Genomic DNA, 144,179 nt, shown 5'->3' on the forward strand with positions numbered 1-144,179 from the left:
TATGTTATTGGAGATTCCAGGATGGTTCTTGCTGGGGTCTGGGAGCCTGCCCACAGCCCTGCATGGACTTCATCGTAACTTGGCCCCCATTGTAATAGTTCCCTCTAGTTCCCTCTTACTGACCGAGTCACCTGAACTGAGAAACACCCGAGATTCCATTTGAAGATTAGTTTCTCCAGGTTGTTGCATGCATATAGAGAATTTTCAGTCCAATTATAAAGTTAATTTAAATTGTCTGGGTACACAGGAAGGCAAATTCACTCTTTGCGTATTGTCATTGAAGTCACTGGGATAGAACAATTTGACTTGGGCCTGCAAAGTCTGAAGTAGAAGCACTGCTACAATGTGCCCTGTGAATCCAAACATCATTTACCTGCCAGAAAGTCCAGGCTGTCTTTGCTATAGCCAGTTAAATGAGATGGGTATCTACCACCATCTGTCATTTGGCGTGCATCCTGTGGTCTGCGGGTCAGAGGGCTTTACCTACCATTGCATGAACTGATGTTATTAATTGTGCATGGAAGAAGCTTAGTATGACAAACCATAGTCAGCAGCTCCTGACTATGCTACAACAAGACTGTAAAATTTATAGACATTGAAAATGATGACTTGAAATACATTTATTTCAATTGGAGTTGAATTCCTGCATAACCCAAGTATGTAAACCAATAAACCTAAAAATAAATGGGTAATCTTAAAAACTTACTTTTCAAAAGAAGGATTAGGATAAGTTTAGCAGAAAGAGTTTGCTGGAGAGTCATGTATATGTCAACACTGCAGTAACCAAGACTGCTTCAAAAATTTTCAAGTCTTCTGTTTGATAAAGTAAGGGAAGAGCTGGGATTATTTTTTACAGAGCTACTACAGTACACTCATGTAGTCCTGTGGCTCTGGAACTGATCTCTGTATAAAATAAACAAAGAAAACCCCACATATTTGAATTAATTTCAAGCAAGCCTTACAACAAGAGCATTTTAAAAAAATAATTCTAATTCTTCTAAATTCTTAAAAACTCCATTCTCTCTTATCAAGCTCCTGGGGAAATTAATGAAGACCATGACATGCCATCATCCTATGAGATGCTGTTGGGGCAGGGAGGTGGTGATACCTCACTGGGATCATCAACAGACATCCTATCCCCAACAAAATCTCCTTCAGATTAAGTTTTGGCTGGTGAGTAGAGAATTTACCTGCATGAAATAAAAACATCTTGGTACTTGCTTAATGCAAAGATTGAATAATTTGAGGTTGAGTGATTGGCTGCTAGATCACCTGTGTCCTCAAGCACCTTTCTGAAATGCCTGTACACCAACACACGGAGCATGGGGAATAAACAGGAGGAACCAGAGGTCTGTGTGCAGTCACGGGGCCATGATCTGACTGCAATTGCAGAGACATGATCGGGTGGCTCGCAGGACTGGAATGTGGACATGGATGACTACAGGCTTCTCAGGAAAGACAAACCAGCAGGGCGAGGTGGGGGAGTTGCTCTTTATGTGAGGGAGCAACTGGAATGCATCAAGCTCTGCCTTGGGGTGGAAGGAGAAGAGGTTGAGAGGTTGTGGGTAAAAATTAAGGGACAGCCAAATATGGGCGACACTGTTGTGGGCGTTTGCTGCAGGCCAGCTGATCAAGAAGAGGAAGCTGATGATGCCTTCTACAGAGAGCTGGAAGTAGCTTCACAATCGCAGGCCCTGGTCCTCATGGGGGACTTCAACCACCCTGATATTTGCTGGAAAAGCAGCACGTCGAGCAAGGCATGCATGATCCAGGACGTTCCTGCAGAGCACTGAGGATAAGTGTTTGATGCAAGTGGTGGAGGAGCCAGTGAGGTGAGATGTGCTGCTCAACCTTATCCTATCAAACAAGGAAGGGCTGGTTGAGGATGTGAGAGTTGGGGGTAGCCTTGGCTGCAGTGACCACGAGATGGTCGAGTTCAGGATAGTGTGTGGTAGAAGCAGGACAACAAGTTGGATTACAACCTTGGACTTCAAGAGGGCTAGCTTTGGCCTCTTCAAAGACCTGCTTGGAGGAATCCCATGGGCTAGGGCTCTGGAAGGCAGGGGGGTCCAAGAGAGATGGGCAGTATTCAAGGACTGCTTTCTCCGAGCTGAAGATCGGTGCATCCCCAGGAGGGAGTCAGGCAGAGGAGCCAGGAGACCAGCATGGATGAGTCGAAGAGCTTCTAGAGAAACTCAAATGGAAGAGGGAAGATCATGCTTGACCAACCTGATAGCCTTCTATGATGTCGTGCGTGAATGGCTGGGTCAATGAAGGGAGAGCAGTGGATGTTGTCTGTCTTGACTTCAGTAAAGCATTCGACACTGTCTCCCACAGCATCCTCACAGGCAAGGTAAGGAAGTGTAGGTTGGATGAGTGGACAGTGAGGTGGATAGAAAACTGGCTCAGCAACAGAATTCAGAGGGTCGTGATCAATGGAGCAGAGTCTGGATGGAGGCCTGTCACTTGTGGTGTTCCCCAGGGGTCTGTGCTGGGTCCAGTCCTGTGTAATATATTCATAAAGGACCTGGACAAAGGGATAGAGTGTAACCTCAGCAAGTTCACTGATGAGACCAAGCTGGGAGGAGTGGCTGATACACCAGCAGGCTGTGCTGCCATCCAACGAGACCTGGACAGGCTGGAGAGCTGGACCAAGGGGAACCTCATGACATTCAACAAGAGCAAGTATAAGGTCCTGCACCTGGGGAGGAACAACCCCATGCACCAGTACAGGATGGGGGCTGAACTACTGGAAACCGGCTCAGTTGAGAAGGACCTGGGAGTGCTGGTGGACAGCAAGGTGACCCTGATCCAGCACTGTGCCCTTGTGGCCAAGAAGGCCAACGGTGTCCTGGGGTGCATTAAAAGGAGTATGGCCCGCAGGTCGAGACAGGTTATCCTCCTCATCTACTCTGCCCTAGTGAGACTGCATTTGGAGTACTATGTCCAGTTTTGGGCCCCCCATTTAAGTAGAATGTGGAACTGCTCGAGCGAGTCCAGCGGAGAGCTACCAAGATGATCAGGTGACTGGAGCATCACCCTTATGAGGAAAGGCTGAGAGACTTGGGTTTGTTCAGCCTGGAGAAGAGAAGACTGAGGGAGGATTTCATCAATACCTATAAACATCTACAGGCTGGGTTTTAGGATGATGGGACCAGGTTCTTTTCATTAGTGCCCAGTGACAGGACAAGGGGCAACAGGCACAAGTTGGAACACAGGAAGTTCCACCTAAGCATGAGAAACAACTTCTTTCCTGTGAGGGTGCCAGAGCAGTGGCACAGGCTGCCCAGGGAGCCTGTGGAGTCTACTTCCCTGGAGACAGTCAAAACTCACCTGGACTCGGTCCTGTGCCTCCTGCTCTGGGTGTCCCTGCTCAAGAATGGGAGGTTGGACAAGATGATCTGCAGAGGTCCCTTCCAACCCCTGACATTCTGTGATTCTGTGATCAGCTGCAGCTGATGGATTGTATAGTGCAACGCCAAGTGTAATGGGGATTAATTTGTAAGAGGCACAAATAATACAGGTGCCTGAGCCTTATAGAAGTACTTTGAAGCTGTGAAACTATCAGAAGAGACTCTGCGTATTTTCATGTGTAACTTCCTGTTAGGTCACTACTTGCACGCAAACCTCATTGGTGACCCAATACAGAATTCCCATTTTCTCAAGATATGGAGCTACAAATAGATTGGGCCAAGGCGGTGCGTCTGCTCTAAGCCCAGATTTACCTCTGAAGCAGCATTCAGGCAAGAGCAGTCTGTTGAGTGAAGGCCCTGAAGCAGAAAGGTGCTGGCGGTCTGTGCTTGCTTTCACACAGACATTCACAGCTAGGGTTTTGTGACAGTGGGTGGCACTTACCTGAGCAGCGGCGAGAAGGAGGTATTTTGAAAGTATGTTTTGCTGGCATATTTTAGACATTTAAAATTGTCTAAATTTTTCTATGTCTTTTCAGAAACTAGAAGAGGAGCTTTAGGTAGCTTGCTGAGTTATCTATGTTGTGGATATCTAGAACAAAGAGACAAAACCTCCAGACACACGGAACACTCACGGGTGGTTACAAACTTCATACAGTAGAAGAACCATAGGCTCTGTGGGAGTAATTTTCTCTTCATTTCCTTGCACTCTGATACTGAGAAATCTTTCTTGGTCCAGCCCGGGCTCGGCTTTAACACTTAACACTCTTGATGGTACTACAGTCAATGGTCTCCTGTAGGGTCAGAAAGAAGTCTCTGCTGAAGGGATGTGGCTGTATCAGGCCCTTCAGTTTCCTCAAATAAAGTGCAAAGCAAAGTGCAAGGTCTGCTCAAGAGGGAAGAAACAGTATTCTTACATGGTGCTACCACATTCGAGCACGAGGCCATTTCCAGGAAAAACATTTTCTTTTGAAAAACAGAATCACCACCTCAGGAGAAATCATTCGTGCTCTCACACAGCCACCCGAAGCAGTCTTGAATCTTTTACTACCAACATGATTTGATAGCAACCTGAGACTGTACCTTATTTTCTATTCTCCAGAGTGTTCATGATGTGTTCTTTTTTTAATCAGTTTACTCTGTCAGTGATTTTTCACCATTCAAAAGTGAGTATGAGCCAGCTGCAGAGCCTCAGTTTACCATGAGGAGACGGGGACTGAGAAATTGGGCTACAGACAGGACAGGCTCAGTGAGTGTCTTAACCGGAATTTTTAGAACTGCAGTTCTCAAGAACAATCCCACAGCAATGCCTTTTGCTGTGAAGACATTAAACTTATGAAATCCCGTGTTTTTCTCTACTGAAGCGGATTACACCACTGGAGTTCTGGTATAGTTAATAAATTCTTCTCTGGAAGCAAGGAAATACTCCCTCTGAGAAAGAACTGAAGTTTTATATGATAAATTCCTCAAACTACATATTTGAGCATGTTTACATGAGGTAGTATCATTCTCCCCTGGCATAAGTGAAGAAGCTGCGGAACAGAGAGTTGAACTGGCTTGACAAAGGTCGTAGGAAAAGAAATTTATTTGTAGAAATCCATTCTCTAGCTGAGAGTGAGCAGGTTTTGCCTACAGTCAAAATGGTTTTGGACTGGTTGTCATTTTATTTATGCCCTTTTTAACAGAGTGTGCAAACCTACCAGAATACACTCCTTGCAGTTTATAAAACACATTGAAACATCAAAGTGATATAGAAGTGTTCATACATAATAGTGCATAAAAATATTGCTATTGATATTGATAATGATTTATCTGCTGAACTGTACTTTGCATACTATACGCTCTGAGCTTTTTCAGTTCCTTTGATTGGAGGTCCATCGATTAAAGGAGCAAAGAGTAAACATCAAGGAGCTGAATCACAGAATATTAAAAAGGTTAAAACAAACCCAGATGCTACTAAAATACAGTTGCTTGGAGATAGAAAGCACTGAAAGATTGCACCTTGTGATCCCTCCTGCACTGTCATGCCAAGGATGGTGTCACATTAAAGATGGTGACAAGAACAGAAAGAGGAAGAGGAGACTTGGGTTTTGCAACAATGGAAACCAGAACAAATGAAATAGTTTGAGCTCCTTAAGGTCATATACACCAGGGAAAAGCAGTGTATTGTATGGGATTCCCTGGCCTTCTAAGTGCGTGGAGTTTAAGGTACACTCCTCAGCCTCACCTAACTTCTCCTTTGATATGACCTCCTGAAGTTCAAGTATTTTTCCAAACACAAACTTTTAAATTTATGAGTTCTATTTTCCACAGGCCAAATTAAAATTTTAACAGGAACATAAGTGCTTCGAAATATTATTCACACCAGGCATTTTCTAATGAATTAAAAAAAGCATTAAATATTTACATGAAAAATGAGCAATTTTCAACATAAGGACGACTTCTACTGTTCTGCAAATGAGTACAGTTGCACATTATGTGGTCTATAATGTATTAATTATAATGTTCAGTTACAAATTTCAAGCTTGAGGGAAATCCCTAAGCAGCAAATCCAAGATTTCATTGGACTAAACTCCATTTTGGGACACTGAAGTCATGAGCACATGTTCTTAGTAAATTACATGATACAGCTGCTATAGTGGAAGTACTGCCAAGATCAAACTTCATATTGTAAACTTTAAAGGCATAATATTGAGAATATATGCTCAACACAATGTACTAAAACATCGGATATGAACTTTTTTCATAAAGCTCCTGGTTTATTAACAAGAATGTAGTTGCCATGTCTACAGTACGTTACAGGTTTTCTCATGTCTAGGGTAGATGCAGTTAACGGGTATTTTCATTTATGCCTACCCACGGTTGAAGTAATGAAGAAGGCAAAAAATGCAATATTGCCGCAGAGGACAGAAGAACCATACCCATCCATCATCCCTGGGGGACAGGCTGGATTATTCTGGAGGCAGGTTAGATCCTGCCCCTCTCAATGAGTGCCCTCATCAGTTCAAGCACTTCCAAGCAGATGAGCATTTGCGATGGTTCATGGCTCTGCAGTGTACTGCAGTGCTCATTTCTGCCGAGCTGGGACTTCTCACACGTCATTGTAAACACTGCTAACAGCTCCACTGGCTTCTTTAGAGTAACTGGGGAGAAACAGTCACTGCTACTATAAGACTCACCTGGGATACTTGTCTACCTTAAGATGAAGCAAAATCATCCCTTTGCCCTTTTCTATCCACTGAATATAAAGAAAGTCTAGATGAGAACAGATGGAGAAGTCTTCATGGCTGGCATCTAAAATCAGATGAACCTGTAGATCCCACTTCTAAAACCAGCAGCATGCATCAGCTTGGCCTGGCAGTGCTCTAAAATAGTGTGAAATACAGCAGATTTTAACCTGGAAAATCTGCATCTATATGTGAAACCCTGTAGACCGTACGACCTGTTACTGTAAATCTTGAGTACCTTAAGCTTGCATTGCAGTATTACTCTCTAATATCTGCAGTCCACTACGATGTATAAGGCCTCTTCCCAATAATTAGGAATGATCTGATTTCATCCAGAATAGTGGGAGAAACCCTTGGGCAAACCTTTGTTGATCTGGGGATTTTCTTACTGTGTTTTCTTCTGCTCAGCGTTTCATAAGCCATCCTGTATCTTCTAGTGAAATATATTTGCATGAATGGAAAAGAGAATGTCTAAGAGATGACAGATTCCTCTCACCATGCCTCATAATTCAGGCTTAAGAAATAGCCAGGGAAAAAAATTATACAGGCAATACTTTTTCACAGTAGGTTTCGTTTATATGTGGAAGCTGCTGCTGCAGAAACTGTGAATCTCAAACTGTGAGCTCAAAAAATGAACAAGATTTAAAGAAACAATTAAGTATGTAGCAAGACTACCTTGTTATCCTAATAATTCATAAAAAAAACCCTGGCAATTCCTCATCAAAGTTACGTCAATCTTGTCTTATTAGAAACCAGAAGGAGAACTATGTAGGATGCAAATTATGTTACCTACTACAGATGTTTTGAAACATATAGCATCAGTCACAGTTAGTCACAGCAGACAAAATACTTGACCTTGAGTAAATTAAGTATGAGAAGACCTTTGATCCTTCTGTGAGACTTTTTTGTTGTACTAGTGTTGCTAGGAAATAAAAGTATTTTACTCTATTTTCCTTGCTGCTGTCTTCTAAGCAAGAGCAGCTGAAGGTTCCCAGTGAAGAACTACCATGTTCATACAATGCATCACAAATGTATTTTGAGTCTGGTACATTTAATTTTTTTATCAGAATAATATATTTGGTATTGTGCTCATTTTAAATACTACATTGCTTGTCACACTACATTTTGCAATAGACCTCTTCAAATATATTTAACAAATTGTTCCATAAGTAATAACTACATATAAAATATCTTCATTGAATTAAAAAATCCATATGTATTTTCTTCATGAAATACAATATATACATTATGATCTTATAGTTTTAAGGTAAGTCAAAATTTGGGCTTAAACAAATTCACAGTGTCCATTTTACCTCTGTAATAAACATCTTCACTTTAAAAGTGGCTGGATCTTAAACTGTGTGGCTAAACTAATGGGCCAAGCAGAAGGCTGAGCAGTTCCCCCAGACCATGACAAACACCCTTGGGGCAGGCCGACCTCCACAGCAGCTTCCACTGCTTTCCAGGCAGATCACAGCCCCTCGCCTCCACCTGCCTCCATGTGATTTCAAAACTCATCCTAAAACTCTCTTTTTTCCCTGAAAATACACAGTGGTTTCACCAGCGATTTTAAAAAAAAAGAACTATCAGTAAATTCAGCTAGAAACTAATCTAAACCCATTAAAAAATAACCTCTAGCCTAAAAGGGAGAGGTGCAAACATTTTGATACATTCCACAACAAATAAGTTTCACAAAGCTAATTTAAAAGCAATTACTGACAAGCCATTTTCAGCCTTTTTTGCTAAACATACAAGGCTTTTACATGTGTGTTATACATTTTGATATTCCTGTCACAATTTTTCACAGCCCTTTCACTAATTTCAACCAAGCTTAAAGAGGAGCAGAGATCCCCAATGTAATATATGCTTCTAACAGTCCCAGAATTGGTGACTATCAGAAAAGAGAAACCCAAATTACTGTATTAACTGATGGGAAAATTAGCTGGAATTTAGCCTATATCTATCTGGAGAGACAGAAACCAGCTGACTATCCTGCATGGATGTATTATCTGGCCAGTCACACAACTATCAGCCAGACACAGCTTGGGCTACCACTTCTCTGGTTTAACAGGAGACATAAAAGAAGTATTGCAGTGGGCAGGGTGGAAGTGTTGGAGGCTCCTGCTCATGACATGGAGTGAAGATTCTTCATTGAAGGAACCCTAGGGAATACAGGACAAGAGCTGAGCTTTCTCCAATGGAAAAAAGGACAAGGGTTGCAAATCCATAGAAGATGAGATTTCAAGAATTTTTGGAACAACATGTTTTTGTTTGCTAAGGATAGAACTGAACAAAATTCAGTGATTTAAACAAGTTTAACTGTGGGGAAACATGGTCCCCAATGTGTGATGTTCCCAGAATTCAAAAAGACAGTTTGCACTTAACATTTTAGTGTCTTCCACCTTAAATAAACATTACCAGCTTTACATTCAAACCCCTACCCTACAGTTTGCATGTTTTAGTTCAAGACATAAAAGCTTGAGACCCTGGGAATTCTGGAACAGATTAGAACTTCAAGGACTAATTATTTTGGATTAAAGAAGTTTTCTTCAGGCTTCAGCAATAGCTTTTCAATAAACTTAGTGAAAAATATTTATTTCTTAATGCACTAACTCCCACTGGAACCTAGGTATCTTTCAGGATAGTCCAGTGGTGACGGGGTAAGTAGGGAAAAGTATAGCACAGTGCTCTGAGTATTCTAGTACCTACCTCTTCAAGGAAACGTTCAAATAAATTACTTTAATATCCTCCACATTTTTAAGAAATTAGCGCCTGGGGTTTTTTTGCTAGCTTGGAATGCTTGAAAAATTAAATAGTTTTTGATATAAATATGTAAAAGCCTGGAATTTTCCTCTTTTGCTTCACTAAAATATATGTAAGAATGTCTACAAAAGGAAATTTGCAAAGGTAACCAGTTAATGTAGGAAAAGTTTAGATTTATGCCTTTAAACTTTCATGACTGGGCTTATCAAGATTCCACTGGAATTCTGAAAGAGGTAAATAGAATATTAAAGTAACTCTCAAAGTAAGTCTTCTTCAGCAGGTAAAGAATAAATAAGTATCTTTACTCAAGTGGTACCTCCTCCCTACTGTAGACCCAGAGGATTTGCCACTGTGCCTTTTCAATAAAGAACTGGAATGATTTAATTTCTGAATCTGTTGTAGAAATGTGAGCTAGACTTGAGAAAAACAGAAATATGGCTTTAAGTGAATTGTTAAGATTCTGTTGCTTTTCTTAAACATTTAGGTTATCTTTTGCTTTCTTCTTCCTTAGAGTCAATTGACAATTTTTCCCCAAGTTTCCTTATAAGTTCTGCCAGGTCTTCAGAATTTTGAGATTTTTCCTCAAGGAGTTCATACCGGAGACTTGAGATGTCTTGTTTAATTTCCTTCAGTTCACCTGTAAGAGACATTATAAAATCACACTATTAAGAAACAAAGGAAAAAAACAGCATATCCGAATATCTCACAGTTATCACGGATTTTCTGTGGATTTTTTTGTTGAAGCAGAAAAGGCGTATGATCTGCTGCCCATTGGTGAATGATGGCTTAGGGATAGGAATATGAAGACGCAATTCAGGAATCAAACAAATCTGAACACAAAAGTCTGAGATATCACGTCAGTTCACAAAACTCAAATGATTCATTAGATGGAACATGCTGTTCTGCTGCAGAAGAGATCACGGAATCATAGCATCATTTAGGTTGGGAAAGACCTTTAAGGTCACCAAATCCAACCATTAACCTAGCACTGGCAAATCCACCACTAAACCATGTCTTTAAGCACCACATCTACATGTCTTTTAAGTACCTTCAGGGGTGGTGACTCAGCCACTTCATTGGGCAGCCTCTGCCAGTGCTTGATAACCCTTTCAGTGAAGCAGTTTTTCCTAATATCCAATCTAAACTTCCCCTGGCACAACTTATCATAGAATCATAGAATCATTAAGGTTGGAAAAGACCTCTAGGATCATCAAGTCCAACCATCAACCCAACACTACCATGTCTCCTAAACCATGCACTGAAGTACCATGCCTACACATTTTTTGAACACCTCCAGGGATGGTGACTCCACCACCTCCCTGGGAAGCCTGTTCCAATGCCTGACCACTCTCTCAGTACAGAAATTTTTCCTAACGTCCTATCTAAACCTCCCCTGATGCAACCTGGGGCCATTTCCTCTCATTCTATTGTTACTAACTTGGGAGAAGAGACCAACACCCACCTCGCTACCACCTCCTTTCAGGTAGTTGTAGAGAGCAATAAGGCCTCCCCTCAGCCTCCTCTTCTCCAGGCTAAATAACCCCAGTTCCCTCAACCTCTCCTCAGAAGACTTGCTCTCCAGACCCTTCACCAGCTTCGTTGCCCTTCTCTGCACAAGCTCCAGCATCTCAATGCCCTTCTTGTAGGGAGGAGCCCAAACCTGAACACAGTACTCGAGGTGCGGCCCCACCAGTGCTGAGTACAGGGGCACGATCACTCCCCTACTCCTGCTGGCCACACTATTCCTGATACAAGCCCGGATGCTGTTGGCCTTCTTGGCCACCTGGGCACACTGCTGGCTCATGTTCAGCCAGCTGTTGACCACCATCCCCAGGTTGTTTAGGGCAGATCATGCAGATCAGGGGTGCCTGAGTCCTTCTGGCCAGAACTAGGCCTCTCACTATCCAAAAGAGAGGAGTTCTCTCCTTTTCCTGCTGCACTAAGTGTTTCTCCAGGATCAGAGGGGTGCACACAGATAAGAACATTTCTATGAAGTACATTCACTAGCTGTTTCCATGTAATAAATCATGCAAAAAACCCCAAAGTTTGAATCATGTATATCCCCATGCATGAATCCCCGATAAGAACATATATCCACACAAGGGAGAATTCATATGGGAGTGCCCCAAACCAGCTGCTGCATTAAATGCAGCCTCACCACGGGAAATGCATGGGCATTATTAGAAGTAGCAATGCTTTTCACGAGAAGTCATCAGATCAGTGATAGTTTCTGATGGGAGAGCAGAGACAGAAAGCCATATCTCTTCCTTAGCTTCAATTTCATGTTTATTTTTCATCTTGCACTTGTAAACATGCCAAGTGGATTAAGTATTTTTGAACCATTTTTTTCAAGTGGCACATGTAACTACTTTAATGAGTTTGTTTTGATTCTGTGATTAGAGATAAACGTACAATTCATCAACATACTCACCTTCATTGACTTCATCACTTTCCTTATCTATCTGAGCTTTCAGTACATATCTTTTAATGAGACGCTTCATTATTTTCTGCAGAGAAGAAAGAAAAAGAGCTTTCTTATTTGGACTTTCTAGTATTGCTATGACATTTCAAAATATGAGCTCTTTGTAATCAGACATTTCAGTGTAGTACCTGCCAGGTTAAAGGAATATGATGTAAAAACCTCTGCTTTCATCTACAGTAGATATTTAAACTTTATGATTCTGCACATGTATGCACATGAAAGTTAGAAAACTAAACACATCTTACAAATGTTATCATTCATGAATCTTAACCTACTACTGGAGTGTATGAGAATGATTAATACAGTTGCAGCTTTGATCTTCATGTAGGTGAAACTATCTAGCCTCTGTTGCTACCTGAAGATGGAAAAGACCCTGATTAGCTGTGCTAAATATTAAACCCTTTTGCCGTCAGTTTATTTTAATCTATTTTCATATTATATTTGGTAAGTTATATTTTCCCAGTGTAAGGCTTAGAGAAAATGGGGCCCACAGTTCTGAGAGACATTTAAGCATCTCAGCTGGGACTCATCTAATCAAATACAGTTATTTTCTAATTACATATCTGTGGCAGTCACCTTTTAATTCCCTCTATGGACAGAAAAAGCAAACCTGAGAGCACAGTTCATCTTGGACAACTAAAATTGATCAAATAAGTCCCACCATTAGAATGACTACCCTCTCTCCTAATAATAAGGGTAATATAGGCCATCAAATTTAGCTGTAAATTTTACCTTTCCAGGAAAAATGGATTCCGCCTGATTCTCCAATTAGTTCAAATTACTTTATTAAGAACAAGGCATCTAATTACCTTGGAGGATCTATCTTTCTATCTTTGGGTTTAATATTTTCATATGATGTAATCCATGACCACACAATACCTTTTTTTTTTTTTACTACAATATATAAAATATACAGTTTTATGTGTCTTTTTTCTCCATAGTAATAGACCTGATCAGAGGTGGTTGTGAAGTGAATCATCCCAGATCAGTGAGTGGTTCCAGATCATCACTACAGTAATGCTTGCAAAGTCAGCAGCTGTACTGCTTATTCTAATAATCCGAGAATGTTTCAAATACAAAGCCACACATCCTCAAATTTATGGAAAAAATTTGTAATCTTACTATCTATCACTGCATCATAATGAAATTGGCTAGGAAAAAGTCAGGGAGTTTTTGGAATAGACTTGTGCAGACACTGCATAATGTAAGAGTAGAGCAGAGCTAGCCTGCCCAAGGGGAAACACTTTTTTCCGTCTTATGGCTAAAAAAGGTATACTTGTTTTCTATGCCTTTCTGCATTCAGATGGTCTTACTCTATTGCCAGGCAGCTCTTGCTTCTTCCTTTCCACCTGCTTTGTAGTATTAGAGGAAGGAAAGGAGCAGCCTCTGGACCAGAATAGCTGAGCTTTATGTGGACTGTGCTGCGTGTCTTTATACAAAACTGCACAAAGGCTCACTGCAGTTGTTTGGGAAGCAAAGAATAAACAGACTGTATTGACAGCATAAAGGCTGAGAGATATTTGCAGTGCTTGAGGTAGTAGAATATAGAGGTGTTGCACAGTAAGCTGAGCTTCTTCAGCAGATGGAATGGGAAGATTTTAGGTTTCTTTTTGTTTTTCTTAATTCGCCCTGCACAGTTGAGGACTCAATCTGCCCCTAAAATTAAAAACATTTTTCAAGCGCTTTAAAATATTGCACTATAAGGGTAGCATTTAAGAAACAAAGAGGAGAGAAAAATACCCTCAGATTGTACTGCAAATATCTAAATCATTGCGTTTATTTCTGATACATGCAAGGTCTGTGGATTTATTCTTGATTCTTGTTGTTTACCATAAATTCAGAACCGTCCTTATGCTGTCAGTCCGCCAGTTCTACTACTTCTTGACTTTGTTTAAAAATAAACTGGTTTTTACCTGGTATTGCCTTGGAGGATTGTTTATACTGTTTAAGTGGATTTCATCTGAGCTTCTTATACTTGATTGCTTCCTTTGACCAAGCTGAAATGGAAACATTATTTATAGTACAAAATAAATAGGAGAACAATATGGTTAAATTTCCTTATGCGTATGTCGCATGACAGAACATTAACTGTTAAGCTCAATTTGGCAGATATCAAATTACTGTGGTGAAGTCCTCGTATCTGTGCAGAATTTCACCACAAGAGTTGAAAGAAACCCTTTCAGAGTGTGATGTAGGAAAATGAGAACTGGGAGGTTTTCTCCCTTTTCTCTGCCTCTCACCTGCTCCTAACTTGCCCAAGGGACCAGAGCAAAGCAGCCACCTCCCCATGGGCTTTCCCTTGCCTCTAAGGTGCACAAGAGGGAGATCCACATCAGGACGAAGGCAGCACTGGTGCAGCAGAGCTTTGCAGGCAATGGATCAAGGAGGGTCAGGGCAGGGTGTGGGAGAAGCCAAGGAAGAAGGAGAGGTGGCAGCATTACCACCTTCCTTTCTTTCACAGCACTTGCCCATAAATAATGTGACCTCTACTACCACAAAACACACAAGGGGTTTGCCTCTCCCCTCACTTGCGCTAATGGCTGAATGTAATTGGTTATGCAGTTCGTGCCAGGGACCACAGAATTATCAGCTGACATTTTTGAATAGCATCTTCTTTGCTACATGTGATGAAAGAAAAGAACATCACTCCCCGACCAAACATCAAGGATGCAATTTGTGTGCTTTGTTACTGATTTACATCTTTGAGAAGGAAGAGCATCACAAAACGGTGAACCGAGACTCAAGCTGAATGACTAGGCTGCAGTAAGAGTGAATAGCAGCTGTCAAAACGAAGTAAATGATATTACTTTAGAATGATAATGTGGCCAGTTCAATGAGTACTAGTGCAAGAAATAAAAAAAAAAATGTGAAATATAAATCATGATTGATCTGGCTGAGGAATAAGTGGGACTGCCACTAAAAAGTCAGTTCTCTGTAATTATACATACAAAATTATACAAAAAAAATTTTACTGTTTTAAAACATGGGGCTACCATTGCAGTGTCTAAGATCCTGTGGGATTGTGCTGTACTTTCAGTGAGGTTCTCTATGTTGGTTATCTCTGTGTCTTAACACATCGAGTACCTACAGATAAGCAAACTGGGGCACTCTGAAGCCTGGTAATATGTGGGATATGCTGGGATATAGTTTGGTGGGGAGGAAAGCAGGGGAGGGTTAGATGCTTATGCAGCTGTACAGGCATGTCACACCCCAAGGGGGCCCACACCACAATGGCCGATGTTAATGAAGGCTAAAGCCTTCATGTAGCCAGTTCTCCTGCAAATGAAATCATTATAATCTCTTGAGGTATAACGGGAACTTCCCATGTTTGAACTCTGATAATAAATGGAAGTAGGAATATAGAATATGTCATAAATATTCACCAGATGTCAATCAGAAAATGATTAAAACATCTCAGCAGAGAGCTTTAGTGGGGGTTCATTCTAACATACATGTACTAACACAAAGGCTAAAATAAAAAAAACAGGAATTGGCTAGATATAAAAAGGCTGAATGAGGCATCAGTTTGAGTTGTTTAACCAGCAGCAATGAGAACATTAATTAAAAATCTCAATTCTCCCAGCTACTGAAGATCTTGCTCCTTAAAACTAATCTAGTTTTCTAGAATTCCAAATAACTTTATATTCACTTTAACAGTAAAGTAAATAAAACTTCATGAATTTGCAAATATGGAATAATTTAAATATTTTTAGACTTTGTTTAGCATTTCATAGAATCATAGAATGGTTTGGGTTGGAAGGGACCTTTAAAGATCATGTAGTCCAGCCCCCTTCCATGGGAAGGGACATCTTCCACTAGATCAGGTTTGTACTTTGATATTTTCTCCTGAAGAAAAGATTACATTTATTGGTAAAATATATTAATTCACAATTAATATAAATTTTACACTAAATTTCTAATTTCTTCTTGTTCTTTAGAAATATTCACAGTATCTATATACACATACTTTTAAAACCATTATCTATTCAGACTATATTTATTTGACTAAGCAAAAATAATGACAAAAGATATATAGTGATATATAAATAGACATATGAATAATTAATATTTATCTCTAACATATTAACCTGAATTTGGATGGAAATTGAATTAAAGATGTATAAAAAGGGGAAGTTATTGTTACTTTTTCTTGCTTAAATAAAGTTACCTTAAATATTTTGAATATATATTAGAAAACATAAGTTTACCTAAATGTTTCAACTTAAACTACATATCTGATTTATAATTTTAAAAAGTGGCTAGTGAGTTTACATGACTGTGTAATCACTATGTCTTTCAGGATTTTAGAACTAATAATACTCTCTTGGTCCTCACTTTTACTACTAGATTAAAAAAGAAAAACACACTTCTTGCTTCTTCAGCTGCTGGTTTCCTAATGCACAATTTTTGGAAATAATGTGGTAAAATGAGAGGAAGAGTATTCTTCCTCTGCAGTGGCAGAGAAAAGCCGCCCTGGCCAAAGCTGTGCTAGGGCGTGAGCTTGGGCTCCAGCTGTGTGGCTGGTGTCACAGCCCTTCTGGACCTCTGACTTTTCCTGTGATATTATTCATGATGCGTTTACTTATCAGTTTACATATAATCTACAAATGCTTTTTATTTTATAATGTATTTTTAATATTTATTATGCATCTTATTATGTAATGTATACATATTTTATTACAATATACAATGTAATCTGTCATGCCGATTACCAGTTTCCAATTTTTGTTATGTTAGTTCACTTAAGAGTTAATCCAATGCTTAACTAAAACTCGATTTCCACTTGAAATAGCAAAATTGGTAATATGTGGTGGAGTGAGTTAAGTGAGACACTGCAAGCCTGTAAAACCAGACACACTGTAACATCTTTACCTTAAATTTGACCCTTCAGCGCTCTGCATTTTTTGAACAGAATAATGTACTTTTACTTAGGTACAGACTGCACCTTGAAAGTTGGAAGTAAATCAGAAGTGTGTAACTTCATTAAAACTGCTTATGTGTACAGTAACAGGACAGAATATCTATTGTATGTTGCTGAGTGACCACTTGGTGGCAGAGATTGACAAGTTTTCATTATAACTTCATTTTTACACAAAACTTTTAAATTCCCTTTAAGCTTCATGCCTATGGCTTTTTTCTCTCCCAAAAACTAATACCAGAGTAAACTCAGCCTGTCACATTAATGAATGAACTAGAACTAATATTTTTAAGTTAAGATCTATTGAACATCTGCACATGAGAAACTGGAGGGGAAAAAATGTCATTTAAATAAAACAATGGTATAAACCCTAAAAAAGTTAACTCTCCTCCAGGAGTGTTGTGTGAAAGAAGAAATGCAGCCTACATGGACCACTGCTCTCAGAAAACACCTTCTTCTTTAAACCTGCTTCTCATTTCATTGTTCTCTAGTATTACTTAAAATTCAATGCAATCAGAATAGTAATGTAATTAGTGTAGCTGTTTTGTGTAGCACTTTGTTACCTCTTAAATCCCAGTTTTCAGAAGCAGCTGACAACTTGGAATGACAGTAAATTTTATGTGTGTTGACCAGAAGGGAGGGTTCCCAGAAAATGACTCATTTTGCACTCCCAGAACTAGAGGTCACTTGTGAAAATTTCAGAAACATTATTTTATACTAGGAAAATAAAAGGTAACATATTTTTAATTGTTTGAGTGAGAGTTTAAAGCTGTTTCAAAAATTAGTTGTTCCTTCTTTCTGTTCTGAAGGTCCATGCTTTAAGAAAAAGGCTTAAACAGGTCATCTGCCACTGTGGGTTTTTAGCTCAGGAAGAAGATCAAGTTCTATGACTGCTAAACCATAAACTTTCTTATTCACAAGGCAATTTTTCAATTTAGAATAAAACTCAAGGTAGGTTTCTTTAAAACTCTCCTTTTTCTTCATTTATTTCTCCCCTTTTATGGTTTGAGTTTCTTGTCCACTGGATGTTTAAAACACCAATTCTAGCCTGAAATAGAAGAAATCTGCAGGTTTTAATCAACACCCTGAAAGAAAACGTCTTCACAGCCTTTATTATTATATGTAGATATGTCTCAAGAAATTAATTTCTGGCATGCTATACTTTGAACACAGCTATGTAAATCACTCGCCATTTAGCACTGTTGGCATCTGGCTTTGTTTTCTGCCAATGGGAATCAGGGCAGAGCTGGGTCTAGAAGAAGAATTTCCCCCATTCCCATCTTAATTCTTGTCTTTACACTCACCCTGGTGCTGCTGCCGCTTTTGCACTGAGAAGATGCAGACTCTGCAGGAGAAAGACCCACAGGCTGGATCTGAATCATGAAACTCAGGCATGTGTTAACATTTCTGGGTACTGTAATGCAATGCCTTCTATCAGTAGACTTTTTGTGTCCTCCCAAGTAGAACTTGCACCAGAGCAACCGGCTCTCTCCCTAGGCACAGTGTGGCAGTTGGAATGGTCTGGGGACAATAGCTTGCAGCAACCCTACTTCGGGAGGAAAACTACTGGACAGCAAGCCATTCCTGAATTGGCTTCAGGGCCCACATAAGCTCCCTGTCACATTTACTTTACTAGCACAGCCACAGCCACCAGGTCTTGGGTCTGGTCTTGCCAAATCTTTTCTTATCTTTGCACAGTTCATTGCATTTATAGCAGCTCCTTGCACAAGTAGCTCACCAGTCACAGCAGCACCAACCTGCTTAGCACAGGATGAGTCTGAAGTCAAAACCCAAAAAGCTTGAGAATGCTTTAAGAAGATGCCATAAAATAGCCTCAGCAATAAAAAATCACCAACAGTGGGTCAAAATGTGACACAAAAACATTTTAGTTACTTCTCAGAAGAGTGAAGGATGGCAGCGTCTGATAGATTCAGATAAAGTCAGCTCCACAATGTGTGGCAGTCCAAAAGGTAAGTAAAAATGTAATCATCTGGCAATATCAGTCACCCTTCTGGAAAAGCTGGTGAATGAACAGATGCGACTCAACTGCTTTATGTTTTTCAACGTAAAAGCTTTTTTTTTAATTGATTTGTAGTTTTATAGCTTCTTTGGTTAGGGAGTAAGCACATTTCATTTAGCATTAGTTACACTACAGTCTGCAGTGAGTGGAGAGCATTAATATTTGAAGACTAAAAATTAATTCAGGCTTAGAAAAAAATCTGATAAATTATGATTGCAACATTACAGCTCTCTTTCAGATGGATTGCTGTAAAAGTAGACACAACTGTTACTGTCTTATCTAGGATTGGTAATTATTACACTTTGCACTTAGCCATCTGAATTGCTAGGTTTCAATATAATTTTGGAAAGGAGTGATAAAAATCCAGCTTCCTTCCTCAGGGTGTAAGAATGGGATTTTTAAGAGTACTTGTTTTATGGGAAGATAAATTTAAATTTAAAAGGTCATTAAAAATAAACTTCTAACTTACTTATATGCTTTTCAAAGTCACAAATTAAGTGAATTAGAAAAAATATCCTTTGATTTCTTGTTTTTGCACCGCTACTCCACTTGAAGTTTACATGCATCTCCTTAAAGTAATGATTTTTCAGTGATCACTTTATCACTCATAGAAGTTGAAGTTGTGAAATCAATTTGCATCAACCAGCTCAATGAAAAGTTTTGCAAATATCAGAATCATTAAAATCTTGAGCAAATGCAGTATCACCTCTGTTGGATCTTAAATATATTAGGATTAGATTTCCCAAACAAAATTAAATGAGATCTGTGAAATGCTAGAAAAATTACAAGTAGCACACACAAGAAATCTGAAGGTAACCACAATCTTGACTTTGTTGAGTGTTTGTAATATCTGAGGCTCTTTTTATAAACTATTACGAATTTAACCAGAGGCAGAGACTTGTCAGAGGCACAGTATTTTCCCCTATAGCTCCATTTTTCCTTCTAGGATTGCAATCAGTTTCTTTTCTCTTTTCAGCTGATAACTGTGATGGAAAAAGTACCTGTCCCATTGGTGACAGAGAGCTAACAGATGCACGTAAATTCTTTACTGGCCCCTAGTCTAATGACTCTTGACTACAGACTCAAGAACTCCTAACCTTGAGCAGGCCTCTGCTCAGACTGCTGCCTATTTTAACAAAGATCCTGGCACATTAAAATTTCTATAAATTACACATTTGGTTTTGCTACTGTGACAAACCTGTAATTTCTTTTTTTGGGTGAATGCTACCATATGCTCACCTTTTTACCCATTACATCTGATCAGTTGTCTTGCAAAGCTCTTCTTCCCTATATGTGTTAGAATACTGCCAGTCTTTACACTTCCAGTACCACCTAACACCATGTGCTATTCCCCATGTCCTCTGAAAGCAATTAGTTTGATTTATACCAAGACACTGCAGGAAAAACAGACTGACTATAAACTCTTTAAATAAGCCCTTGAGATATAGCAAGGAATCAACTTAAGTGCTTTTTACTGTAAATAAAACAGGTAACAATGCTTTACAACAAAAGCAAGATGCATTTTTGGTGAAAGCAGAGACAGGCTACAAAGGGGGATTTTAGAAACTCTGCCCAGGCTTGTGAGGGTGGTGGGAGGAAAGCCAAAGCTCACCTTAAGTTGACATTTGCAAGGGCAGTAAGAAGAGCTTCTACTGTACAGGAGCAGTATTAGGCTGAACAAGGACAATGTGGGCATGTTGCTCAGTGGGGCAGGGGATTTAGTGACAGTGGACTCAGGTAAAACTAATGGACTTGATGCCTTCTTTGCCTCAGGCTTCACCAACAGGCTCTCAGGCCTCTGTGCTTAGTGAAGGGGTTCGAGGAAAAGGAGAATGACCAGCTGCGGAGGAGGGTCCAGTCAGGGGTTACTTGAGAGAACTTGACTGAATTAGTTGTGTCCACTGGTGCTGAGAGAACAGATTAAGTCCTTGCAAACATGCTATCATCTTTGAAAGATCATGGAGATGACTGGGAGAGACCCCTAAAGGCTGGAGAAAGACAGATGTCAAAGCCGTCTTCAAAAAGGCCCAAAATTATGATCTGGGCAACCACAGGCCGCTCAAGCTCACTTTGGTAACTGGCAAAATAATGGATTAAGTCCTATTCGAGCATGTTTCTGGGCACATGGAAGAGCAGATGGTGACAGAGAACAGTAAGTGAGGGCTTATGAAGAGTAAAACCTGTCTGACCATCCAGATGGCCTTCTGGGATAAAATGACTGGATTTGCAGGCAAGGGAAGAGGTGGAGATGTCATCTACCTTGACTTTAGCAAGGGTTTTAACACTATATCCTAATATTCTTGTACCCACATTAGGATGTTACTGCCTGCATGGGTGGAGAACTAGATGGGCAAAATCTTGGCTGGATGGTTCTGCTCAGAGTATAGTATAGGGGTCTTGGCCTGGGACTTGCCCTTTTAAGCATCTTTATCAATGACCAGGTGTCAGAGGTATTGAAGCTCACCCCTGTCAAGTTTGCAGACAAAGACAAATTTGGGCAGGGGGCAGCTGATAGGCTTGAGGACAGGGATGCCATCCAGGAGGATGAGGCTGACAGGAACCTTGTGAATTTCAGTAAGGACAAATGGGAAGGAATAACTCTTTCAACAACATGGGCTGGGGAAGGAAAGGACCCAGGGGACTTGGGGGACAGTGAGAAAGATGTTAAAAAACTGCAGCAGGTTCAGCAGAGGGTCATCAAGGTATCTGGGTCTTGAGCACTTGCCCTGTGAAAAGAAACTGAGGAATCTGGGCTTCTTCAGCCTGAAGCAGAGATGGCTTCAGGCATACCTAACAGAAGCCCCAAGTGTGTAGGGGGGTGTCATTGAGGAGAAGGAGCTGGGCTCTTCACAGTGCTGCAGGACAGGAGGATGAGAGACAATGGACAAATTCAAATGAGGTAGAAGAAGCAACTTTTTCCGCATGAGGAACAGTCAGGAGGTGACTTATGCTGCCCAGAGAGGTTGTGCAATCTCCATCCTTGGAGGTTTTCAAGACTTGACTGGATGAAGCCCTGAGCAACCTGGCCTGACCTCAGACTTGACCTTGGTGTGAGCAGGAGGTTGGACCAGAGACCTCCTGAAGTCTGTCTTGGCATGAATTATTCTTTGATTCTGTGACAAGAAGCAGGAAGAACTGTAAGATTACAATGCTATTTTTGGCCTTTACTGATACAGATGTAGATAAATATTTATATTAAAAAACAAAGCAAGAATTTCAGCCTGTTCATAGTGACTGACTTTAGTATGTACTGAGTATGTTGGGAAATTAATCAGAAAAACAGGTCAGCAAGAAAAATTAAGTTAAAACTGTTCATGTCTTTTAAAATTAGCAGCCCGTATACACACTACACAATTACCTTGTTCATTTCTGCATCTTCCTGAAAGCTTTTTTTCTGGCACAGAAATAGTTTAGAAATCCATTTCTTGATTTTGAGTAGGAGATACAGCAAAGATTTTGGGCTTGGCACTAAGTTGAAGGGTACTGGAAGAGTTCTCCCTTCTTCAAAGTAAGAAAACCAAAGTTTAGCCCTTGCAAATTTCCATTCTACATCAGCATCATCCTGCAAGACAGAAACACAGTTGTTAATACACTGTTAATACCACCTTGACTATTAAAGATGCTCTAGCTAAACTTTATGTGTTTTGAATGTAATTGACTGAAGTTCATGTCAAGCAGAACAAGAACTTGTTCATAATCTGTGAAAACCAAATTTCAATGAATGGAACTGGTCTCAGTAATCCATTTAAAATAATGCAATTACAGAAGAACAAAGTGGATTTGATTTAAATATTGGTTACTCCAGAGTGAGTGCTAATAGAGTGCAATATAGGATCATGAAGACAGACCTCTTCGTTTGGTGTTCTTTGTAAACACTGATAAAAATGAAAGCTCTGACTTAAGAGCACACAATACAATGCCCAATTTAGAGCTTTAGGCTTGACTGAGTAGTAGCTTGCTTGGAACATTGTCACGCTCAGTAAACAAAATGGAAAATTCCTCTGTTAACAAAAATGAAAATCTCTCAATAAGACTAACAGCTCTGATTTCTTATCTGATTGGTCTCTTCTGTAGCTACTATCTTTTTTGTGAAGAAGACATTGTATCAGAATTTTAAATGAAAATTTTACTCTGTTACTTTAAATATGAAGTTAAATAAGATTAAGTGATTCTTACCTAATTCCAATTGCTGGAATATAAGATTAAATCAGGTATGCTATCCTCACCATGGTTTATGCTTAACATTTACGATAACCAAAACATTCACTTTAGAGTAAAGTTCAAGAAGGTTTTCTGCAGAAAGGACTGATGTCATGTTCAAGGACATGACTTGATATTGCTGTAGCTGTTTTTAGAAGCTGTTTCTACCCAGTCACCATATTTTTCGATAATAGCCTGTTTTTTATTGCTCTGAACCTGACAGTTTGCTGTGCGGCCTCCCGAGTCAGAAGAATGTGTGTTGCTCTTGCTCAAGCTGGACAACGCTACAGCCCCAACCAGAGTGTAGAACCTGGGATCAGAGCAGTGCCAAACAACCTGAGTCTGCTGCTTTGTGGCACGGGCGTCACCTGGGAAAGGCCAGGATGGCTCCTGGAGATCTGCTTCCTTTTTTTCTAAACAATGATAATGATTTAGCTCTTTGTTTTCCATGGCATGCAAAAGTTCATGCTGATTTTCAGTAACCCTGCTGATTACTTTGTCAAGTAAAGATATGTTCACTGCAGAGGACTAGAGCAACAGTTGTTTAAATACAGGAAGAAGACAGCAGGTTATAGATTTGTGTGCGAGGTCAAGACATAGGAACCTTGCAGCAGGACGGACACTACCCAAATAATAATTACAAATGAGGCAAATGAAAGATTCACAAAGTCACACAATGTAGCCCATCCTCTTCAGGAACATAACATAATTCAACAGCAGTTTCTTCATCCAGTCTAGTTCTTACTATTACAAGCACATGCAGCTGGGTAATTTCCAGGTATTTTAAAATAAAAATGTACAGTGGAATTAATATTTTCTCCTAATATATTACAAAAGCCTACGTGTTATTTTTCTTAAATAAGACGTTAACAAGAAAGATTTTCCAGGAGATTTAGACAATTAGCTATAACAGTAAATGTGGTGATATTTCATCATAAATGCTATTTTTACCTCAATTTCCTGGAATGAACTGTTGATCATTGCGATAAGCATGTTCAGTAAGACAATGACCATGGTAACATTATAGACTCCATAAAGGACATAACCAATATTTTCAATAAATTTGTGTTTATAATTGATGACAACTGATTTAACTTCTGAGAGTCCAAATATAGCCCAGAACAATGTCTTGAAACTTTCTTCAACACTAAAAGGAGAAATTGAACACGTGAATATGTTACTGAAGAAAAGCTGTATATTCTTACTGTATAAATTGCCAGTTACCATTTTTATACAGTGTAAAAATTTTTTCATTATCGTAATGTAGAACTCTACCATAGTGCTATTATGCAGGACAAGTAGACGGTCTCGTTTCATAGGTACAGGCTGTTTCATAATATAAGATTACTAATATTTAGAACTGGCAATAAAACCATCTGATTCAGTTTAGGAATTATATATACACCCTCAAAAGAATATTACAATGATTCACTTGTTAACTACTTTAATCTACATGCCACATACTTGCCAGTAATGTGATTACATAAATAACAAAATAATTAATCTGTAAATACTTTCTTTTAATTGAACCATTAGTTCAGTTAGCACAAATTATTTCACCATTAATATGACTAACATTCTGAAACTGTGAAGAAGATAGGATCTCTGACTGCAAATCAGCATTTTTCAAAAACTGAGTCTCACCGACCATAATCCCCCAGTTGAGTTTTCACTATTCCACAAATCCAGGGTAAAGGTAATAAGCTATGGTGTAGTGACACTTGTTTTTTTGTCAGGTTAGTTCATTTGAATGCATGTGTTTCCTCTTAATCTGTTTATATATATACACGTAAATCCAAACCTCCTATCTCCAATCATTTGAAGACATATTTTCTCTTGCTTTGATGAAGAGATCTCAGTTCCCCATACCCAAAAATACAGTAGCATTGCAAAGCACATGTAGGGGAATAGACAGGGATCGGCGACCGGAAGATCACGGGATGTGACGGAAAGATAGACTCCTCCCCATAGGAGTGGCAGGAACAGGAAGCGCAAGAGCTATATAAGCATGTGACGCAGCTAAATAAACGGACATTTTGTATCCATCATATTGATGTCTGTGCATCACTGTCCCCAGGGTGGGTAGAGCCCTGTGTCCCGGAGATATGCGGCTCAAGATAAGTTCTCCCGTAGAAGCGTACAGCTACAAGCACATTTTGATTTTACTGTGTTATTTTTAAGAAAAAAAATTTAAAGAAACTTGTAATTTTTAGTCATGAATTTACTTCTCTGCTTATAGTATTTTACCAGTATTCCATCTGTGAGTTGTAGTTTTTTTGTACTTTATCTGCTGTGTGAACCAATAATAATAAAAAAGTAGTAACAATTTTTTCCCTTGTGGCCAAGTTTGCTTCCTGGATTAGTATACTTCATAACAGCTATACCTTGAATATTGTGACAGATGGAAATTAAGTGGGCAAGGGCCACAGAGCATAGAAAAGAATGAGTTTCCACTCAAGTGATTTATCTTAAAATCACAGCTATAATTGAGAGGCATGACAAATGTATACCAAATAACTCCTGACATGGTAAATTCAGAATTTCTCTTCTTACGGTGGGAGAAGAAAAAAAGAATAGCCGAGGAAATAAAGAATTGAAAAAAAAAGGAATATATTTTCTTCTCTCAAGATTGAATAGGTTATTGCCATTGGAAACTATGGAGAGCCAGAGTTTAAAATAGGGATTCAATTTTTTTTGACTGGTCAGAATATACAGAGTTGTCTGAATCAAAGGACAAGTAATTTATCACGTGTATCACACTGTAGCTATTAGTCTGCTTCAATTACAGATAACAGCAGAAGTTGGAGGAACCAGCCTTGCTCCCACATGCTGCAGGGAGCTGCTACGCTGCACTCTGAAGTGCCAGTGATGGCCCAGAGTCTGACCCAGCCTATGTCCTGAAATCCTTGAACAACAGATTGTACTGACAAGTCATCTGACATATGTGCAGTGCTGTGTAAAGGGTCTGAGGTATTTCTGGTTTTTTATAAGCCTCCCCAGCCTAATGCAGCCCAGGAGGCTGTTGGGCTGCTTTGCCACAAGGGTACATTGCTGACTCATGGTCAACCTGGTGTCCACCAGGACCCCTAGGTCCTTTTCTGCCAAGGTGCCTTCCAGCCAGTCAGACCCAGCCTGTCTCGGTGCCTGAGGTTATTCCTCCCCAGGGGCAGGACATGGCATTTCCCTGTGCTGAACTTCATGAGGTATCTGTTGGCACATTTCTCCAGCCTGTCAAGGTCCTTTTGAGTGGCATCACAACCAGCTGGCCCATCAGTCACTCTTGTTCACATACATACATGCCTCCTGACACCTTTGCTTGATTTCCTGCCCATTGAGATGGACCAATCTTGGGCACTGAAAAGACAATTCTTGAAAATCAATCAGCTTCCCTGGACTGCTCTTCTCTTCAGGGCCTTATCCCATGAGATTATTCCCTCAGTAGCCTAAAGTCCGCTCTCCTGAAGTCCAGGGTTGTGGTCCTGTTATTTGCTTTGTTCTCTCTTCTCAGGATCTTGAACTCCACCATCTCATAATCAGCCAAGGCTGTTCCCAACCTTAACGTACCCAAGGAGCTCTTACTTCTTTGTAGAAGTCAGGTGTCACAAAGCTCCTCTCTGCATCAGCTCTTCAATCACCTGCGTCAGGAATTTATTGTCAATGCCCTCCAGAAACCTCTTGGACTGCTTGTGCCCTGCCATGTTGTCCCTCCAGCAGACATCAGGGTGGTTAAAAATCCCCATAAGGACCAGAGCCTGCAAGTGTGAGGCTTCTTCCAGTTGTCTGAAGAAGGCCTCATCTACTTTTGTCTAGACCAGGCATTCCGTAGCAGACATCCACTACAACATCACCCATGTTCATCTCCCCTCTAATCTTGACCTATAAGCTCTCGCTGGCTCATCATCTATCCCTAGGCAGAGGTACAAGTATTCCTGCTGTTCTCTCATGTAAAGGCCAACTACCTCTCACCTTCCCAGCCTGTTTTTCCTGATTTATCATAGTATTGTTGAGATCAAGAGCTCATCCTCTGATTTCAAATATATACTTTAAGCAACATACCAAGAGAGAAAATTACTACTTAATCCAAGGCAAGGAAATTTTTAAGAGATGCAAAACTTATAAAACAATTAGTAAACTTTAAACAATAGAATACAAGCAACCGACTTGCCATAAAAACAGCCCACCATCACTGCAGTTTAATCACTTGTACTTACGTTGTGAATGCTTCATTTTGTTTTGCCCCCAGATAGTAGGAATAGAGATTAAACATGCCAATCATGAAAGCCACAAACACCATGATAAATATCACCATGAACTTGAAGATGTCTTTCACAGTTCTGCCAAGTGATATCTGCAGCGGTCCAAAGCTTTCATTAGCTGGCAAGATGTAGGCTATTCTGGAGAAACTTAATACTACTGCAATTGCATACAGGCCTTCAGATATAATCTGAGGATCAGATGGATCCCAGTTTATTCTGGCTGGAAACAAAAGATGAGAATTTTGGTCAGTATTTCAAAGTCCACCTCAGGCTGTTCACTGAAGTACTCTCTTTTGGTGAGTAAAAATGAACAAGTCAAGCTAAACAGAAATTAAATACAATGGTGCTATGCAAATTTGGAACAGATAAGATGCAGTCTTCATGGTTTTTTTTCCTTTATTGTGCATTGCATCATGAATTTTCAGCAACTTTCACTTGCAGAAGAATTCTAAGACTTTGCTGTCTAAAAGTAAGGAGCAGTTACTTTCTACCCTTTCAAACTTAAAAAACACACAGAAAATCTATGTCCTCACTGAGAGCTGTGAATACGTAGGGATTAACTTGGGCTTCCATGTGCCAAGTATGACTGCTCAAATAGTGCCACAGTGCTCAGCGAATGTCTCACATGAAGATGCTGCTGGAAACAAAAGTGAAGGAAAGGAAGATACCTTGTTAAGACTGAAACAGAAGTCGGATATTATTCCATCTACTATGCCAGGGTTGGAGAAGCTTTTTACTTTTTTACTTATGCTTTACTCTTTTCTTTTTACACCTTCATCAGAAGTGTAATTTTTAATTAGAAGAAACCACAAGCGGGCTTTAGTTTGAGATTAAGGTGTCTATAGATATCTACCCAAATGGGATGTATAGTCAGTGCAGCATAGTAAGCACTTGGGCCTTGATTCAGATACCCGAACAGAGACATCCATTGCCATTTGAGATGCCCAGGATATCCAAGATTATTTGTACAGATCTATGTGAGGACTTTTTGGACCAGCACCCTGGCAATTCAAATGGCACTAGACACTTAATTTGGCCAATTGAATTAAGCCAGGTAGCGCTAAAACAATTTCACAGCTCACTCACTGTATTTAGATCTCCATTGATTATAAACGTGTGCTGTAAGATCACTGAAGTAACTTTTGGGGAGTCAAATCCCTGCCTGTTAGAGAATTTAAGTAAAATGTGATTTGTTTGAGCTATCCAAAATGAACTGTTTGGATGTGGGGATCTGGAAACATTACCTGCCACCCACAACTCCAAAACTGTGGAAACAATGTTTCTCCAATTTTCTATTTACTCCATCTTTTTGCTCATAGTGAAATGGTAATGGCCCTTTCCTGACATACACTGAACACCCATTTCCATCACCTTTTCTATCACCATTTCTATCAGTCTCTTCTGTTGAAGCTAATAGAATAACAGAATGATACTGCTGTTTGATAGGGAACAGATTTAACTGAAGAGGGGAACATTCAGGTTCAAACCTGTACTTAAAAATGTTTACAGAAAAGTGTCAGAAGAAGAAATCCAAAGCAATACCATTCAGGATACTTCCTAGATGGAGACTAAGGCATTCCCCCATGAGGTGGGAGGCTTAAGTTCAATTCACTACTGTGCTTCAGGTAAAGAGAAGAGGTTAACCTGGGATGGGTTTCCTACATCCCAGGAGAGTGTTGTCATCTCTGTTTATTCTACTGTAAATGCCAAAAAGTGAAACGAATAATTTATAACGCAATGAAGGCAATCACTGGCATTTGGAAAAAAAAAAGATATGTTAACTAACAAATAACAATTTAATAATGTATCAGAAAATTATATTCTTCAAGGAACTTACTGCCATGCCAGCATTTGTGTATCATGACAAAGTAATGAATGACTGATTTTAGGCATAACAAGGCTCAGTTAGCACATATTCATTGCCTTGTTAGCTGCTGTGTGTTTCTTGTAGGTATGTGCATATTCCTTTGTTTATTGAGCTCCTCACTGTAAAGCCTACTACACACTACATTCAGATGAGAAAATGTCTGCATGGCAAAAGACCGCACATTTTCACATACGCAGACATACCTATGTTAGCTTTACCTCAGATTTCATGGATAACTAAAGTCAAAGAGGGCAGATGATTCAGTATGGGCTAGTAAACGGCTGTCTTTTAGGTTTCCAGATGAGCTGTATTATCACAGCAAGTCTGAGGTGGGAAGGGACCTCTCGAAGTTATCTGGTCCAACACCCCTGCTCAAGCAGGGCCACCTAGAGCTGGTTGCCCAGGACCATATCCAGATGGCATTTAAATATCTCGAAGGATGGAGAATCCACCACTTCACTGGGCAACCTGTGCCAGTGCTCAGTCACCCTCACAGCTAAAAATTGTTTCCTGAGGTTCAGAGAGAACATCCAGTATTCCAGTTTGTGCCCATAGACGCTGGTCCTGTCACAAGGCACCACTGAAAAGAGCCTGGCTCCATTCTCTTTGCACCCTCTCTTCAGGTATTTATATACCTGATCCCTCTTGAGCCTTCTCTTCTCCAGGCTGAATGGTCCCAGCTTTCTCAGCTTTTCATTATAGAAGAGATGCCTGAATGGAGGTTGTAGCGGGGTGGGTGTTGGTCTCTCCTCGCAAATAACAAGCAATGGGACAAAGAGGAAATGGCCTCAAGCTGTACCAGGGGAGGTTTAGGTTGGATATTAGGGAAAATTTCTTTACCAAAAGGGTTATCAAACATTGGAACAGGCTGCCCAGGGAAATGATTGAGTCTCCATCCCTGGAGGTATTTAAAAGATGTGTAGATGTGGCGCTTAGGGCTATAGTTTAGTGGTGGACTCGGCAGTGTTAGGTTAACAGTGGGATTCAATGATCTTGTAAGTCTTTTCCAACCTAAATGATTCTATGAGTCTATACACTAAAAATGGCTCAACTCTGCTTAAGTGCATAACAAAGTCACAACTCATGACTGATGTCAACAGAAACTGCCTTGCTAGATGATACAGTATTATATAGCATAAATGAGTTACAAGACTTGTGCTTGTCATATCCAGAACCTGTGAACATGAACAGTCCCTGTTGCAAATTATTCAAGTGGGTGTTACCGAAAACTGAATTAATATTTAAATAGCTGTTTTTATAACTTATGTGAAATTTGTAACTTTCTAGTAAAATTTATTAGACTATAGTTTAATGGGTTTCAGAATGTAAATTTATTGCTCTGCTTTGTCTACAGGTTGGATAATGAAGAAATGCAACCTTATCAGAAACAGTATTTGAGGCATACAATAGAGATAGAAACTGATGTAATTCAGTATCTAGAGAAAAATATTTAATAAAAGGAAGAGAGATGTGGTGGTGGTGAGAGTGAATACAAGTAAACAGAGCTTAATTTTTTCTCATATGGGCAAAATAGCTCCTAGTCATTTCTCATATATGCCAAGCAAGTTTGCTAACATTTTTGTTTCTTACTGGTAAAGAGAGTGGATTGAGAAATATTAAAATAATATAACAGTCTCTGAGCAAAGAATATATAAAAGATATATTGATTATGTTGGCAAAGCAGGTTTAAGAAGTTCCTGCATCTAACTGCTTAGTTCTGCCCCTGCATTACAGTACATCACATTTGCAGTCACGCCAACACAAGTGTTTGCAGGGTAGCATTGCAGGTAACCGAACAGATTAAATGACCTGGATTAAAATAATCTTGAAAAGGGGTGGGGTGACAGTGGGGTAATTTTCATCTTAGATCATTTCAGTGCCTGATATCTAGAACAGTGCCCAAAGAGATGACTGAGCATAGCCAAGGGAATGTAATCAAATAGTAGGGATGAGAAAGAGAAGAGGTGTGAACTTGATTTCATCAATACCTATGAATATCTAAAGGGTGGGTGTCAGGATGATGGGACTAGACTCTTTTCAGTGGTGCCCAACAACAGGACAAGGGGCAATGGGCCAGATAGAAACGCGGGAAGTTCCACTTAAACATGAGAAAAAACTTGACTGCGAGGGTGCCAGAGTGGAACAGGCTGCCCAGGGAGGTTGTGGAATCTCCTTCCCTTGGAGACTTTCAAAGCCTTTCTGGATGTGTTCCTGTGCCCCCTGCTCTGGGTGTGCCTGCTCAAGCAGGGGGGTTGGACAAGATGATCTGCAGAGGTCCCTTCCAACCCCTACCATTTTGTGGTTCTGTGATCCTGTGATTCTGTGAATTTCTTAAGAAGCACATTGTAGAACTAAAGTATTGAAGACTTATTAACAGCAAATCAGTTCATCTTGGCCCAAGAAGTAAGTCTTAGTCATGTACAGTCAACTCACCCAAGGTGTAGTATTTTATGTTGGGCTCCAGTGTTGGACTTGTCAGATCTTTCATATTTGCATCAACGAAGTTCTGGGCTCTGGATGCATGCCAAAACGCCATAAACCTTGCTATGAATGATGCTGCAAAAATTGCTAACATACCAAAATCAAGCATATTCCATAACTCAAAAAGGTATTCCTTTGGACCTTGAGACCAAATTTCTTTACATTCAGACCATATCATGCCTGTAAAAGAGAGAACAGAGAAAACTGTGTTCTTTTATCTTCATGCTTGTTTCATGTGATATTTTATTATGTATAAGATAGGCTCTTGGTTGCAGTCAAACTCAAAACCATTTTGGTCAGTGGCAGTTCGAACACAAATTAAATCCTTGAACCTGTCAATTCATATACATTCCAGTACTTCTTTCTCATGTGAGTAATAATAACGATCTGTCATACTGCTTTTTCCTGTACAACTACAAAAGCTTTCAAAAATAAGAACGGATTGTGAGTATTACCATCTGTTACAGACACAGAAAGAAACTGAACGAGCAGAAATGCTCTGGTATGATCATATAGTGGTAGAACTAATAGCAGAACTCACATTTTCTTATTTGCAGAGTACCCTGGGTGTAGTCTATTTTACTGAAATTGCAAATGTACGTGACAAATGAGCATGAAAGTAAGAATCAGTTAATGCTTCTTCAACAGAGCAAAGGTATCTGTTCGACTCCCAATTATTCCCCCTTATAACAAAATATAGAAGTACAGTATTAGTTTATGTCATCCTTTTTATTGAACAAATCCTTTTCCTAAATTAAAATTTATTTAATCATGAACTACATTTCTAGGATTATAAAGAGAGCTAATAAAAAACTGAATTGGAATAACATCACTATTTTTTGCACTTATCGAATTGTCTGAAGGAACTTTTCATCATTTTCAGATAAGGACAATTGTTAATTACAGTAATTAAATTCAGTGCTACATCTGTATGCACTGAAATAATCTTTCATAAACCATCTTATGCATGACACTGAAATAAAAATAAATTAGCAAACTAGAACTTCAAATTGGAAAATTATTTACTCCTTTATTATCAGATGAAAACACCGATATTTATAAAATATTTGGAAACGTTAAGTGCCATATTATTCCCATAACATCCCATTATATTAATTTATATAAAGCTATATGATTAAATAAATAGATTGTCAGTGTCTTTTGAGGCTATAAGAATTAGTTGGTGTACAAATAGCTCCCGTTTCAATCACAGAGAGCTCATAAAAGCAATATTTTAAATGCATAACCTCTTGAATGAAAACAGATTTTACTTAGCTTGAATTTAACTCCCCCATATTACTGACTTAACTAACCACCAGAACCCAGATCTTGAAAATATCTGGGCATCTAAATCCCATTGGAATAAATGGTATTAGACTTGTAAATAAGAATCAGATAGCTAATATATTTTTGAGGGTCCTTATTCAAGTTCTTATGTCTAGTACTGCATCACTGAATTGAATGGGTCTGCTCAGAGTACTATTCATAGTATTCACTTCATTCCTATGTTGGGATGGAAAAATCTACTGCTCAATGTTCAGAGGTCTATATCCAATAATACATATTGTCAACAATACATTCAGCTACATGTTATTAATTCTACAGGCATACTTGCAAAGTAAGAGAAACTTAACAGAAAGAGACAATTGGATGCAAGAAAATTTGGTGCATGATGTGGAAATCATTCCCCTTGGGAGTTGACACAGCCAGACTCAAAAAAATCCAGAAAACTGGTAGACACTCTCCTTTGATATTCATGAAACTGAACCCATTCATATTCAGATGATGAAGATTCCACCTAAGTCAACCTGAATGTTTGTGATTAACTAGGCACATGTGAATCCTACTGACATCCAATAAGAAACATGCGGCCAATGTGGGATTGCAGCCAGTTGAATGAACTCTCTTTATTGCAATTTTTACACATAACATTAATAGCAAATGATAACATTTGGTCCAGCCTCAGTGGAATCACAGCAATACAAATGCAAGTGGAAATTAATCTTTACCTATTACCCAAGAAATAATGAGCATCTCCATCCATGAGAAACAGGATGTTTTCATCCTAAATAGCTGTTTTACATTGCCTGTTGTTTCATTAGGTCGGAGTTTGGTGCCATCAAATCTGTCAGCTGCATTCATGACAAGTAGACCAAGAAAAATGGTGAAAGAGGCTGCATGGGCTACAAACTTCATAAATGGTCCACGCATTATCCTTCCCAGCTGCAACAGAGGTTATGAAACACAAGGATATTGCATTGCCTTCTTCCAAAATAAAAACGTATACAAACAACAGTAACACAGAGAAATATATACGTCAATTACACATAGGAAGAAATATTCGGAAAAAGTTGTATACTATGACGCCATGCTGACAGTCACCTTTAAAAGTTTCTACTTATTTGCTGTTTTCAGAGAGATGAACTATCAGTTTCACTATATATGTAGTTTTAACTCATTGTTTTGAAATAATTCTGTAATTATTTTGGTGAATCTATGTCTACTATAGGCAATCAAGAGAAAAATGTATTATAGTTGTTGAATTTCTTACATGCTAGTCATCTTTATGAGGCAAGAAAAAATGAGATTTTGACACTTACTAAAAGCATTGAATTGTCACCAGGGGTGAACTATGACTAAAGAACTCTTTCCTGACTGACATGATACTCAGTTTAGCAGTTATTCTGCATTTTTCTCAACTTATCTTCTTTTTTAAAAAAAGGCATGAAGCCTCAAAAGATTTCCTTCCTTCCTTTGTCACAACTAAGAACTTTAAAATGGTTTAGTGCAACACACAAAAAACCTAGAAGTTCCATACAAACTCACACAAGGCTGAATTTTTAGCGATTTTTTATTTTAATTTTGAGAGTGCCTGTATTAATAGTAAAAGTCTTAGCTTGTTCACTTAGTTGGCAGCTGCAGAAAACCACACTTTTATTTTAGATGAAGGCAGTATCTGTATCTGACAAAAATTCCTTGGAAAGAATTCAAAGCAAGTGTCATGGATCTCAGCTGAAATCTATAACAATCTGTGGTCTGGAAAAGGGAGGGGAAAGCAGAAAGATAAGGTATTGGTATTTGTATTTTTGCTGTACTTGTTTCAACATCAAAGTCAGAATTTTGCTGCCCTTACAGTCAGCTTGTAAAGAAACACAGAATAAGAGGATGCAGCCAAGAATGCAATGGTAAGGTCTCAAATACAGATAACAATAAGAAAACTAGACAAATATAAAAACAAGATACTGTTAAAGGAACACTGTCAAAGTTAGCCAGCACAAAATTTGATCTTCTTTCTCCTTTATGTTATTTAGCAATCCCATGCCATTCATTATGCTTCTCACTCAATAAAAGTAATTTATCTTTTATTAAATAAAATATTCTGTCAGCCTCATGAGGTGAACATCGACAACCGATTATTTTGCGTGAACTACAAAGAGCACAGATAATCATCATGGGGAAAGATTTATTTCAAGGTAGGAAGGAACAGTCATAAACAACACACAATAAAGCAGAGCTGGAAAATTATAAAGCACCTTGACAGTGTCCTTTTAAATGCATTATGCTTGTGTTGACAAACAAAGATGGGTTAGGAGACAGATGCCAGAAAGAGACATAGCCAGAAAAGAAGAAAAACTACCAAAGGAGGTAATGTTAATATATTCCCTGATCAAAAAATACAAAATTTAGAAGACCAGACTCCTAACATCCCCCCTCCCACCCCTTCAAAAGAGACAGAAAAGTATTTTTTACATATGTATAGTAAAATCTTCCTGGAAGCAGGACTGACTATGGTTGAACATTACACAAATGCTGGAAGTTATTATGGCATTGCTATGTAACAGTGATCCAATAAAATCTTGAAATGACACTTTTAAAATTCTGAATCTCTTTATGGAAAAGATAAAGATCAGAAAATATGAAACAGGGAAAGAAAGAACAACATGTAAAGACAATGCCATAATCTTGCAAATTTCGACCTTTCTATAAGCTAGAGTTCCTCTGTAATATACTTTCACTGTGCATTTTGAGGTAATATATTCCTTCCCATTGCACAGACCAAGGACATGATCTTCTAAATGCTCCGTATCTCTTTCTGTAATTTAAGTGGGTTTGGGGTTTGTTCTGGTTTTTTTTTCTGGTTTCTGATCCTCTGTGCTATGGTCTTTGGTTTGCTATAGAGTTTTGGAGAGTTTTACTGGTCGGTTTGGGTTAGGGCAAGATATAAAATATACTGTGGATACTTCGATATGTATTTGTCTGTATATAGGGTCACCTGAAATTGCTGGGGACTGAAGTCAGTGACTCACATTATTCCACCTTTGTGACTCTGCAGAAACAATCAGTATTGCAACATTATGGAGTATGGCATTGATAAAGAAATGATAAAATAGGATTCCAAGTAGCAAATCTATCACAAAGGAGAAAAGGCCTGCTAACAAAAAAAAAGAGATAATGCATATACTTTTTTAGGAAGAAAATTTCCTAGCTCCTCATATACTGGACACAATGTTCAATTTCTTTACCACAGTGCAAAAGAGGAATGTGTGTAACCCTCAGATCATGCTGCTAGAGAGCTTGTAGGGACTTATCAAGTTACTTTTCTAGAAGTGTCAACCCCAGGTGGTGGGGAACAGCGAAAGAAGACTCAATCTCAAATTCAGATCCCTCATCTTGGCCAGGGTCTGACTGAATTACTTACAAATTCAGAAAGCTAAAAATCTAAATTCTGTTATTAATTACAGCTGAACAGCATAGACATAGAGATTCTTGGAGATAACTGAAAAAAATGTTTACTCTTCCAAAATGTCAAGTAATAAAATAGTAGTTTTGGGTTAATTGTGTCAGGAGTTAGACTGAATTACCAAATAGAAATGCAAACAGTTCACAAAACTTTGAAGTGCCTCCATGAGGGCTGCTGGCTGAAACTCATTAAATAAGAGGCAATCTTAATTCCTTTTGGCATCTGACACCAGTGAATTCCTGCCAAATTAACATGACTTTGTCCACATATTTCTATGAAATTTCTTCCAGATATGAAACTCTCAATTCAGTACCTATGGTCTAAGCTCAGATTAACTTTTTACTAAAGAGAAAACCAGTCAGCTACACAGGTAACTTGACTGAGATGTTGAAATGTCATAAAGATATTTTTGCCTTTCTCAGAGACATGGCATGAGAATATGAAGAAATGGGTCAGAATAACTCCACTGAAAGCTGTTATTTTCACCATAAATACTGTGAGTATTTTTTCTCTCTTCTGTCACTATGCCCTACAGTGGCAAACTAAGAAGAACAACGGGTACTTTATCTTGGTAGGAGGAGAAGAGATTTATAAAATTCCATCAATTCCTACAAAGAATGGACTTTGTTGATGCAGATCATGTTCTGTATTGGAGCCATCCTAACCTGAAGTTAAACAGCGAACATTTTTCTCTTCAAAAACCAGAAGAATCAAATCTTGAAGTATGAGTGAAACACAAGGTAAGAAATGGCAACTGGTGAAAAAGGTGGATTAGATTTTACATTTGCAGAATATAATGAAACAAAAGCATTCAACATATAAATCATGCAATGAAATGAGTAAATAGCGACAGAGGAAGTGAAACCTTAAAGGATGTTGTGCCTTGAACCTTGACTTTAAAAAGCTATTCTGAAATAGCTTTTCCAGAATGTACAATGGTTTAAATTTACTTTAAGATCCAATAAATGATTGAAAAAGTAAAATGACAAATAGATAAGTCACTGCTACAGTTGAAAACCAATTACTGAAGTATGTTGAATCTCAAGGCATGTTTTAAGACTAAAGTATTCAAAAAATCCTAGTCACTATACAGAAAAGTGAAAATGATATAACGGATTTTTACTGTCCAGACTTAAAAAAAAGAAAAAAAGAAAAATATGGCAAAACAAAAAACAACGACCTTTCTCCTCTCAGAGAACAGTAAAAAAACCCCACAAAGACCTCAGTTCTCTCTTTCAACCTTCCTCTTCCCCTGGAATCATTGTATGTGCGCAGGATTTGACCTGCTAAAATCATGGATGTTATACTGTAACCTGTTGTGTAATCTTCATAGGGTCCCATTTGTTCCCTCTAGCATACTCTCAAGGGAAGTTTTCCATCAGTGTCCATTTAAAAAGGCTAGTGACCAACTAAAACAGATTCAACACAAAGTTCACAGAGGTCAGAGATTGTAACCCATCTTCAGTGAAAAGGCTTTTCATATTATATATCATCCAAAACAGATACAGTGGTAGCATCTGAATCCAGACAGTGTATTATAAATAGATGCAGGGGAGGCTGCATGACTGCTTTAAAAACTCATGAAATATAATGAGTATTAGCACTGTCTTGACAAGCCAACACAGTTCAATCTCTAGAAAACTGATGATGGTTGGTATAATTTCTTGCATTCATGTTTCAGCGGCTTTTATCTATTAATTTTTAATCATCAAAACCAAAATTGCTTCTGAGGTGTGACAGGTACACTCGCCCTGATAGAAACTGGGTCTTTCTTACTGTTGAAGCAAAGTAGCTGCTGAATACTTCTCGCATCCTTACTGCCTTGTTGTGACTGCTGTCACATACACAGTTGCCGATAGACGGAGCCCTCGGCCAACAGTTAACAGACATGACCATCTATGACCACAGGGCAGATTCCACTAGGGTATAGAGTCCTGCCAGGGGACAAACTGAGCCAGTCCTACTCGGAGCAGCGGGTCTGCCGTCAGGGACTCTCCCCTTGTGTCAGGAATCTGCCCAAGGTAACTCCTTGAGGTTGAGAACCCTCACCTTATTGGGTGAGTGATTATGTATCTTGGGTCATTGTTCTAAAGCTTAAGAATTCTTAAGTTGGTTGTGTAGTGTTAATTCCCATTGGCATCCTGAACCTGTGGTTTACAAACATTCACTGGAGTATCAAAGCACTTTTGGCTAGAATAAATCTTATTTTGTGTTACATCACCTGCCTAGTTCGACTGAGTGCACCTCTATGACATGAGGTAACTGGAATCAACTCACAGCTTGAACTTCATCTAGCTCTGAACCAATGGGAAATGAGGATCCTCGGCATCTGTCTACTAAGACAACCACTAAATGAAAAATAGTTTCACTCATTGTTTCTAAAGTACAATTTCTACAAGACAATTCTTGTTCAGCCATTGTGATTTAATTTAATATACATTGCATTACCTGTCTTAATTACAATTGTCAGAACATGCAATCTTGTAGCCACTCCATTCTAACTCAGCTTTAAAATAAGACATTTCTGAAGTACTATTTAAGCATGTCAGGAATTTATACTCATGCTTCATCTTTGCCAGACAGGAATCTACATACAGATGATACAGGAGTTAATAAAAGGCCATTACAAGATTTCACAGACTGACCTTACTGCAAGGAGCAATCCAGTAAGCCATAGACAGGAATGGCAGTCCTACCGCAACAGCAAGAACAACCAGAAACTTCACTGCCATGGTCTGCTGCCGTAAACCTGACAAATTCTCATACCAGATTGACAGAAGTTGCTGCTGGCAGTTTGGATGTGCTACAAACTGTAACAAAGAAAAGGAGCACAACAAAATAATATTGCTATCAGAATATTTTTTATTAACAACAGCTGTATGAAGTGCATTAAGAATGTGGGAATAGCAACAACTCAGCTTATATTCAAAGGAGCATTAACAAGGGTATGAGAAAAAGTTCTTTGATGAGCATAATCTCCCAGCATGCAGGCATGTTGCTATAAGCAACAATAAATGCTTTGATTTAAAAAACTATTATGTTATTGACACTGTTCCATCAAAAACTATTAATTTCCATCTGAGGGTAACTAAACTAAACTTTATCTGGACAAACTCTACTTGTTTCTTATATTTATAATGTTCATGTTACTGCTTCAGAAATTCCAAAACTTTAAGTCTTTCTTGCATCCTTTGCCAAGGATGGTATTTTGAAAAAAAAAAGAAGTATTTTCTACGTTAGCATCTAAAAATGTGGCATATTCTTTCCTTCATAACTAAAGACTAGAGATATTTATTTTCAGTGTTGACCTGATCCATTTCATTATGTAGGAAAAGTTTTATCAAAGGTCTTGCTGCTCTGTCAGGAGATAGATCCACTTTAGGGTAAACTGCTTTTGAAGTATATCCCCAAGCTGTATTTTCTTGATCTTCGGTTGTACAAACTTCATCACATAAATCATTTCTCCCTGCTTTACACACATGTCACCTAGAACTTTACCACCTATATTATCCAGAAGAAGTTTTCTGGGTAATTCAAAGGTCTTGGTGCAGCTACTAACTCAGCTGGTTTCACTAAGCACTTTTCAGATGCAGACCACAGTATTAAACTGACACTAGAAATGAAAGTAAGCCAAAGAAGGGACAATAACTCCTGGATTCAACACTGCCTGGAGCCTGCTGTTCCTCAGAAGTGAGAACCACAATACTGTTACTCCTAGATTGTGTCCCTGATCCTCTTTACAGACAAATATATATTTTCTCTGAGACACACGATTTCACTAAGTTTTCTCAGCTTTCTGAGTAAGACACAACAGCTTGACAAAAATGTGTATCAATATTTATCATGCAGTGCACAGGACTGCTGTGCTATCCTCTGGTATTTATTAAATCTTAGACTTTTCCAGGCTGCAGAAGTAATGCAGATTTCTTTCATCTTTTTTTTTTTTTTAAATAGATTAAAACTGTAAAGTAAATATCTACAAATTTTGCATATAGCAACACATTTTTTAGAGCCATTTGCTCTCATACTCACTGTGACCAGTATCCACCCTGAATATCTGCTTCTTGTTTATACTGCAAGCTATTTGGGGCAAGGATTCTTTTGTTTGTAAAATACACTGTGCAGAAGGGCTAAAATGTTCATCTAACTGTCAGAGGCTACCAAAACATAAACATTTAATAATAGCACAATTTAATACCACTACCATGACACCTCTCTTTGATCAACATAATTGCTTACTTTTTTAACTTCATACTTAATGGCGAGTTTTAAGCGGCTAAGGCTGGGGCGACCACGTTCTCCATTATTATGGCTCATCTCTACATCACCATTCAGAATAGCTTCCACTTCTTCTGTGTTTCTGCACAAATCAAGGAGTCCAACTACAAAATCCTTGCATTGCATAGACAATTTCTTGTAATCATTCTAGAAAAGAAAAGAAGAAAGAAGATAGCTTGCTGTTTAGACCTAACATGAGAGAAATAGTTCTACATCCCAGCTACACATCTGTCAGCATCAACAGTTTGTTTGCATCTTGTTATGGTTTTTTTTTCTGGTAGATTAACAGCACTTTGTTATCAGGAATCCACCGCCCCTTAATGTTCAAAGAGTGGGAGTTGTCTCACCTTGGTTACCCTGGACATCTACATTACCAATTTTTACACCTGAGTTACTCCTGAGTCACTTCTGAGACTTGCCTTAGAGCCAACTGAAAGTAAAAAAACACCTTCAGAAATATTGTATGACATATTTTAAAGACTACTTCAAATTGAGATGTATAGCACAGGAAATTTTTTAACTCACTGACTGTCACGGAAGTCTAGATAACTAGGTTAGATGTAGAAAGTTACGCTGTAGAGATCTCAGCTGGACAAGATTAGTATCCTATAGAGAACACATCTAAACAACTTCCCAACCTACTTGAGAATTAGATAAATATATTGAATTTTCTTGAATTATTCTTATAAATCTTATCTCATTTTCCAACATCTCTTTTAGCTTAATAACACAAGATTTGATTGCTGTTTTCCAGCAACAGTGTCAGCAGTGCTACAGTTAGCATGCTGATACCACACCTCTAACTTCAACTCAATGCTCTCTACTCAAATATCTCATGAGACTTCATTGTGTGAGCCAAAATGTTGCTCTACAACTGCACGTTCAGTTGCTTGTTGCTTTAACTACCAAATATTCTTCTCAGTCACAGTTTTCCAAAAGGCATAAGTCAAAACAGAAAAAAAAAGGTATTTTGATCATTGCGATCCACGGTTTATTAACCACTCTGTACTTGCAGCTGTGTTTGGGTCATAAAAGATTAATATAGCTAGACAGATCGGGAGTTAGATGGATATAGACATAGATGGATATCTAAAGCTAAAAATGTGTACAGATATATTGCCCCGGCCTAGATCTTCCAAGAGATTTACTCATACATGTGTCATCAACTTCCGATATTTTTGTGATCTCTGCCAAAATTAATGTCTTAAAAAGATGAAATTATTGTAGAATTTTTCCCAGACAAAAGAATGAAAAAACCCCCAACCACCCAACCATACAGGACTGTTCATGTAGTCTCTATTTCATGTTCAGAGTAACTTTCTATCAATGTTTTTATTACAGCGACACATTTCCCCCCATTCCGGTCTGTTCTTCATAGCATTCCCCCTTCTCCCACTCTTAGTTTCTGTTTAGTCCCTTCTTTTTAATTACTTCCCTTATACTAACTGCCATGTAATGCACACCCTGGAAGAGAAACCATTACTTTGAGCATACAGAATACCCTAATTTATTTGCCAAGGGCGTACTTCATGCATGTTTGTGCTTTATTACCCACAATACCAGTTTATTACTTGGATATATTAAAGGATTACATCCAAGTTTTACATTTTGTTTTACTTAGATGGGTGCAAACATTCATAGACAAATAGTTATAGACAACATTGTATGTCTACATAAAACTGCTAGTGATTTATTTTTTTAATAATGTAATGTAAGCAAGATAGCTCAGATCTGTCATAAAAGAGAAAGGAACTTTAATGACATTTCTCTACCAAGACAACAGAAGCTAAATACTAAAACTAACCATTTCACGACATGCTGTGTATTTTATTATTGTATTATTTAGTTTCCCTCTCTTCAGAAGAATAACAATAGAGATTAACCAAAATCCTGACTTCTTGGCACTACAGAAAGACATTTTTGAAAATAATATATCACCTTCTGTTTGGCTTTCATTTTTTGTACCAGCAGCTCAGATAAGATTAAGTGTTTAAACATTTTCTTACATAAATGTCCTCTTCAAAATTAAAGGAAAAGTAGCCATTTGAGATTCACAAAGGAAAAACACAGAATCAACATATGCACCCTTATATGATTAGGTACCATGAACTGTTCCAAACTGATATGTGACCCTTGAACATCAAATGAAAAAAGGAGTATTTTTCAATAAATTCAGGAACAAAGTATTTTGGCCTTCATAAATAACTATTACAAAATATTGTAATATATTTGTAATATATTGGCATGTGCATATCTTCTGGTAGGAGATACATATATACATGCACACTCACACACTCTCTTTATCAGCATTTTCCAGCTCTGGTGGCTGAGGTATGACATGGGTTTTCAAAACAGTATGTGGGGGGACCATTACTCCATGGTGGTAGTTTCAAAACAAAAATCATATATGATAATTTATTCTAATACAGAATAAGATTTCTTCCGAGTGTAGTCCTACTTACCAAAATGAATACTGAATGGGCACTTTTAAAAATACCCAGATACCCCCATTCACGCTTTGTGCAGAATTAACCCTTCTGAATTTAGGCTTGTACACAGTTATCACAGTACATATCAGCATCCAGTAAGTTAGTTCATAAACTCCACCAGTTTACTTTCTCATTTGCAAATGTAATAAACCAGCTTCCCCTCCTGTGAAATACTGCCACAGCTGTGATCAGTAGCTGAGCTGATGTCTCCTCGGCAGTCAGGTTACAGCAAATGAGCTTTGGGGAATGTGGCAGTGCCCGGCGTCACCTCCTCTGCCCAGCCGCCGCACAGGACTGAAGGCAATGCATGTCCCTTCTCCAGTGCACAGCTCCTGTCTTGAGATGCATTCCCTTATGAAGAATTTATCATTTCGGGGAAGGCGATGGAGGAGTGATGGGATGTCTTAAACTGTTACAGGAAGGTTTGTCAGGGTCTGACACAGGGAAGGTAGCTCTAGCCAGGCAATTTTGTTTCTAAAAAATCAAGTGTGTTAACTTGCAGAAACTACTGCACAGGCCACCTGCTGCCCCTTGTCGACTTGGTCCACTTAAACGTGTAGTGACAGCAAAAAAGATTAATGCACTCTTCTCAACATTTCAGTGCCTATCACACACACACACACAGAAAAATCCCCCTCCCTGAGTTTCACATCTCTTACCATTAATGTGAACCAAGGCACACAGATAATTCCACAAGTTCTCTCTCCTTTACTGCAAACTGTAAATTTAATGAATTAAAAAAGCAGTCCTGGGAGACCTGAGGAGGTAGTTAGCAATTAAATTACAGTTGGAGGCTCTAAAAAGAATCAGCCCTTAATTCTGCAATAAATCGTGTGTGTGCTTTATTTTACGCATGTGACAACATTGGTTCAGGGCTCCTCAGCACTTTAGGAAAACCCCAATTTTGCTGAATTTTGCCACACCAAGGACAAGTGGGCAGCAGTGGCTGGAAAAGCCAGCTTCCAAAAGAAAGGTGATGATTAGGAGTGAGCGCTGTGGGGGATGAGGAACCAGGGGAACAAGATGCTAGGGGCAGAGGAATGACAGGAGGGGTGGGGGTGACAGTGGCTGCCCCGAGACGATTCACCTGCCCTTCGCGGTAGGAGCAGCCTCAGGCTGTCTTGGTGTCCTGGGTAAGGCAGCAAGCAGGACACGGTCACTCTGAAAACCTCTGCTGACCATGATTTGCCTTACCTCTGACCACGTAAGCAGGACAGCATGGCCAGGAGAGCAGGAGAGAATCACCACAGCCATTTCTCCCAGAAGAAAGGGGTCTTCTCCATGCAGCCTCCTGTGACCAGTCACAGGCTCCTGCTGTCCTCCAGTCTGTGCCTGGGATGAACATGCTCTCAGGATGCAGGCTGACTCTGAACCCCACAGATGAGATGGAGCAGTGCTCTAGATCATGTCCTGGCCCTGCTTAGTGAACTGTAGAGGCCAAGACCAGAAACACGGGTACTACTATATGAGGATTTAGGATTTCACAGTGTCCTGTGAATGTAAGTGGGACCTAAACATTGGATTTAGGCATCTTAGTAGGTAGATAAACACTTAATCCCCTTACAAAGGTAGCTGTTACTCCTTCGGTGCCTCAGTTCTTCCCTAAACAGTGATGTTAACTTTTTTCTAAGAGAGCTGACAATACCTGTAATGAAGACTGGGACCTGATTTCTGTAATGGGGGTTGTACAAATGAAATAAAAAAACCCAACAGAAAATCAGACTTTGAGATGATAAATTGAATTCTGCTTCTCATCAGAAAAGTAAACTCAGATGACTTTATTAGGGGTATTAATTTATAGCAAACATAACTATATTAATATGTAACATAGTAACATACCTACCTTTATTTTAAAAATATATTTTTCCACTCATCCCATTAAACTGTAAAACAGTATGTTGCCATTATAGCTGCAGTGGACTTTGCACTAGATGCAAATCTTATCCATTTTGAACAGCACTGGGCCACAGCTGTACCTCTCAAAACTCCAGGCCACATCTCTGCAGGACAACATTTGTCAGATATCATCTACATCCTTATGGACGTAGTAGAGATTACCTCTAGGGTGCGCAAACAATTCTGATGACAGAAAATACAAACACAGTCCACCAAAATAAAAATAGTCTACATAGTATCAAACCTTGTAAAGCTGCACGCTTAGCCGTGTCATAAAAAACTAAATTAAATGGCTTTCAGAAAATCCTGAAGATCTCAGAATTACTCAGGAAACCTGAATCAGTTGTATGCTTGGTACAGAAATATTCCTACACTATGCTTGACATGTCTGTCCAGTTAGTCTTCCTTTAGAAGCCATCTCCTATTTTGTTCTGGTTTTACTCCTAATAAAGAACGATCCTAAAAACATCTTGTAAAACCACCTGCACCCCAATGTAACAGGCATGTAATGCTAGATACCACCACTGGAGGTTTGAAGCAAACATTTATTCCAGAGAATAGGGGTTTCCACTGATTATGGCGTTTCCTATTTTGTGTGAATCACATTTTCATGGTCAGTGTTATCTCTAACCTTAACCGATGGTGTAAGACAGGAGACAGAAGTAATTTATAAGATAGTCCTGAAGCAACCAGCATCACAGTTCAGCATGAACCCTTTCTGAGGAAGACCTTGAAATTGTCTGTGCCACTGGTTGCTGCACTAGGAAGCTCCCTTGCAACAATACCCCATCAGCACTATAAAACAGGTGACTTTTAAAACAGTGTATTACTAGAAAGTTCAATTTTCATTTAGGCAAGGTTTTAAATACTTTAAATGGCTCAGGCAAACTCTAGGTGAAGCTAAAGATTTGCCGTGTTCAGCTAATTTATGCATTAAAAATATACCTGTTTTGATTATACTAACATGAGTAAAGCAGTTTTATAAAAACCACATTTTTATGCAGGGACTCCACTATCTGGATAATTGTAGCAAACTTGTGGAATAAAGCAAGGGTGACAATTTTTGGATAAATTGCTTCAAGCAGAGATATGAGCTTGTAGGACACAAACAAGCCCAGACTCAGCATCCATTTCTTGCAGATTGTACACACAACCTTTGTACTGCCTGCAATGAACCTAAGCCAGGTATTTCTCAGTCAAGCCCCCAGCCTGTGTAAATATTGTAGATGTTATCACTTATCAATAGTGTAAAAGTTAACTCTCATCAACGCATATATAAATGTTCTCCTTTGTCTTTAAAATTTATCCAGAACCACCACACTATTTTAATACCGACAAAAAATTCCCAAAAGACCTCATGTTGCCAGCCACCTGCTCCTGGTGAAACCTTAAATTAAGGGAGAGCTAAATTTCTGGGTTGCTGTGTGCACCTGCTCCTCATTGTTCCTATTCACCTTCACTCTACTCTAAAGAGCATGTCTGTCCCCAGCAGCGCTGGGCTGATTCACGCCCAGCAGTATGGAGCTGCTCTGTCTCTTGCCTAGCCTCCTGTTTCTGCTGAGGGACAGTACCTCAAAAACTCTGTTGTGATCCTTTATACAACACTATAGAAGTAGAGCTCTAATTTTTGAGGAGGCAACTAAAGCAAAAGAGGAATTAAAAAACCAAAAGTCACTTGGGGATGAGCAGGTCATGCTGAGGAAGGACCTCGTCATGGCACTTCAGGGGAGGCTGCAGAAGCATGCTTTCTGAACCAGCCCATCTTTTCTCACCCATGTGCTCCATTCCCTGCCCTGGTGGCACCAGGGACAAATACTGCGCTCCTAGTTCATCTCACCAGTTGTGTACTGCAGCACACATTTGGAGGATGCCTCTTGCTGACAGTTCTAGATGATGATTTTATTTATCTTTATAATAATCTTAGCTGTGTCACTCCAACTGTGGTAAACAGAGCTACACAGTCCCTACAAATCACAACATAGCTGTGAACTTAACAGACTTTATTTATGGTGTATGAAAAATGTTTTTCTGTTCTGTTCTAAATTTATTCCCCTTTAAGTTAATCAAGTCCTTTTGTTCACATCTTCAGCAGCTGCTAAAGAGAAAGAAACAAGAGTATGTTTAAATAGCCTTCTCTGAACTGTACATGAAAGCACTGAATGAAATCTCAGTCTATGAGGTCTTAAGGATTCCTGCCAGGGACTTCATGGGGCAGAATTTCATCCTCTGTTTTAAGCTGAAATGCTTTTCACAGAATTTGGTCTTATTGATATAAAATAAAAATTCTCCTCTGCTCCTATTCTAGCTGTTTAGCTGCTGTTTTTAACAAGTCCTTACACATTCCCCCTGAAATACTTCAGCTTCTTATAACAGATTGGTGCCACAAAGGTACACCTACAAGAACAAGTCAGGAGTAATTAATTCAGAATTGCTACATCTTAGCTCAGGTTGGCTGCGCAGGGACGGGTTCACAGCCTTGAGAACTGTATCACTGCTAAGAAGATTAACATTAAATATTGATGATGGCAACTTCAAACTCTTCCTAACACAATGTTGGAAATTATTCTCTTACTGCTTTGGAAGGGGACTGATCTCCTCCTAGTGAGGTCTAGATATCTTGCTCCATCACAGCAGTATCACATACTAGCATCTGCTTTCAGCAGGGTCGCGTAAGATAAACCAACCCAGTCCAAGTGATTTTGGCAAACCTAAGTCATAGTTAACACTTCCTATATTTGCACAAGACCTGACTTTGCATTTACTGACAGCAAAAAGCTTACATTCTTACTGTCTTACCACAAATGACCTGTGGTAAATATTTTTGTAGGTTGTACACCATTGTATCTATATAATAAAAAAAAAACAACCCGGAGAACATTAATGCCTCAAGGATCTAAGGGCCTTGAATACCTCTGTCTCAATTTTTGTTTTTCAAAATCATGCATTTTTGTAGCATTAAAAATTCTATATTACACTGAAAAAGTCTCTAACTTCATAGGCACAAATAAGTAAAAAAGAGGAATAAGTCAATAGAAACAACAGAGAAAAGCGATGCATTTAAGAAGAACAAGAATGAGATTATTTAGAGTCCTTTTAGTAAATAACTGTAAAACATTGTGAGAAGTGAGAAAGCTTTCAGTCCAACTATGAGAAAATAATGACAATATACGAGGATTTAGTAGAATTCTGTAATTTGGCTTGCATAAGTTACCAAACTGTCCCCTTTCAGTCTCCTCTTTCACCTGTCCTAAGCCAGCTTCTCCCATGGCTTTGAAGTGACTCCCTTACTATCCTGCTTGATAGGAAGTGGAAAATTACTTCACTGGTACCTTCTACATAAGTAGCATGAATTACTATCAGCACAGAGCAATAAGACATTTACAAAGGCTTAAATCTCCCATTCATTAAACAATTATATGTTTTCCCACATTATCCTGCTGATTTGTGAAGATGATGCTGATCTCTTAGTGTTCAAGGAATGGGACAAAGACCTTTGACTGAACTTTGCAATTCTGTGTCTGTTGGAATCTGTTGCCCTCTACTCACCTTAAACTCTTTTTCAATGTTGGCAAGCACAGCCAACTCATTGCTGAGCTCTAAGGCAGTCATTATAGGATCTTCACTGGACAAAGACAGATAAGCAGGGCTGGCCAGACCTTTGTAGGCATTGATTCTGGACCTAGAATGGCTGAAAGAGTCATGCTTTTGTTTCTGATTGCATTCACTGCACTTGCAGAAATAGTCATGTGGCCTATCGATCCGAGCTCCCTTTCTCAGCAGAGTGTGGACAATCTCATACTCATGGCAATGAGCAGCCAGAATGATCGGTGTAACATCATGGGAGAACCGTGTGCCATCTTCATCGTATGCATAGAAGTCATCGTGCTGGAGCTCTGACTGGCTAGGACTCAATGCAAGCCTCTTGCCTTCGGCAAATGCGGGATGGTTTAGGATGGCTTCCACTATCCGAACATAACCTTTACTAATAGCCAAAAGCAAGGCATCCCCAACCCGAGACAGGTTCTCCCTCTTCAGCAGAAGTTCTGTGATCTCCAGGTGCTCGTTGGCAACTGCCAGCTGCAAGGCATTCTGCCCCATATAGTCCACACAGTTCACATTGAGTGAGGGACATTCTTCCAGCATTTTGCGAATCACTGGAATATTTCCATATTCTGCTGCATCCAAAAAGCGCTCCTCCTCAAGAGAAAGACTTGTTGAGCGGTCATTAAACATATACGCTGGTCCTCGACTGGCCTGCCTCCTCCCTTTCTCCCGGAGAATGGTCTGCCGTCGTAGTGCTAGTCTATTCTCGTTGCCTCGGCTGTGTGGAAGCAGAGAAATTATTAGTTCTGTTGTATGCAAGGGCATATCCATTTTAAAAAATAATTAATAAAAATATTTTAATCATTTGTCTGCTGCATATTTTTAATACATCAGGGAAACCATAAACCCTGACTTTGATGCACTCTGTAACCACTGTTGCTACACAGCCCTGGAATCAGTACCCAGCTACGTTTTATTTCAACATGAAGAAAAAGCCCTAGTCAGTCATAATTTAAGACTACACTTTTTTCCCTATTTCATCCTCCACAGCTTTTGCACAATTTTTAGTGAAGCTGGATTATGCTTCATGTTACATAGGTAGAATAACAGTTTTAGAGGTAAAGTTCTTTCTCAGGTTTACACAGAAAACTCTCTCTGGTTTCCAGCACTCTTCTGTCCAAACTTCTCATCGTCTTTTGCTATCCCACACATCCCCTGCTATGTATGGTCACTTCATGAAAAAAGTGCTTCCCATTTTAATCTAGAAAAAAGAAAGCATTATAACATTTTTACATGCCAATATTTCACTTTCTGATCACAAGAATATTTTCAACAGAAAACATTCATCTAAGTTTGAGAATCGCTTCAAGAGCAAAACTATATTTTCTCTGGATAAATGTACTACTTTCTGACATCTTTGCTAGATCTAGCAGATATTTTGAAGGACTTCACTGGAACAACTGGGTATCAAAAAAAACCAAACCCAAAACTCAGGTCTCAAGTTCATTGTTTAAGTATATATTTGAAACACAAAGATGACCTGGAGAATAGTAATGACATGTAATGACTATCCCAGTCCAGAGACAGCTGGTATCAACAGCTCAATGCAGTGAGAATAGCCCACATCTGCTCAGCTGGTAAGAGAAGTCCCAGTGACACCACATGAGCCTAGGTGCCCTCAGGTGGCCCTGCTGAAAGCCACCATCCCCTCAGGATGCCATTCACCCAAAGCTCTTTACTTGGTCTACTTTCGTGCTAAGTCACAGCTCAGCATGAAGATAAGTCACAGTATGACACGAGTTTGTGGGATGAGGGACGAGGGACTGCAGAGCACAGCAGGGCACACAAACATGGAAACTCTAAGTTTCTTTCTGCCTCAGAGAAGCAAGCAGGCTGACTTCACTTGCTCTTATTATTATTGCCATCACTACTCGACAACTACCTAACTTACATTTTGGATCTAGTTTCTCCTCTTCACTCTGCTGATGTTTTTCTGCCATCTATAATTGAATGCTCAGTTATAAATTGAATCCATACAAGATAAAAACATATCAACTGCATTGTATGACAGCTGTTATTCCCCACCTCCACCATCCTTTTCATTATTATGGTTCATAACCACGATATCCTATTTATTCCTCCACTCAGTGGCTTGTCACCAAATCCTGCCAATTCTTGCTTCATGATAGCTCTGAAACGTTGTCTGTTCTTCTGCTTCTACTACTGAAACCCTCAGACATTCCTCACCTCTTATATTAATTAATTACTTAATAACTATTTAATTATCAAAACTTAAAGTTTGCTGAGGAATGCTATAAAATGTGCTACATTCACTTTAACAAGAAGAAAATCTAATTCATGGCTATTACTTCAGTCAGCTAAGATTCCAATCCTCAATAGAAATTCAACTGTAAATCATTTCCTCTCCTAGAATTACTCTGCTAAACTACATAATACTCACAACTTCATCTCTTTTCATTCTGAAGAGTGGCTTAATGATTCTTTACATCCATATGCTCAAATACACTTCACTATTTTAAGTATTACCCACAAAATAATAACCATGAGCAATATTTTATTCATTAAACGCTTAATGATGAATATGAATTTAAGTATTTAAATGACAGTATAAAAATCAGCCCTTTGTGACTCAAAACGTCTTCACAAAAAGTAACATTGCAAGATATTATTTCTTCTAGATTGTTTATATTTAACTTTAGTATAAATTTCCTTTTTGCCTCTTGCCTTCTCCGTTCCAGAGATACAGTCCTCTGCAGCACTGGAAATGCTTCAAATTGACACAGTGTTAAATCTAAAAGGACAACATTTTTGCAAGATAATCACAGGATTGGAATGTGGAATATAACAAAATTGACACATACAACATTGTTCAATATGCAGACAGTACTAATACCATGCTACAATGGCATGTTTATAGTCTTAGTTTGGGCTATGTCTATCATTTCATGATATGGAATAAACTTAGATCCCGTCCTCTTCTACTCCTCAAGATCTCTGTGAAGGCCGTCTCAGTTACTGTGGGTTCCAAGCATATGAGAGAGCATGGATATACTGCCAATGTCTTATAGGAGAATATGCTATATGGCTGGTTGAATTTTTTCCATGCGTATTTCCAGATATTTTAAAAGAAAAAAATATTTGTATTTGTTGAAAAGACAGCCTTGGAGAGGTTCCATAGAAAACATGAAAACTAAAAGAATGGAAATGTTACTGACATTGGTGATAACACTAGTGCCAAAAACTGAAATTCACTGAACAGAAGTCAGCCTTTAGACATACCTACAAGTGTTTAACTGGAAATGGCACAAAGGAGGGATCACAGCAGAGAAAGCGGATTCCAGACTTCCCAGTATTGAAAGTTATACCTTAAAGGACTGTAATATGGTTCTGAAAAGCTTCTTCAAAGTTGGAATATGAGAGTGTATTGGTAGGCTGAAAATCAGCTGGGAGATAAGAAAGAGAAGGAAGGTAATGACAAGATGAGGGAGAAATTTTAAAACCTGCTGACTTTTAAGATTCATGCACTGAACAACTTCTAAGAGATGACCACAGCAGGAATATGACCATAGACAAGTTTCCTAATTTCCACAACACAGTCAATTCTCAACAGATAAAGGACTTAAATATCCCAATTAAATTAATCCTATGGTCAAGGTTTTTAAATTGGACTATGTGTTTCTTGTGTTTTACAGCTTCCTGGAAAAATAGAGGCTCAATGTAATAATAATAACATCTTCAAAAATAATGTTCAGTTGATTCTGATCAACTGATCAGGACTGATTTTCATTTACCATTGCCCTTGCATATCCAAATTGTGCGATGCTTGGAAAAAATACATTTTTATAGTGAAATGAACTAGAGCTAAATAAAAGCAAACAATACATACTGTAGTTACGCATCTTGTATATGTATGCTTCTACCAAATTTAATTAAACATGGTTTGATTTTAGAGCTTAACTGATAAGAATTAAAGTTTCTCTAATGTAACATAACAAATTCATTAAAAAATCGATACAAAAACTTTGACTGTACTGCTTTTAAGACTTTTTACAGATGCGATGTCATGGCAGTTCACTGAATTGTGAATTGCCACTCCTTCTTAGGAGATATTTGGAAGAGGACAGCAGGACATGTTCTACAGCAGTTAATCACCCATCACATAGGTTTGAGTCTCCAGTCCAATTAATGAAATTAAAGTTAAAAAAATCTATTATATTCTGATCAGTTCTGAAGCTATTAAGTCCCTTCCACAATTTTCTGCTCTGCTCAATAAAAGCCGTTACAGGTGTTAACACTCCCTCAGTGTGAGTTTTGCAGCTGCCTCAGCTGGCAGCAGAAGCGGGCAATGAGTAAAGTAACCAGTGTCTATCATGTACTGATCTTTATTTCTTACTTTTATCAAAGAAAAAGCTTTGAGAGATTTTAATTAACACAAGCAGATGTCAGCATATCAGCTGCTATATGTGTCCTTATCTGACTTGTACTGCCTGTGCTTCTACTAACTCGCATCATGGCTACTGCAATTTCCCTCTCCACAGCCTCTTCAGACGTTAAGATGTCATGACCGTCTTCTAACAAAAGTCACTGCAGTATCTCTCACCTTAGAAATCCGCAGAGATTCCATGCTCCCTCAATTTCACCTCAATTCATTCTAAAGACCCAAACCACCATAAGAATGATAATATAACCAAGAAATATTTGTTCTTTTTCTCCAGTTGGTATCATGGTTCTATCCCCCCAGTCCTTACATCATCAGTATCTCTCCCATTCCTTCCATATGTGCTGTGACTGTGTACATGAAAGCTCCTCCTGCTAATATATACTATCCAAAGAGGCATGCTGCGACTCCTACATAGAAGGGAAGAGTTTGCAAAGACTAAGTTCAGTTTAATGAGGTTAATCTCTCCAACTACTACAGGCAGCAAAGGCAAACAGACACCATGAGACCAGGATTCAGAGCAGGAACTCCATTTCTGTAGATTATATACCTCTTATAGGATGGCTGGCATCACTAACATAACATAAGCTCTGCCATGTTTATGTTAGCCTAAGATAAATAGCCTAAATTCCCCACATCTTCTCGACTCATGATAACACATCTCTACTGCTTTTCCTTATCCTCCTGACTCTCACTTTTGGCAGAAACATTGAGACAATACATACGCATGCAAAGATGGAGTTAGGAAAGCTAAAATTCAGCTGGAGTTAAAAGCAGCAAAGGATGTGAAGACCAGCAAAAAAAAGGTCTTCTGAAAGTACATTAGAAACAAAAAGAAGGCTAAGTGAATTAATGTGGACCCCACTGTTCAACAGACTGGTGGACCCAGTGACCAAGGACACAGGTGAGACTGAGGTACTCAATACTTTTTTTGCCTCAGTTTTCACCAGTAAGACCTCTCTGCAGACCTCAAAGGTCCCCAACCAAGTAGCAGAGTGAAGCATTAACTACATTCAAGGAAGACTGACCTGGGCTACAATTAAGCCAACTGGATGCACAATCTTGAAGCCTTGCATCCAAGGGTACAGAGGGGGTGGGTAGATGTCATCTCAAGGCTGTTCTCTAGCACCTTTTGAAGTGCATAGCGACTGGGGGAATTTTTACTCATAGGAAACAGGTTTTCCAACTTTCTGAGCTCCCCATTGGCTTCTCAGTTTTGAATAAACTAATCATCAAACTGCAGTAGTGCAGTAACCTGAAACACAGAAACCATCCTATTGAGCAGCATGCTGGCAAACTCCGCATCTATCTTGAACTGCTTCTTTCTTCATAATGTATGCAGCAATCATTTACTGCTAAACATAATTTAAATAATTTGTACTGATCTTAATTAATAGACAACAAATTCAGCTCATCAAAAATATAACAATTTTTAAAACCCCTTCAAAAAAATAAAGATGCATTCAGTGTAGATTCAGATCTTATTTAAACTAAGCGACAATAACAATATCATTGATTTAAAATACTTATCTTTATCTGCCCTACAAAACTAATCCAGTATAAAATTTTTCGCTAGCATTTGATGCTTATAAGGCAAAAGGAAACAACCCTTCAACAGGATCATGGTCATTATTTTCCCCTGAGATGTCGATGGAACTTCAGTTAACCAGACAAAAACTCTAGTTCATTAAACACTTTCCCTTTCATTTTTCAAATGATAGAAACCAATTATATTTCTATTCCAGTAACATTCAGTATGATTTACCAAAACAAAGAGTAATCATTGCTAGTGAAGAATACTTAGAATTAGCTTGTTTGTCCAGTGGCATTTCCTCTTTCCTTGCCTCTATTTAGAAGAAAATCATTGCTTAAATGGGAGATTAAGTACAGACATTCCCTAGATAGCAACTCATCTTCTGGAGCAGAACTTATTACAGAATGAAACAGAAGATATTTTCATTGTTTGCTGGACTGTAACACGTCTGAGGCAGAGCTCTAGAATCTCAGTGTAATCCATTTTCCCTGCATCAATATATTTTATATGTATGAAATAAATTTCCTGTTTTGCCCATTTACAATTACAGTTAATTAAAGTTAAGGGTCTGTAATTAAAAATTATTCTTGCAGCACAAGACTATAAATGTTTAATTGTAACAAAGAAGGTAAATTATTCTACTTTATTATTTCTGCTTAATTAGATACATACAGTAAATATTAATTCAGGAGTTTGTTAAGAAGAGTGTAAGATACTTGATTGCCTCCAAGAGCAGAGAAAGGAATTTGATGATCCAGAAGAGTATGTTCAGTCCTGTTATGTTCTGATGTTCTTACATTTATTTCACCATTACTAAGGACTTTTCAGTCTACTTTTAATCAAAAAGTTGCCCATCTTAGTACCTATTGTCACAGATTCTGGCCACACCTCTTAAAGCCACTTGAAACCTCAGCCTTCCCAGACTACAGAATAACTATTGGCTGCAACAGATTATAAATGCATTTGGGGGAAATACAGTCTAAATGACTGTACTAATTACTACTTATTACTAAGAGCCAGCATGACCAAACCTGGAATACTGTCATCATTTTGGATACCATTTTACAGGAAGAAGTTCCACAAAATAAGAAATTAAATGCAAGAGAGCAACAAGGGTCACATAGTCTCCACTTCAAGCACAATAAGGTCGATTTGCTGAATTCTACAGGGTAGTATTCCACTCATCTCACTTCTACCATAGGAACAGTAGGATTCTGGTATAAATTAGTCATCTTGATCTACTCTGTAGATAAAGGAGAGACAATTCTTCTGTCTTCATTTAATAATAATTTTAGGATGGCTCATCCCATTTCCTACTATGTCCATGCAGCTAAACCTGCCACATAACAAAGACCCACTCAAGTACACCTTCCTGAACTATCCAGTAATCCCATGTGTCAGTGTTTGCAGTAAAATGATTAGCAACCATTTCGTGTTAAAATGTACATCCTTGGCTATCTCTCTGGTGTATTTACATCCAAGAAATTGTTTAGGCATTACAGATTCCTCTGTGAGCCAGAGACAAGCCTTCTGCCTTTGCTGACTTCCCTTAATCAGATGTCAAACAGTGAGTCTCTGATTTACGAACTCAAAGAACTGTGCTGAAAGATCCAGTTTTGACCCTCAACTCAACTTTCACTAGGAATGTTGTGGAGCTGGGAAAGTCTAGGAGTGGGAAGCAGTTGTGAGCATCCACAGCATTATAATACAAAGTAGAAAGCTTTTTAGGAGAGTCTGCAATAGCTGCTAGAGGCTGAATGAGCTCGCATAGTGACAGGATAGCCTCCTCCTCTTTTTCCTTTACTCATGTAAAAGGGTTTATTATACTCTAAACTTACTGTGTAAGAGTACTCTGTTAACTCATTTAAACTTGAGGTTTGGCTTACCCTCAAAAATTTATTACCTCTGGAGGAAGACTATACGACTTCTTAGGAAATTAGAACATATTAAACTCTCAAAATCCAATTATGCTTCTGTCTTCATGACCATGCTTTAGTAAGGGACACCACACTGAAGTCCCTTACTTGGGTATACTAATGCAAAAACAGACGTAATGCCTGCAGTTCTCGTGAAGAGAAAATGCATGTGTACTCATGTATACTGCCAGCAATGCAAATCCACAGGCTGGAAGAATGGAGGAAAAGGGGGGGTTGAGACTGCTGGCAGCATCCTAAAGAAAAATATTAAAGTCATAGAGATAAATACTCTCAGAGCAAAGTAAACGGAGAGAGTTATGTCACCACACTGGCTTAATCACAAACTCCTCAATCTCATGAAGTTCAAGAATTTTGAAAAATGGCCAATTACTAAGCGTGAGAAGAGTATCCACTGCTTGTTGACACTCAAGTAACTCACTGAAACAATGTTGAAACCATTAGTAATCACCTCTGAATCACCTCTGTGGGTGAGTTTACAGAAAACTCGAAAGGCCACAGATGTTTTTAAAAAAAAAAAAAAAAGAAAAATCCAATGTAAACTAAATCAATCATTTTCAAATTTAATTCTCATATACTGTTGGCAAACTGTCAATAATTAGTAATTAGCTAGGAGATCAGATAAGAAGTAATGCTAAATAAGACCATCAACACCAAACACCCAAGAATAAATGAAACAATCCAATTTCCTTCTGTGACAGAATAAGAGGCCATGTGAACCAGGCAGGACCCAGATATGTCTTTAGTAAGGCTTCTGCTGCTGTCACACATAATATCCTAACAAGCAAACTAGAGAAAGAGGCTGAATGAAATTATGAGGACGAAGCACAGTTCATTGGAAAACTGTAGTTTATCAGTCCAAGGTATAAAGATAAGTAGCTCAGAAACTCTGAGTTATATCTGGTATGATTTAATATATTCTTACATATGATGGATGATTGAAGAGAAACTCCACATTTTACATTTGCATGGGGACTTATTCTGGGAAGGATTGAAAATGGGAGGAAAGCAAGGTTAGGATTTTGAATGGGCCTGACAAGAAGTGATCTGAAATAAACACTACGTAATTTGAAAACAAGAAGTAAGAAGGTTTGCACCTAAGTACGAATAAGAAAGCACATGTTCAAAGATGGGAATGGCCTAGGTTAGTCTGGAAGTGGGATAGGTATGAAATAATACTGGGGTTACACAAACTTGTGGTGACACAGGCCCTGCGCTTCAAGAACAATTACAGACCAAACTGCAATTAGTCTAGATAATGACTACAATGCTGATCAAAGGTCTAGAAGACATGAAAAAAAGCACAGGTACATTTTGTTTAATCTAGAGAAGATTGAAGATAGGTAATGTTCAAAGCAATGGTGTAAAAGGAAGGAAGTATTTTGTTTCTCTTCAGGTCTGGGATCAGTAGGCAACCTGTAGATCCAAAGTCCCTAAAACTTGATGGTGAGAAAATATTTCAGAGGAAAAAGGATCATTTGGATATTCTATTTTTCTACTCTTCTTTATCATATATATATAAAAATATACATACATGTAGTATATAACAATAATATATGACATAACTTGCAAGACATAATTTATAAAATTATATATTGATATATATAAAATATATAGCAATGTGTACAAAATTAAATAACATATACTTAGTCAAATCAGAGACAGGATGTGAGCTTAGACAGACACATGGTCTGAACCTCTATGCAATGCCACGCTACAGGGCAGAAAGTGATATGCTGTAGAAAGGAAGATTAGATTAAAATTCCCAATGTAAAGATGGTGAACAACTGGAAACAAATATCTGAAAAGAACTTGGATTTTCCATCACCAGAGATCTTGAAAAACAGCCGAGACAAACACATGGTAGGAACGGCTATAGGACAGCTAACCTTGCTTGTCTACAGGTTGATGCTGCAAATTAACAGGGGTATGTCTGTCTCCTGGGAGAAGACAAAGCCCTCAGACCATCCTATTCAGTACTCATGCTTCTGCAGTTCTCCATCATCAGTCACTGAAGCCGATGGCAGTCCCACATCGTTTACTACTACAAAGCATGTGCATGCAGCTCTCACAAGATACGGAGCTAGTAACAAACTACAGACCACATCAACTCCCTGGCTTGAATCTGATCGTCAATGTTAGAGCCTGTACAAACTGAAGGAATGCAAAGTGTTGAGTGTAGATACAGGCCCATTTCACAGGCCTGGACACCACGTCAGGGCGCTGGTTAGTACTGTCTCCAGATCTGAGCTCAGGACCGTGCAGCTGGGGGAGCTTGTGGGGCCACCACCACTACAGTGTCAGAGAGACATTTCTCTTCTACAGGTAGCAAGATGGCTTCTTTTGTTGGTGTTCTTCTAACTGGAATGATTCTTTATCATTCTTCAATCTGTTTAAGGAAAGGCCTCTTAAAGACATCTGCTTTGGTTTAAAGGCTCATGGTTCCTCCATAACCCTTAGAAGCTGGTAAGTGGGCTACAGCTGAGGCACTGTAAATAACAAGCCAAAACCAGCTGTGGACATTTGCAATAAACTTTCCAGGCAATCTATGACAGTGAGTGCATTAGAAGTGAGAAAAGCCCATAATGAACATCCCTTAAGTATTTCATTTTGCAGCACTTGAAAGGTACAAATGAGAGTATTTCTACTTGTGTGGGATTTTTTTATCAGAAGATGCACATCTAACAGCAAGTATGAGATATGTCATCTTTAAGACTGTTATTTGAAATTATGGTTGAAACTGATGTGTCTTCTGGGACTGCCCTGGAGGCAATTCTGAGACCTGAACTGTCATAGCTTTTTGTTTACATACTGCTGAGAAGTGTTATCTCCAAGCTGATTTATTATGTTGTGCAAATGCTTTTGTACAGAAGCAGATAAAAGTAGTTTAATTTTAGAGAGTATTTCCTCGTCCACAGCTTGGTGAAAAGTTCATATCTATTGATGTGATCCTGGAAGGTTAGTGGTCCAACATTTTCCTCAGAAAACAGCAAAAGATTTTTCTCTCTCTCCTGGGAAATAGTTCAGTGGCTATTTAATGGCAGATGGAGGGAAAGCACACAATGTAGGGCAAACAACTATTTCTCAGGCTCCTCATTTCATTTGTCATCTTCCCTACTTTTTCACTCCATCAATAAATTTGGTGGCTTATTATTGACGAAGCAGCTGCCCACAACAGAAACGAGAATGACAAGTAAATACAAAAGTTTAGGGAAATGAGTAAGAAAACAATGTCTGGAGAAAAATGGTCCAAGGCGGAAAGGCAGCCTGGAAAACTGTAACTGAGTCTGCTTAAAGGAAATTTATCAGAAACAAAAAATAAAAGGTTAGAAAATTCTGATTGCTTGAAGCTTTTAAACAGAGAAATGGGATTTAAATTCTTTCCTAAGAACAAAAAAGGAGAGGAGATTGCTTTACTAGCCCAGAACCTACTATATACCATACTTGCAAGGGAAGGCAAAGAAAACAGGGTAGATTACACAGCATAGGATGGTAAAGCAGGACAGATAACACTAAGAAATGGTTTGAGACTACTAAGCATAGAGGGGCAAAAGACAGCTTTTTATTTTTATCATTCTTTTCTTTGGTGATCAGTGTAATTTTAAACTTTAGAAGGCTATTACGGAACTAGGTTTTGTAGGTCTGAAGATCCTGTTGTACCTGAGCACATGCATAATTTCATGCTGGCTACTGAAAACATTGGAAAATAAGCCTTAAATATAAACTTTGACGTCTAATTTTAGGGTTATTATTGAAAACCTGAATTACCATTTTCCAGTACTTGATCTTGCTCAGAATGGTGTCTGGCTATGTCTGCAAGACTAGTTCCTTTATATCTAATACATACCTGCTAAAACATTTTTCCTCAACTGTAAAACAATGCTGAATGCACCCTTTAAAGCACATTTTAATTTAAGTGTAACTGCCTAGTTTCACAGATTATTTGATCAATGTGCTACTCTGAGGTTGCTTAAAGCCAGGAAGAAGTTTTTTTTCAGGACTGTTTCTTGCAGAAGGTGGCAAAGAATATTGATGTGCACCCACCAGAGGGAACTTCTTACTAAGCTTGACACTAGACAACACCAGTATTCCCCTCTATACCCAGCTTCTCAATGAAAAATATATAGTTCCACATTCCCTACATGTTTTCTAAGAAGTACCTTCTGGTACCACTGCATAATTTTGTTACATCCTCTACCCCCTCTGGAGACAGACCATCCAAAGTTTATTAGTTTCAGCAGCAGTAAAACAAAGATTCAAAAGCCTTAATAAATCAACTTAAAGCTAGCATTTTAGCTACAAGACTGAAAAAAAAAAGAAAAAAAGAAAAAAAAATAGAAGCAAATAAAATAAAATACAAAGTATGACTTTTGCATAAATTTAACAGCTGGCTACTTTGCTAATCTGTGTCTCATGTGTGGAATACCTAAAGTACATCACAGCCTTCCTTGCCTTGTGTTTGTAGAGTTATCCCACTTCCAGCATATTGCAAGGGACATGCTAAATTCGGTATCTATTCCTACAGTCTTATGCATAGCCATTTTGAGATAAGTAAATCATTCTGCAATTCCAGAAGTATCTATATGCCTTTGGAGTTGGGGCTTAAACAGTATGTATAGGTCTATCTGAGCTTGCATGTTTTGCAAAATTGAATGTCCTGTGCCTTGTTCACTCCTCAGTTACCATGCAGTGTCTAACTTTGTCATTGCAGGTGATGGTTCTTTTTGAGGTTCCTTCTGTTAGAGCTGAAAACTATTTCTCCTTTCAGAAACTCAGTCTTCTGGTCAAGTGCTTGCTGTCCAGTTCAAGCCACATCTACAGACTATTAATCTGTACAGTGTATGTGTTATGCAAGCAGTCTGCTGTGCTCCCAATCTTTAGTGAGTTACTGGCTTTCATTACTCACCTCATTATGAGATGACCATCAGTAGTTGCTGCTATCATGAAGACTACTGTAGACAGCAATTGCTAGGTGACTAGCTGCCTCAAGCAAGCTTCTCCTTTCCATTAATTATCCCTAGGGTTTCTGTGTTAATAAGCTACTGCAATTAGCAATCCCAAACTTGAAGGTCTGACTTTATCGGACATGGCAAGTTAGGATCCATTTGTTTACATAAGTATGAGCCCACTGAAAAGATCTATCTAGTTCATATTAGATCCACCACTGAAATCTCCGTAACTCTCCTAATTTCACTTCTTTATATTACTATTCTTTCATGATTACTGTCATAAGACTATCCTTGATGAATTGTAGAGTAAATCACTGAAGCTAACAGGTCATGTTTTTTAAAATGAAGCTAAAACATTGTCCAGTTAGAAAGATCTCAATCAATATAATGGTGTAACACAAACACAGCTGGCTGTCTATGACAAACATGCCTCTATAAACAGAACAGTATTACATCAGTAATGAAGCAGAAGACATCAACAAGATAGCCCTTGTTATTTTCTCAGAGTTCCTTAGGAACAAACTGACAAGAAGTTCAAAGTAAAGCAAAACCCACTTATATAGATCTCTGGAATGTTATGCTACCATGTAGTATGTGCTTTAGTGCTGTGTCCCACTGGTTATAAATACAAGCACTTAAAACAGAGCGTGGATACTTGTACCAATGCTAAAACTGGATACCAACAAAGCAAATTTCTATTATATACAAGCAACTTGATCTTGGTACTCTCCTGTTGGAAATGCTAAGATTCTTAAAGAGAAGCTGTCTTTCAAACAATAAGTTACAGACAAGGATCAGTGTCAACCTTCACAGAGGTTTCATCTCTCCAGATCAAATCTGGTGACACAAAATGTAGATCCAATAGAGATGGAGGGACAAATACAATTCTTTTTTTTTTTTTTAGCTTCAAAAGGATTAAAATTGGTTTCAATCAACTAAACAGGTTAATTCATATACTGTCATAATTTATATGCTGCAGCAGTTTTGCTAACTGCTTAGTAAATTAGGTCAGGATGTTGTTTCACGTGCATTCTTGCAGAAATAATCCCAACCCTCTTCTCTGCTTTGGCTGCTCATTGCTCTCGCACCATGCCATTTCTTATTCTGATATAAGTACTGGGGCAGCTCCAGACTGACCCCAATCAAGGTGCTTATCTAAATGAAAATTAATATTGGGGGGGGGGGGGGGGGGGGGGGGAAGAAATGCTTACTCCAAGCCCAGCTCTCAACCCAGTTTATCATACAGATGCAAACACTTGTGCTGGCCCATTGTAGGAGGTAGTGTGAGGACAGGAATCAGTGGCAGGGAGTGAGGAAAGAGGGAGACTTGATTCTTGTGGTGACAGTGTTTGTTAAAGTCACCCCAGACTGTATAGAAATCTATAGACTAATGCTACCACAAAGGCTACTGTCTACCAAGTTGCTTAGTATCGCTTTATTGTTTCCTTGTGCTCTCCCTGCGTCCATTGCACCATCCTGTTTGCTTCATGTTATATTTATATTGTGAGCTCTATTAGTCAGAACAATAGGCTGTGATGTGCAAAAAGGGGTTTTTTTCAATCAACAGTTTGTATTCACTCATCAAGTGAATAGATAGATGATCTACCTATGATGGCGAACAAGTGAAAAGACAGGTGAAAAGCTAAATAGACAATGTAATTTCATGTGGATTTTCTCTATCAAGCTCTGTGTTGCAGTGTCCCATGTCACAACTGAATAAACAGAAGCTGGGCATATTATTCATATTTAAATCATTAATAGTGGTCCTTCAGCTGACCTGCATTAAACACTGAAAGCAACTACATCTCCAGTTTTAGTGAATACTAAACAGAAAACAGGTTGAAACCTATTGGTCCAGAGGGGCCAGGATATTTTCTGAGCATTTAATGCTTTACTCTCTGCTCACTGTCTACAGTTCACAAATGCAGATGCTTGTGGTCCCCAGGACTGCTCATGCAGAGCCGTCTTGCTCAAATCTCTGAGTCATCATAAGGCAACTACAGAACTTCCAAGAGGATGGCTGGGAGCCTAAAAAAAGCAAAGCCCCATTTACACACATACACATGCCTTCCCTCTATAGAGCACATGCCAATGAACTGACAGAACAACATGTTTAAAACTACCTGGCAACACAACATCACGCTTCCATAGTATGTATTTTCCTTCCGTCATGTTTTCTTTGATTTTGACCACACATAGGCATGTTTTTAAATAGCACATGGAGGGAGAGCTGATGACTTGTACTGCCTGTCCTCCCTTTTTTTCCCAAGAACAAGTACAGGCAGAGTCTGTAGCTCTTCCCCCCAAAGGAAATTGAAGAAAATAGAGCAGTAAGTAAATTAGCAGATAACTGGTCCAAAACAACCAAAAGGAGGTGATCCTTTATATTGTGCAGTTAGTATGTGGAACCTGCCACACAATGCTATGGGTGCTAAAAGTTTAACAATACGTTCAAGGGGCAACTGGACAAATACAGCAAACAGAAATCCACTGCTGGTATTAAATACAAAGCTTCCGAAGTCTCTGAGCAGTAAACTACAGGAAGCTAGGGAAGAATGGCTTCTTGTCTTCACCAGTCTCATAGGCTTTTCTAGCCATTGATTTTGGCCTCTGCTGGACACAGGATACTGTGAGGTCTGTAGTTTATTCCTTTTATATATTTTTTATATATAAAATCATGTACGTACCTATTCATATATATACTTGTATATAGGCGCCTGACTCAAAAGGTTTTCTTGAACCACAAGCAGAACTGAGGAGAGGTACTAGCTTGCCTTCTGAATTCTTCACCCTGGGCAGAAAGATTCAGTAAAGGTACTCCCATATCTAGCTGTTTGCATAGCCCATAGCGGACTCCAACAGCTCCTGTTATAATCTGTTGTGACCCCACAGCAGTAAAGAACGCATTGCAGTGGCATGTTCTCTGGTGTTTTGAGGCTGTTCAGCTTACCGGGAGGTAACAGCTTTCCTCTGGGTGTCTCATAAACAAGAAAAGCACAGGAACATCTTCAAAGGACTGTTTCTTTTCTCATTCTTTGGCCAGGACTTAGAACAGCTCTGGATTTAGGCCAACAATTTTAACATTTCTAAGTAACACATAGATGTCTGCAAGCTGTAACAAAGTAACTTAATAAAAATTAATTTCTGTATGAGAATTTTGTTGCATAAAATTGAGTATGGATAAAGATTATTAAATTAGGCAACAGGAAAGTACGTCTATATACTAGAGACAAAATTACATTTGCGTTGCTTCTCTGAGTAAAGCCACAATCCATCACAGAGACATGGAATCTGATTTAGTATAGTGGTAATTTACAGTTAATGGATTCATGTTTATAAAATCACTTCACACCTAAGAAAAAATACATTAAAGAGAGAAGTGCAAATAAGTGTAAGGATTAGAAACTGGTCTGAGTTACAATTTTTCTTTAGAATTTTAAGAACTCAAGCGTTCACACAGCTGACCTTGATTTAGGTTCCTTCTTAATATATATCAATGTCTGAAATTAAATAGCTTTAAAAGACACTAACATCTGAGTACAATGTATCAGAAAGAGACGAAGATCAAACATTAATTAATTGGCTCTGTAGCAGTCCATCCCTCATCAGCAAATTCCAGAGTTGAAATGTCAAAGTGCAATGGCATGAGCTTTTGGTGCTGCAGCAACAGCCTATAAACTCTGCAGCCACACTGATTTATTATACTGTCATCTATCATTCTCTACATCCAACCTTTCTTGCCTTTGCAAAACTTTATACAACTATGGCTCACAGTTAGAGAACACTCATGATTCTGATGATGAACTTCTACCTACAAGAGTAATTAACTGTAAAAAATACAGCTGAGAAAAATTCTCCCGTGTTTTCCAACCCCAGTTTAAAATTCAAGTCCTTTAAAGTATCTGACAGCACAAATCAGAATCTTTTTCTAAACGTAGTTATCCTCTTCTGAATAGTACACACAATAATGCATGAAACATACTTTGCATAGCATACCTTGACCTTTAGAGAAAAAAACATAAGATGCAACTATATGGGGTTTCAGGGAGATACATTTATTTCCATTTAGTAGCGCTTTACTACTTGTAAGGCTTAACTCTGCTGGGACCAGGTGACCTTGAAATAAAGGCAGGAAACATCAGATATCTGATTTGGAAAACTGGGCAGTTCATACATCATGGAGCTACAACTTCAGGCTGTCTGCAGTCAGGGAAGTGACACCATCAGTACAGAATCATAGAAGAGTTTGGGTTGCAAGGGACCTTAAAAGGTCATCTAGTCCTGTTAATATATAACAAATAACAATTCCACTAGTGCAAGACCATGTTTACTTGATTAAATGAAAACTCATAAATGTCACAATTTAAGAACACTCATACACGACTATTTATTTATTTTTAAGAAATGCCACATACCAGTTTTACTAGAAAAGTTACAAACTAATGGAAGACTCTGCCTCCATCTCTTGTCAATAAGGAAAGTAGTTAGCAATAGTAGTCCCCAGCTTATATCCCCAAAGCAAAGAGCAAGGGCTGAAGAGGTAGGGCTCTCGAGTATAGCTATGCATTTGTGAGCTCCGGCAAAACCCCAGCTGCAGAACTGCAGGGGCCATGACTCCAGCTGACCACAGCTGAACACTGCAGGTAGTTGTAGCATGTAAAGGACTGCCTAAATCTGTGAAATGATGAGTAAACCTAACTTAGCAGCTTTTAGTAACAGCATCTCATGGAGTATTCTGTTTTGCTTGCTAGAATTGGCAGATCTGTGGGACACTGCACAGATGGACAAGAAAAAGTCTTGGTTGAATATTGTTGACAAGAAAAAAAAATGAAAGAAGAAAACTCAGGCAGTGCTGGAGAAAGATATATTTAAGTTATGCCTCAGATATGAAGAGATGTCCTATTATGGTCCTGAGGCATTAGTCTTCTGATAACAGTGGAGTTGCATGTTTAAAGATTAATTTCACTTCAACTTTTAAAGCTGCCACGTTCCGGAAGACATTTTAAAAGCAGAGAAACTTCATAATCTTGCTAGCATTGCTCCTCTTCAGTTTATTTTAATTGTACCTTTCTACCTTCCACCGCAGTCTTTGTTCATTCTGCTGGGGTTTGGGGTTTTTTTTTTTCATAAACTGAACTCTGCTTACTGACATATGTGATAATTAACCTCATTTGTGAAATGCTTCTCCCCAAGCACCTTCTTAATTCCTTCATTTCTTTTTAAAGCAACACTTATTACAGACAATATTGTCACCTACTTTATCCATATTCAAAACCTGCTGGCAGATATTAATAAATTGCCTGGAAATAATAATATACAATAAAATTAAAATACTAGAACAAAAATTGGAAAACAATGCACTGTTCTTCCCAATCCTTTGGGTTCTCTGGTTTTGTGTGTAAACTGAAAGCTAGTTACGGCAGCAATGGGCTGCACTTTACACGATTTGGGCCTAGAAGACATCTGTTAGTAACAATCAACTAAACCAGAACACGCAGAAAAGGCACCCCAGGGAATACAAACAGGTACAAAGTTGCACAAACTTTGCATAGAGATACACCAGATTCGGTCAGATAGCTATCTACCCAAGTAATCAGGGCTTAAAAACTCTTGCCTTATAATTGTAAGAAATAAACGTAGAGGTTTTACCCCTAAAATCCACAATCGCAGCCAGATTGTATTTTCAGCAAATAGAAAGCCCATCTACCATTTCCATTTATTAATTTTTAAAATACAGAGGGAAGGTACGATTCTTTCAGGATGCAGGACAGCGTTCGTCTCTCTGTGTCAACCATCTTTCACCTCTGAGACAGGGAGAAGCCCAGTAGTATAATAAAATCCCCCTTCTGACAGGAACAGGCTACTGGGTTACTCCATTCTTAGCTTCTTTATGTTATGAAAAGATCCATCTATGGCAGTTCCTTGGTTCCTGAGAATTAGCCAATACCCTATTTCATCTTTCACTCAACACCATTTTACCATAGTTCATGATCTCCAGCGAGAAATCTTGTCAAGTGCTTTTAGAAAACATAAATATGCTATCTCCAAGAAATATCACTTCTCTGATGCAACATATTCAGGGTACTTAAAAACGACTTCAGAAAATTAACAAGGAGTGCTCTCTTGCTTTCAAAGTCTCCTGTCTTTCAATAGATAAACCATCTATTTTCAGGGATTCTCCAATTCCTCAAACCACAGAAACATCAGTGTTCATATAGCAAAATATTTATCAAATTAAAATATTATAGCTATATAGAGTGTATATACTTGCTTTTCCACAAACCATTCTTTCCCTTTGAACAATCCAGCAACAGAATGAAAGATGGCCATTGAAGTACAAGAACTGGAAATAACACAGAAGGAACACAGGCTGTATGTCTAGATGGACCTGCCATATAGAGCTTGGACTCACTCTCCACTTCCCAAAGAAAGCCAGATTTCCATTCTCATAGTTTATAACAAGCACTGCTAAACCTGTACAAAGAGCAGGTCATCTTCTAGTGCTACTGACCATTTTTAAAGTAATAATACGGGTATTATATTGAGCCCAATCATTACTTTCTCTGCAGAGTAAAAGGGGAAAAGAAGAACCATGATAATTATTCTTCATTAGATTTACTAACGACCTCAGGCAGTTAGTTCTGAAGACTGATCAATTAAGCTTATAAAAATACATCCACTCCCTGCGTTCCATTTTCTTGCCTTTTTTTTTTGTTTTTTTTGACTGAGCTTTCACAGATTACCGGTGCTGCAGAAGAACCAGAACATGCCAGGTCCCTAGCTGGACCTTCCTGATGCAAATTCCTGATTTTACCTACCATCTTCAGGAACATGCAACTGTAATTGATACAGAGATGAAGTAGATATATAGAGACTGAAAAGAATCAGTTTGACATTGTCCGTGCAAGTAAAAGGCACTCCAAAGTACTCCAGGCTGTGCAAGGTTAAACTGTATTTGAGAACAACTAAACCACTGCTATCTCCAGCTCTGTTCTGCTTAGCAGGAGAGTTCTTTCTGTATTACACTAAAAATCTGTCTCACAATACAAACAATAAATCTACCTAAAATCCATGTGGGTCTTGACCTTCCATGAATAAGTAAAAAAGTGAACTTATGCTTTGGCCAGTTTTGGTGAAAAAAATCCACAACTTAAAAGTTAAATATGACAGCCTGGGATGAAGCAAGGTAATTATGTCCGCAAAAGCTGTCATCAAACAGGTTTTCAAATATTTAGAAACCTTCTGTTAAGGAGGAGAGCACCACAGGTCGAGGCCACTCCACTCAGCAGACTGCTGGAGCAGAAGCCAGTGGAGCGGCCGCTCCACCTCCTTGCTGAGCGCTGGGCTTTGACTTTCATTGGTTCATTGGTACGCTGGTGTCTGTACCCAGAAAAATCAGTGGATGCAAGATAGTCTGATATGTAAATAATAAAGTGGAATATCAACTAGGAGAGGCTGACAAAAACAATTCTGTAATTTTACTCTAGGAGATTGTGCAATGCTTCAACTCCACACTGATAAATGTATTGGACAATTTTAGAAGGTATCTAATCAAGCTATTCAACTGCCCACCTTAATCAACATTTGTCAAGCTGTTCAGTAGTCCAGGCTCACACTGAATTGCTTTTTGTAGCATAAAGCAGAGAAAGCAAACCATCCCAAAGCCTAAACTTTAGTTTATTATGCCAAAAATCAAAACCTCTTCACATACCGCATGCACGCTGCCCAAGGAAAACCTTTCTATAGAGACACCTGATAATCTCCACATACAAGACAGCAACAGAAAGTGATCTCTACTCAGAAAATGAACACGAAAGCATGCCAGTACTTCTTAATACTAAAGGGAAAAAACGATATCAGATTATCTCATTTGTGGAAGCAGAAAAAGTAATCCAGATCACCTAGAGCTTTGCTGCATGTAGCCAAAAGAAGCTGCTGTCTGGTGTACCCATTACCCTCTCCTTACCTTGCTACAAATCTCACTGCAGCTTGAATCGAGAGAGGTATCTTTGGAAACACAGCCAGAACTACATTTCCTTATCCACGTTTCATGCATATTGTATAAAATTTTCCATTTCCTTCTTTTTATGTGACCTAAATAAAGAACTCTTGTAAGCAAAGAGTGAGATTTTTCTTTTTTCTGAAAACACTTTACATTTTACCCATAAATAAGTGATAGTTGTACAAAGCATCTGGGTCATGTTCACTGTACAAAAACTAGTTCAGCTATCCAAAAAAGTGAACAGATTCATTTAATGCTACCTTTAGTTTCAGAACGGATGAGTTTCTTACTGAAGCACCTTTTGTGTCCCCTTAAAGGTGTGCAATGTCTGGCACTAACGTAAGTTAAAAATAAGGTAGATGAACTCAGCTCTTTCTTTTTGAGGTCTGCATGCTTTTGGATATTGTGTTTTCTATTTCTCAAAATGTAAGACAACAATGGAAAAGACTGCTGAGGAAAAAGGACAGGCAGTATGAGAGAGTCTGAGAAGAATCATGCAGAAGAGAATAGATTTGATCATCCATTACAAGAAAATTTAAAGAAGTAAGAGCAAATGAAGAATAACTTCAAGACTGAATAAGAGGAAAAGATGAAATAAAGTAGAAAAAGCAGAAACAATAGACACAAAGAAATTACTATTAATTTTCCTTATAAGAACTTATTTAATTTTACCTTTCTTCTGATTAATGTATTTTGCATGGGCACAGCACAGTGCCCCGGAGTTACTCACAGATATAAAACGTAGGGACCTTGTTCTCAGGCTTTCATATACAAGTTGTACTATTTGCTCCTGCCCTCTTTTCATCTGCTTCTACATTGGCCTCTAACCATGAGTCCTACAAACCATCTGAAAAATCAGGCCAGAGATTTTAATTGAATTTGTCATATTTTTTTTTAGTTTATTTCATTCTACAGACAGGTCAGTAACAGCAAAAGTATGCGTATATGCTGTGACAACCTCATCTTTTCCAAGAAAATCAGTGTGTTTTCATTGCTATAGCAGGGAGAAAATAAGTTTAACACGTTACATTCCCTCTCTCTGCATCATCAACCATAACAGTTTATTTATCCTGGTCTAACTCTTCAGCGTTCCTTTGCGTAACTTTTCATGTATACTGTACCTCTGTTGAAACTGTTGCTTACTGTAATTGCTAGAGCAATCACGACAGCTTTACAATAGCAATAATGAACTTGTTGAAAGGATGTTAATCTTATCACAAATTGGTTAGAGAAGGAAAACAATCCCAAGACAGAGACCACATATTTCCTTTCACTTCTTCTGCCTCTGAGGTATAATTTTTCAAGTTTTTCACTCATTTCAATTAACAAAAAAAGAGAAACAAACATAAAATAAGGCAAAGAAGGAAAAATATTTTTGAATTAGTTACACTTGGAGATAAATCATCAAAATAAATAATATCAAATATCAAACAATATGATCGAAACAACATCAACAGTATCAGTCTTTGTTGGAGATTTTTTCTTCGAGAAAAAAAAAGCTGAATGAGGTCTGAGTGAATCTTCTGAGCAGGACTTGCTAGACTGGCCAATAAAAATTTGGTTGAATGACCTGAGAGAGTTGTATTATTATTCCATGGCTGTTTCAGGAAGCACTGCTGACAAGAAGGAAAATAATCTAAGAAATCTGACTTAGAAACAAACCTCTTATGCTGGCACCTGGATTGCTTAAGGCACTTAAAAAACTACAAGATGGCAGCCGGTTTATGCAAAGGGGGAACTGCTCTTTAAATAGGAGAGAGCATGAGAAAATTCAAGGAAAAGCTAACAACCAGGATCTCAGGTCAGGAAATAACTCAAGGATACAAACTCAGTTTACTGAAGCAGTATATGACCTTGGATGTTTCTTTGCAAAACTAAAATCCATTGGTGTCAGAGACAGCCTGAAAATGGATAATACACACTCCAGGAGAGTGCACTGTCAGGCCCTTTCTGGCTGCATGTCCCCCTTCTCCTTTTGCGTCATTAAATCAACATTTTCCCTCAAGGGGAGGAAAAAAAAAACAAAAACCAAAACATTCTGGTCTGCTCTGTTCAAACCCTATGTTTCTTGTGTTACTTTAATAATTCATGTGCCCTACAAAACATTTCACTGGATTTCAGTGCCAGTGGAAGTACCCTGTCCAAACTTGTCATATCTGCATATTCAGAGAGCAAGGAATCCTCATGCCATACCATCAAACAGCTACAGAAATAGAAAGAAAAATAAAATCATCTTTTGTATTCTCCATTCCTGAAAGTACAGAGAAGAGCAAGGTGCTCTAAATGTGCTTCTCTAGAATAGTGAAAGATTTACAGATCTGTTGATACATATCTTTAAAATGCCACTCCCCAGCAGCCATGCTGCACAAGCTTCTGTGTAGGAACCTGTGTGGATAAATGGACTGCAAGAAAAGGAATGAGTATACAGCTCCTGGTTGAAGCTTCATTCCCTCTCTGGCCTAACAGAACTACACCAATTCTACTCACAGAGGTATCACTACCATTTTGGGTCTCTGTGTGAAGCACAAAATAGTCACTGAAACAGCAGGTGATGAAACATTTCAGTTATTATTTTCACATGAAATCATGGGCAACATCAATGACATGCAAGGAAACAGTCTGAACATGTTGCTTTCTTAGATTGCCAAAATTCATGTTATCTTGTACCACAGAAAGGCTTCTTACACCTATTATCCCGTCCACAAAAATACTGAAAACCCACAAGCTGACCTCCCAGATGGGGTAGTCTTTCAAGGGAAAAAAAAAGGTAAGCAAGTAAATTGCAATAAATAAACTTGCAGATGTCACCACCTGGAACTTGGAACTGATCTGGACATTCATAATCCGTTTGGCTTTATATCTGTTAGCTGATTCTGCTTCTCTCAAAAAATTAACAATTTAAGCTGCTTCTACTTCCCTCAAAACAGCAGCAACTCAAATCCAAAACCCACAGACAGCAAAGGAAAAAATTCCCATTGCTGTTAACACATTTGGGATAGGACCAAAGGAACTTAAAAGATGAAGCAGCTTATTTTCTAGGGGAACTTCTCTTTTTTTTTTTTTGGCCTGAAGTTCATCAGTGAGGAAATAAAAGGTTTCAGTGACTGCAGGCATGGAGCAAAACCTGAATGTTAACTTGGGCCCATCAGTCCAAAAATTTAAAAAAGCCTTAGGTGCTTTGCTCAGCGTCAAAAGGACATATTTAAATCCTGATCTTCAAGGTCACATGCTAGTTGCCAAATTGCCGGTTTTGTGCCTTAAAAGAAAAAATAAGTCTTGTGTTAGCACCTCATACTTGGAGTTAGTGGCCCTAAGGTTTAACAGTTTCTGTCCACTTTCACTTCTGGAAACAATCATCATTGCATCACCAGATCCCTGAACAACAGTGTGCTTTCTTTAGGCTTTGCAAAAGCAAAAACTATTAGAGACTGAATAAGAAATATCATAAAATAAATCTGGAGAAAAATGCAACCTATTACATCTATTTGGCAGGAGGCATTGCTATGTCTAGGGTGGTTCTTTGTTGAATGCTGTCAGAAGCTAAATAATGTTCCCAAATTGACTGTTTTGCTAGGATTAGAGAAACATGTCCTAAATGGTGTCCTTGGTAAAGAACTAATAAACATCCTGTGTTTTGTGAAACACCACTTTTTGTGTTCTGTTTTCTGAGCTTCTGAAATTGCTTTCATGATGGGCAGCCACAGCTCTTTGCATAAGGCACCCACACCTGGTTATGACACTCTCTGTAGGTTTCATTTTGAGATGTTTCACAGGATGTTCTCCCATGGTACATTCTTATCAACTCAGTTTCCAAAGTAAGCAGCTCAATGTATGCCTCAGCTCATAAAGGGCTAAAGTCAGACTGCCTGCCCTATGCATGACCACTCCTGCTGGGCCCTGGTGGGATGACCTGCCTCACAAAGACCTCCTGCGGCAGCTCCTTACCCAGGCCCTGCAATGCCCCAGGGTGAGTCAGAGCAGGGGAGGCATAATCCTCTTTACAGACCTGAAATTTTCTTTAATTACACACTTCTATTATCGTGGGGGTGTCCTTACTATCATCTAACTTCAGAGAGTGAGCACCTGCCAGCGCAACACAGGGCAACCCCCAGAAGTATCTCTCTGATTAAACGTCTCTAAAAACCTTGTCAATCTGTTCATTAGGAGCCATTATAGGCTCCTTGCTAAAACTACCATATACACACATTTTAGGCTACAGGAAACTTCTGTTCACCGGTGGATTCCATTTCATTCCTTTAACACTTATATTTGAACCTTTTCACTTTTAGGCAGGAGAAATGAGCAAGGAAGGGATGCATATGAATGTGTGTTAACAGGGTGTGCAGGAATCAGGATGTCAAAACTGGTGTCTAGGGACCATGTACTATAATTGTTCCCAATGCTGAAGTCCAGACACTGGGCAATAACTTGGGAGAAATATCTAAATATGTCATCAAATTCCAGTCACAGATTTAGCGGAGCATGGTATGATTAAGTCTATAACTTTATAAGTTTTATTTCTAAATGAATGCTTTATTTTTTAATTACAACTCAAAGAACAAGTTCCCTACCACCGCTTCTTTTGATTATAATTTAATAGAACTTCTCAAACTAATCTCTAATCACTTCCCTTTGAACGGTTACAGAATTTTTGAAGGACTATTTGGATGCCAGCAACTCTGTGTAGAAGGACGAAATTAGCCTTTGGTCCTCACAGTGTTACACAGAAGGTTTCAACACACCTGAGCAGAATGCCCCAGGCACTTCCAAATACTCCCGGAACGGACTCAGGACTCGAGACTCAATTGCTTTTCTACTATTAATGAGACCTGGAGGGAGCTCTTTTGTCAAGCATGCTCTCTCCCGTTGTGCACAGCCTACATTACTACACTAGATCTTTCTGACTTAAGCTGCACAAGAAATCCACTAGCAGGAAACATGCTGTATGTCAGTGTGGTGTAGTTTTCTTCAAAAAATTCAATCATTAGTCATTGAGCAAAGCAGAAAATAATCTGACGGCTTTTAATGGAGTACACTCATGTTGACACCAGAACTGACTTGGAAAATTAGATAATGTCTAATCATACCCATTATGTGTGACACAATCAGATGGGATTGATTTGACTAAATATAGATGTGCACAATGCAGACATCTGCAACTGAGCTAGGCACCCCAAACCTCCAACACTGGAGATGGACAGAAACAAGCCCTTCCACAGCATGATTCATCGCCCCAAGTACACGCCTAAATTGAATTGCACATTAGAAATGCCTATTTATCTCTCCTGATTTTAAAATGAGCTAAGCATGCTCTGATTATAAAATGAGCTGAGTATGCGTAGTTGAGGTGTAGATACCTACATATGCTTCCACTAAAGTTATCTGAGAAGATTAAGACTTTTCATGTTTTGACTCAGGTCTACATTAATTGGTCCAAGAAAGGTATCACCTCTATTCACAAACCTTACCTTTCCAACATCCTTAAACCATTACGACTATGACAGCATTGCCTCTGGAACCTGAAGCATACCAGTTTTTCAAACTGTACCCCTCTATCTATAAAGCAGAATACAGAGAATTATGCTTGAAGTCGTACCAGAAATTAAATTTAAAGCATGTATCCCAGAGGTTTACATAAGAACCAATGCACTCTTAAAAACATAGCTTTCTGATATGCAATCTAAGCTCTTGCAAAAGGTCAAATAATGCTGTGGAAATTCCCCAGGCACTTGCATGTGTACCATGTCAGTGTAAGCCAGATAAAGCCAAACATCTCTTTGGATCTGATCCAAGTATACTGACTTGTGTGGGAACTGGTTTGGACCTTTAATGGTCAAAAAGGGTCTGAAAAGTCCTGTGATGAGATCAAGTAATACTATCTGTTTGGAAGAGATGAATCACTATTAAAATAAGCAGCCATCTTACTTTAGTTACCACGCGGTATTAGAACACCATTGTTAAAACAACCCCCCCAAAAACCAAAAAAAAACCAAACCCCAAAAGGGGTAAAACTCTTACTCCATCAAAGGAATAGAAGTTTTGCTGCTCATTTTAATGAGGCTGGGATTTCACAGTATGCCTTGGGAACAATCAAAATTACAACTCTTAAAAGATAAATGTATTCTGCTTTGCCACACTATATAAAACATAGGTAAATCTGTGCAAATTTACAAAAAATTTTGCATATCACATTTTTCGTAGAGGTGTGCTCTGGACTGTAACTCTAGAATTAAGATATAAATGTTCACAGACGGGATCCCAGATAGAAAGGATGCACCTCATTCATTTCTCTTGCTTTCAGATTGCCATACTGTTTTGTTTGCTCTTGATCTCTTATGCCAGGTGCAGTGAGTTGCTGGATCACAGGGAAGGCTAATGAGCTGCCTCTGGCACGCTGGGTCCTGAAGAGAATGATAGGCTTCAAATGCCTGCAATACAAGTAATTTCCCAAGAAGATAAAGATCCCTCCCTTTTAATGCAGGAAACAAGAGTTGAAATAATTGCTTTATGCTCAGAACAGGACACATTATGTAAGTCTATAGAGAAACAGAATGGCAGGTGCTTTCTGCTGCATGCTCTCTCCATTGTCCTGGTCTTGTGTCTGCCCAGACTGAGGACCCGGCCGCAGCATGCTAGAGGTGCCTTCCAGCCAGTAGACTCATTTTCTTTCTTCGGAAGCATCAAGATGTGGGAGGGAAATCTGAAGAAAATTATGAGTTCTTGGGTCTTGCTCTGATGTGGAGTTAAAGTATTGATGGGACGCACATCTGGGAACTGGGAAAAGCTCTAAGACTGCACTAAAAAGCAAAGTGTGCTGGGGCCATTGAAGTGAATTGGCGCTGCACAGCCCATGACCCTTTATTAAACTCTGTTAGTTACCAAAACAGGGTGGCAACATTCTGACTACCTAATGGAAATTTTCTATGGCCTGGCTTAACTCCTGAGCAGTGCATGGGAATATTTGGGAGTGCTGGTTGGCTAAGTCCAAAAACATAGCAGGGACCATGCTAACAATTTAGCCATACAGATGACTGAGTTCTGCTGCCCAGGAACATTCTCTGGCATTTATTAATTTATTAGTACAGATGTAGCCTAAGGACCCTAGTCACTGAGCAGAAACCCTTTGTGTGAGATGCTGTCCAGGCATGCACGAAAACACAGTACTTTTGGGATCAACAGGTTTACAAGGGAAACAAAAATATAAATTTCATTTCAATTCTCAGTACCTACTGATTCTGTTTGCAGGTGTTTTGTGAATCTCCTGGGTACTCACAAAAAGTTGAAAAAGGCACATTGGGTCCTGAAAGAAAAATGTGGAGAGAGCAGATGCCCAAGAATAACCCTAACAAAGCTCCTGTGTTTCCAAAACAAATAATAAACCTTGCATAACCCAGGAAACATGGCTAGCTGAATGACAAGATGTTTTCCACCCCCCATATATTTCCAAGGACAAGCAATGAAATAAAACAAAGAGAAAAGAATGCTGCGCAGTTAGTGATGGATTTGAGAGAACAGGGAGGGAGATGGAGGAGAGGGAGGTCTCACAGCCATTAAAAATGTATAAGGTTCCTAAAACCAAGGAAGTCCCTTCTACAAAAAAAGCAGCAGCTTTTTCCCAGTCTTCCTTAATTCCTTTTTAAGCAATTCAGGTTTACACCTATTAGAAAAAAAATTAACCATCTGTTTTTTTCTGGACATGCTGTTTGCAATGTAAAAATATGATTTTACAATTAAAAGATAGTTGTAACCTAACAAAAGAAGGGAGGGATTTGCACTAATGCATATATGAAACTTGTAGATTCTATAAATAGGAGGGAATTTGAAGAATGGAAAAATAAAATAACTGAAAGAAATTGAAATTGAAACTTCAACCAACAATGATATCTCTAAGACTACAACTGTTAAATGATATGTTAAGATATTTCCTAGAAAATGAAAGAAAGTGAGGAAAAGTCACCCAGACAGAACAGCACAGCAATTTCATCCCAACTAATGGCCATGTCAGGATCCTTTGGGTCTTTGGGGTCCTCCTATGTAGGCAACTTGCAATCTTTCACCTGTTCATGAAGGTAAACACAGAGCTGAGTGGAAAAATAGAGCAGTAAGAAGAAACAAAGGCTTTGAAAACGTTCTTAAATAGCAAATCAAAACAGAACTGCAAGGAAAGGAATGTTTTGGTGGGGACAAAAGATTGTAATCAATGTTACTGGTAAGTGACAGTTCAGCGCCTTAATTATAGTTAAGGTAGTGGTAGAAGAAGAACAGATCATTCACCTTTCAGCACCACAGATTCTCCTTTTTCCACATTTAGTAGAAACAGCCACATTGAAGTTCCTGGGCAGATACATTAAGGGATATAAAAAATACACTGGCATCTGTATAATCTTTGCCTGCAGATGAGCGTTCGTTCTGTTGACTTTCTAAGCTGGCCTGATGTGAACCTCCACCAACTGCAAAGCTGAGTAACCACAGCTAACCCAAAAGTTCAGTCTGAGCCATCTGCCTTCCAGCTGAGCTCATAACCCAAATGCTGCGCCATACCAATGGCATTTACAAGCTAAAAGCAAGTTCAGGCCAAGCTGGCATCCACGTGTGAAGGACTCTGTATACATATCCATGCAGAGGTTCTCTGTGGGAACAGTAAGCCATCTATGCTATGCATATGGAATATCTAATTTTGAGACAGCCAAAAGCATTAAGTGCATATACACTGATAGCACCTGCAGAATTAAAATGAGAATGCCAAGTAATTTCTTATGAATACAGAGCAAAATAATTTTGAAGTTAAATTCTTGAAGTTCCATGGAGCGGGACAATTTTAGCTAGGCAAGAATTGCCACATTTTTGACAGCATAAAGTCGATATGAATTGGTTATACCGAAGTATAAATCCCTGTATCTCATCATCATCACAGAATCTCAGTGGTGCTATGTAATCCTCAGAGAAGGGTTTTGGGAAAGGTTCAAGAAACCTGCCTTCACTTTTTAGGTGTGAATTTACTGGAGGAGGAAAAGATTCTTTACTTTCTCATTGTCTCATTCTCACACACTTTATTGCAGTGCCTCTTGTTCTTAGGTTACCACAAAACATTGGACATACTCATTCAAATCCAGCCTCATGTAAGAGAAGTTATTTACATGGAAAGATGAATCGTGAACAACTTTCTGATTGAAGTTCTTTATACTTATCTGCTGAAACCAGAGTCCTAAGACAGCCAACTACAAATGCCTATAAAAATTGTAAACTCAGAAAAACTACTTTTTAGATCTGAAATTTGAAATTAAAGAAAATTTTTTAAATAGAATCAAAGTATTTAATAAAGTATTTGAAAATCTCTTCTACAGGTTTTGAAAGAGGGTATTAGGTGGCTTCTCATGTTGGAGGTAATACAGTAATGAAAGAACGTGAGGGTCTTTTCAAGACTCACCATTATTCATCTAGCAAGTTCTTCTACCCTCCAGGATCAATTAAAATTTAGACTGACAAGACTTGTTCTGTTACTATTTGCAGACCTTAGCTATGACCTGTCTTGACATCTCCTTGCAGAATATTTTCTGGTTTACCTGTTTGTATCAAGAGGAATGTCCATACCACACCCAACAGTAAGAAGATAATCTGTGTTTAACAAGCAAAAAGTCCTGTAAGACACTTTTGCACAGCACAAAGAAACATTTATGAACCTCACATGCATCTTGACCCATGGGTGATACTTCTTTCAGTCATGACCTGGCTGTTACTAGATCTTCAGGAAATCTCATTCCATGATCCTTTGCACAGAAGTAATTTTCATCTGCAAACCAGTACTGCAAACCAGTGCTTCTACATAGTTAATACAGTCAACCTCCCACTAGCAGCATATCAGTGCTCTGAGATTACAAAGATAAGAAAAAGCCGTGATAATATGCACAGTGGGAGCGTGATGCAGAGACATATAGCTTGCACTACACAATGCCAGCCTAGAGCCACCATGCTGGCTCAGTAACTGAAGTTACTGAGTCTACAGGACTCCTGCAGTGTTCCATCACTCTAGAATACATGAGAAATGACTGCCTTCAGCAATGGAGCTAACATGGGCCAGGACATATATATCATGCAGTATCCAGCTACTATGTCTATTCAGCACAGCTGACTGGTGCCAAGACGGTCATACTGCAGGAGCCAGTTTTGATCTGTCCTGGCTCACAAGCTCCAGTGTATGCCACAGCAGAGCAGCATAACTCCATCCAGGCTGAAGAGCTCATCACTGCAGGACTAAATCAATACACAGATTTAAACCTGAGCAGTACCAATGCAAAAACTTCGTAAGTAGTTTCAATGAAGTTATAGAGAAGGTACCATAAAGAGGAGTACCGTTTTAAGAAATACTGTCTAGAGGAGTTAATGAAAATAAGACATTCACTGGAAATACTGCAAACAGTAAATAAATAAATAAATAAACAAATTATACCTACAACACTGTGAATAACTTGTCAATGAAATAGAATCATAGAATCGTTACAGTTGGAAAAGACCCTTAAGATCATCGAGTCCAACTGCTAACCTATCACTGCCAAGTCCACCACTAAACCATATCCTCAAGCACCACCTCTACCCTTCTTTTAAATACCTCCAGGGATGGAGACTCCACCACCTCCCTGGGCAGCCTGTTCCATTGCCTGACAACCCTTTCGGTGAAGAAGTTTTTTCTAATATCCAACCTAAACTTCCCCTGGCACAGCTTGAGGCCATTTCCTCTTGTCCTATTTCTTGTTACTAGGGAGAAGAGATCGACCCCCACCTCGATACAACCTCCTTTCAGGTAGTTGTAGAGAGCGATAAGGTCTCCCCTCAGCCTCCTCTTCTCCAGGTTAAACAACCCCAGTTCCCTCAGCCGCTCCTCATAAGACTTGTTCTCTAGACCCTTCACCAACTTCGTTGCCCTTCTTTGGACACACTCCAGCACCTCAATGTCCTTCTTGTAGGGAGGGGCCCAAACCTGAACACAGTACTCAAGGTGCAGCCTCACCAGTGCCAAGTACAGGGGCACGATCCCTACCCTGCTCCTGCTGGCCACACTATTCCTGATACAAGCCAGGATGCTGTTGGCCACCTTGGTCACCTGAGCACACTGCTGGCTCATGTTCAGCCAGCTGTCAACCAACACCCCCAGGTCCTTTTCCACCAGGCACCTCTCCAGCCACTCCTCCCCAAGCCTGTAGCGCTGCATGGGGTTGTTGTGACCCAAGTGCAGCACCTGGCACTTGGCCTTGTTGAATCTCACGCCATTGGCTCCGGCCCATCGATCCAGCCTGTCCAGGTCCCTTTGTAGGGCCTTCCTGCCCTCCAGCAATTGACACTTCCACCCAGCTTGGTGTCATCTGCAAACTTACTGAGGGTGCACTCAATCCCCTCATCCAGATCATCAAGGAAGATATTGAACAGGACCGGCCCCAACACTGAGCCCTGGGGAACACCACTTTTGACTGGCTGCCAACTGGATTTGACTCCATTCACCACCACTCTCTGGGCTCGGTTGTCCAGCCAGTTTTTAACCCAGCACAGAGCGCACTTGTCCAAGCCGTGAGCAGCCAGCTTCTCCAGGAGAATGCTGTGGGAGACAGTGTCAAAGGCCTTACTAAAGTCCAAGTAGACAATGCCCACAGCCTTCCCCTCATCCACTAAGCAGGTGACCTTATCATAGAAGAAGACTAGGTTAGTGAGGCAGGACCTCCCTTTCATAAACCCGTGCTGGCTGAGCCCGATCCCCTGGTTGTCCCGCACGTGCTGCCTAATGGCATTCAAGATGATCTGCTCCATGACCTTTCCCGGCACCAAGGTCAGGCTGACAGGACTGTAGTTCCCCGGATCCTCCTTCTGACCATTTTTGTAGAGGGGCGTCACATTCGCTAGCTTCCAGTCATTTGGAACCTCCGCGGTTGACCAGGAGTGATGATAAATGATGGAGAGTGGCTTGGCAAGCTCCTCTGCCAGCTCCCTCAGTATCCTCGGGTGGATCCCACCCAGCCCCATGGACTTGTGAACATCCAGGTGGAGGAGCAGGTTGGTGCCTGCCACCTCTTCAACAGCTGGGACTTCATTCTGCATACTATCTCCATCTCCCAGCACAGGGGTCTGATAACCCTGAGGACGACCAGTCTGACTATTTAAGACTGCGGCAAAGAAAGCATTCAGTACCTCAGCCTTCTCCTCATCTGTCCTGCCAAGGTTACCTTCCACATCCAACAAAGGAGGGAGATTCTCCCTGGCCCTCCTTTTGTCACTGATGTATTTATAAAAACATTTTTTGTTACCTTTAATGGCGGCAGCCAGTTTAAGTTCCAGCTGGGCCTTCGCCTCCCTAATCTTTCCCCTGCATAACCTCACACCATCCTTGTAGTCCTCCTGAGTCACCTGCCCTTCTTCCAAAGGCAGTAAGCTCTCCTTTTTTTCTTGAGTTCTAGCCAAAGTTCACTATTCAGCCATCCAAGAATTCCTAAGTGTTTCTCAGGCCAATCTCTTTTTTTTGTTGCTGTGACATATTTTGATTTTGTTAGAAGGATTCAAGAACACATTTACACTTCTATCGTACAACTATAAATACATTCACTTTCAGTGTATTGTCAGAGATTATTTTTTCAATGGTTACATTGTGGTGATAATATCCAGCTAAATTAAACTGTCATAGGAGATGTATTTATTAAGACTAAGTCAAAACTCAGCATTGAGTAAACTCCAGAGTTATGGCTGCATATGAAAGTTTATTTTCTATAAAGCCAAATGGAAACATGAGGGTGTGGGGAAGGTGGAGGGGCGGGAAAGGAAACCATGATCTAAAGTTTCCAGCGCATGTTTCAGATGCAGGGCTTTGGAAGTGTGCACAGGCCAGTTTAGGCAAAGTGTATCAGCTACTTCTTCAGGCTTTCTTTCTAGAATCAGCATGGAGCAAACTTAAATTCAGCTGAAACCTTTTGGAGCAAGAAAAACCAGTACAGCAACAGAGGTACTGGGCCACTTATCTCCTACCAGGAACAAACTCTCTATTTACAACTTTCCTAGGTCAGGACTGGCTGAGTGCTTGGGGGAAAACAAACACACGTCCATGCTTTCTCTCTCCTCTCTCTCTTCTCTCACCTCTCTCCCCTGCTCCTCATTTCTCTATCATATTTTCTGTATCTTTCCCCTTTTCAGCTAAAGAAACTCTGCTTTTGCAGAACAAAGAAATGTGTTTTCATTGATGCTAGCTTGTACAGTGAGCTGATTTTAGTCAACTGTTTTCATGGCAGGCCTGTGAGACTAATCCTCAGCTACATCTACATGAGTAAAAATGCCCATGAATGTTTCAGACAGCTAATGCCAGTTGGTATCCGGCAGCCCACAACTATGACCACTGTGCTCAGTTCCAGTAAACTCTCTCACTGTTGAAAACAGAGTGGCTGCATGAAAACCAGCAACTGGGAACAGTTCCAGCACCACTCTTAATTCCCAAACTGTGAAGGGAATTGTTTGGAAAACTGTAGATGGCTTAGGCAAAAAACACGCCAGGGAACTTTCCAACTTGTTACTCACAAACAAAGAATTGGTTGAAGATATGAAAATCAGCCACAGCCTGGTCTACAAGGACTCTGATGCTGAGCAGTTCAAAACCCTGAAAGAAGGCACCAAGAATTAGAGTCTTGGACTTCAGGAGACCAAACATGAGCTTGTTCAGAGAGATGCTTGGCAGCATCCTGTAGGAGGGAAAATAAGTCAAGGAGAACTTGTTGATCTTCAGAACACCCTTGTAAGGGACTAGAAACTTGTCTCAACATTGTCGGCAGAATGGCTTGACTACCAAGGCTTCACCACGACGGCAACTGAGGTAGTTCTACCCAACAGGAACATATATATCTATATCTTGTTGTCTCAGAGCACATAGGCCCAGTCCTCTGCACATGCACCTGGCCTCAGGGTCATCTTACAACATATGGGAGGGGGGCTTGGATCCCCTGGAACCCTCTGGAACCGTCAAGCACTCTCTAGTGACAATACTGCGCATGCGCCCCACTGCCGAGTGGGAGGTGTGACTATGCAAACCAGCTCATTGACTATGCAATGGGACAATGCTATAAAAGGCGGAACCAGCGGAGACCAGTTGGAACGTTCCCCCACCGGACAGAAGATACATCGGACTGACGGGATGCCGCAGATCCGTGGTGGTAGCTATTGTAACTCTCTGTCTCTCTTTTTCCTTTTTTTTTCTCTTTCTTTCCTTTTCTCTTGCATACTTGTTGGCGGCCAAATAAAGTGACTTGGCACTTGACTCCATTTTAAGTCTTAATTCTGCTCCTGAGAGTACAACAAACCCGGTCACGATAACACATCCAATTGAACATCACTCCGAAGTTAAGCCCAGCCGCCCCTAGCCACCCAGAATTATCTGAGGTTGGTTAGAAAGCAAGGGGGCTCAACTTCTGCCAAACTGTGCAACCCAACAGTGGATCGTGACAACCCTCCTCCAAAGTATGAAAACAGTCCTTTGTAATTTACCAAAAGTCAAACAAGCATGGTAGAAGGTCAGCATGGATGAATAACAAAAGTCCTGACTGACCACAGGTACAAAAAGGAAGCACAGGGATAGTGGAAGAAGGAGCAAGCTATCTGAGTGCAATACAAAGATACTGCCCAACCATACAGGGATGGAGTTAGGTAAACCAAAATTTAGGTAAAGTTAAAATTAGCAAAGGAAGTGAAAAGCAACTAGAAAGGCTTTTACAAATACAATGTTGAAAAAGGAAGGCTAAAGAGAACGTGGGTCCATTACTCAATGGGGCAGTGAACCTAGTGACATGAATATGTCTGAGGTACTGTGGTTGCCAGTCTTTACTGGCAAGGTTTGTCATCAAGCCCCTCATATCCCTGAGCCAACTATCAGAGTCTGGGGGAGTGAAGCATTATCTACATTACAAGAAGATTAAGTTGAGCCAATTTGATATACATAAGTCCAATGGACCACAACAGACACCTCCAAGGTTGCTGCGGGAGCTCATCGCTACCATTGCACGGTTGACCTCTACTATCTTGGAAAGGTTTTGACAACCGGGAAGAGTTCCTGATTCTTGATGACTAGAAAAAGGGAAGTGTCACATCCATCTTCAAAGCACGGCTTCCCCAGAGGCAGGATTGGCCTACAGCTCTGCATATCAGCTCAACCTCAGTTCCTCAGGAAGGCTATGTGACAAATTCTCCAGGAAGACATTTCCAGTACATGAAGGATAACAAGGGGACTGGGAATAGCCAGCATCAATTCACTAAAGGGCAAATCATTCCTCACCACTTTGGTTGCCTTCTGTGACAAGAAGACGGGCTCACTGCACTGAGGGAGAGCAACATCTGCCACTTGCCTTGATTTTTGCAAAGCCTTCAACATGATGCCACAGTGGAATAGACAAATTGGCAGGATATAGTTTGGAGAGGGACGTATAACATGAGCAGAAAATTGACGGGGTGTTTGGGCTTGGAGGGTAGTAAAAAACACTATGAAGTCCAGCTGCAGCTGGTTACCACTGACATCCCTCCAGGAATGATACTAATGCCAATAGTGTTTAATGTATGACATGGATGATGAGACAGAGCGCATCTTTGGGAAGATGGTAGTAGTGTTTGATACACTGGAGGGTGGAGTTGCTATTCAGAGAGCAGACTAGAGAAAAGGGCCAAATGGAACATCATAAACTTCAACAAAGGCAACTGTAAAGTCTTACAGCTGGATGGATTAACCCAATGCAACAGGCTGGAGGACCACTGGATAGAAGGCAGCTTTCCAGGAAGGATCTGAAGGTCCTCAAGGTGAAGAGGACTCAGCAATGAGCCCTTGTGGCAAAGGCAATCAACCATGTACAACTCTGTATCAGCAGCAGTGCTACCAGCACAACAAGGGAAGTGATCCTTCCCCTTTGTTGGGCACTGGTGAGACTCAGTTGGGCACATCTGGAGTGCTGTGTCCAGTTCTGGGCTCACTGGGACAGGAAAAAAAAGACATGAACATACTGGGACAAGTCCAGCGAGTGCTGGATCACAAGATCAAAGACTGAGGAAACTGTGTTTGGTCAGCTTGAAGAAAAGAAAGCTGAGGTGGAGATCTTACTGATTTCTACAAAGACCTACTGGAAGGATATAAAGATAACTGAGCCAGATTCATCTCAGAAGTGCCCAGTCAAAGGACAAGAAGGCAGAAGTTGCAACACAGGGAATTCAGATTTGATATAAAGAAAGAATTCTTCCTTGTGGCACAGACTGGCCAGAGAACTTATGGAATCTTCACTGCTGGAGAATGAAAGTGTTCAAACTGAACAATGCCATGAGCAATATGATACAGCTGGACCTTCTCTGAGCAGGGATTTGGTCTAAATGACCTAACACTTCCCTTTCAGCCCACACTTTTCTATGATTTGGTGGCTCTATGAACAATTTAATAGTATAGATGACTGCATTCCAGTACCCAGGAATGTCTCCAGAAGCTGTTTCATTTACCATTATAAAGGTAGACTCCCTTTCCAACTAGAAAATGAATCATAAGTATATTTTGGAAGTACAGAAACATATGAAACATGAACTGTTTTTGAGAGGCAACTTCCTTTACAAATGACTGAATAGGGACCCGATCGTCACAGGCAAACATGTGGTAATAAATTATTAGAAGTCAAGAAAAGAGGTCTTGAGAAAAGATTGAAGGAACTGTATTGTTTACTCTCAAATTGGGAAGACTTCCATGATACAAAAAAGTTTTCAGACAGGTAACACTTCTAGGAGGAAAGAAATAACTATTCTTTTGGACTAGGCAAGAAGTCAAATCAAGAAAAACTGTAAAAGTTAAACATTTGAAAACCAGAACTCAACACTCTATCGTCTTCCACTAAATCGGTTTCTTCAATTACAACAACCTTTTCCAATTTAACAAATCATTTCCTATATGACATTATATCAAATGCCTTATTGAGTTCTGGTAAATTAACTCTATTGTCCTTCCTATTCATATAAAATTAGTCTTGTACTAGCCTGCAATGCCTTTTATTTCATCTAATTATTATTAGATTATTATTATTCATCTTTCCTTCAAATTTTTTTGCTAAAAATTTTCTGTACTGTTCTTAAAACAGGGTTAGTCATGAAATGTCACCCCTATTTGATAGATCTATTAAAGACTGAAAAGGCAAAGGAAAGATTGCCTTTAGAAACTGAAAGCTTCTGTTAGACTTGGGAAAAATTATGGTAGTATTTTCCCTATTCCTTTTATAACAAGTTTTGAACCAACTCCACCAACATGACATTTCATTTTAAGAGACAGTCTTGTAATTCTTCTTTTTTTTTATCGATCATATTTCATAAACTCATTTCAATCATCTATCCACTTTTTGTTACCAAACAGTTGAAGAGCAACAGGAAATTAATTTTATGTACTTCAGATCAAATTGCCTGAGTTGGTGGAATGAGAACCTTGTCAATAAATGGAAAGGGAAATTGTTATAGTACAAGAAGGAAGTATAATGGCAAAACAAAAATAGTGGATTATAGCAGGATGCATTTCAAGAAACAGTAAATAAGATCTTGGAAAAAATCTCTAAAAGGAAAAGGAGTTAACAAGAATCAGGGGATGATTAAAAATAAAGCCAATATTATGGGGACAAATATACAGCTTTCTGTTGTGGAAGATTAAAAGGTTAATGGATGATCTTGACCAAACCATGGGCCTCTCTGGATACAGGAAAGTACTGGAAACAGAATTGACAGCTTGATATGGAAGAGCACAAACACAGGAAGAGAATACAGAAGCAGAAAGCATGGGGAAAAAAATTAAATTCAAACAGCTTGAAGGTGCCTGAAGAGTAGTCAGATTATTCCAAAAACACATTAACAGAAAGCAAGGAACCAAGACAAGTCTTGGATCGCCACTCCACCACAAGAGAAAGCTACAGTGGATGAATCTAAGAATCCCAAAGCAGTTAATGTACTGCTGGCATCAGTCTTCAGTAACCTGCAATTTAAAAAATATAATAAAGGGATAAAGGGATCCTATCACCATTAATACAATTAAAAAAGACAAAAGTCTGATTTAGTCAGCAAAGATTCACAATCAAAATGCAAAGATATAGACATAAAAGTTTCATTTTGAAACAGACATTGCTCAGCATGTCTCATTTTAACTGACACAATGGAGTAAAAAACAGCAGAGCTGAGCCTCTCATAGGTCTTGTTCTACTTGAACACACTTAAGATGTTCAAGCTTGCTTCAGGATGAAAGAACTTCTAATTTTCATGGGTTCCCCAGCTCAGTGTCCTACATGACCCTTCGACATTTCAATACCCATATTAAAAAGGTGTACAGAGGCTTTCTATTGTGAAGTGGGAAAAAATTAATTTAAACACAACTAATGTATACATTTGAGTGTTACACCGCCATTGAGATATGCTGTGCTCTGCATTTCCATACAGTTATCTAAATAACATATACATAGTAAGTACAACGTGGAAAGGGGCACATGAACTAGACCACAGGCTCACACTGTAACTGACAGTTATACACACACACTCCCAACCAGGGTTTGCGCTATTTTAGACATCTTAGAGTTTTATATTTAGGCTGATGTAAACTCTGCACTAAAAATTACTGTTTCTCTCTACTGATTATGAAAGGACCTTAGGGTAACTCCAGTAGTCTAACTGATTATAACAATGATCAAGAATAATATGTACAACACACGGCAAGCTGCTTTTTTTTAAGGAAAGTGATGACAAAAATAATGTCCAGGGATGATGAAAGTTCAGATCAGAGAACTGCTCTTTGAAGGCCCCCATGACTGGTTTTATAACAATTTAGCTCTGCTAATTATTACAGTATTAGCATTTAAATAACATTAACTCTCTGATAATTTCAGTCTGAATACATGTCATTCTTCAAATAATTTTTTGGGACTCCTCAATGTAGCACTTCAGCATCTTTGAGTAGTTCACCAAATTATATAATTTACATTGCCATATACACTTCACTCTCTTTCAACATTGTTCATAATCAAGTTGTCTGACAACTGTTCCAGATCTGTCAAGTTTCAAGCACTGAGCATGACATTCACGCCTTGACTCTACTCTCAAGCTTCTCCCAGGCACTGGCCAATCAAGCCACTGACCTCAGAAGCCTCTTCCAAACCCAAAGTCCCCGAAATGGAAAGCTTCAGAAATAAAATTGACAAGAAGTTCATTTAGAAATACTGTACCTGGCATTTTAACTGGGGAACAAACAAACCTTTTGCCCAAGTATTATACTGGGCATATGCCTGGTCTGGGTCCGTCCCAACATAAGTAAAAAGATCAGAATCAGCCTTGTGAATGAGAAGTAGGACCTATTTGAATTGAAAGGTGCCCCAGTTTCTGTGCAATGTGCTGTAAATACTGTAACCTTTCAACAAATGCCAAATGTGGCAAGATACTTTCACATAGCATGTAATTAATTATTCCATTTCTAATTATTGTGTTCAGGCCCTAAACAAGAATTTTGGTCATATGGAAATGTACATTTTAGAATAAAGGAAGCACAGATAATATCTGCCTCACTAAACTTGCCCTAGGATAAGGATGTCAAAAGTATACATTGTCTCAAGTTGAAAAACTTCACCTATTGTAGAAAAACAGAGAATAACCTCTGTCTGGTTCAGAAACCCCCAAAATCAAAATTACATCAACTCACAGTATAGAAATCCTTAATGAAAGTTCATGGCTTGTAAGTGTACTATACATCTTGAGACGTAACTTCAAAATAGAGAATGTTTCAGTGTTGTTCACACTTGAAGGTCACCATTAACTTTCCTTGAAGTTATTACACTTGTAACTGAAAAAATACAGCTGAGTACTGGATTTCTGACAGACTAGAACTTATAATTTTCAGATTAAGTAAACATTTTGACAGAATGCACATAAAAAAAAATACTGCCATGATCACACACAGGCAACTTAATCAAACCTTGAAGCTCACTTTAGAAAATTCATTTGAAACTCTCAAAACCTGAAATCTCATAAATTCCCTGTCAGGTACAAATAATCAAAGGTGTTTATTTTCACAGTAGTTATAATTGCCTATGCAATAAGTTCCTAGTTCTAAAAGTGATGTTACAAAATGAACATCCATAATCAGAATGACTAATCTTCATAATTTTAAAACAAATGTACTATTTCAGTGACTTTGCATGTATGAAAAGATGGCTTTTTAAAGTTCATAATAATTTGATCTTCAAATAAAATGTTTCTCAGTGTTGGCCATCCAGACAAGATGTGTTCAAATACTGTTCCCTTCCCCCAGTCAATGCCATAAATAAGGGTGAACTCGAGATGGTGTAAGCCATTACAAAACCAGTGACCTTTTCATAGTTATGTCGACATGCATAAATGCCCCCTTATCACCATGATATTTATCTGTGTCTCAATAGCATTTATGACATTGCCTGTACCACTATCCTAAGGAATTGTTTCTGTAAATTGCTAGGAACTCTGAAGACTACCATAAAGACATCCAAACTGTCATTAAGGAAAGCAGAGCACAGTAAAGTTATTTTTTTGTAGTTTTGGAACTTACAAATCACCCATTCATACTTAATTGCTAAAAATGCAACCTGTTAAGGTTCTCACATTAAAACACAACACCCCCCACAACACACACACACAAAAGGTAGTTTAATCAGTAAGATTGAAAGTCATCCAGGTAATCAGAAATCTACGCAGACTTTCAGCCTACACGACAAGAAGACAACCGGTAAATATCTGGAGAAGTGCAGAAAACATATCACCTGTTTTACAACTAGAAAATGAAGTCTTGTGTAAGTAGAGCAATACTTAGTCAAATCCCATTCACCTGCAATAAATAAACTGACTGGCTAAATTGAGCTGAAACTTACTTCTCTGTAACACAAACAAGTTTCAGGGCTACTTCAGGAGAGCTATAAAACTAGTGTTCCCATCTTCACTGTCTGTCTTCTGTAAGAATAGCTGAAGTTCTGGCAATAGATATGTCAACAACTTAACTACAGCCAAGATACATTCTGTGTTTTTAAACACTTCCTCAGACATATTTAGGTTTGGGTTTTAGTGCTTAAATACTCTCATTTGCTCTTCTAAATTAAATGAGTGGTCGATTTTTTTCCTGCAGTCAGTTGTCTTCATTTTCAAATACTTGTTCTTAACCAGGCATGGAACCTTGTGACTCTCTCCATTGACTCTGCTGTTGTTAACACCACTACTCAGTGCTGACATGTTTAAATAATCTCAGGTAGCAAAAAGAAAGCACCTGTGTTAAACTATTTCTCATTCTAAAATCTTAGTCAATAGAACCTCTTAGCAGATAAAGTCCTACTGCTCATCTATGCCAAATCATCTTTCAATCTCTATTTATGCAAATTAACTCGTGTTTTTATCCCCTTTTTGATTTGCAAACTGACAAGTGCTTTAAAGCATTATAATGTGCTTTACAAAATCCACACACAGAAACAAGTTAGTTCAATATATGTATACCTCTTTACCTACCCAGCCTTCTAATGTATCATATGAATGCTGTTCACTAATGTTAAAAACTGGAACTTAAATTTCTATGTCTGGAAATTTCTAACTCCTTATTATTAACTTGATTAAAAGACAGTGTAATATTCAAATAAATACTAGAGAAAACTTAATTTATTGCTTCCCAATGTAAGAAACCGTAAAAGAAAAATAAACATCAGCACCAATAAATGATTTAAAAGCACAGAATGCCAGAATCATCTTCATGAATGTGATGTAAAACACACAGTAGGAAAATTAAAACAGTTATTTTAATGGACACTCCAGAAGGGAGAGCTGCTCTGCAGGAAGACCTGGATAGGCTGGAAGAGTGGGCCAGCAAGAACCTTATGAAGTTCAACAAGGAGAAGTGTAAAATCATGCACCTGGGAAAACATAACCCAGGAGTGCAGCACAGAATGGGATCCACCTGGCTGGAGAGCAGCTCTGTGGAAAGGGACCTGGGGGTGCTGGTGGACAGGAAGCTCAGCATGAGCAAACAGGGTGCTGCTGCGGCCAAGAAGGCCAACAGGATGCTGGGTTGCATCAAAAAGGGCATTGCCAGCAGAGAGAAAGAAGTCATCATCCCACTCTACTCAGCGCTTGTCAGGCCACACCTGGAGCACTGTGTACAGTTCTGGTCCCCGCTCTACAAAAAGGATGTGGACAGGCTGGAAGGGGTCCAGAGAAGGGCCACCAAGATGATCAGAGGACTGGGAAGCTGCCATATGAGGATAGGCTGGGAGAACTGGGTTTGTTCAGCCTTGAGAAAAGGAGGCTCAGAGGGGATCTCATCACCATGTACCAGTCCTTAAGGGGTAGCTACAAAGAAGATGGAGATTCCCTTTTTACATGGAGTCACATGGAGAGGACAAGGGGGAACGGACACAGGTTGCTCTTGGGGAGGTTCCGATTGGACATGAGAGGAAAATTTTTCACAATGACAACAATCAGCCATTGGAATCATCTCCCCAGGGAAGTGGTGGATTCCCCAACACTGGACACTTAAAATTCTGCTGGACAGGGTGCTGGGCCATCTTGTCTAGACCGAGCTTTTGCCATGAACAGTTGGACCAGATGATCCTTTAGGTCCCTTCCAACCTGGTATTCTATGATTCTAATATATTTACACAATCTTTCTCTTTAAGTTCTCTACAATGAAAATATCACACCTGAAACAAGAAAAAAAATGTTTTTTGTAGAAGTAGAGGAGTAGTAAAATATCAGAATGGGTTATTTCCATTTCCTCTTCTGTAGCTGAAGTCTAAATTCATAAATGAAGCTCTTGTGGTTTTCACTTAAGAATACCTTTTAGTTCCATTAACACCATTACGACTTAATCACAAGCTCAAGTGCTTTCTAAATTGGAGGCATCTTAAATGTGTGTTCAACCTTATGGATAAGCTTAGATAATTAACATTTTTGGATTACTTCCACTGCTCCCTACACCTTTTCTGTACAGATAAATTCAAAAGCAAAAGAAGGTTCTATAGAGCTGCAATTTCAGCACATATAATCACATTAGTCAAAGCAAACTAATAGTTGCCAAGTGCCTTATAGTCTTTTAACATTTTTAATCTACCAATAATAACCCTTTCATGCTTTCTTAGTCAGGAATTAATCACTACTTTGAATGGAGCCGCCATACTCACAGATAGCCTCAGAAGAGGCAGAAGCTTCTGCAACACTGCCTGCCCCTTTCCCAGGTCTGGGTTTTTGCCTCCACAAACAAAAAATCTGGCTGGCTGGCATCTGTGATTGAGCAGAATGAAGAAACTAGGCAAACCAGATGGACAACCATGGCATCCTCCATTTTAACATTTGCATTATAAAGCTACTGTTGCTTTTGTGAGGCTGGATTTTAGTCATTCTGCTGGATTGCATCTTCAGTGCTGCAGTCCCATGTTTAGTACGTTTCTCTTAAAGTTCACAAGCTGCATCTCTTATGCTTCAGTTGTCAACCTCTTCAACATGTTTATTTTCCAATATTTAAACACTATTTAACTGCTCTCCTTATTAATGTCATGACCTACCAGCAGTAGGTGAGCTCTGCCTAGCACTGTCTTCCTATCCATAATATCCTAGGGAGTTGTACAGACAAAATATTTGTGTTTGGCAACTGCAACAAAGTATGAAAATATTAGCCAGTCTGTGCTGAAACAAGGTCTTGTTCAATCAAAAACTGATTTCAGGCTTGCAAACAAGACCCATCTGCGACAATGCTTGCTAGGACTCCAGCTTTTCCCTTCCCAAATTTATGCCTGATCAACATAGAAACCTGAGAGTCTTCTCTTCTTTCCAGACAACGGTTTTAAGCTCAAGCAGTCAATATTTGTGTATTTAGCTATGTAGAGCCTTGTTTGAAAATGCCATTCTCTGACTCAACTGCTTTGCTTATGTTTGCAATCACTTGCCAAATGTGAGAGCATGGCACTTAGCCATATTACTGCAATAACAAGGGGATGCTTGGGCACTGAGAAGACTATCTGCTTCAGACCTTCTGTAGGCCTGTATTTCAAAGGTGTGATGCTAGGACACGCTGCCTCCCCCTAAACTCATGCTCAAACTGTCTGAGCCTTTAAACAATGTCAACTGGCATTTAAAATATATGAACTGGCATGTGGTGACTAACATCACATCTCAAAAACTCACCCAGATAAAACAGCTCTGTATGTACAAGGCGCAAAATAATCATTGCTCTGCATCCCACATGGCTGGCTACCCTGGCCACCCCTTTTATGTGGCTGTGGGACAGAGGCATGATCTTATCTTCTCCTTGTCCCCAAGTCTTTCAGTAACTCTGCCAAAGGGTATCCTGGCAGCAGTGGCAGCATTTCCATAGCTCAGAAGCTGCAATTCCCCTTGGGGGTGTCGTGTGATGGGGAGGGAGAAGAAACTCCGGACTGCCTTCATACAATTCATACCCATGTAAGGTTCAGCCACCATCTACTCAGAGAACACTTCAGCAGATGAGGAGGAATGTGACGCTATGCTGACAGGATAACACAAGCCTGTGCCAGTGCTGCCAAGAGCTTTGCTGAGCTCTCACTGCCTTGATTATTTAATGATTAGTTAATGACAAGGGGTAATTTCCTTTAATTCCATGTAACGCCATCTATTTTCAAAAAGGGGAAAAAAGGGAACGTGTATGAACTGATGCCTATATTATATATATGTTTCTAAAAGGAGGAAAACCAAACATATATCACACAGTAGAGTTTAATGAGCCCACGCCAGTCGTTTAATGTGTCTAAATCCAATTGTAACACAGCAATCCAAGAAATGCATGGGTAGATTCAAGCACAGGGTGAAGCACTGGCACAGAATTCAGACCAAACTCATGAGGTCACCTTTTCTTCTTTTTCCCTGTTCTAGCACTGTGAATTACTCCTGGTGTGAGTCAGACACAATTTCCACCATTACCTTTAGCACGGTTTACTGTAGGGAGTTGTAGGTCCAGGCAATAGGGTATGGTATCAGCAAAAAGGCCAGAGAAACACAAAAACCATCCCCAACAGAACAGCTGGAGAGGATGAGGAAAAGGATGCTAAAAGTAACATAAAATGCCTTAATAAGACAGCATTTCAGCTAGCTGCCTCCTGTGCTACGTGGTGAGATGCTGCCAAAGGTCACAAGTCTAAATAAGATAATTTATTTTTGTAAACCTTTATTAATTTTAGCTATTCACATTTTTTGTTGCCTGTCCTAAGCTGAGACTACTGGGCATCTTTTAAGAAAAACATGCACAGAAATTAAGATCCTCAGCAGAATAATTCTTATCTTCTATAGCACAAAGGATAGACAATAAAAACCCATCAAGTTGCAAAGCATGAATTCTAGACAGGAAACAATGTGGCAACTAAAACCACCCCAATATTTCCACATGCAATGCAAGTAGAGATAGAAAAGAGTGCAAGAAAATTAAAAAAATTATTAATTTGAATGAGAGGAAATACATCTGCATGGTTGACCCGTAAAACCTATAGTGTACAACCCAGCGAGCCTGTAACAGGGATACGGCAGATCCACGCGCCCTCCAGTCAGCACTGAACTAACACTCCAACATAGAAATAAATTGTGCTTTAATCATATTAGTCAGCTTTTAGATTGTAACCAAAAACTGAGTAATTCTTTTACCCTCAGGAGATCTATTTAGTCTCTATTTCTTGAAATCTGACTATTAACAGCAAACGCAGCCGAAATCAATCTAACCCGCTCATCACTACCATTGACGATAATTGTGCCTGATTTTTAGAGAACTGCAGATATGAAACACAACATTCCTAAGATGTCATCAAATAGCATCAACTCCTAAGTATAGCCCCTAATTTCAGAGTTTTTCATGCTGAAATATTATTCAGATCCTAGTCTTTTTTTAAAATATCTTTCCAGATATTCTCCTTTGTACATCTCTCACCCATCATGGGTACAAGGGCTCTGACCTGAAGAAAATAAGGATGGGAGAAAAATATAGACTTTAACATCATGGATCCTCCATGCTGAATACAAATGTCTCATGTGATTGAAGGAGAACTAGACTAATACAGTAAATTATGAGTAGATGCAATTGTGTATAAAAGGGAGTGATATGAAATGAAAGCCATGTAAACAAGTGATTAGGAAATTGACAGCCGACAACCTCAGAACTACTTAGAGTAAGGGCAAAAGCACTAAAGGTCTTTTAAATGCCTGAAAAGAAAGTAGCAATAGGAGACCCTGTTGGAATTAGATGAGTGACTAGGGTTTGGCAACAGAGAACTCCTTTGTGCAGAAGCACGGAGTACATGTTCTGCTCAGCACCAGAGGAAGAAGAGAAAATAAGTTGCCCGCACTTTGTGAAAAAGCAGAAGAGGATATAACTGTACTAATGAAAACAATTAACCTAGAGATAATTGTGGTTCCCACAAAACACATGCAATAATATATCAAATAGAATTCCAAAAAGCTGGCAGGTATGATTATTCTAGCAGTCACATTTGACTGATGAGGGACCTTCACACATTTATCCATTTGTTCACTCATTATACTCTAACACAATGAAATGCATCCATTAGCCAATATGAATGTTGGTCTAACCAAGTATTTCTACAAAATGAAAATTTCCCAGAAAAGCTTAATTTGTAACTCAACCAATGATGAAATGCTGACACTAACCAGAAACACTATTTTTTAACAAGTTCAGATAAAACAATAAATCTAATCCAATTTTTCCTTCTTGGATAAAATAAAGATTTCCACAATAACTCTAGTTCCAGTACTGGAGACATTTTTTTTCCTCCTCTACTGGGAAAATAATGAAATGTGCCTATCTATACCCTTCCTGCACCTATGTTAGGAATAAGTCATTTTCATTATGTTAATGTGATGTATTGCTAATTAAATGGAAGAAGCAAGGCAGTATGATAAAATTTACCTTAAAAGTGTTTAAAAAACAAACTGGTAGTCAACTGTTTCAATTCAACGAGAAAAGCTGAGTGGCGTTACCCAGAAGAAAACTAAAACCAGGTAAAAAGCATGAAACTGAATTCCATGAAAACAAGGAGGGAGGAAGTTATTTCTGTAGATGTTACCCATTATCTGATGGAAAGTATGTTGAAGAAATATGCATTTACATTGAAGAAATATGCATTCTGCAACAACAACAAAAAAAAGTCCACTAAAAATCAGTGTAATATAACCTCAGGATAAAGAAGAGTCACTGCCGAAGTACTCAGCATTTCAATGTATGCTTACATAAAAGGAAAATAATGTTTAAAAGTATTTACTTTTGTTTACTTCTAATAACTGTAATTACTGCTATTAAAAAGTAATTACTTTATGAGAATAAAGAAACAATGACAATGTTTATTGTTTCCTGCTACGCACAAATAAAGCACTTGCTATCCTGACCCCAGGGACACTTTTAGTGAAAACAGAGTTGGTAGCAAGTCACACATGCAAGTCCAGCAGGAAAAGATCATTTGCCTTTTCAGACCTGAGATGTAGTAACGATTCCAATAAACATCACAACGTAACAGAGAGATCAAAGGCATAAAATGAGACCTTTAAGTTACTGTTATTTCATAATTGCAGAATGTTTCCTGACATTTGTAACATTTAAAGAACCCTCGGCCCCCCAGTTCCCACACCACTCAAAGAGTCAAAAGCCCTGGCATCCACCAAACACCATGTTGCTTTTGATCCCACAGAATATCAGAAATCCCTGAGCTAGTATATTTGATGATACCATTAGTTGTTGTTGCTGTCCAGTTAGGTGATAACAATAGAATAAATAACATAGGGAGGCTTTTACAACCACTTGCCAAAGACTGTTATTAGATCTAAATGGAATCAAAAGGTTCACTTTCACAGTGGAAAAATAAAGTTTCAAAACACAATGAGAAAATCTTGAGACCTTTATCTTCAAGAAACCCGAGGAAGAGACAGAACAGTTCCAACATTTTTCTGGAAAGTAGCAACTGTGGATTGAGATTTCTGTTCTGCCTGAGTTTAAAGAGGTCTTGCAACTTGGTCTTTGACACCCCACAAACGTACCTTACCTCATAATTCACTATGGTGAAATAAAGAAATGAAAATTCTTCCTAAGGAGCACTTATGCCAACTGAAAACAGTTTCTACTTAGTTCTGCTTATTATCAAACTATACTGGATTTGCAACATGTTCCAGAGAAGATCATTTATTTAAAACTTTTAGTTACATCCTTTATCACTTAAAAATTACATCCAGAGAATTCAGTGAATGAAAGCAGGATAATGATGTAAGGCATTTTTTAGTGTGAAATCACACGTACATTAGCAGAGTTACGACCCATACAGCACCAGTTCTTTGGGATGAAAACTCTTCCGCTGGAGAAATGAACTAAACCAGGAGAACTGAGAATCAGAGTGGCCTTTTCATTTATCCAGTGGTGAATACAGGTTCTGAAAAGCAAAACTTTCAACAGAAATTTTTCTTGCTTGTCTAACTGTCTAACTTCACTGACCAGATTTTAAGCAAATACATTAAAACAAAGGGGAGAAAGAGAGGTTGTGTTACGTGGATCCAAACCTTAATGTTGTGGAGGAGAAGAAAGCATTCGTATGGTTGCTTTGTAACTCATCTGAAATGTACCACTTCACGTCAGCTCCTACATTTTCATAATGAAGGGAGACACAATTGTAGTTTTGGTTGCAATTGCCTTGCCTGGGCTGGTCTCCCGAGAGAATACCATCGGCCGAACACAAACACACAGACACCCTCTGAATGCTGCTGCCTGCCAAGGGAGTCACGTCACGGATACATTATGGGAAAGAGTTCAACAGAGAGCTGAAACTGTCCTCTATACAGTCAGCTGGGGGGAAGGAAACAAAAGCAGTTAATATCGAATTGTCTCACGTATTATTTAGGGTGACCTCAACAATCCAAAGTTAAACATTCTTACTTCAGACATATTGAAACAGTTTGGATCAAAAAGTAAACGGTGAACGTTTCTGAGAACACCATGGTCAAGACTTATTTGGCCAAAAAAATTAAATTTTAACTTTTTTAACCATGAAAAAAAGATACGAAAACAGTAATGTTTCATGTAAACAGAAATTCCAAACTTACTCAGTTTTCACTCTTACATAGGACTTGGGAAAATGGGAACACAGTGTTCATATATATTTTCTACTGGAAAAATTAAATTTTTCTGTTTTGCCAAGTTTACAAAGTGACATCTCAGAAAAATGGGGGGGGGAATAAAACCCCACACACACTTGCAGAATTTTACTTACAATTTTTGTTTACTTAGAACGGTTTTTTTTGCCATGATCCTCTTGTGTTATACTACGTACTCTCTGGAACAGCAGTAAGTATAGAAGAGAGAGGAACGGAGAGTATGCTCTCATGCAGAAATAATCTCTGGAATATAAAGCTACTCTACTCAACATATTGTTTCTCTAGATGCTGTATATGAAAAGTGTCATGAAAATTGTTTCACAGCCCCTCTCCCCCACTCTGTGATGTCCAGTTCCAAGGCAAGAGAACATACAGCAGCTTCAGCTGGCTTTGCTGTTTTCTGGAATTGACCTTGAATTTTTATGAAGATGTTGACTGATTGGGGACAGGTGGCAAAAAAGTCATTCTTATTTTGTACATCCCTAACTTTCTACATTCCTTTGAAACATTCCTTCCAGTTACATCACTTCTAGCACCTTGCCCTTTTTTTGTAAGGTATTTAGGAATCATAATTTGGTATTTACTGCCTCTTACGTTCTGAGAACTGATACTTTCTGGTATACCTAGCAGCAATAGATGCTTTCCTGTTCTCTTACATCTTGTGTCTCAATCTTGAGCTCAACAGAGCGAGAGGTAAGGTGATTCTATTCTTCAGTGAAGACTATGAGGAGATTCCCAGGTTGTGCCAAATGGGATCATGCTAAATTATTCAGGATTTCAATGGAATCTCTAATTTCCAGTTACATATATGTGCTGGTTTTGGCTGGGATAGAGTTAATTCTCTCCACTGTAGCTGGTGTAGTGCCAATGGCACACTGATGCTTTAGTTGTTGTTAAGTATCGCCTGTAGTAATCAGGGACCTTTCCAGCTTCCCGTGCTCTGCCACATGGGCAAGAGGCTGGGAGGGGCGGGGCCACAGCCGGGACAGCTGACCCCGACTGGCCAATGGGATGTTCATTCCAGACCATGTGATGCCATGACCAGTACATTAATGGGGGCAGTTGCAGCTCAGGGACTGGTGGCATTGGGTGGTGAGTGGTTCTGTCACATGTGGTTTGTTTTCGTTGTTTATTCCCCCTTCCACCTGGGGTTTTGCCTCTCTTGTTATTTTCTTTTTCATTGCCTTATTATTGTTGTTGTTAATATTGTTTTATTTTAATTATTAAACTGTTCTTATCTCAACCCATGAGCTTTCCCACATGAAAAGGAAAATAACGAGAGAAAGGCAAAAGCCAGGGTAGGGGGAAAGGGGTGTTGACAAAGCAATTGGAAAAGGAACACAAGCCCTCAGCCTCTGGAGGCGACTCCTGTCTGGAGTGAAGGAAAAGTACCCCTTTAAAGAAGATGTTACATATCGCCTAGGAAAATGGACAACCATGGGGAAAGGTATCCAGTACCTGAGGGAACTAGCCGTGCTTAAGGTGATTTATGGTGACCTGGACGATCAACGGTCATCCAAAGATCCAGATGAAGCCGAGTGCACACGACTCATGTGGCGGAAGTTTGTACAGAGCGCACCATCTTCGCATGCAAACTCATTGGCAGTGATGTCCTGGAAAGGGGATGAGGCACCAATGGTGACGAAGGTGATTGATGAACTCCAGGATTACAAAGCAAATCTCTCTTCCTCGCTAGTCCCTGCTGTGATGAAACTATCCCGAGTGGTCCAGCAACTCAAAGAAGGTATGTCCTGCTCCGCACCTCTACAGAGTAGTGTCTCAGCTGCTAGGAATAAGCATCCTTTTGCTCAAAGCAGAGGATACTCACCACGGGCCACCCTATGGTTCTACCTGCGTGACCACGGAGAGGACATGATGAGGTGGGATGGCAAGCCTACCTTGACCCTACAGGCAGGGGTACATAAGCTGCAAGGAAGAACAATCACTCAGGGAGGTTCTTCCAGGAAAGCTGCTGCTCCAGTTTCCAGTGAGCAAGTCCCCAGACAGAGGAGTAGAAGCACTGATTTTATTTCTGAGCTTAATAGAGAGACTCTTGATTCACATTTACAGGAAGTGAGCAAGCAGCTCTGTGGGGCTGAATTGCTGGCTGGGGCTAAACCACAACAACATAGGACAGTAAGTGATGAAGTAGCTGCTTGGTACACTGATGCTAACAATTCAGAAGTTTAAAACACCACACCTCACAACTGAAGGTCTCAAATCATTCTTAAGGGCAAAGTCTGGTCAGTTGTACTTACTGCTGAACTGTATCATCCCATTATTGGAAATGCTGCCGTGGGTATCACTGAACACATTCTACTAATGACCCATTGCCTATGTTCAGGAAAAACACTACGTATAGCAAAGCATGAACATGCCCAAGGAGCACCACAGAAAAATATGCTTATCTGATAGAACCAAGTGGGATATTTTGCTGATAAAGTTGCAGCAGTCTTGACTGTTTCCTGTCATCACACAGTAGGGCAGTACAGCCCCCCAGACACAGAGGCAGGATCCCAACTCAGCCATCCCCAGACCCCTTGTGAGCCAAGGAGCAGCAGCAGCCTGCTGCCGAGTCCAGCTGTGAGCCTGCAAAGAAGCACGAACTTGAATTTTCAGGCAGCATTCAGCACTCAAAATCTCGCTCCATATTTCTTAGAATAAAAACCAGTCATCCCTCCTGTGCCACTGTCCAGGGGCTGTCTGGCTGGTAATTTATATTTGGGAGAACATTTCTCCTCTCCCAGAATACTGTTGATACATTTACCCCTCTCCCAATATAATATTAATGTCTTTTTAAAAACTATTCCAGATAAAGTAATAAATATTCAGAAATTACCTCTCACCCAAAAGAGACTTTTTTCTGCTGCATCTCTCATTAATTCTGATTCTCCAAAACTGTCCTCATGTCTCTAAATGAGACTCTTTTCTTTGGTGCCTTTCAGCCTAGAGAGAAGAGAAAATGGCATGCTACCCGATGATTAGTAGAGGGCAGGATCCTCCCTTAAACTCCAGAGACAGCTGCTAGCCACATGAAACAAAAACTGTATATATGTAAATAGTCTGTGAATGGAGAAAAATAATTTTGGGTCAACATTCAGGTCATCAAGATATTGAAAATTAAGACTTTCATTCATTCTTGAACAGAAAAAGTTCCTGTTTTCACTGTAAACTATGCAAATTTTATGCAGTTAATGTTTTACAATTTTAAATAACTACAGAGCAAAATCTTGTTTACAACTGAGGTACATTCTTGTTTACAACTCAGGTACTGGCCTGCATGCTTTTTAGAGGCAAAGTTGCATCACCACTAACAATATTACTTTATCCATGATGACCAACTGAAAAATCAGGAAAGACGAACTGAAATTCTGCAAAATCTTTTGTGAGGGTTACGGAATCTAAAATTACAATTTATTTAAAAAATAATCAGATTTAATACTTCTGCAAATTGTAAGTGAAGCTTTTAATGAAGAGGAATGGAGGCTGTCACTAGTGGTGTTCCCCAGGGGTCCGTGCTGGGTCCAGTTCTGTTCAACGTATTCATAAAGGACCTGGACAAAGGGATAGAGCGTAACCTCAGCAAGTTCACTGATGATACCAAGCTGGGAGGAGTGGCTGATACACCACAAGGCTGTGCTGCCATCCAGCGAGACCTGGACAGGCTGGAGAGCTGGGCCAAGGGGAACCTCATGAAATTCAGCAAGAGCAAGTGTAAGGTCCTGCCCCTGGGGAGGAACAACCCCAGGCACCAGTACAGGTTGGGGGCTGAACTACTGGAAATCGGCTCTGTTGAGAGGGACCTGGGAGTGCTGGTGGACAGCAAGGTGACCCTGAGCCAGCACTGTGCCCTTGTGGCCTTGTGGCCAAGAAGGCCAACGGTGTCCTGGGGTGCATTAAAAGGAGTGTGGCCAGCAGATCAAGGGAGGTTCTCCTCCCCATCTACTCTGCCCTAGTGAGACCACATTTGGAGTACTGCATCCAGTTTTGGGACCCCGAGTTTAAGAAGGATGTGGAACTGCTCGAGCAAGTCCAGCGGAGAGCTACCAAGATGATCAGGGGACTGGAGCATTTCCTATATGAGGAAAGGCTGAGACGCTTGTGTTTGTTTAGCCTGGAGAAGAGAAGACTGAGGGGGGATTTCATCAATAGCCAATAAATATCTAAAGGGTGGATGTCAGGATGATGCGACTAGACTCTCTTCTTTTGTGCCCAATGACAGGACAAGGACAATGGGCACAGGCTGGAACACAGGAAGTTCCACTTAAATATGAGAGAAAACAACTTTCCTGTGAGGGTGCCAGAGCAGTGGAACAGGCTGTCCAGGGAGGTTGTGGAGTCTCCTTCCCTGGAGACATTCAAAACCCACCTGGACACGTTCCTGTGCCCCTGCTTTAGGTGTGCCTGCTCAAGCAGGGGGGTTGGACAAGATGATTTCCAGAGGTTCCTTCTAACCTCTACCATTCTGTGACTCTGTGATTCTGTGAATGAGTACGCTCTGATTACTTGGCTCAAATTTTAATTTAAGATTTGAAACAAAATTTCTTTTGTTAAAAGATAAAGCTGTTAGGGTCTGTATATCATGTTCTTCCTGCCTCTGTTCGCTAATGCACTGCAGATAATTAACACGCAAAATATTCCTCTTAATTGTCTCAAAATTTTATCTCAAAAAATTAAGTCAGTCTACATTTAGTATAGTTCAGTAGCCAAAGATCAGAAAATTCATTGATATATACATACATCAAAATTTGGCCTTAGTCAAAGAATTACATGTGGTTTTCACTTATTTCTCATTTCTGTAGTCTGTTCCTGAAATACATAATCTTTTCTTCCATATTTAAATTATAAATTATTGACACACACTGCAACACAAACAGTGAAACACAGGACAGAATGCACATTCAGGGATATTGAAGACTGAGGATAATATTCTCCAAAGGGTAGGAACACAAATTCGACTGAAGTTAGAGGCAGCGCATCTGTGTGTTGTGGAATACAGATTTGCTATTCATCAACAATCTTTCCACAATATCTTAGTTGCCAGCGTGACTCACCCAGTTCTGAAACAGATCTAATGAACTAGGCCCTGAAGATGCCTGTCTCATTCATGCGCTACAGAAGGAGCCCAGACCACAAGGTCAGGCTGGATGCTTCATTTCAGACAAACCCCTCAGCCTACATTTAGTGCCATTCCTGCCAGCCCAGCCTGAAGATGACCACAGAGATGAAAGCAGGTAGCAGCAGGATTTCCACCTTCCAACCTCAAATCCCATATCTAATTCAAAAGCAGAAGACGATGGTACATTTTTGCTAAAGGATATAGGATTTGAAAACAAACCATGGATGGATGTGGAGTTTCTGTCAATCCTACTATGCTTGGCCCACAACATGCAATACCAAGGACCTAACCTAGAAGCTCAGGACTCATGAAATCTGCTTCCAAGAGAAGTAAAACTCAAGAACACGAAGCAATCAGAAGCTGCTTATACATCACTCACACCAGGAGTGCTCCCAAGTTTCTGCAGCTTCCTGTACACGTCCATGCTGTCTTTGGGGTGATACCTGGACATGCACCATCCCTCCCACCCCCTACTCAAGTTTCAATGAAAAGGAAATCCAGATAAGAACTGCACCATAACCCCCCCGCAGTGAGACTCCCTATTTCCCCTCCTCCTCACTGTGTACCTTCACACTTTTTCTGACCCTCTGGAGATATCAAAATTTCCGTGCTGGGAGTAAGTCAGTCTTGTCACAGCCAGAGGTCGGAAAAGGCACACAGATACCCAGCAGTGCTGCTACCCCTGCACCAGCACCTTCCTCATTGATTCATGGAGACATGTCACAAACCCTGCACAAACTGAAGCTGGTTAATCCACAAAGGATATTCGTTCCCTTTAAGGAGTTAGGGAAATTTCTGCTGTTCTTCAGATTTGATGTAAAAATCAATAACATAGAAACCTTGGGTCATTAAAGATCCTCAGACAGCTTTGTAAGACTAGAGGCATTAGCCTTGCTGGCTCTGTGAATCCCAGACTACATTCTTTTTCAAATTTCCCCTCCTGTTATATATTAAACACTGTGGCTGATTTTAGGCTGGAAGCAGCTGTGGGGAAAGAAATCCCAGTGTATATTTTATATATCAACTCATTAGGTAAGATCATTATTATTTTATCATACAAAGCAGTGATGAAATTTCACTATCATGTCAGCTGCTCTTTACCTACCAATGTGCTCACATCAGATGTTGCTAAATGATTAAATAGCTTTCTGACTTAATTCTCTGAAATTGTTTTCTGAAGAAAAGTGGAGAACACTAACTGGTACCACTCCTTATCGTAGGCAGTGTTCATTCTGGAGACCACCTGGAGGTACTGCTATTGCTGGCTTTTGTGTTAGCAGTGCTCTACAAAATGCTTTAAATAATATAGACTGTATCTTCAGAAACTTATGTTCTTCTCCCACTCTGGTTTTTCCTTGATTTATCTACTGCTTAGATGTCAGTTCAAGATACTGCTATTCTTCCTCCACAGTACCTGCCATGTTGCCATAACGCCTTAGCCTCTCCTGGCCAGCAAGAGGCTGTTACAGACTCTCAGCCTCACCAACTACCATGGGACTCAAACAGTAACACGGACTGCAGCCTAAACTTTCCAGCAATTTTGATGTTGTGTGGTTTTAAGATCCTGAAGTAAGAATACTAAAGTGAGGCCATACAAAATATCTAGTATCCTTGGAAAGTTCCATCCCATCCCCACTACGTACAAATGAAGCTGTTTTATATAACTTCTGTTAGCATTACTGCACTTCAATCCCATTTTTGCCAACAATCGTATTTTTCAGTTCAGATATCTACACTTATAGAGAGAGAGGAAAATTAAATAGTACATTGAAGGGGAGAAGTAAGATTCTAAGACACACTTGAGAAAGCTATAAAAGCAGCAGTCTTCAATAACTGTCTTGAGAAATTAATAGGAAACTTGTTCTTACAGAGAGAGGAAAAAAAGAGGTAGAAGAGAGGAAGAGTCATTGCTGACATCCAGCAGCCTGCTCTTTGCATCTGGTTTTTCAGATCATTTACTCAGAGCAGGACTTAAACGTCTCAGTGGAAATTTCAGAAGTTCTACTGCAAATATCCTTAAGTATCCCACTGCACCGGACTTAATTTAATTTCACCTCCCTGGTACAGTGGAATATGTTGATCCTACACAGAGCTGAACCCTCTGAGCAACCATCCTAGTCCATGTGGTCCTACCGGGACAGAGGAAAGCAAAAGCCAGACAGTGGACATCGTGCAGGAAGATCCATGAGCATATGGATTCATCCTCTGATTCAGAGCTAAGAGAAGCTTGAGAGTTCTCAGCATACAGGATCTCCCTTTGAATAAGTGCCACTCGTACTATATATGTTTACAATAACTTCTGTGGTGGTGCAGCCCCGCCACCTGGGGCCACTCGGAGATCTGAGGCTAAGCCCTATTGTGCTGTTATCTTACAAGCGCAGGGACTTGGGGTGCCAGGCACCGTCTGGCCGCACCTGGGCTGTCTGCTGCCTGAATTGTATACCGGAGTGGCTCAGCACAAATTTTGGCCAGATGGGAAACACTGCCCAAAGCCAATCATCTCAAGATCCTGTAAAGAGCGATCCAAGAGGGAGAACCTTTGAGGTCTCCAGAACCGCAGCTGTGTGACCCAGTATCTTCCCCAGGCTTGGGACACATCTCAGGGTAGATCTTGCAAGGATTGAAGGATCATGCATCGAAGGTCTCGCTAGGACTCAAAGGCCTGACTTTGCGAGGTTCACTGACCACCCGTTGATGAATGATAGCACATACAAGTGAGTGATCCATGAAACTCACAAAAAGGGAAATTTTAATCACAGGTTAACCTCTGTGTGTGTATGTGTGGTGTTTGTGTGCACGTGCGCAATTTGATTTAAACTGTCTGCCTGTCGGTGTGTATGTGTGCAATTTACTTAGAGATGTTTGTTGGTCCGTCTGTGCATGTGTGTGATTTGATTTAAACCCCATCTGTGTGTACAACCCTGCTGTGAGTTGCGGGTGACCCCTGACATTCCTGAATCTTTAACTAAGTCGCTATTTTGATTGTAACAATTTCATTGAATCGCTCTGTTAAATTGGCTGATGCTTAAGAATTACATAACCTAATTTTGTGATCTATCTCAAAAATATTAATAAATCCTAAATTTCTGCTAGACCAAAACCATGTAAAAAACCTTATTCTGTGACAATTTCTAAAAAGAATCCTCTCCCACATGTGCCCGAAGTAAAACTTTCATAACCTTTAAATTACCATTTCACAAATCTTTCTCTACTAAACATATTTAGGTCATAGTAGGTTTACTGGAGTTAACTATAAATTAATAAATCTATCAAGAAAAAAAAAGAAATATATCTTCAACTCATACAATCCAACAAATATAGCAAGTGCAGAAAATAAACTAGAAATTTCCAGTACATGTAATATTTCATTAATAAATTTTAAAGAACACTTGAAAATTGAAAGTAATTTTAAATTAGCTTAAGGAAAAAATGTATAAAAACAAAGATTAGCAGAGTGGAACTAAACTAATATAGAAAATCAATTACTGTGTTATGAAACTGAAGGGGAAATTGCTTTATAGTCTTTGATCATCAAAAACAGTTGGTTAGGAACAATTCTCAAATTGCTTCACTGTGTTTTCTGGAAGGATTACCAAAAATAAGAAACCAAAAACGCAATACAATGGTTCTGATCCCACATATATCACTAAACATAGTTAGAAACTTACAGAACATGACCATAAATGTTGTCACATACTGTAAATGCTTAGGGAAAAAAAACCAACAATCCACTCTTTTAACTAATATGTGGGTCTTTCATGAAACTAAGCTGCCAGTGTGGTGGGGCTTGTGAGTCGACACACATCTCTCTCAAGCTCAGCTGTTTCATGTGGGATGGATGTGGGAGCCCACTGCTAAGTGATCAGACATACCAGACACCAGCCCCACACAAGCCCCTGCTCACCGTGTGCTTCTGCTACGCGCGACTCAGCATGTGCATGGGCACGTGGGGAAGGGAGGGCACTTTCCCACACCATGATGAGCAGAGAAATTGTAATCGTGGCGTTTGCAGCACGAGTCTCAATGGCACAGACTTTCTGCGCTTTGTGATGCCAGTTTCCAAAGCATCCTCCCACAAGCTACATCTCAGTTAAAAGCATTTCCCAGATTCACACTGGTGGTACCGCTGTTACTTTCTCCTGTGATATGCCAGGTGCTACAGAGGTGTTTAATTGACGCAACCTGTGATTTAAAACACTGCTGTTGTAAGAACCGCTCTCTCTGCTGCCAAGCACCCAGCGGCTGGAAGGCTGACAGCTGGACTGTGTGCAACACGTCTGTTTGCAATGCACTTCAGGAGCCTTACAAGAAGTGCCAAGTACTGGATTATTACCACTTGGCAGGCCTAAGACATGTACACAGAGTGGGACTAACAAAGTTTATCAGTCCGACCTGACAACCTGTTCTAAAAAAAGGGAGAAAAGTCATGTCTAGAACAGCTGAAACATGCACACCACAGGCAAAAATCTTACAGAAGAGAAAGAAAACAAATCACTCAAAGATGAGGGAATCTTCCCTTTTGAAAGGCTTCTAAGCAATCAGTCATCATTCCTAAACTCAGTCAATGTGCACAGGAGGAGAAACCCAGACCGGCCGAGGAGGAAAATCGGCACAACCAAATGTCCATTTGAACTAACAGCAGTGCTGACAGAAGATGGGAGGCAACAGACCAGCACTGCAGTCAACCCTGTCAGTCTGCTGGGCGCATACTTACTTGCTAGTTAAGCTGATCAGGATGCATAAAAATAATGTTTCAGGAAGAACCAGGACACCTGTGGCTGCCAAGTTGTTTCAACACGTCCTCAGTCTTGGGCTAGCTGATGTCCAGCTCTGAGTTAAATGTTGCCTGCTTGCACATGGTGGGTACCTACGTGTCATGGTGAAATCAAGGTCCCCTCTTTTCAAAGTAACAATTCAGCTGGCTCCATAGTAGTTTGCCCTTATTAATAGCAACTAACCAGCACCTGATTAGAAATACATGAGGTCTCCTGTGCAGCTCAGGGATTACAAGCTGCAGTGTGCACAGCTATCAGCATACCACAACAGAGCCAAGCCGAAGTCTGTTAGAACAGCTATTTGTGCTCGTAGTCGGGGGGGTGGCTGCTGCTGGTCATTTACAATTAAGGCCAGTTTGTAATATGAACCTGCTAAACACCTGAGCTATCCAGCAAAACTCCCACTACCTTCAACAGACCAGGACTTAATTCAAAAGAATATGAGGTGCCAATTTTAAGAGATGCACTGTTTCATTCAAGATTTGGTAACAAAGCAGAAAAGTTTCACAGAAATTCTCCAGTCAGAATATTCTGTAAAATTGCCAGCACTGCATCATACAGACCTTGTGATCCGTCCTCCATTTTCTGGGGTACTTTTAAATCCAATTTGCATGAACTGGAATCTTTTGGTTCGTGATCCTTCTTTCTATGAGCATGGGAAGGCCTCACAGATACTAAATAATTTTACAAAACCCTCAGTTCTTTAATCTCTTCACTAAGGTAGATACTGACATCAAAAACAGTATTTAATCGATTTCCAAGGGTATAAAAGAACTCCAGTCACGTTCTTCTGATCTGGAAGTGGGCAAGGTTGGTTTTGGTTTTAATTTATGATGTATAAGGGAGAACATTAACAGCAGTATGACTAAGGACAGTACTGAAGGAATGTTCGAGCGAAGAGGCGGGCATCACATCTACTTCTTGGTGATTCATGATTACTATTATTACTATTTGTCATTTTTATTTCATCACTACTATTCCACATTAAAAGAAAGTGGACCTTCCACAAAAAGTTTTCACCCAGGAAATCCGCATCTGCAACACTGCCATTTTCTTCAAATTAGTAACTTTTTTAAACAAAATTACAGTCAACTCTTGCAGAAAACAAGCTATCCACACTTCCCAGATAGCTTTGAGAACACACCTAAAATGACAGTTCTTAATATGCAGTTCCTCTTCTACTCCACTTACTTGGGGTTCTTGTATCCAATCTCACATTTCATTCCTAGTGCCAAAGCTTGCTTTTTGGTGGTTTGTTTTTTTTTTTTTAATATTGACACACGTTTATTTAGATATATTGAGTTGGGGGAACAATACAGTTGTGCTGTCAATTGTACTGATGGTATGAAAAAGTGTAGCTGTATAGAAATGGATATAGAAAATAAACCCAGACTTTAATGAGTCACCTTCACATTATATTCCATAACTTTTATTTCGCTAAAAGTAGTATACTTGATTATGTATTTAAGTCGTCACTGCTAAACAAATAAGCATTCTACTGCAAGATAAAAATGTTAAACCATTCCAGAGAAAACAGTATGTAATTTAATTATCACTAAGCTTTTTGTTCACATTTAATTATCAAAACTTTCATTTAAATACTGCTTATCAATGCAAATCCTTTATGCCTCCCGCTGAGTAGGCTCTGTGTGCGTGTCTACACTCACAAATATGTGCACAAACATGTACGTACGACTCATTTTACACAGTTTAAGATTGAAGCCCTTTGCTAAGTCATTGCCTTGCACTGCATCACAGTTTGAGGTACAAAACCAAGTTATAAAGAATTTGATGAATATAGTTTAACTGCCAAAATTTTCTTTTGCTCATGCTTGCAGAGCTGGAAAGTCTAAACACAGCGTGATGAGGCAGACCCACCATGCCAAGTCACCTTTCTTTTGGATACTGTTATTTGGCAGGAATTCTTCAAGTAGCCAGTTATTATAACCTCCAGCTTCTGCAGTGGCAAATGCTGCTGAGAGGGTGTTTGAGAAAGAACACACTTGCTATTAATATTTATACAGTGAAAAGTATGCCATATATATCCCACACATTGCTTAATCACTACTCCACCTTCCTCATGCAAATGTAACAAATGACTTATATTTACATGGAAAGCTTCCAGTTTTATAAAATTTGGTCCCACAGGGAGGTGACTTTCATTCGTTCCATAACTATGGAAGAATGATCCACAAATACCACCTTTTCTTAAGAGTGGGTATAAATAAACCTACAGAAACACTGCAATGGGTAAAGCAAAATCGATTATTAAGTATTAGCATACGAAACCATTCAGGTAACATAGCTGACCATACGAAGTTCACTGTTCAATTAGTCAGCATACACAGTGAATACAAAAGTGCCTAACAACTAAACACAAAAAATCCCACAGGTATTCACCAAAAAATGAACATACATGGTTAAATTCACCTCTGAGAGGTAATTTTCAGGCCATGCACCAGTTCCAGCATAAGCTCACTGTTTTTTCAAACATCTTCAACGTATAAAATGATCTGGTAGAGAACTCCATCTACAGAACACTGAGCCTGCTCCAGGAATGGAGGAGCATGTTGAAGACCACCGAACCAAGACCTATACCTGGCCAGTATCATGCTCTTTACGGACTAAGCTGCATGGTAAGCTAGAGCAGTCCTCACTAGCAACAGACCTCAGCTCTCCACGCTGAAATAATTACTGTCAGTCTGCTTTGCTGCTCTTTTAAAAGAAACCTTTATTGAATGCCCTACCCCCATAAAACTCACAGTTATGGTTTCTTTTTTCCTCATTTCTGATGAGGCAGGAAACGTCAGACCGCATGACTGACTTTTTTTTACTAATTAACCTGTCAGGCTGAAACATCAAAATAAATATATTTCCTTTTGATTTAAAACAAAATATTTATTTGTTATTCTTCATTCAGATTTTTAAAAAATGTATTTAGGGAAAAAAAGCAAAACTCAACATTAAGCCTATCTTTAGTTCAAAGCGAAGCATTCCCTTCTAGATACTTGTAGGAAATGCAGAGGGAACTAAAAGCTGGATTTTCTGGGGCTTGGTAGTAATGGTGATGTTCTTTTACCCAAGACTTCAGGGATTAAGTTCAGCCTCTCAGACTCTGAGAGTTCCAGACATGATTTTTTTTCATGTGCCCAGTAGGAAGTAGATCCATTAATCCTAATTCACAGGAAAGTGTTCCATCCACTAGGCTATAAAAGGAAATTACACCCCTTCATACTAACTCTTCCACCTTTTTGCTGTCAACAAAACTATTGCAACAGACTTTCAGAGGATATAGCATCTCAGCAAAGAGACTGGCAATCCGAAACACAGCTGCCACATTGCACAGTACTCCCTGAAGAGATTATGTCTAATGAAGAGTCTGGAAGATAATTTTACAGGTCATTTCAAGCAAGAGAGTTGAGGCTGGAGATAAAAAATATGTTATGCCAATAGCACAGCCTGTTATATTGTAGGCAGGAAATAAATTATTGAACATATTATTTAACAAAGTAAGTGTTTTAAAGTATATTGGGTTTGACGGTGCTGAGAAACACTTGAACTGAAAACCAAAAAATCTGAGGATAATCTCGCCTCAAGGCAGTATTGCACATTAGAACCCTTTTTCCCATTTTCATCTGATAATTTATGTGCCTCATTTACTTTACAACTGACATTTATAATTATCCTACCTCACATGTATAAGAAAACATATTTATTTTTCACGATGCAAAACATTTCAAACTATAAATAAGCAATATAACCAGATGTCTGACTGAATTAGTGTATTCTCACTAGCATAGTATGCTGACAATCTGTTCTTCAATAACATTTTTTCAGCAGGGAAGTTTACGTACACGTACTATCACTTTCAAGTCCTGCTGCACATCAGCACTCAGATTTGCCGTTAGACCTTAAAATGCACTTTCCATCCTGTTTTAAACTACACAGCCAGGCTCTTTGCCAATTAAATACTTTCACAAGAGGGAAAAAAAAACATATCCACATTTTTGTATTTCAGGAGGCAATCTTCTGACAGGTATGTCGCAATGTATTTTTTGACATGTTAGGGGCAAACCTTGATGACTAGATGAAAGATGACTACTAGAAAGAAAGTGTTTACCTGCATATCATTTCTCAAATACAATTATTAAATTCTTTAAAAGTAGCCTTATCTTTTGGAAGGCATTTAGTTACAAATTCTGTAGGTAGCCTGGAGTGTGTTTTTCCTACCAAAGGTCCTGAATTCAAAAGAAAAGCAAGATTTTTCAGCACAAAAATCCCATTAGAATCTTGTTTTGCACCATATCACTTATCAGGTTAATACTCTTCTATCCACTCACTGCCAAAAGACTGTGTGACCCGAGTTGACAGAGCTGCTGAGCCCAAGGTAACAAAGGCAGCAGCTACCTCAGACCCAATAATGCTGTCCTGCAGAAAGAGGGGCACGGAATTCATACTCATTCGATGTGTTGCACTTTGCTAAGCACAAGTACTGAAACTCAAAGCCTTGAATATATGAGTAAGTCTCTCAGGTCTCTTGCTACTCACAGAGTCAGTTAACATTGACAGGTCAGTATTTAAATATTTTTTCCAATTTACAGGTAATTTAATATCTAAGCACACTATACTGTCTCAGCCTAAACATAACAGAATAACCCAATCAGTGCTGCTGAACTCATTGACACAGCATCAACCCAGCTGGGCTGATCGCTCACAATCATTCTGATTTTTAATGTGACCACATTATTTTAAAATCAATGAATCATCTGAAAAATCATCGAGGGGGGGAGGCAAATTCAGTGTATTTTATTAAACAGACAATTATTTGCTATTATAAAGGGACTGTACATCAAGGGTCAGGAATAACACCACTGAACTAAAGTAGCAGTTTGGTGGATTAGGGCTTTAGCTACAAATACAAGAAATAGTTCTCTTAAAATTTGCTTTTTTTTTAAATTATGCAGCACTACACCACTTAAATGCAGTCACAAAGCAACACATAAAAAGCATGTTCTACAAACAACACAAGCAATAACATCAGCATTAGCGTTAAATTGCCACTTGAGGAAAACTATTCCTTGGTATCAGACTACTTTTCAAGCCTCAGTCACATGCCATATTACACCAGTAAGCACGTTACCCTCAGTAATGTTTAAAAGGAGGTACATTTCAGCCTTTTTTGGACATCACCTGTACTCTGTGTTACTGTTCTGCATTAATCACCATCTCACAGGATGTTCTCGGGGCATTTCTGCACGTGCAAATGATGCCTATCATTTTCCACTTCCTTTGAAAATAATACCCTTAGCAATTGGATATACCCAGAAATACTCTAAGTGAAACAAGCAGCTTTAGTTAAAACATTTTAATACATCAACTGATGTAATCTGGTGGGTTATTTTCTTGTGTTTGGATTTAAGCACAGACGTACCGTTCGATCTCAAGGGACACACAGCTCTAACTCAACGGACAGACCCACAGACCCAATGGGTTAGACTCATAATTGAACAGTCACCAAAGATACATACAAGGACTTCAAGGAAAAATATGGCACCTGACAGCAGGAGCAGCTCCCCCAAGCTGCCCCATTTCTGTAGAAGTAACTAAAGACTAAACACTGACAAACCATGTATGGACAGACTTGGTAAGGCATGCACACTGAGTCCAAGTAGATTCACAGCACATGAAATACTGATTTTACTAATTTATCTGTCAGGGTAACACATGCCCTTCAGCAGCAGTGTCCTTGGGATCTCCAGAGACCTTATCACTCTACAGATACTAGAATACTCTCTACCATAATAACATCAGGAAATACTGGTCATTCGAGGACTTTCACATAAAGTAGAGAAAAGTATTCTTACTACATGTAGATGACAAAGACCATAAACAGTACATCCTAAATATGGGCCATCTGATTATGTTCTTGGCCATATGAAGGCCACTACTAAAACAAATGGCTTGTGGCTGAAAAGACAGATCTGCAAAATGTACCTAAAACATGATGTAGGTGGAATTTAGGTCAGAAAATTCAAAACCTATACTTAGTAACCCGCATACCCTGGTGGAGCCTATACTCACTGCGTTCACCCCTGCCAGCCAAGGAAGTCCTCGCAGCGGTTCCATGTAGGTACTGTTTACGGGTGCCTGTGAAGTGGCTCCTTTCCACAACCGGAGAAGCCCCAAAGGACAGCTTCCCTGTGCCTAACATGTGTAAAAAAACCAAGCACTAAAACAGCCTTCTTAGCAGCAATTGTATAAATTTGAGAAGGGCCACATTCCTCAAATTTATACACACCACAGGTATCAGGTAGCTCCTGTCTGTTCTCTCAAAGACTGATGGAAACACCTTCCATCAGGGAGGGACTCTAGGGTCCTGGACCTACCTGTACCACAGAATCAGCCATCTAAGGCCTTGACATGACATGATTGGAGACAAATTCCTGCATTTAGTGCTACCCTTGTTCTACAAAGCAACTTGATTAGAATGTAGGCTTTCCTGATAGCCACTGTGAGACGATGAGAGGTGATCTCCACACTTGTGTGCTGGATCAAAAGCTGCTAGCACAGGCTTATGCCGCTGAAGTGAAAAAATCAGCACCCCACAGACCTTGCAGATTTTAAGAGATGCTTTGAATCATTTGTGCAAGATATATCTTCTCATAGCTGCACAACCATTCTGAATGAGTACACAGCAAAAGAACTTCAGAATTGCCATATTAGTTCAAAGCTGAAGGCCACTAGCTGGAACCAATCTCTGAACTAACCATCATGAGCTTAGCATGCTCTTATAGCTACATGAGCATATTTAATTAGCACCCTACAAAGACACTTAGAAATAGCAGTACAGCAGTGAATTCTGAAAACTCTGGTTGTTCTTAGCTGAGTTTATAAATAATCAAACACTGTGAGTGTTGCCAGTTTCGTTGCTGCTATTCCTTTCCCATACCCAGGTAGTTGGCAAGGAGCTGGTAAGTCACCCATAGATAAAACAGCATAAATTAGGAGAGGTTGATAACTGGAATTCACCAGTTAAGCAATAAAACACAATTCATACAAAAGAAAGTACACATTTTCTGGTAATCACCTGAGATTTTAGGACTCATCTTGCACTGCCTAATACCCATTTTCCCCCTCTGTAGGATAGCTTCTCCTGAGAAGCATTAACAAGTGGTAATTATGGAAGTCATGCTGACAACACATAACCAGAGGGACACCGTCAACACCAAACGTCAACTGGCCTGGATATTAAAAAAATGCGGTTCCTGGAACCTTTATAATTTATGTTTCATCTAGTTTTTATTGCATATGTTCTTACACCCTACTTTAAACAATAACTATCTGGCAAAACTTAGAGAATGGCATTACACGAGGCTACATGGTTTTGACAAAATGCAGTAATGGAAGGATTATGGTTTTACAAACACGCCTGTAATGTGCACCCTCTCTGCGGGAGCAACTTACGGTGGGAGTTAAAATGTCTGTAACGATATTAAACCCACTGGATACCGTCAGTTTTAAGTAACCCGACGTGGCCCGCACCACCCCGCACAGCACACCGAAGCCGTCCTTCGCCTCCCTCACAGCGGGGCAGGTACCGCGGTCCGCGCCGAGGACGGAGGCCCCCGCCAGCGGGGCACGGGGGTGCTAACGCTGCTCCGCCGCCTTCCGCGACAGCGACCCGGCCCCTCCACGGGGGAAGACAAGGGAAGACGGCCGATCCCCACCCGCGAACGGGTCCCGCCACGGGCTGTGCGGCGGCCGGAGCGCCCCCCGCGCCCGCCAGCACCTGTCCCGCCGCCGCCTCTCCCCCCGCGGCGGGAGGCAGCGCGCAGCCCCGCGCCCCGGCCCGCTCCGCGCCCGCGGGGCCGGCCGGCGGGACTCACACGGGGTAGAAGGCGTAGGGCGGCAGGGCGCTCTCCTCGCACGGCTCCGCGTCCAGCAGCAGGTAGTCCTGGCTGTCGTTGCGGCGGGCGCCGGGCGCCGGGGAGCTGCTCCTCCGCGGGGCGCAGGGCTGCGCTTGGCTCATCGTGTCCCGCGGCTGAGACGCTCGGAGGCGCAGCGGCTCCCTCAGGGCGCCGCGAAACCAGCGCGGAAGCGGCCAGAGCGCGGCACTGCGAGTCTGTCTCCTCACAGCGCCGCGTCCCCCGGCGAACGCAGGGAGGGAGGGAGCGAGGGCAGCGCGGCGTGGCGCGGCGGCTCCCTCCGAGACCGCCGAGGGGTGACTCTGTCAGCCGGTGCCGGTGCCGGTGCCGCCGCCCCGGGAGCCGCCGCCCGCCGCGCCGGAGCCGACGCGCAGCTCGGAACGGGGGCAGGAAAGTTTGCGGCGCACCAGCTGTCGCAGCTGCCCCCGGCCGGCGGGAAGGGGCGGGAGGGAAGGCGGCGGGCTGCGCTCGCCTCCCCTGAGGGGCCGCAGCGGCTGCACCCTCCGCGCCGCCCCCGCCGGCGGCCGCCCAGTCCCGCCGGCCCCGAGCCGGCCCGGCCCTGCCCTGCCCTGCCCCGCCCCGCCGCGGCTCCCGCCGCCGGGCCCAGCCACAGCGGCGCTGCCGGTCAGCGGCCGCCGCGGGGACACCGCCTCACCCGCCCTTGCGCGGTGCAGCCTCCTGAGTAGAGGTGTGCGTACCTGAGGTGCGCGACAGCCCCCGAAAGAGGGGCTGTATTCTCAGGACAAGCTCGGCAGGGACAGCGCTCACCTGCCACCGCTCTGCCTACGGCACGGCCCGCGGTGCTCTGAGGAAACCACGCAAAAGTCTTCCCCCAGGAATCTGGCGGGAGCGCCAGCGTGCAGCTGGCGGCTGACTCCCGCTGCTAGGGAGCAGGAGCAGGTCGTCTTCCTTTATTTTAGGTTGGAAATAGAGCGTGTTTCTGTGGTCGGGTGCTGTTCATCTGTTTCACAGCAGAACTCGGTCTTCTCACGTCTAATAATTTCAGATAAGAGCAGGGGCAAAATATCACCTTTCTTAGCAAAAACCCAATAGTTTTGCAATAATAACACTTCAGTGAAACTCAGTCCGCTTGTGTTTCTCGGTTCTGCTTCTCTGGTAGCACTTTGCCTGATTATATTCTTCTTTTACTTACACAGACTGTAGTAGCTTAAATACACTAAAATAATTACAACTTTTCTAGGAAAAAAATGTAGGGCACTGAAGAAAGAACGTGATCATAGGCACCTTTCGCATTAAACATAATAGACTTACTATTTTATAAAGGAATATTTATAACTAAATATTGTCAATGTGCAGCTGAAATCAGTGTATCCAAATAAAATCTCTCCCTCATCCCTGGCCACGTTCACACATTTAGAGCATTGCCAGTGTTTGTATTTGAACGGCATGCAGCCCTGTGCACGCACAGGCATGCACGCCTTCCCCTCATTTGGTGATATGCTGAGAAACTAACGGGGCAAACCCCAGCACAATGCTTTGCACAGAATGCAGGATGGCTGACGTTGCCCGTGCTCTCCACCAGCTTTTGCCAGGCCATGGTTTTAATGACTGCCCGAGCCACTAAGACACGTTTCAGCTACTGAACTGCAAGAGGAGGAGCTACAGAAAGAGATCCACAGCTCACTGGGGTTATGACAGCATTTACGTTGTCTTTAGAGGAGGTTCAGGAATACCTGCAGTCAAAGGCAATTCTGCAGTTGCTCAAAGTTTCTGAAATTTCTTTTGTCCTCATAGTGAGGACTTTTAAAATTAGACTCTAATGGGTTTTAGAAATCTTCTTTTCTTTGCAAAGCACTTTTTTATCTAAAGGAATATTTTAAGTAGGTTTAGTAGCAATGTTAGCATGTGAATTTTATAGTTGTCATGCTAATTCTTACTTCATATTACTATGAAAACAGATTCTATAACGTTATGTGCAGGCTTTGCATTTGAGAAATATGGTGCTGATAATACCTCACATTTTTATTGTAAGAAAATTGTTTGCCAGTAACAGAGTACTCTGTGATGGGGGAAATTTTAATGTGTTCCACTGCTCTTATCCATAGCCATTTCATTTCACTTGTCCCACTCTGTTATAAAGATATAGTGCTTCTCCACTTGGTCTTTTCTGTGCATTCCTAAAATATTTGCAGGTACTTTTCATTTCAACTGCTCTATTTGATGCTAGACAGGTGTCTCAAAATTCTCTGTTCCAGGTACTTTTATTTTTTTCTCCGTTCTTTCTTGCTCACCCTCTGATGTATTTAATTCTTTTTTAAAACTAATACCATCCTACTTTACTGATGGGCTATCAGATCCTTTGATTTCAGAGCCTGCTCAGCCACCTTCTCTGTTTTCTTCTGCTGCTTTCTTCAATCTTCTGCTTTCTGTTTGAATGCCCCTAGGATCATTTCCCATCTTCCCCTATACTTGTGCATCTCTCTCAGCTTCCAGGTGACATTTCCCATTTTCTCAGGTGCTTCCCTTCCTAGATCCCAAGCCTTCCTTGGTCTCCGCTCTCACTTCAGCCTTGCAAGCGCTGGTATCACCCCAGGCGCTCTTACTTTCTCACCTATCCCAAATCTTCCACAAATTCTGAAGCAACACTCGTAAACTGCAGTGATGACTCTCATGGCTTCTTTCAGACCATATCGTAACAGCGACACTAATGAAAAGTGAAATAAAGCAATATGGCAGTCTTATTTGTCCATGCTGTAGAAATGAGACACTGAGAGTATATCAACCACTTTGGACAGGGAAACTTCCATCAGTATTTTTCGTGACTGCTTACTGCCACAAACAGCTGATTCTGAGTATTTGATAGCTTAGAAATGTGGTAGCATTGTGAACACTTCCAGTTCTTGGTCATCTCAGTGCAAGCTTTTTGATGATTTCAGAGTAACGGCATGTGATGGTCATGGTCATTACTTCTGTGATACAGGTTGGGTTTTTTGGCCCTTTGTGTATCATAGCACTGCTATCAAAATGAACTGTAAAAAGGAATCTTTACAGAAGGACAACTGAACAGGCACTGGACAACACATTTTCTCTAGAACAGAGAAAGCGCCTATTATCTTGGGAACAGCAAGAAACCCCTTGTATTGATATTCTTTCTGTCCCTACGTACTTTTCCAGTACAAATTACCTTTAAAAACCCACCACAGTATGGTGCAGTTTTGTCTCACCTCATCAAGGGCTGGTAAGACTTGCTGAATTAAAACAGTTGTGTGATTTTCAGAAACATTGGACATATCAAGTCATAGGAACAAAAATGTTTATCATCCTTGAAAGAGAAAAAGATGCTGAGCTGAAAGTCTGAATCTTTACAACTTGATTAAAAAAAAAAAAAAAAGTCTCTCTCGAAGTACTGTAGCAACTGTCTATTCTCCATTGACTGGTTACCAAGTGAAAACACGCAGCGCTACAGGAGTGGGCCATACTTCTACTAGAGATTAGGTAAGTGCACACTTTTTGAGGTCAGTGGATGTTCCAAGAGTCACAAGATGATGGAAACCCTGTCCACAGGTGGTGTGACCTCTTGCACTTATGGTCCTTTGGATGCATTTATGTCTGAAAGGGTTCAGGATATAGGAGTGAACTTGCATCTGCTTCCTTCTTTGAGTAATAGTCTAGGGATGACGATCCACTCCGTAACTGTCTGAAAGCTAGCAAGGTTACAGAGAATTACTTTGGACGGCAAGGTGCTGGGATGAAGAAGCAAGGAGTCCTCCTTTCCTTCTGTGAGAGACAAGAAAAAAGGTTCCTATCAGAGAGCGTGACTTTAAGTATTCATTACACTTCTTGCAGGTCTTTCCAACACCGAAATGAAATTTATATATTATTCTGGCTTTGCTAATGACTTGGTGTTTCTGTTGCAAAGATAAACAACGTATGCTATTTTTTAATGACTTACCCATTATTGATATTTACGCCATGTTTCATTAGACATTTAAATTGCAAATCTAAATCTAATGAAGTTGCTGTAAACATTCTAGAAAAAGTTATCAAATCTTCACTGCAGTCTTTCCCATCCAGATATATATTTTAAATCAGAGTGAACACAGAACTAGACAAAAGAGCTATTTTTCCTGGGTCTTTATCTGACTTGTACACATATTAACCTTTCATTCGTTTGAAATAAAAAATCTATAACCCTGGCTGATGATGCAAAAATTGCAGTATTTCCCTGCTTAATATTTCCTTTATGTGCACTTTTTTATTGCATAATCTGAAAATACATCCGTCTTCTCAGATAAAAAGAACTGATGTGTTTAGTGCAAAATGGAAGTGTTAGTTTAGGGCTGGCTTAATTGGTTTTATTACAGACAGCAAGCTGCAAACTATTCCATCATCATTCACTCAATCAAAAATAGTGACTGAGATATTTCACTCAGAAAGATGGAAAACAAAAATATAAAGCTGCTATTCCCTGTACAGAGGAAAGGATGAGAGACGGAGTGAACTTGCCTGATGAGTGACAGGCCCATTGCTTAATGCACTACTAGGAGTCACTTGGGTACCATGGCAATGAAGGCTGCAAAAGAAGCCGTGCAGAATAGCACAGTACCATGATTCAGCCTCACTGAATAACTTATACAAAGGTTATCTCTATACAGCAAAATATAGGTGCAATTGTATTGCTTACTTGCAGACTAATCTAAACCTGTTTAGGAACAAATGGAAGTGGCAACCTCAACCTGTACTTGTAGCCCAGAAATTTTCAAGGATTCATAGAATGGTGTGTAGTTGCTCATGTTTGACCACAGCCTTGTTCTGTGAGCTGCTTAAATTGCACACCCCACAGTCATAGTTTCCTGACTGTCTGTTCTGCACTGGGAATACCGTCAAAGATACACTTGTATAAACCTGGAAAGGGACAAGTCAGTGTAATTGTGCCATGGCTAAGCAGTGTCACTGCTGTGGATGTGAGCATTGCTTAGAAAGAAAAGAATTATGCTATACAGCGAAGGAACGCCAGTTTCTTGGAGGTGTGAAAGATGTGTAACCTGCCTGCCGCAACTCCTTCCTACTGCATAGTGCAGGACTCAAGGCTTGCTTTTATAAAGCCAGCAAAGTGAACCATTGCTACTCAGTAGTTTTGTTATTTCTCTCTGTAAAAACTGAAATAACCATTGTCAACTACTATTGCTAATCACAACTAGTCTCTGCCTTTGTCTAAATGTGAATGAGGACAGAGTAATTTCTTGCCCCTCAGCACAAGAAGGACATCGAGGTGCTGGAGCGCATCCAAAGAAGGGCAACGAAGCTGGTGAAGGGTCTGGAGAGCAGGTCTTATGAGGAGTGGCTGAGGGAGCTGGGGTTATTTAGCCTGGAGAAGAGGAGGCTGAGGGGAGACCTTATCACTCTCTACAATTACCTGAAAGGAGGTTGTAGTGGAGTGGGTGTTGGTCTCTTCTCCCAGGTTACTAGCGATAGAACAAGAGGAAATGGCCTTAAGCTGCATCAGGGGAGGTTTAGATTGGATATTGGGAAAAATTTCTTTACTGCAAGAGTTGTCAGGCATTGGAACAGGCTGCCCAGAGAGGTGGTGGATTCACCATCCCTGGAGGTGTTCAAAAAATGTGTAGGCATGGCACTTCAGGGCATGGTTTAGGAGGCCTGGGGGTGTTGATGCCTCAGACTACTGGGTTGGAAACATAGTATTTATCCAAAACCCACAAAATTATGTATAATGAAACTGCAATGGATTTAATGACAATATTTCAGTTGCACTGACTTTCACAGTGTAGATACAGTACAGGTAGGTGTTGGACTTGATGATCCTAGAGGTCTTTTCCAACCTTAATGATTCTATGATTCTATGTTGTGCTACCAGGAAACATTCTCTATGTCTAAAATTCTCCCCTAACACAGTCTCTTCTGGCCATGATCCAGCCTACTGCTTCACATTCGGCTCTCATACCTGTACTCCCTCCCACAGAGTGCTGCCTGGATACATTTATGAAACGGAAATGCAAATTTTTATCAGTGTCGGGAATTACAGCTGGGCCTTTTTCCTGCAAAGGAGAGCTCAATGAGGAGGTGGGCTCAGATGGCTAGGGGATATTGGCACCCAAATGAGAGCACTAGGACTGGATCAGAGAAACAGTAGAAATGTTTTCAAAAGCTGCCCAAAATGTCTTGGCTAAGAAGACACTGGGGTGTTCGGGGGCTGGAGATACCGGAGGACTTTTGCACTGCAAGAGAGAGGGGAGAGAAGTAGGGTCTGTGATGAGAAGGGATGAATTTAAGGATGTGTTCCTACCTGGACATTTATACTCAGGACTCTAGTTGTGGGGAGAAAGAGATTTCCAAGAGCATCATTACTGCTGGACTGCCGGGGATGCTCCTACCACCATCACATCATCACGTACACCTGTGTACACACACACGACTTACAGGATCCCACTCAGCCATTATCCTATTCTTTGCTGTCAGAAACACAGTTCTTCTCTTGGACTTTCACACAAGGTCTGTCATGCTACATTTGTCTTGGTTTACATGGTATAATTAACTATTGTCAATTAGTTTTAAAAATCTGAAACACACTAACACCTACCTGTACTGTATCTATACTGTGAAAGTCAGTGCAACTGAAATATTGTCATTAAATCCATTGCAGTTTCATTACACATAATTTTGTGGGTTTTGGATAAATACTATGTTTCCAACCCAGTAGTCTGAGGCATGCTGCTCAAAGATAAAGAACATTACTAGTCATCAAGCCCCTATGCCCATTACAGATAATATGATACTCCTTCTGTATTATATGTGAGTAGGAGGATATTTGAAGTCAAAACTAGATAGAATTAAGTGGAAAATAACTCACTAGTTTCCAAAGAAGTGGAAAAGTACTAACCTTCCAAAAAGAGTGTATATGTAAAGGGATGTTGGACCAGAGATCATATATGTTGTGGAAAGCAAAAGCAATCTGACAGAAATCAATAGAATTACAACGTTATTAAATCAGTGTAAGTGAGTTCAATATTGGATTTTGTCCTTTGTCTACTTTCTGTCATTACATAAAGAATATTTTCAATTACCCTTTGTCCTTTTAATGACTAACGTAAGAGCTTTTCTACGTGGGTTCCATGTTCACTCAAGATACTGTATTAACTTCTGTGTCCTGCCCAATAGGTTCAAAGCATCTCCCCTTGTTGCCTAATTTTATCAAAGAAATAAAGGAAGTGACACATTGAAGCCTTTCATGTAATACTTTACAGAACCAATATGTGGTACTCATCTTGGAGATTTGATATTTAGACCTACCAATGTATAAAGGGTAAACAAGTATCATAAGCAGAGACAAATAAATTAGAGCTTTAGCAAAAGAGGTTCTTAAAAATTCAAATAATTATTGCTGACTTTTAACCTTTAAGAGCAAAGAAGTGTGTTTGTTCAAACGAGTTGTTTAGCTTGCTGGGATCACTTACTGCCATGAAAATGAAGTGGTTCATAACAGTTGCAACATTTTCTATTTCCTTTTCATTTTATTTTAAGTGATCTTTATAAGTTGAACGTGTGAAGCTTCTAATAATGAGAGAACGGTCTTTTTTTTCTGGTGAGTACCAGAAATCTTGAGTTAGCCCTGTCGGTTTAACATTCAGGTTTGTCTCTCTGTCATATTAAGAGATGACACCAGTACTTACTCTAGTTCTCAAACCAAATACCATGCATAGGGATATTATTTTATGATTTTGGGAGGGGCGTTCCCCATGCTTATTGATGATACTCATGTAACAGTTATCAGTTATCTGCCCAGCATAACGCTAGCAGTTTTCTGCCTCCTTTGAGAAACAGATAAAGACACAAAATGTGAAAAATATGTTGACAGGAGACCAATAGAAGAGATTTGTTATATTTAAAAGCAGACTAACTGTAGTGAGTACCTCCTGAACATATCTCACCACTATGTCGACTTTATCATTTAGAGATTCTGACATAATGGATATTACTGTTGCATTGCTACCTTCAAGATGGAATTCATGATCATTGATATCCCACTGATTTCATCCTGCTGTATTAAAAATGCTAACTCAGAACACTTTATCTGCCAAAGATGTATTTTCTAAGTTATCCACAAATGATCTCTTATTTATATTTTTTCTGAATTACATATGTGCATCATGTTCCTTTATAGTAAATCAGTTGCTACTATCAGTTTCTTGTTAACAATGCACTAAGAAAGAAAATAATCCATTCTGGAATTATATTCCATTTTGCATTTCTGTTTCTTTTGCTACAAGTAGATGCTGCACCATCTTATTCAGTGACTTCAGTAGTAGAGTAGAGGGCTTTAATGCTTCTCAGCATTAATTTTTTGAGGGGATTCCACCCTCTAAAACATAAGAAGCTGATTCTTTTTGCTTGTAATTCTAAGGTCTGAGAGCATCAGTGTTACAGAGAAAACATGATGCAGTATCGACTGGCATCAAGCTGAGAATGTCTTTGAACTCAGACGTGTCCTTTTATTTGTTTGTTGATGCTATACATCTGCCAACTACCAGAGGTACTTCCCCTGCTGCTTCCTGCAGGCAGGCCTGTATTTTATATATTTGCAGTGTAGTTCTGTCACCCTATCTTCTCCATGTTCTTGCTGCAGATGGTTGGCCTAACCTGTTATTTCCGGAAATCAGGGAAAATTGAGTTAGGGAAAGAATGTTTTGTTGCATGAAGGGATGTGCCACCTAAAACAGCTCCACCTGAGCACCACAGGCCTTCCTCTGTTATGTGGTGCACCATCAGCCTTCCCTTTTGAGTGACTCTTTGGTTCCATTCATGGCTTCCATTATTTGGCATTCACATATTTCTAGATCAGTAAGGGTTTGTTTGCATAACTGCTTTGAGAGGAAACTCATGTCTGTAATCACACATGAGCGGTTACATGTGCCCAAGATTGTTCAAGAAAAGACAGTTACTATCCTTTACTTGCTGCTATTATTTTCCTTTATTTTGAAAGTTCCACCATGCATTCATAAAGAAGAAATAATATCCTAAAACTTGGATAACTATTTGCTTATTGCAAGTTTAGAAAAAAAACAAAACCATTTCTGGGATAAAGTTTCTTTACATATATTAACTGTTGACATCTATGTACTAAATTCTAAAACACGATATATAGGATATATAACATAATCGTATATATATCTTGAGGAAGAAAACAGGGCTGATATAGAAAATGTAAGACAACTCAGTCTGCTACATGGTGGGTTTGTCACAAATAAATTGACAAGCTCTACCCAACATTCTGGATAAGATCAAGTCTTGTATAAATATATTCTGCTTGTATATGTTCTCCATCTAACAGTTTGAGCTGTGGAGGCATCTGCCAGAACATGCTTTGCCAATCAGTTCTACCCATCGTTACTTCAGACCTCAGTGGGCAGTCACTTTGTGTCCTGCCACCGATGGGACAGTCACGTGTTTAATTTTATTTTACCAGTAGTTTATGAAACTTAAATTGCATATGGCATCAGTGTGAGAACTAGCAACTGTGATATGGAGCACAGAAGATTTTAATGTCATTCATTCCCTTCAGTTTTATGTCATAACATTTCTGTTCATGATCTGTTTTGGGAAATTGGTTGGTTGCTGTAGTGATTAGCCAAAGAAGGCAGGGTCTTATTCACCTCATTTATTCTTAAAGTGCTAAGCTTGCTTTCTAAAATGCAGATAAATACAAACTCTGGAATATTAGATGCTACTGGCCTCTACACGAGCGTTACAATACTGCTTTTGGGAAAAAATGGCGTGACTTCAGGATAGAAACCATGAAGCATTTCTGCAGATTTTGTTTGCTTGGAGTAATCGGAGCTGTCTGGAAAATTTCTCTGCCCCTGGGATGACAGATCTCGCAACCAGTGCACCTCTGGGAGTGAAACTCATATGCCTTATTCCATGAACGCCAGCCTCACTGTTTTAGGCATCCCTGAGACGGCGTAAGTGCTAGTGAATGGGCACTGCAGGGCTGCCAGATGGTGAAAGCTCAGTCTTTATAATCAGAGAACATTGCTAATCTGACAGCTGAGTTTTTAGTTAAATGCACTAATACCAATTTTTACTAAGCAAAAGGATATTAACTCTGACTCCAGAAAGGCTTCTGAGACACAACTTGCTGGACCTTTAGGAAATAAAAGGAGGCATCATTTTATGTTTGCCTTATTTTGCACTGTCTTTAGGCATATATTACTGTCAGATGCAGAACACTACATTTGAGAGATTACTTGGTCTTGTCAAACATGATTATTCTTGAAACATATAAATAATTATCCCCTTCAGAGGTTACATCGCTGACATACTTATGCAAGATGCTTGTTCGTTGTGTCTGGCTATGCCACCACAGTGTCACAAAATATTTTATACTGTTGTTGATTATACTATTTTGGTAATTCACAGGTGTCACCGGCCTCTGGTTTGACTACACCACGATGCATAACATTTGCCTGCTACTTTTGCATCATGGCACTTCAGGAATGATGGTCACTAACTACACAGCTTGTGAAATTTATTTGACCCAGGCCAAACCACTTAGTTAAAAAATATACAATGACTCATACTCCTTTCTTAGATACAGTGAAGCTACTTCCACTGTTACAGTGTGTTATATATCCTACACTGTTATTATTAGCTTAACTGATGGATAGATTTAAGCTTGCTGTTTCTAGTATTGGTGTAACTATGACGTTGTAAGCAACGGTAAAGTCAAATGGTTTGAGGATTTTCTTCCATAATATTTCCAAGAAGTAAGGGCAGAGCCCCTAAAACAGTCTGTGCTTTAACGTAGACTCTTCATTTCCCCTTCAGGGAAATCCATTTCAACTGGATCGCTACTGTTTTGCGGTCAGAAAGTTTGATTTGAGAAATTGGCTGCTATTTGTTCTATGAAAATTCTGATAGTTTGGAAGGATTTAGATAACACCATAACATAGAACTAAGGAATTTAAGGCACATACAAAATCGTTGCAGTCCCTGGAAAGCTACAAGAAATATATTCATTAAACACAGCATCATGTAAGTAAAATCATTTTCAGACTAGAAAAGTTAAAATATTAAACAGATCATGGCACATCTGCAATTTCTCTAAATAAAACTTTCCTTCTGATGGACTTTACAAAATGCATCTCAGTGTTCAGCTCCCTAATCCTTTACCAAACTATCTGCAGTATCAGTGAAGTGGTACTGGCTGGGTATAGAAGAGGAAAGGTATGTTTGGAGGCAGAGGTACATCATGCTTAGGCTTTTAAGACTATCGTAGGGGTGGGAAGTCATTTTCACTTACCTTTAGATGTTTACAACACAGACATATAGCTATTTCGGCTTCTCTAGGTAATTGCCTATCTATTTAAGTTAAGACTAATTGCATGCTGCAGGCAGAAATTTTCCCCTAGCAATCTTCAGGGAAGCCTAGATAATTACCCCAGAAGTAGATGATTTTACACTGCAAATATGTAAAAGTTAAGCAAAAATAAATTCTGTTTCACAGTTCAGCATTCACCTATTACCTTTTAGGCCCCCACACAATAGTCATCACATAAAACTTAGACTATGTTATAGGAATAGGTGCATGCATGTCCCACAAAGTCACGGTACACAAAACTGGGAAATGTGTTGAACAGGAATATTTGTCTCCAGACTCCTCTTCTGCAAATGGCAATGATGAGATATTACCTGTATTTCATGCCATGGTCACTTAACCCTCAAAAAAAACCCCCCAACAAACAACAATTCCAAGATTTAGTGGAGACTCTTTCTAATGTAAAATTAGGCCACTAAAGGAGTGGGATGGGGTTAGGGCAGAGGGGCAGACACAGCAGCTCTAAGCGATACTATTTTCACCTTCTGATTAAAATTAAGATTAAGAATTTGATTGATTGATTAAGAATTTGAGAAAATTTACATCTTTAGAGGGATTGCTTTTACCATTTTCTTAAGACAACTGATATGCAGTAAGAAGTATTTCCAAAATGCTAATATCTTACATTTGGTAGCAATAATTAATAAAATAGCAATATTAAAATCTGGTTGGATACTTTTTGTTCAGGCTTTGCAAAATATCTGCATGGTTGGTGTATTTGTAAATAATGCTAGCAAAGAAATAAAATGTGAAAACGAATGCATTGAACTGTTATGCTCATTTCCTTTTCAATAAATATGCAGGGATCTTCTTTTATCCCCTGAGACCAGATGTACCACATGTAATGAGATTCTGCAAAGTATCAATAGGCACAAACACCACAGAAGGAATCTGGGGTATTCAGTTCATTCCTGACAAGTAGGATTAATGAGGAAGGGATAAATATGTATGTAAAAAGCAAGACTGGATTGAAAGTTAAGTCTTATGGACATGATCAGTTTTAAAAGAGTACTGATGTTCAATACATTGAAGAAATTCTCCCAGAGAAATTTTCTCTGGGAAATGAAAAGTTAAAAAAAAAAAATTTTTAATAAACCAGACCTACTGAGAGATGTGCTACAGTTATTCACTCAGTATTTCCAGGTAAAGTTTAACAGATTTTTGGTTGTTTAGTCAGCAGGTTTCTGTGTTTTCTTTACCAAGCTGAAGTTGCAAGACAAGTTGCAGTTGCAAAACATCTTGTCCTAGACTCCACAGTTCTCAGCTTCTCGTCAGTCTGCTGATTCCTCAGTGCTTAAGAAAACAGAAGGTAAAAAAATGCATTAGATGTATGCAAATTACAGCAATGATCTACTGCACACGCATCAGTTATGTGGAACAGTTTGTTCTGCACAGTTCATCTCAATTCTGAGATTTTTTTTTTACTGAATTAGATTTTACTGAGATTCAATGGGAGTAAGTTTGCAATAAAAATTCTGTAACTCCTGCACAGACTCTGTTAAATTCCATGCCACCTATATAGAGCCACAGTCGTATATTTTTAATATTGTCTGGGTCCTCCAAACTACACCATGGATTAATCTCTTCTGGATTAGAAAAATCCTGCTCATTGTTATAAACAGATGAACCAAGGTATTTTTAACTCCGCATGGTGTCTTTGAAAATATGACTAATAGAATATTCTGCTGGTGTCCGCAAGATGATTTTGGTAGATCTCTCTTAGCTGGCAAAAATGTGTATAACAAGCACAAACCAAAAACTTACCTGAAAAAAAAATAACACCCACAAAATTATCCATATTGTGTCAAGTAGTCAACACCCTTAGTTTTACTTCATAATATCAGTAACAATAAACTCATACAAAAAGTGATACATTTATTCTGTGAAAGCAATTTCAGTCCCCAGCATACAATTCTAAGAATAAGTCAGAAAGGATATTGAAGTATTTAAAAATACATAAATGCTGAATCTTATTCAAGAACCATGATCTGCCAATGTTCATTAAGCTGACTAAAGCTGCTGAAACTTCCACACAAAACTCTTCTCTGACAATTTTAAGCAGAACAAGTGTCTCCAAAATGTTCAGGTATTACTTGACAGTTGGGTTTTTCCCATAGAAAGCAGTTAAATTGCCAACTGAAAAACAACCATTTTTGACCACTCCAAAATGTAGCCCCTTGATTTTTTTTTTCTGATTACTTTATTTCACTTTTTGTAATTAAATTTGAAAATTTGAAATCAGAATTAAATACTTGAAACCCCCTCAGAGTCAAATATTTCAAAGAGCTAAATAAACCTGGGAGTTTTTTTCCATCAGTTAAGCACTGGAACATTTTTATTTTTTCAGACAGTGACAATTAGTTTGAGCTATCCAAATTACTGATAAAGAAACAAATTAATAGTTGTCACCCTCTATAGATAGTCCACCAGAGACCTAATTATTGATATGAAATTCTGACCCCACTGGAATCCATGGAAATTGTGCCATCAGTGGACTACAACAGAACCAGGAGTTTATCCTGGGTATTAGCAGGATTGGGACAAAAGCTTTAAGCAAATCTCAGCTGTCTGGATGAGCTAGATCAGCCTCTTCGTGTTATTAATTGTTCATAATAATACCAAAAACTCTCCCACAGCTATGAGCCAGCCCAGTACTTCAATTTTATTTGTTTGGAATTGCTTTCTGGGAACTGTTGAAAACTACTTTGAAAATTATCATTGTATGAATTAAGTTATATGTGCTTGCAATATTATATTCTGTAATATCATGATTGTTCAATGGATGCTTTCAGAATCATCATTTATAAATCCAATCATGTTACAAAGCCAACAAATTCCAGAGGACCGAATGGGCTTCTGTAGCATGACATTTTATATCTAGTAATACCTGAAATCTTGCAGGCTTTTTTAGGTCTATGTAGCCAGGCTCGTTCACTCTGGTGGCATAACGTACATCAATAGAGCTAAATACGTGATCTTTGCTGGACTGAAGGTCTTTGAAATTGCTCCCCAGACCCCTTATTTAATAATGGGTTGTATCCATTTTCTGTGCTAAGGGACATACCATGCATAAATGTTTGTAAGTCAGTTCAGCTATGATATGTTCCTGAGTGTTTACATTGTTCCACTGGAAATTAAAACGTGAGCTATCGGACTGGGAACAGGAAATCTCTGCAAAAATGGATCCCTGAGTTCTGTCCCCTTTGGTTTTTGACTGAAATACTGAGATTTCTAAGAAGTGTTGAGGTTCCCAAGACCACAATAGCATTCTAGAGAGGATTTTCCATTTATTAAATAAATTCTTGTATAAAACTCCCATGGTACTGCTGGCTGAACCACAAGACTGCTGTTATTTGTCTTTGAGCAAAGTGTTGCATATTGAAAATCGCAATTTAGAAACCTGACTCTTAAAGACTCTGCTCATCTTCTTCACTCATCATCTCCTGGGGTCGTGTTACTTGCATGAGAGTTCTCACTGAAAAAGGCTTCTAGTCTTCTGGGCTACAAAGATGGACTTGAAAATAAGAAGCCGCTTCATATTCCGCTGGGTTAATGTTAAAAATAATTTTCAGGTTTTAATGTTAAAATTAATTTCAACTTCAAGCAAAGCAGGAGTTTGTTCCAGTTCTAAGGGGAAAATAAATGCAGTAGACCTCCAGTTTGGAGACAACAGTTCTGGGAAGTTCCCTGTCTGTGTGTCCTCCATTCTTACCTACTGATGCAGCAATGAAAGGACCTTTCTAAGCTCATTCAACAGTACTCCAAAGAAGCCCATTGTTCATATAGGTTAAAATTAGCACTAAATTCCAGTCAGTTATGAAGTGTTGTGTTCAATGTGAGACTACTTCAAAACCATATCTTGCAACTGAGAAGAGCTGAGATGCTCTTTTGACAGGTTTTGGGATTTACATCAGGAGAGCTGGGTGTCCAGATGTGGAATTGAGGAGAGTCTTAAACTTGGTCTTTAACAATCAGTCATAATAGATTTAAAAAATCTATACAGTTTTTCAGCAGTAAATACAATTATACAGTTATGTTTAAAATTGTACAATAAGCAACATACAGTGCCATCCTGCTGATAACAGGTAGCGGCTGCTCAAGGACAGAAGAAAGTACAAATTTCCAAACACAGAGATATTGCTACATTGCATAGGATGCAAGTGGGAAATATAACAACAATACACAATGCAATACTGTGTTTGGGACGCTTTACGTCTCTGACAACTGGATAGTCCAAAACTCATATGTTCCAAATTCTGCTCTTAGTAATACTAGTAAATATTCTTTTCCTACACTCTTGACTTTCATCCTGATTAAAACAGAACTGTAATAATATAGTCCAGAACTTCTTTCTGGGGGAACTGAGGGAGCAGCAGCCTCTGCAGTTAACACTGGACAGTGTCATCCATGCTCTAGTGCCACAGCTGCGTGGCTGCACAGCCTTCCCCAGTGCCTTGTCTTCTCTTGAGTAACTGAGAACAAAATTCACCTGTTCTAGAAAATGTACACAACCCATACAAGCCATAAGCAGCATGGGGATCAAAAGTCCAAAACAAGTTTGTCCCCAAGCCAAGGAAGGAACAGAGCTGTTACAGCTATAGGTTACATTCCTATAGTAGTTATTGTTTTGTGAATCCACTTTTACTTGCGTGCTGTCTTGTAACAGTTACCTGAAAAACCCTAATAGAAAAGGTGTAACAGCTTTAGTCCTGACCCTTTGCCTGGAACTCATAAAAAGTGCTAAATTTGCATTTTTTGCTGACATGCCTTCTTTGCTTTTCTGGGATTTTCTGTGTCGGAGTCCTTCTCCCAGTCCATCTGCTCTGGGCCCCAGTGGCAAGGACAGGTACCTGATGGCATTACCATAGCTTAAAGATATCCCCAGGGACAGGTACTAGCTAAATATAGTCACATCAAAGATTTCTAATACAGCTATTGATTCTTTTGACTACTATAAGACCTGGTGAAAACCATTTAAACAACTTACATAATTTGTTGCCTCTCTGTTCTTGCCACTCAAAATTATTCTTTGGGATTTGGTTGGATGTCCAGGTCTCTTCCCTGTACTTGGGGTTTTTTTCCTCCAAATGTCTGTAGCTTGAGTGTTTGCTATCTTATTTGTCTTGTAACCAGCAACCAGTACTGTCTGGCAAAAACTATTTCATACCACAGAAAACCAAGTGAGATTTTTCATATCTTTTAAGTGATCAGGCTCGTCAGTTGATCAAAATTCTCTCGTAGTCCTGTTCCTTACATACTTGTCAACATTCTTGATCTTCATTTGGAAATATATTGTATTTCCAGATAGCTCTATACAATTTGCAGTAGGTTTGAATTGGCTGCTCACTCACCCACCCATGCCTAACATACCCCAGACCATTTCCTTGCTAACTCCAAAGACCATAAAAATCAATGTTAAAAATTGATAGTGCGACTGGCTGGGGATTTTTTGGTGAAAAACAGAGAGGTTTACTCAATGAAACTAAATTAGGGTTTTTTTGATTGGAAAGTAGGAATTTTTCAACATGAAAGAAAACAAAAAGGAAAAAAAAACTTGAAAGAATACGTGAAACAGTCAAACACAAGTCCCTGTTCTAAATAAGGGTTTTGAAGCTCATTTCCAGCCAGATTTAAAGCTGTTTTCATTCACTTTTTCTGATGGGAAACTTTTAAAAATTTCCTCCTGAAGCAAACAGGAAAATGTTGGAAAACTTGAAAATCCTCAGAAGGCAAAAAAACCTGCTTCCTATCTAGCTTTAACACAGAAAAATGTAAGAGCACTGGCTCAAGCTGGAATTTGCAAGCTATACAAATTCTCCAAATTGAAGTAATGGATTTTGATAAAGCTGAATCATAATCATAATCTGCCCATGTTATTGCAGCAAAAGGACTATAAATATTAAAAAACCATGAATCAAATTTAGCTGTGTAAACTCCAGATGCCAAAATTATAACATCAAGAAGCAGGTGCAACAGGAAGTAGAGTTTGTATGGAAAAGATGGAGAAGAATTAATGTTTTTGGTAACAATATATCATCACTGATGCTTGTGTAGCATGTTAAATGCTACGGTCTGTTTGTTCCAAATTATTCCATCCTTGCACATTAGCAGGATTTACTTACCAGTTGATCTTTTTTCTTTTTCTTTTCCCAATATGAAGGAAATTATTAGTATTATGTCATCCAGCCAGATTACGTCCATTATGTATGACAATACCTGTTTGTATTGATATTCATTTGGGTTATAGAAGTCAAGGACCTTGCAAGCTGGAGAGCGAAGAGAACCAAAAGATGAGAGCATCTTGTCATCTGTATCTACAGAAGTATTTTCGCATCCATCTACTCTGTGATGGGAGAAAGGCAAAACGGGACTGAGTGCACAGGTAACAGTGCAGTCTTTTGAATAGGCTGTGAATCTAATCTGATATCCTTTGGTGTTTTGATTCTATCTGTGAGGAAAATCATTATCTTGTCTTGTCATCATCATCAGTATCTATGGTAGCTTGGTTAAATCTAGCTGAGATGCTATGATCTCATAACCCAGCTGCAGTATAGATATACTTTAGCAAGGTTTTTCATTAAGTCACCTTTCCCAAATTTCTTTTCTCTCTATTTGAGATCTGATCTTAATGCCACTATAGTCACAGCTCCTTCCTTCTTCTCCTGCTGCTCCTTACTTACATTCCTCATTTCAGTTTTAGATTTAATGTGTTGCTAAGCTCTACTTCGCTGAAACAATTGCCCCTTGTGAGAACAATCAGTATGGTACTCATGGGATTCAGATGACACACGTCAGGAATTCTCTTTTGTGTCTTGTCTCCCTCCCAGATAAATAGATCCTGGACAGGTTTTCAGAAGTGATGAACTGACTTATACGTTCAAGACACAATTTCAAAATGATGTATGCATTTTTGAGTCCACCAAACTGAAGGTGGGATAAACTTCTGTGCATAGACCAATGCATGAAAGCACCTTGACCTCCTAAGGAATGTGTACAGGTCAGACATCTCTTTGATGACAGAGTAGTAAAGAACTACAGGCATTACCTTTAAGTTATTCAGTTCAGGTACCAATAATGGTACGGTCACAGGCTTATTTGCCTTGCTGCTTGGCTTCTGAAACTGTACCTTAGATGCTTTTGAAAGTTTTACCTGAAGTGAAATTTCCTACATTCCCATTTGGAATTGAAATTTTCACCTGGAAAACCTTGTCTTGTAGCAGTTCTTCCTGAAGTGAAGGGGTGAGCTGAACAGGCATTTGGCAGCTCTCCAAGCTATTTCGGTGGTAGTGTTGGTTTCATATGATTCATTTGAAGACCGACACCTTCCTGTCTTGTGACTGTAAATAATGGACTCATCTGGGGCTGGTAAGGCTAGTGACGGGCTGAATCAAAGAGGAAAAGGTCATCTCTACAACGTTAAGATTCAGGTGTGAATATTGTAATTGCCTTAGTACAAAGAGATCTGCCAGTGGATCTCTGACTGCCATATTTATCATTCTTTTTCATGGATTGCACAGGATCTCATTTACCACCATAGCAACAGGAGAGTTATGGAAAGGATTCCCATTCTCATCCTCAGTCCCTCTGAAGCCATTTATCTGGACTTTACAGAGGGAGCTCAGTAACAGATGAAACACAGTCTACTGGGTTGAACACTGGCTTGGGACCTATTGGCACCTGACTTGGGAACTGTTCCTAATTTTGCCATTAACTGCTGTGTGATGTTAAGTTGTTTTGTTTCTCCATGCCTTAAATTATCCATCTGTATGACAGAGATAACACTCTCAGTCATGCCAAAAACAAATGCTGAAAAAGAACAAACTGCTTTTTTTTTTCCATGTTATTCAGGGAAAGAAAGGCGGTAGCAAAGTTTGTCTGAATAAGAACCCTTAAGAGTTTGAAATACTGGTAGCTATTTCATGGTATAATTTAGGCAGAAACCACTGGCAGTTTTGAGCCTGTGACAAAAGCCTGGAAATGTTGGTGGTATTTCATGGCATCATACCATTTCCCAAGCTTTTTGACTGGTTTTTACTAGGCTAATAGATGTTACTTCTAGTATACAGTAAAGAGCAAACCCATTCAACAGTCCCAATTAAGGGAGTTCATGATACATGGTATTTAAATAAGGCAATCTAAGTTCCTGATTAATCATCCATTAGCAGTAGGTCATCATTATGCAATCTGTTTCTGAAGATATTGAAACATAGCATTAAGCAGCTATTATGCACTCCTTCCTCAATGTTTTATGTGTCTGTTCCAGTGTTTTATGACACTGACTTAGTGCTGCATCACGATTTACATATACAAATCAAAGCTGTCAAGTTCAGCCCTTAAGTCTTAATTACAATGAAGGTATTAGAAGAACAGACTGGCCAAACTTTAATTTCCCTGTAAAATCCTTAGATCTGAGAAGTTTTAAGAACTTTGTTTCTTCTCTTTTAATCATCAAACCCTAAACAAAAGATAATTACTTTCACCTCAAGCTTCTTCAGCTACTGCAAAATCCTCACAGAGTGTTCCAGTGTGGTCCTCACTCAACAGAGCTTCCACTAAGTTTCCTGTGAGAGTTTGGGCTGAGTGAAGGCTGAGCAAAGAACTCAGGGCTCGTCCCAGAGGATTTAATACCTCCCGTGTAACACACAACATGTTTTGTTGTACCTGGCTTTATATTGTTAAATCTGAATAATTCAACCATCTGTGTTAAATAATTAATTTGGGAGAATTAGTATTTCAGAGATGTCTTGTATAAAACATTTTCAAGTCTAGTGTGCTATAATGTTTAACTTCCATGACATACAATTACTTGCTTGACTTTATATCCATGTTTTTTTACTTCACAGTCCCATTCTCATACAATCCAAATAATAAAACTGCCCAGAGTCCCACACTCCTTGTTCTGAGATCTGATAAAAAACACTATTGCTGAACTTCCCCCATAACTTTCTATACAGTCAATTATGCTTTTTTCTTTCATGGCAGCACTTACAAACTACTTTAGCTAAGGACTTTAATTACTAGATGAACATCGATTAATTAATGAATCTTTGAAACAACTTTGGATGACAGGAATGAATTATGGGTAAATGAAGACACAGAAGAATTTTGATTTGCTAAATTTCAATAGCAAATGAGGAACAGAATGGAGAACAGCACTGTCTGCATCAAGACTTCTAGTTGTCTTTGCAACTCACCCAAATACATTTTCTCTGTTTCTTTTATGAATACTAACTCTTCCCTTGTTTCTTCCATTTCATGAATCATAGAATCATTAAGGTTGGAAAAGACCTCTAAGATCATCAACTCCAACCACCAACCCAACACTACCATGCCTCCTAAAACATGTCCCGAAGTGCCACGTCTACACATTTTCTGAACACCTCCAGAGATGGTGACTCCACCACTGCAGTTCATGTAGTATTAAAATTTTTCCTTTAAGATATGACTCTGCCTGAAAAGCCCCTCAAAGGCAGCAGTCCCCAGTTGTATGTAAGCACATTCCTGCTGGGCTTCCTGAATCCTATCCCAGTGATAATCTCTCATGATAAATTAATGACAAAATATTAACAAATGTGCCAAGCCTGATTCTCCTACAAAGAGCCCTTCCTACCACTTCAGCAATGTAAAACCGTTTGAAAGGGACTTTAAACATCATTTACATCCTGTATTTGCATTGCCAAAGCCCAGTTAGTGGGACAAATGAGAGTAAGGCTAACTAGTTATGGAATAAAAACGCACTTTTGATTGGACTCTAACAAGATAACTGATTGAAAACCTGCAAGGGTAACACTTTGAGTGGCAGTGGTAGAAATGGCAAGCTTTCAAAGAGAATTTTATGCAGGTCTGGATTTAATTTCTTAAGCTAGCTTATGCTTCATGCCTGTTTAGCAACCCTATGGCAGTACAATCAGTGGCTTTTACACCTTCCATTCTCTGTTGATGCTAGCTGGAGTTTCCCTAAAAGCCTATATTATTTCTGAGGTATTTTTTGTGAATCCACTCCCTGCTCCCTCTGAAGTTTCCATAGTGGAAGGCTGAAACTGATTTGAGAGATGCTTCCTTTACCAGTGTAGTGATTAATGCCCATAGAAAGTTTGCAAACAGCTGATACAGGTACTTGCTACCACATTTATAATTCTGCTTATTAAAATAATAAGGAACACATTTCAGTCAGTTTTCAATCTCTTTTCCCTAAATATGAGAATCAAGAATTCTATGAGAAATGTAGTTGTCTATATAGCAAAAAGATACATTTTAATATAATAATAATTCTAAAAATACATTGAAAAAAAGATTTAATTACCCCTTCACAGCCCTTTAGGCTGTGGTGCCAAGAAAGCTGTTACACACAAGCACTTTTGCTAGTGCAATGCAGTGTAGTCCATATGCATATATTTAAATCCTTCTTCAGACAAACAAAACACTTTAAAATATCTGGATAAAACTAGTTGCTTAAAATTATCAGAGGTAAATTCAGGAGACCTACTTTCATTAGCAATTAAATTCTATCTGTTTTCCGATTTAAAAAAATGTTCTTAAGACAAAACAAAATAATCAGGCCAAAGCCATTCAAATTAAAAGATCCAAAGCAAAACGAAGGGGGACCAAGCCAACTTGTTTCATTCTAACCTTTCCACAGACCTGTGGAGATGTCTAAATCCACCAGAAATCCAGGGCTCTGGGTGTTTTGAAGTCATTAATCTGCAGAGATCTTGGAGACAATTCATCATTCCTGCTTCCCTACTAGAACCACAGAAGAAACCCAGAAGAGTCGAGCTACTTCTTTGTGAACCTATTCCCCTGTTTTTCCAAGGAAAATGCTGGCATTCAAACTGCCAGCAGGTTGGATGAAGGGCTAATAAAGAGGCGCTTGGTCCCTGTGCTTGTTGGGCCTGGTGGGATTCAACAGCATCTTCACACACCCCAGAAGTGCAGGAAAAAACCTTGGGGAATTAATCTAAATAGAACTATATGTTTCATTTGTTTCTATTCTGGGGCTCCAACTTAGGAGTAAATAGCAGAAAAGCATGAGATTTAGACCATTACTCTTTCAAAATTTTATTGCAAATAGACGTCAGTATATTCAGTAGTCACCTTTGAAAAACAGAAACACTGCTCATGTGATGCTGTATGTGTGATTTGCACAAACTAAGCAGCTGATTTAGGGAAAAGCTAAATTTTCCAGTTGAGCTGTCTCAGATTGTAACAAGAATGGTTTGTCAAATTCATACTAACTCACAATTATACTGTGTAATTAGAATTTTAAAATCTTATCTTTCTAAAGGCTGCTGCACATAGACTCTTTCAGATTTATCTCTGTGATTTTGAAGTGTTACTCTCACCAACTAACCACCGCATCCGAGTCTAATATATTGGTTAAAATCATAGAAACATAGAATGGTTTGGGTTGAAGAGACCTTTAGAGGTCATCTAGTCTAACCCCCCTACAGTGAGCAGGGACATCTTCAACCAGATCAGGTTGCTCAGAGCCCCGTCCAACCTGACCTGGAATGTTTCCAGGGATGGGGCATCTACCACCTCTCTGGGCAATCTGTGCCACTGTTTCACCACCATCATTACAAAAAAAATTCTTCTTTAGATGTAGTCTGAATCTACCCTTCTTTAGTTTAAGACCATTACCCCTTGGCCTATTGCAACAGGCCCTGCTAAAAAGTTTGCCCCATCTTTCTTATAGGCCCCCTTTAAGTACCGAAGGGCTGCAATAGGGTCTCCCTGGAGCTTTCTTTTCTCCAGGCTGAACAACCCCAACTCTCTCAGCCTGTCCTCGTAGGAGAGGTGCTCCAGCCCTCAGATAATTTTTGCGGCCTCCTCTGGACCCGCTGCAACAGGTCCATGTGTTTCCTGGGCTAAGGACTCCAGAGCTGGATGCAGTACTCCATGTGGGGTCTCACCAGAGCAAAGTAAGGGCCACGCTTCTTTTTATGCAGCCCGGGATATTGTTGGCTTTGCTGAAACCAAGTTGTGCTGCTCAAATGCAGCACAATGGGAAGCAGTCAGTGCCATTGGGCGGGGCTTTGAGGGGGATGAGATGGTTTTAAAAGTCCTGGGTCAGTCTCTTAATGATAATAGACTTTAGAGGTCAACTTGTTCAGGGTGCTGCTAAGCGTGCTTAGGAGATTTGCTCTTCAGAACACATAAGTCACTTAACTTTATGACTGTCCTGCTCCAGATATCTGTACAGAGGTTGACTTGAATAATGTTTCAAATCTCAAATCTAGATGTCTACATTTCTCCTCAGTCCATCTCAAGCAGGATAATAGCCAATCTCAACGTGGACTTGATTTTCATGTCAACCAAAGAATTCTGATTCACAGCACCTATCTTTAAAAAAATAAATTATCTAATGTGTAGCTGCTGATAGAAGACTAAACCATCATTTAACTTCAATGTTTTGGACACAAAATAATTTTTTTTTGAAGGTGTAAAGGTGAAGGTACTATTTTTTTGTTGCAATCATATGGGGGGGGGCGTTAAAATATATCACAGTGTATATTCTAGTTATTTTGTTTCAAAAATTCAGACCTTAATCAGATAATACTAACACTGTGAACTGGATCTGTCTGAGATGGAGTTAATTTCTTTCATAGCAGCCCAAATGGTGCTGTGTTTTGGATTTGTGACTGAAACAGTGTTGATAAGACACCAGTGTTTTGGCTATTGCTGAGCAGTACTTGCACAGCACCAAGATTTTCTCTTTTTCACACTCTGCCCTAGCAATGAGTAGGCTGGGGGTAGGCAAGAAGCTGGGAGAGGACACAGCTGGGACAGCTGACCCCAACTGACCAAAGGGATATTCCATTGTATGTAACATGCTCAGCAATAAAAACTGAGGGGAGGGGGTTTTGTGGGAGGTAGCCATTACTTGGAGACTGACTGGACGTCAATCTACTAGTGAGAGGTGGTGAGTGATTACCTTTGCATCACTTTGGTTTTTTGTATGCCTGGTTCCTCTTTCTATCACTTATTAAACTGCCTTCATCTTGACCCATGAGGTTCTTTTGCTTTTGCTCTTCCTATTCTCTCCCTTCTCCTGTAAAGGGTGGGAGTGAGCAAGCAGCTAGGTGGGGCTTAGCTGCTAGCCAGGGTCAACCCACCACACACCATCACATTATGAGAATCTCACACTGCTACAGACAAAAACAACTGATACTTGAAGATAAGGATAGGAAAAAAATAATTTAAATACAGCAATTGTTCAAAATGTCAACATATCTTATCTATGTAGTCTAAAGGTGTGAGTATATATGAACAAGCCAAGTATTAAGATTAAATAATACCAAGATATAGGAAGATTAATAATACAAAGATCAGAATAACAAAGCCATAATAGGAACAAAGAATCAGTGCATTTTATCAAGAATCACTGCATTGATCTACTGAAAGAAAAGCAAATAGTGGTGACAATTAACTTTTAGTAAATAAGCCTAGAAAGCAGCAGGTCATAAATGTCCTGTATTATTGTGATTTATAAAGTAATGCTGAGGTCTGCACACATCCTTCTCCCCCACCCTGCTTTTTTCTGAAGGATGCTGCAGTCTCTGCTAGAACAGATCAAGTTATGAGCACTTTGCAGAAAGCAATATGCAAGAGGACTCAGATATAAAGTAAACATCTGTTCAAATTTTTAATGCAATGGCTTACTCAATAAAAGCTACAGCCAATCTCACCTTTCATGGGAAGTGACTACCTTAGTTTGAACACATTTTTCATCCTATTGTAGTCTTTCAAAATGGCAATGAGTGTCATTAAAAATAATTTCAAGAGCCCGGGTTTGATCTTGCTACAATTCCTCAAGCCAGTAATGCTTTTCTTATAAAATGAGATTATTTTCTTGAGAAATACTCTCCTTTCCTATCCAAAGTATACAAAAACATTGCCATGTCTTAAGCACTTCTAACGCGTTGCCTTCTTAAAAGCACCAGGGTGTTGAGAAGCTTCTCCTGTACAGAACAGCGATGTCCTTTCTATGTCATGTGGAAGACAATTTGAAGGCAGTGCACTAGTTGCCCCATACACTTGGCAGCACTGAAAATGGGTCTTCAAGCACAAGAAATTAATTTCAAAGATTTCTCGGTTCTGGAAGTGAAAAGGCAGAACCTCTGAGCTTTTTCCATGTGTTTGTATGAGTGTCAGTGCACACAAACCCACGGACATGGCAGGCCTAGCTAAACACTACCAACTCCTCAATGCTTAATAGGACACTGTAAATTTGTTCATGTTTTATTAAAGGAACTTTAAAAGTTAATTTTGCTAAGAAAGAACTTCATTAAAGTATTTCTGCTTTCTCCTTTGAGTGGCCTAAAAGCTGCAGTCAGGCACACAAGAATTAAGATTGCGGTTTCCTTTACCTTTTCATTTGCTCTCCCATAATGATTCTGTTGTTGACACTAGACAACTTGCACAGACCAGATAGTTGAGGCTGGCTGAACTGAATACCAGCCCAAGACAGATAATAGCAATTGTCCCCTGGCTGGATATCCACTATCTGGTGTAAAACTGCTTATTAAAAGGGGAATCCCATTTCCAGACAGACTCATTGCTCCTTTAATGGGATAAACCTTAGCGCCCCTTATCATCTCCCCCTGGTCTCTGGCAGAAAGGGCTGCGCTGGTCAGAGCTGCCGCGCGGTCTTCACAGCAGTGGGAACAGAGAACTCCCTTACTTGGCTCAGCCCTGTTTTTTTAGCATACAGATTTGTGGATGATGCACCAAGACAACAACATCAACTCAAGCACTGAGAGATAAGAACGCATTTGTTTCCATTGATTTTATGCAACAATTCAGCTTTCTGATGGCAATATTTTTAAAAAGTCTGATTTCACTAACTGTTCTTTGTCTTTGCTCATTTTCCCAACTTGATGAAGCATTCAGTGACTTTGAATAATTTTCAGCAGATTTCTTGAAACTATTTCATGCTTTGTGCTTTTTCACAGATCTGCTACTGGCCTGAAATGTTTATAGTTCTGTGATGTGGATGAGCATTTTTGGTGGTGTTAAAATCTTTTATTGAAGCAAGAAAATTGAGAAATTTCATCTTCATCACGTGTTACTATTTTTTTTATTATTTTACACAAGCAAACCATCTTTCAAAATTAGGTGAGACTTACAGATCATTTGAGATGCGGAATATGCAATCCATACAAATCTGGTTTTTGGTTTGTGTATAGTTCAGCATCTTGGGGGAGAAAAGATTTCTGGTAAAGTTATAGTAAAATATTTACTTACAACATTGCAGATATTCCTATGAAAAGAATAATAAAACTTGAAAAAGCTTGGATTTTTTTAAAAAAAGATCAACATTACATGAAAAATTAATGTGAAAAAAAAACATTCAGCTCTGAGCTTTATTCTATATCCACTTTTAGGAAAGGATTACAAGGAAATGTTTCTAAGCATGTCAAGTATTTCTGAGGTTTAGATTATTTACAGTCTATAACCAAGAATGGAGAAAGATCAAAGTGCCTTCCATAATTTACCCATGACTGAACAGGTATGTCTCTGACAGACCTCTCCTTCCTCCTTCTGGTTGTAGTGCTGTCGTGAAAGAGTAGCAGGCTGCTCTTATATTTCAGTTAATCATGGGGATTTTTTGAAAATTTGAACACAATATTTCCTTTTTATACAAACTTTCCCAAAATTAGATGTTTCACAAGCTGACAGACACTTCATTACATTTGAATTTGTTTTTCTAGTACTGCATGAAGTGCTTTTTCATCTGACAATTTAAAATGCATCCCACGGATAGAAATGTGCAGGCCATAATACACGTAAAATGAACAGAGCCTTTAAACAACATTTTTTCCTGTAAAGGAAAAGAACAGCATCTGAGAGATATAAATCAAACTGTTGATCATGGAAATACCACAGTGAAAGGTAAAACTAAAAAAGAAATGTATGAGGCTGCTTCTATGCATCACCAACCTCTGTTTTCTTGAAAACCAGACAATAAACAGTCTTTTCACAGAGTAAGATGAAAGGCTGTTGCTTTGTGCATTTTATAAGCCCAATTAACTATGAACGTACTCCTATCCAAATCATGCAGTTGCAGAGTGCTATAAAATAAAGAAAATTTATAATATAAGAAAATATGGAGGACATTAGTAAAAACTCAGTGTAAACTGATTGCTGTTTGCAGCTTGTTTAGATTGATTTCCCAGGGGAAAAAAAATCATTTGATAACATGTACTTGAAGTTTTACCTGCATAAACTTCTGTAATTGCACTTTCTGCGGAGAAGGAAACACAGATGACTGAGTGCTATGCCAAAAGCCAGAAAAATAACTCAGAATCCCATTTGGGCTATTTGTGTGGCCCAGAGTGAGTCTCATAATCTCTGGGGATTTCAGACATTCCACCTGCAAACCCA

At 39.5% G+C, this 144,179-nt stretch overlaps 1 protein-coding gene across 1 annotated transcript; it reads right to left on the reverse strand.

Moving 5' to 3' along the window:
- Positions 1 to 7,829: 7,829 nt before the first annotated feature.
- TRPC6 (transient receptor potential cation channel subfamily C member 6) lies at positions 7,830 to 116,942 on the reverse strand. Its single transcript, XM_075081863.1, has 12 exons — positions 116,402 to 116,942; positions 48,575 to 49,349; positions 40,605 to 40,790; positions 39,011 to 39,175; positions 33,634 to 33,847; positions 31,577 to 31,804; positions 27,232 to 27,496; positions 23,972 to 24,167; positions 22,179 to 22,382; positions 13,796 to 13,879; positions 11,832 to 11,907; positions 7,830 to 10,037 (listed from the first exon to the last, which is right to left on the reverse strand). The coding sequence occupies exons 1-12, from the start codon at positions 116,542 to 116,544 to the stop codon at positions 9,886 to 9,888; spliced, it is 2,688 nt and encodes an 895-aa protein (XP_074937964.1). The 5' UTR covers positions 116,545 to 116,942; the 3' UTR covers positions 7,830 to 9,885.
- Positions 116,943 to 144,179: the final 27,237 nt, after the last annotated feature.

This window comes from Phalacrocorax aristotelis, chromosome 1 (genome assembly GCF_949628215.1).
Source record: "Phalacrocorax aristotelis chromosome 1, bGulAri2.1, whole genome shotgun sequence".
Taxonomy (NCBI): Eukaryota; Metazoa; Chordata; class Aves; order Suliformes; family Phalacrocoracidae; genus Phalacrocorax; species Phalacrocorax aristotelis.

What these genes read in the sequence shown, in the direction of transcription:
- TRPC6 (XM_075081863.1), bottom strand. Translation starts at nt 116,544, where the DNA reads ATGAGCCAAGCGCAGCCCTGCGCCCCGCGGAGGAGCAGCTCCCCGGCG. An exon ending in CATAAAATACTACACCTTGG is followed by an intron (nt 27,497 to 31,576) that starts GTGAGTTGACTG and finishes TTTTGTTTCCAG; the next exon opens with CCAGAATAAACTGGGATCCA. An exon ending in GTTCATTCCAGGAAATTGAG is followed by an intron (nt 22,383 to 23,971) that starts GTAAAAATAGCA and finishes TCTGTCTTGCAG; the next exon opens with GATGATGCTGATGTAGAATG.